This window comes from Xenopus laevis, chromosome 5S (assembly GCF_017654675.1).
Source record: "Xenopus laevis strain J_2021 chromosome 5S, Xenopus_laevis_v10.1, whole genome shotgun sequence".
Classification (NCBI taxonomy): Eukaryota; Metazoa; Chordata; class Amphibia; order Anura; family Pipidae; genus Xenopus; species Xenopus laevis.
The window spans coordinates 75006059-75150237 of NC_054380.1; the positions used below are offsets into that span (position 1 = coordinate 75006059).

The 144179-nt window shown below is 38.5% G+C and overlaps 3 protein-coding genes, 1 long non-coding RNA gene and 1 other non-coding gene across 5 annotated transcripts; all 5 read right to left on the bottom strand.

Moving 5' to 3' along the window:
• Positions 1-5306: 5306 nt before the first annotated feature.
• Positions 5307-68081, bottom strand: cyb5r4.S (cytochrome b5 reductase 4 S homeolog). Its single transcript, XM_018265460.2, has 16 exons — positions 67282-68081; positions 63227-63380; positions 56219-56319; positions 54065-54149; positions 47513-47554; positions 45694-45748; positions 40362-40419; positions 38747-38840; positions 37250-37282; positions 35531-35653; positions 33206-33346; positions 20414-20566; positions 15806-15956; positions 9785-9871; positions 6696-6860; positions 5307-6163 (listed from the first exon to the last, which is right to left on the bottom strand). Exons 1-16 carry the CDS (start codon positions 67354-67356, stop codon positions 6112-6114), a joined length of 1569 nt encoding a protein of 522 aa, XP_018120949.1. The 5' UTR covers positions 67357-68081; the 3' UTR covers positions 5307-6111.
• Positions 62900-63005, bottom strand: LOC121394360. The gene has a single exon (XR_005961684.1). It is a non-coding gene; the product is annotated as a U6 spliceosomal RNA (small nuclear RNA).
• A 7337-nt stretch (positions 68082-75418) lies between the features above and the next one.
• ripply2.2.S (ripply2 homolog, gene 2 S homeolog) lies at positions 75419-81536 on the bottom strand. Its single transcript, NM_001095695.1, is given in 4 exon segments — positions 75419-76932; positions 78917-78984; positions 80388-80451; positions 81341-81536. Coding segments are annotated over 4 exon segments (462 nt in total). The 5' UTR covers positions 81496-81536; the 3' UTR covers positions 75419-76757.
• Positions 81537-108258: 26722 nt separating this feature from the next.
• On the bottom strand, positions 108259-111837 carry ripply2.1.S (ripply transcriptional repressor 2 S homeolog). Its single transcript, NM_001088755.1, is given in 4 exon segments — positions 108259-108789; positions 109577-109644; positions 110677-110752; positions 111767-111837. Coding segments are annotated over 4 exon segments (360 nt in total). The 3' UTR covers positions 108259-108644.
• A 22546-nt stretch (positions 111838-134383) lies between these two features.
• LOC121394076 lies at positions 134384-135688 on the bottom strand. Its single transcript, XR_005961492.1, has 2 exons — positions 135535-135688; positions 134384-135041 (listed from the first exon to the last, which is right to left on the bottom strand). It is a non-coding gene; the product is annotated as an uncharacterized LOC121394076 (long non-coding RNA).
• Positions 135689-144179: the final 8491 nt, after the last annotated feature.

Below are 144179 nucleotides of genomic sequence, written 5' to 3' on the forward strand. Positions count from 1 at the left end.
TTTTTCTTGTGGGGTCACAACGATACATGGGTGATATGGTGCTGAGAAGTTGAAGCTTTGAGGCAATTTTCAGATATTTCACCAAAAACCGACAAATGTGGGAAGCCTTGCGACTCAGTAGTTTGGAAGCAGAAAGGCATGGGTACCCATTTTAAGATTCGGTAGAATGTGTACTTTCCAAAAATATATGGGTTTGGGGGGTAAACATATATTTCTGTGGTTTTTACCCCACAAAAATGCAGTCAATGTGTTGATTTTTCATTAGCTTAAGTTACCCACGGGACTGTTTGTATGCGCTAACTTCATTTTGGGGCCTCTAAATGCCAGATACTTTGGTAAACTTATGAACAATGGCCACCGAAATGTTTCAGAGGAACCCTGGCAATAATATTTAGGGTGCTTTTTCTTAGTACGTAATGACACATGGGTGATATGGTGCTGGGAAGTTGAAGCTTTGAGGCAATTTTCAGATATTTCACCAAAAACCGACAACTTTGGGAAAGCCTTGCGACTCAGTAGTTTGGAGCAGAAAGGCATGGGTACCCATTTTAGATTCAGTAGAATGTGTACTTTCCAAAAATATATGGTTTTGGGGGGTAAACATATATTTCTGTGTTTTTACCCCACAAAAATGCAGTCAATGTGTTGATTTTTCATTAGATGAAGTTACCCACAAGACTATTTGTATGCGCTAACTTCATTTTGGGGCCTCTAAATGCCAGATACTTTGGTAAACCTATGAACAATGGCCACCAAACTGTTTGGAGGAACCCTGGCAATCATATTTAGGGTGCTTTTTCTTGGTGCGTAACGATACATGGGTGATATGGTGCTGAGAAGTTGAAGCTTTGAGGCAATTTTCAGATATTTCACCAAAACCGACAATTGTGGGAAAGCCTTGCGACTCAGTAGTTTGGAGCAGAAAGGCATGGGTACCCATTTTAGATTCGGTAGAATGTGTACTTTCCAAAATATATGGGTTTTGGGGGGTAAACATATATTTCTGTGTTTTTACCCCACAAAAATGCAGTCAATGTGTTGATCTTTCATTTGCTGAAGTTACCCATGGGACTGTTTGTATGCGCTAACTTCATTTTGGGGCCTCTAAATGCCAGATACTTTGGTAAACTTATGAACAATGACTACCAAAATGTTCAGAGGAACCCTGGCAATCATATTTAGGGTGCTTTTTCTTAGTACGTAATGATACATGGGCGATATGGTGCTGGGAAGCTGAAGGTTTGAGGCAATTTTCAGATATTTCACCAAAACCGACAATTTTGGGAAAGCCTTGCGACTCAGTAGTTTGGAGCAGAAAGGCATGGGTACCCATTTTAGCTTCAGTAGAATGTGTACTTTCCAAAAATATATGGGTTTTGGGGGGTAAACATATATTTCTGTGTTTTTACCCCACAAAAAATGCAGTCAATGTGTTGATTTCTCAGTAGCTGAAGTAAAGTCCTGAACAATTTGGATGTGCTAACTTCATATTGGTGTCTCTAAATGCCAGATACTTTGGTAAACCTATGCATAATGGGTATCAAACTGTTCAGTGGACCCCTGGCAATCATATTGCAGGTGCTTTTTCTTGGTACCTAATTTGGGATATGCGGAGCAGCAAAATAAAACTTTTGAAATGATTTTTCAGAATTTTGAATTTTTTTATGAAAAACCGCTATGTTCAGACAAGCTTTTATGTTTGGTAGTTGGGAGTAGAGAGACATAGTTACCCATTTTGTAATCGGCAGAATGTGTACTTTTCAAAAATGTATGGTTTTCTGGGGTAAACCTACGGTTTCAGGATTTTTTGCCTTGGAATCTAAAGCATGCCGTTTTCTGCCTTAGTGCTTTCAAAATTCGTTAATATACTGCCGGGAGTTTTTGAGGTACAGAAGTCCTAAATCTCCCTAAAACTATACATATCTGGTATTGGCACGTTCGAGAGACATAAGGCTTTCCAAATCAGTTGGATTTTCCTCTGTAAAATGAAATATTTTTCTGGTATAAATTGATATACGATGAAAAATGGTAATTTTTCTTTTTTTTTTGGTATTTATCAGTATAAATTTTTTTGCACAGGTGGAAATACATGAAAACTCAGGCAGATTTAGAAAGCTCAGTTTCTACCGAAAAAAACAATGTATAGTTTTCCTAGGTAAACTATAGGTTTCCCCTCAGAAAATGCCCCTAAAGTGAGAGAGCACAAAATGTTTCAAAAACGGCTGGCATTTCGCGTAACCAAAATGTGAAATTCTGCTGGCACTTAAAAGGTTAAAAGTCCCATAGGGGCTGGTTAGCTAACACTGGAGATAAATATCAACAGTGAAAGTCACCTACAAGTTAGTAACAAAATCTATTTGATTGCTATGGGAAACAGCACCACAGATATTTATGTCCAATGTGGTACCTATCTATGTATCCAGAAAGTCTGCATGAGGGAGGGGACAGTGGGACTGAGCCTGGGGAAGGGGGGGATGGTTTCATTCTCAAACTCATGAATCTATTTCTCCTTATAATTCTATACTATAATTTCTGTTTCAGACATCCTCATTCCATCTTATACTCCTCTAGCTTATTGGTCAATGTAGGGAGGGCCTCCAGATAGCCTATCAAACATATATCTGGTCAATCTGTAATAAGCAGGTTAGTAAATCCTTTCAGATAAGGACTATATAGCAGCCTTGATGCAGTCCTCTCCTTATGGGTCTATATAGGCCTCATTACCTGATTGATGGCCTAAGGGGTAATGGGGAAAAGTGTACTTGATTTTTACAGATTAAAGGGATTCTAAAGGCAAAAATCAGAAGAAGGCTAATGGGGCTGATTATTGGCCTGCATTTATCCGAAGCCCAAGAATCAGCCCCATGTGACCTTAGCCTATGGGTAAGGTCACACTGGGAGATTCGGGGAGATTTAGTCGTCCCGTTGACTATCGCCTCTTCTTTGGGGCGACTAATCTGTCCAAATAATCCCAGTCTTCTGCCTCCTAGAATGAAAAATCACAAAATGATGTGGGGCGAGTGCAATGCCGCTTTTTTTTTTTCTAGCAGGCGGAAGCAGTCACTAGGATTCTCCTAGTGTGACCTTACCCTAAACCTCCTTACATAATAGAACAGAACAAATACAAAAAAATCCTAGATTTTATTGTGCATTCTATATATCCCACAGGAAGGTTTGTACTCTTCACCAGAGCAATGTAGATGTTAAACAATGGGCTTCCTAGAGCACAGCACAAATATATACAGTATAAGGGGCCAGTAGGTGCAAGCACATTCTATATGGCATTTTAGTGCTTAGCAATAACCATTACATAACTATGTAAAAGCTATAGTATCAATGTTAACTAACATAACACATGCAAGGAGGGAATTATTGTTTTTTTTCTTAATTTTAAAAAAGGTCACAAACTATTTATTCTGGCCATGTTCACTACCTCTGACATAGCGATTCAACAGGCCAATATTAGAGGGGGGGGGCACATGGGTCATAACTGTTGCTTTTGAATCTGAGCTGAATGCCGAGGATCAATTGCAAACTCACTGAACATGGGATTATGTCCATGTCACTGACTAACTCAGAGTTAGAGAGCTGAAAAGCAGGAAGTAGTGTTCTGGCTATTATGTTAGACATTCAGTCACTCCTTATACATTACATTTTTTTATTATAAAAAAAAAAAAAATCTACTTTCAAAGTTGCAGGTAGAAAGGTTGCATCCAAAAGGCAATGTCAAAGGCTCCAACAAGGATTACACAGGATAGCCAGCCTGAATTTTACACTAGGCAATCCTTGCATTCACCATATGGGTTATCGGTAAGATCTTATTGTTCCGTGCACTCTATGCCTTCTCTGACGTTTGTCACGCAGATCGTAGGGTTAGATGGACTGCTGTGCCTTCTGCCCTATTATCAAACTTTTCCTGAAATTGCAGCCAGATAATATTCAAGTTCTGTAAATGTCTTATTTTCAAAACTATGTTGGAAATGGAAGGCTGCTGCGGTAATCATGAAAACTATTATTTTAATCTCCTCCAAACAATATACAGAGAAGATTAAAACCGCTACGTTTACAAAGTATGCAGACAGGACAGAAAACAGATGCAAGCAAAATGGTTAATCACCTATTTACAGTTTTCCTGTGATCATTTTTTTTCTGCATTTTTAATTCCTGCATAGCAATGAAAAAAGGCTAAAATTATCAAATAACACAATTATATAAATTTTTTGTGGTTTCCGCATTTATACTAAGAACTTCTTCAAAAATGAAATTCACTCAACATCTCTAAATGTGTAAAAATAATGACATACAGCAGGAGTGAGTGCCCATACTTTACTATTTGAGGTCAACTTTTAGTGATGTTGTCCCATTATGATATACATCCACAAAAGCATTGTTAGCATTCTGTTTCATGGAAAATATTACTTAAATATTGATTAATGAGAAATGTATTTTGCTATATTTAACAAAAAACTCTCTCTTATGTAACCTAATAAATATCTGAATGAAAAGCATGAAACAGGAGGGTGATTTATACAAGCGGTTTGTTTATGTCTTGAGATCTACTGATCACCAGCTAAAGGTCTACTGGTATATCCCGATCAACCTTTTGGGCACCTTTTCTTGCTTATTTTAAAAACTTACGTTTTCGGAAATTCTTCTTTTTCTTGAACCATGTTATATTTGACTGTCCCTGATTTATTCATCTTAAAGAGCACCTATCATCAATGGACCCTTCTGGGTACTAACACAAATTTAAGGGTGATGGCCTATGGGGATATTTGTCAGCTGCAATAGAAATGCATGATTGTGGGTGACAAATCTCTTAAACATGCTTCGACACCACCAGAAGTTTTCTCTCAAGGTGATTTCAGTTATTGCTGGTGGAGAAGCATTTTCATAAGATTTGCCACCCACAGTTGTGCATTTTTTTTTTTTTGTGGGCACCAAATCTCCTTGTCAGCCATGGCCTAATGGAGAAGGAAAATGACTGATGTCCCAGGCTGGTGCACAACAGAGCTTCTTCTTCTACCTTCAGTCTAACTTTAATTCTTTCATTCTTTAATGACACAAGCGCAGTAGATTAAAAAGGCAGCTTTTTGCTTAAAATGTGGCTTTTTATGTTCTTGAAAAGAAGACATGCAAGAGGATTGGTCCCTTCTTCTACAGAAGTACCCTGAACTATGTAGTTTTCGTGTCCAGGAGCACCAGCCCAGGGGGACCAGGCAAGTGATTATAATCACTGGGGGTGCCTTACATTTTCATTTCTAACAGAGTAACAATTAAAAAGGCAAAGACTTTAAAAGACGAGATGTGCAAGATACTTTTATTGCATTTGAGGCTTCATACAAAAAAACAAACCAGTGCTCATGAGATGAAGCAGGTTTTCAGAAAATACAGTAAATTGAATCTGTGTCTCAAATATACACTACTTGGCTAAAATTATGTTCTCATCTGCAAACTCATATCACTGTAAAAACTAACGGTATTAATATGAAATTGGCCCTGCCTTTGCTGCTGTATCAGTCGTACTCTTAGGTTTGGTGGGATTTGCTTCCAATCAGCCACTACTAGAGTATTAATTGGCTTCCCATTCAGAATTTCAATTCCTCCTCCAGTAGTTCAGTTAGGTTAAGGTAAAAACTTTGAGCAGGCCAATTCCCCCAAGACCTCAGCAAACCCACAATTAGGACCATACACTGTGCATGGAGTTATTAACTGTAGCTTAGCCAATCCATATAATTATAAGGGGTGTCCACATACTTTGACCAAATAGTGTACCTTCAAATATTAATTATGAAATAAGTTAACAGGAAATAAAATCGATTTCTAACAAGGAAAAGATGAATTCATTATCATATTTGCTTCTGTAAGACAGGTACCAAAATTATCATGTTTGTTTCTGTAAGACAGGTACCAAAAACAGTAATAGGAAGCATAGATGGTCTGACAAAAATTGCCTATAAAAATAAAGTATTTTTCTGCAAGTTATTTTACAGTAGAAAGCTGGGCAATATTGTTTATACCAAACAATGGAGTAGCACCATCAGTGCATAGACAATTCCAGTTCGATTGGCGAGTTGGTCATATTAAATTGTGTTGGTTAGTGGAGAACATTTACTCTCTGAAAACAAACACTTCTTTGGAAAATCCAAGGTCCTGTAGAAACCTGTAAGAGTAATGATTGTAAGATTGCAAACTGTTTGATAAATAAATAAAACATAGTCTTACTTAAGAGATTTCTACATGAGCTTAACTGGAGGGAATAAAAAACAACTCTCTTCAGTATGAACTTGTACAGTTTACACACAGAGCTCAGTTCTGCAATGGCTCAAGTTCTATTTGTACTCTCAGGAATGAATAGGAGATAAAGGCAAGAATAGCTTGTCATTTGTTCTAAGTCCATGCAGATGGCAAGGCCAGACATACCCAGAATAATGCAGACTAAAGTTGCATCTCTGAAAAGGGCATCATTTGTTGATTTTATACTGTCAATACTTTAAATCAGTCTTTAGTCATAACCACTAAAATCACTGTCCTGACACGCATTGATTCACATTTTATTTAAGGAAACATATTGTGCCGTAAATGGAACAATTACAAACAAAGGCTTATTTTTTTCCTATTCAAATGCTGCACCGAATTGTTATGCTTGAATAAAATGTGTTCATTATGTATATATGTGGCTTTGAACAGATTACCTTATTCCTTGGTCGACAAATGCATTTGGCCCACAAATGCAAATGATACGTTTTGATCCTTCTTCAGTCCTTAATATGGATTCAGCAAGTAGGGAAAATGATATTTGTCCCTTGTGTCCAGTCCATTTAACACTTGGCTCTGATAGAATAAACTGAGCCTCAAACCTAAATTAATGATGAAATGAAGGCAAATTTAATCATAAATGTATGTTGTTTAAAACAAAACTGGACTTAATGTTATATATATATATATATATATATATATATATAAAAATCAACAATCACATCATATACAGGTCACAGACATAATATACAGCAAAGCTTTATATTAAATGCTGTAGCAGATCAAGGCAAAAAATACACACAGAGAGGGCTTGCAAGAACAATCCTTTACTTACTGGGCTCACACTACCCATCAAATAAATTCAATTTATTTTAACAATTTTTTTTTTAAAGGTTATTGATATTTAATAACATACATTTAGCCAAGACCATTACAGTTCAGGAAGTATAGTAGGTGGAAGCAATCAGTAAGCTATGCATCAGCAACGAATAGACATTATTTTATTACAGTATGGAACCAATAACAAAACTCAGGTATAATTTAATTTAGATGCACCTCACACCATGAGATCCAGATTTTTTCGTATTTGGTCTGCGCCCCTCTAGCTTCATAGGTCAATTTTATTAGGGGGGATAGCCTTGTGAACCAATTGTTTCTATGTCTTTAAGGAGAAGGAAAGCTACAGAGGCATTTTATTGCCAATAGATTAGCTGCAATAGTGGAAGCTTGAATGCTATATTTATTCTGTAGAATACTTTACCATACCTGAGTAAAAAGCTCTAGAAGCTCTCTGTTTCTTTAGGATAGCAGCTGCAGTATTAGCTTGGTGTGACATCACTTCCTGCCTGAGTCTCTCTCTCTGCTCACTCATAGCTCTGGGCTCAGATTACAGCAGAGAAGAGGAGCAAACTGAGCATGCTCATGCCCGGGGCAAGGAAGTTTAAGCTGAAGGCAGGAAGTCAATAGAAGGAAAGAAATGCTGTGTTTCTTTTGACAGACAACGCAAAGCAGCATTGCTTTGAGGGTTTACTGGTATATTTAGGTGGACCTTTCTGATAATGCTTCCTTAGTTTAAATCTTTCCTTCTTCTTTAACTGTTGGTGGTCGGGCCCCATCCAGTGCTCTCTGCCCCTTGCAAAGTATTTTTTTATTCAGTGAGAGGTAGTGAGAGGTAGGGGCTATAAAACTGACCCCTTATGAATTACTGTGCCATTTAGTTTTGGGGTGACTGCACCAATTATAACTCCTGTGAGTTACTGTAGATCCCTGTGGTATTATAATGCTGTGGGTCAATATGCGAATTAAAGGAGAAACACACCTAAAAAAAATTAATATAGCTAGCAAAGTCTTTCCTTGCATAGAATAGTAATGAGCGGTATCTATTTTTAGCATTCTTGGACATTACAATTTAATCTAGCACACCCAGGAGGCATATAAGAGGAGAGACAATTGTTGGGAAGTCAAAATGCTCAGTTAGTACCCTGAGAATTTTGATCCGATACCTTGTTGTTGTGCCTGGAATGCGTGCCGGAGATGGAAATACCTATAGAAGTGTGGATTATCTTCCTGGCATTTGAGAGATTGTTGTTCGTATGTAAGGAAGGTGGAGTCTATAAGGAGATCTCCAAGATATTTCAGGCTGTGGGTTGGCCAATATATGATGTCTTGGAGCTGTCTGAAGTGTGGAAGGTATGAGTTAACCCATAAGAGAAGCCTAGGTGATAGTAGTGGGGGAGTTATTTTATGTAGTTTATGTGGTCATGCCCCGATTGTTTGTGGGACTGTGAGAGTGGATGGAAGATTAGGTAGGTCCTTTATGTGTTTCCTTCCAGGAATCCCAAAAGTAGGGCCTGGAGAGCCATATTAGAATTGTATGGATCTGGAAGGAAACACCAGTGGAGATAGTACACTTGAGATGCACTTTAGTAGCTTTGGAGATCAGGGAGTGCCAGTCCCCCTGCTTCATAGGGCGCAACCAGTTTATTCAGGGATACTCTGGGTCTCTTGCCATTCCAAGGAAGGGAGAGAGGATTTTTTTAATTTCCCTAAATGTTCTTGCTGTAAGGTACACTGGAGCATTGTGCATAACAAGAATTTTGGAAGATATATCATTTTAAAGATGTTTATACGACCCCATAGTGTCAGAGGTAACTTGGCCCAATTAGAGTGGTCTGTTGCTAGTGAGCAGATGATGGGTGCAAGGTTAAGGTTTACATATTGATCCGGGTCAGGGTGTATCGTAATACCCACATATTTAAAAGATGGTACTCATTTAAGCGGGGTGGTAGGTGGTAGTGGTATTTTAACTAATTTACCTCCTCATTAACTTTACTAATGCCACATGCAAATGCAATAAGCACATATTCATAACTTTAGGTGAAAGCCTCATGCTCCCATCTTTTGTTATGTTAAAGAAACAGTAACATCAAAAAATGTAAAAGTTTTAAAGCAATGGCAATATAATGTAGTGTTGCCATGTGTTGGTAAAACTGGTGTGTTTGCTTCAGAAACTCTGCTATAGTTAATTTAGACAAACTGCTGTGTAGCCATTGGGGCAGCCATTCAAGCACAGGATACACGGAAGATAACCGATACGTTCTGAAGAATTACATTGTATACTACAGAGCGCATCTGTTATCTGCTGTGTATCCTGTGCTTTTTCTCCTTTTTCAGCTTTGAATGGCTGCTCCATGGCTACACAGCAGCTTGTTTATATAAACAATAGTAGAGTTTCTGAAGCAAACACCCTAATTTTACTAGTGCAGAACAACGGTACATTATATTTTCATTACTTTAAAACACGTTCATTTTTTGATGTTACTGTTCCTTTAAGCAAAACAAGTTATGTTGGCTATGTATACTTTTGTTTACAAAATGGCCCAGCTTTCTCATTTGATGACTGTGCCAATCAAACCGGGAAGCCTAGAGTCTGCTGCAGATAACAGCTGACTTCTAAGAACACATCCCAATTTTGAGTTCAGTAGAACCGCTCATATGCTTTCGGCCATCTCTTGAAATTGCTTACCTTTTGTCTGCTAAACTCAGTTCTTCCACTTGTTCTTTCCATAAAATATCTTCTTCTTGTTTGTTAAAGAAAATCAACTTTGCTTTTCTGAAAATAGGAAAAAATTAAATCAAAAGGACTAGTAAATGAAGTTTAGAAAAGCAATGTTAGCTGATCCAATATGATGACGCACTATGCCACGACTCCACACAATGAATTTGTGATTGCATCTAGTATTCAGTTTTGCTAAACCCCCAGAGAAACAATATCCAAGGGTTCCTTTTGAGTCTACTGAAAAGACTAGTAAATCTTCAATCATTCCTTTTTTGTACTTTAATTAAATTTTAATCTCGAAATTGTATTTAATTTTTTTTCTCATGTCTTATTTCCTCCCAAGGTTTTTTTCCTACTACTCGTTTCACTCAACCATGTTTTAACAATTTTATAAACTACATTTCAGCTAGCAGGTGAAGAGGTACAGAGAGCTTATGTCAACCACAATAGCTGAAACCTTTATCATTCAGGGTTATACATGAGCAAATTATGATTATATAGCTATGAGGACAATCAGTCACATCAAGTGATGCCTGGAAACATCCAACATAAAAGAAAGAATGTGCTAAAAAGTATATAATAAATATCTCTAAGCTAAACCTTGTAGTTGTGAAGTTGTTTTTCAGTGCCTGTTACAGAAAAACTGAGGAGAGGTCGGGATAGCAAGGCGTTTGCAATTTACCAAATGTATCCACTGAATACATTGACTTCCAGGTGGTGGCTAAACATATAAATGGTTATCAAGGTTTGACCTGTCCCTTATTAAGTTTAATAGCAGACATTAAATGATCTAGTGAAATAGGTAAAACAAGGGCCTGGGCTATAGATTCCTTGGCTTTAGACCAAAATTTGTCAATACAGAGACATGACTAAACCATTCGAAATAACTTAGCAAGACAATGATTATACCGGAGACATTCATTCATTGAATTCTAGGTCCCGTGTGCAGTTTTAACGTGATTTTCCTTTCTTGCCCAGATTTAACATATTCCCCTTCAGTCATCTCTGATGGATTGTCATCTGGCTTTATAGAGGTGTTAACCCTAATGCTAATGTTTATACAGTTGTGTTCAGAATAATAGCAGTCAGACATCACTAACCGTATGACAGTTTTTGGTAGAAATGATATTTCTACATGGCAAATATTTTACTAGTAGGTGTAGTAGAATAATAGAAAACCAACAGTCATGACATACATTCATGCTGTTGATTCTGTGCGACTGAATCATTAATTCAGGCTTGTTCAAAATAATAATAGCTTGTTTCAAATAATAGCAGTGTGGAGTTCAATTAGTGAGGCCATTCATTTTGTGAAAAAATAGTTGTCAATTATGGCCTTTATTTAAGGAAGGAAGGCAGCAAATGCTGTACATGCTGGTTATAGTACGTTTCTCTCTTGAGTAAAATTGGTCGTTCCAGACATTGTTCAGAAGAACAGTGTACTCTGATTAAAATGTTGATTGGAGAGGGAAAAAAATCTGAAATGCTTTAAAGGAGAAGGAAAGGCAAAAATAATCACCTACTGGTATCTCTCTGTAATGTACTTCCCAAGTCCTCCTAAATCACTATAGTTTCAACTCACATATGCCAATCCAATCGCATAGAATCACAGTCCTTGTTCGGCTCGCATTTTCAGGCACGCAGGCGCCATCTTTGTAAATTTGGGAATGCTTCCTTTTCCTCTTTCCCCTTATTGCGCATGTGCGAAGAATAAGAAAACCCAGGAGCACCTGTGTATAAAGTGAGCTTTTGTATTGTGCCTCACCGTAGCCTGCTTGGATTGATATATATTGTCCCCTCGCTGCGCACCGAAAGCACTTACAGAAGCTTGTTTGCAGTCCCCAGCATACTGCAATAAATTTTGTCCGTGCGTCTCCTTCTAACATGATTGGCTGGGGGGGCGTGTTATTAAGGGTCAATGATGAAGCGCGCATAGCAGAATTTGCATGCGCTTCATCAGCAGAGGGAGAAAGCAGCGCCCTGAAGACATGCGCAAAGAACTGAAATTGTTCTCTATGCGCATCAAGACTGCCTCTGGCAGCAGTTACGAATATGCCTGCAAAATCAGTGACGTCACCCAAGTCACAGACGCCAGTCTGCGCAGAGTGCTGATGCTGCCACATAACAGGCAGACAACTTTCCCGCAATAAGTTATGAGTACTCCAGACTTAGGATAGAAAGGCATTTATGTTTTGCCTTTCCTTCTCATTTAAATTGGCAACCAAAACTAGAAAGACATGGAAGAGAACGAAAAACGACAATTTGAATGGATAGAAGAATAGCCAAAATGGCAAAAGTTCTAAAGGTATAAAGTTACCTGCGATTACTGTTACAATTAGAAGACGGCTATGTGAAGCCAAGCTACTGACAAGAAGCCACCACAAAGTTGAGAAAAAGATGTGTTGCAGAGGTTACAATCTGCCCATTGTAACCTCACATTGACTGGTCTAAAAAAAAAAAAATGACACTACTTTTTGCGGTCTGATGAAAGCAAGATTGTTCTTTTTCAGTCTAGGGGCTGCAGACAGTTTGTCAGATGACCCCCCAAACACTGAATTCAGTGAAGACAGTGAAGCATGGTGGCGCAAGCATCAAGATATGGAGATGTTTCTCATACTATGGTGTTGGGCATATTTATAGTAGTGAATTCACGGATCTGCACACACACACTATTATCTGCAGTCGGGACGTGGCTCCTCTTTTAATTATTATACCACCAGTAAGATCAACGTTTCGTAACCTCCCTTCATCATCCTGATGAATTCAGTACTGTTGCTAAGGGACCTGGCCGGGTTGACGGAGGACCAGCACCACCATTGCAGTGAGGAGGAGTTGCAGGAGAGCGGTAGATATAACATATTACGTTGGGCCTATTTATCACATACCAGAGATCATGGATCGGTTTCAAATACTTGAAAAGGTCATGTTGCCTTATGCAGAAGAAGAAATGCCCTTGAAATGGGTGTTTCAACAAAACAACGACCCCAAACACACCAGTAAATGAGCAACATCTTGGTTCCAGACCAATAAGACTAATGGAGTGGCCAGCCCATTCACTGGACCTTAATCCAATAGAAAACTTCTGGGGTGACATCAAAAATGTTTTTTTGAGGCAAAACCAAGAAGTGCAGAAGTTATCGACGAAATATTAGATCAAAAGCAAAATCTTGAAACATTTTCCAGTTCATACAGTGAATGTTTGAATTTGTAAAGAATAATGTAGACACTGCTATTTTTTGGAATAGCCTAATATTCCCTTTTCTTTACTTTCTGTAAAGGAATAACACAAATTTGATAACATTTTCTTCGTTTTGAGTTGGAATAGAATGTGCAGTGTTCCCAATACATTTGCACGTATGGAAATAAAAGCTATTATAAGGATTTTGAGCTTTACTCACTTTATTAATAAACTGCTATTATTCTGAACACATGTAAACTGTACATGTCCTGCAAGGGCTATATATGTTTTCCGCATTTATTTTATACAGATTTTTCAGATGGCTTTATTGAGAAGTACTTGATCTAAATAGCTTAAATAGTTAATGATGTTTAAGAAGATGAATTTGGTGGTAAAGAATAACATACAATTCATAAAATATGTTTAATTTCCCCAATTATTGTTCAGTGTAATTTCTTTTTCATCAGCTGCCTTCCCAGCAGGTACACTGTATGCCAACCTGTTTAGACATAACTGACAGTATGCGATTGTGCCTAGGATGTGTGTGATTATCTTGTCAGAGCAGAGACAAAGCAATTAAATGTGACAAAAGAATAGATGCTTTAAATGAAACAACTGAATAGTCTGCTCGTAATGAGCTGTACAAATGAGAATCAGCGCAAGTAATAATAGGGGAAAGAATCTTAAAAGAATTCAATGTTGTTACCAATGCATCCAACACATCCTTTTGGACTCCATCCCAAACTAAGTGTATTAACAAGCTAAAAAGTCAGTTAAATTGCAGCCAAAGGATGACAATGTCAGTGTCATTCTGTTCATGGAACTTGGCAGTTGGAATCATGTGGTTTGCGCATATGTTCTTCATCCATTGGCCAGCGTAATGGTCTTGTTGCTAAGAAAAGAACAGGTCGCTCTCCTGGGAATGAGCTTGCCTTGTTTACCGGTTCTTGAAATGGTTTGTTAGTGGTTCAAAGAAAGATAATATCCTTTCAAAATATTCAGGAGCTCTGGAATTTGGTGCACAAAGGTATCTCTTACTGTACAGCAGTAAGGAGCTAAATCAACTCTCCCTCAAGAGGAAACATTTCAGTTACTGCAGCTCACCATTACTGGGGAATTCTCAACAACACTACTCTATACAAAATTGAACTATAAATTGAAGTCAGTGGCATACACGTGAAAACTGGCAAATCCCCATGCTTGATTTGACAATCTACAAAAAGATATATTCCATTTCAGATGTCATAGCCTTATTCTCACAAGTGCCATGGGAACATTTTAATTGTGTATTTTAGAAAAAATATATCCCATATATTAAGGCATATTACTCTGTAGCATGCTACATGAAATAAAACTGTATTAACCCCATAAACCCATCACAGAAGTTCCAAATGCGGATGTGGATAAAGGATGTATTAGAACTGTCAATCAAAATAGGTCTCTGACTCCACAAATAGTAAATGAAACTAGACAGATTGGTGAGAGGGGGTACATCATTTTTAACTGATTATGTTTTCAGTTAGCTAAAGCTTATATTATATAAGTGTGCACTGCTGCTGAATTGAAACCAATCAGCCTCCACATTTAAAGGGCAGGCTGGATGGTATCACTAATGTAGAGAGCATTTTCCTACATGAAAGAGCATATTACCCAATTTTAAAAAAGCGGGACTTTCTGTTTTAATGTTATCCTGGCCTAATGTTATCCTTTATACAATGCTGCTTAAAGGAGAACTAAACCATAAAAGTGATGGCTAAAAATGCCATATTTCATATACTGAACGTATTGCACCAGCCTAAAGTTTCAGCTTCTCAATAGCAGCAATAATCCAGGACTTCAAACTTGTCACAGGGGGTCACCATCTTGGAAAGGTTCTGTGACACTCACATGCTCAGTGGGCTCTGAGCAGCTGTTGAGAAGCTAAGCTTAGGGGTCATTGAAAATGATCAAACAGAAAATGAGGTTGGCCTGTAATATAAGATGATGGTACAAGGCTAATTCTTATGCTAGTTGCACTGGTTTCTATGCTGCCATGTAGTAATTATCTGTATTAAATTACTAATCAGCCTTATATTGTGACATTTCTATTCTATGTGTACTGTATATTGTGAGTCGATCCCTAAGCTCAGTAAGTGACAGCAGCACAGAACATGTGCAGTGAATCAGCAGAAACATGGGGAGATACTGGGGCATCTTTGGAGGCACAGATCTTCACTTCTAAAGGACTGTGGCTTCCATGGGCTGGTAAAGAATCCCAAACCATAATGTACAACATTTCTGTCCTACTTTTTTAGTTAAGCTTAAGTTCTCCTTTAAAGGAACAGTTGAGTGTTAATATAAAAACTGTGTAAATAGATAGGCTGTGCAAAAATGTCCTCTATAAAGGCAGGAGTGAGTAGATGTCTTGTACAACAAAACAAAACAATACTTCCTGCTTTTCAGCTCCCTAACCCTGAGTTAGTCAGCGACTTGAAGGGGGGCCACAATTGATCCTCAGCATTCTGCTCAAATTCAAAAGCAAACAGTTATGACCCATGTGGCCCTCCTTGAGTCACTGATTGGTTACTGCCTGGTAACCAATCAGTGGAAACCAACAGAGCTGCAGCAGGAAGTAGTGTATAGAAAGCAGAGTATAGAAAAATAACCTATTCCCACCTGAAGCAGCATGGACTGTTACAGATTTTTAAAAAGTAAAGGCAAGGGATAAGGAAAAATACATCTAAGAAATATAGAAATCATTTTAAAAATGGTCAGTTTTCTTAATAAAAAACAACAGAATATGCTGAAGAGTAAGAAAGTGTAATACCCACCTAAGACTAGAAACACAAGTTAAAACGTGCTGCAGCAATCTAACAAATGGTGTTATGCCTGTCCCCGCTGCTATAAGAAAGACATCCATCACGTCTTCAACCTGGGAAGTGCTAAATGTGCCCTGGGGATTGCTTATAGATATATAGTCACCTGAAGAAAGGAAGCAGGGGATTCAATTATAATCATACTTGTCAGAAAGACACAGAATACCGTATAGGAAGACACAAATGAGCAAAGGAGATTACAACAAACTGTATAAAATTGAACAAAATTCAACAATGGTCTGTTCCAAACTCTAGTAAAGCAGCTCATACACGGTTTCTCCAAGATAAAAACAATGCATGATAAAGCATGCCAGGTGCAGATAGAACATCTATAAGAAGAGGTTTAACATAAAGGGCTTGTTCACCTTTAAATTAACTTTTTATAGAGAGTAGTGATGGGCGAATTTCTCCCATTTCGCTTCGTCAAAAAATTCCAGAATTTCACGCAAAATGAGCAAAACGGTGGGAAATTTGCTAAACCCATAGTTATTTAACTTTTTATTCAACACCAGGTATTGATATGAATGAGAGGATGGAATATGATTAGGAGAGGGTCTAAAGAGAATGAGGAATATTGAAAAGTAGCAACAACAATACATTTCTACCTTACTGAGCATTTGTTTAGATGCTAAAGTCAGCGAGCATCATTTGAAAGCTGGAAAGAGTCAGCAGTATAACTATACAAAAGAATAAAGCCCAAATGAAAAGTTGCTTAGAATGGACGATTCTATGACATATTTAGGGCCAGGGCACACACTGCTATTTCAGGAGATTAGTCGCCCAGTGACAAATCGCTTCTTCTTCGGGCGAGTAATCTCTCCAAACTACCTTCCTGCCGGCTAGAATGTAAAGCATCAGCAGGATGGCAGTCATATCACTTCGGCTTTTTTCCTTGTGAGGCAACTTCGTAAAACGAAGCGCTCCGAATGCCATTCCGCCATCGATTTAGATTCTAGCTGGCAGGAAGGCAGTTCGGGGAGATTAGTCGCCACGAAGTAGAAGTGATTTATTGCTGAGTGACCCGAAATTGCAGCGCGTGCCCTTACCCTAAAGGTTAAGATAAAGGTGAACTACCCCAACAGCTACAAAGTCGTTTTACATAAAATAGCACAAAACATTCACGGTCTATTAAATATCATGGTCTATTATCTATTGAATCCCCAAAAAGTACATTTGGTAGGGAAAATGCACTGCTAGTAGAATGTGCACAAAACCCTTTTCTCTCTGATAAAGGTTAATTAGGCTTTGCAGGACTTTCTGTTCCAGATATGCCCATGAAGGCTCTCCCTGTGCGTAACATTTAACATCATTGACCATCACATTTACACAGGCTATTGGAGTATTTTGCTAGATTTAAGTGTGATTTTTAAACCAATGCACCTTCACTAAGATTAATGTAGTTCTTTCTCTGTATTTCAGGTATGGCTACATCAGATTCCACTATTTAGTAGACATTGACTAATTAAGTATGACCTAGGGACAGATTTATTTGCTTTCATATTGTGCCTTGATTCAGGTAATTAATGTGGAAAAAAAATCAAGCTTTTTTTCTGCAATTACATTTTTTCCACAAATCATATAATAAAAAATTACTTCATTCTGCTAAAGTCCTTCGCAATACATATCTTTTCTATTACAACAACAGAATGTTAACTTTCTATAAGCCTAGGGGCAAATTCACCAAGGGTCGAATATCGAGGGTTAATTAACCCTCGATATTCGACTGGGAATTAAAATCCTTCGACTTCGAATATCGAAGTATTTTGCGCAAAATACTTAGATCGAACTATTAAATCCTTCGATCGAACTATTAAATCCTTCGAATCGAACGATTCGAAGGATTTTAATCCAACGATCGAAGGATTATCCTTAAACCAAAAAAACTTAGCCAAGCCTATGGGGACCTTCCCCATAGGCTAACATTGGGTTCGGTAGCTTTTAGGTGGCGAACTAGTGGGTCGAAGTTTTTTCTTAAAGAGACAGTACTTAGACTATCGAATAGTCGAACGATTTTAAGTTTGAATCTTTCGATTCGAAGTCGAAGGTCGAAGTAGCCCAAAAAACACTTCGAAATTCAAAGTTTTTTTACTTCGAATCCTTCACTCGAGCTTGGTGAATTGGCCCCCTAGAGTAAAACAGGCAGAATGTCATAAATCTCTGACCATTAAAACAAATGATAATGGTGTCTTTATTTGGGCACTAACTGAAATGTATTGTAAGTTATTTTATAAATAATGATATATGCAAACAGAATAGGTACAATATGTTATAATATCTAAAGCAATTCTGGGTTACTTTGCTTAAGTAATAATAAGTAATGCATTACAGCATATAATTTAGGAATAAAGAACATTAACCCCAGTTAAACTATAAATGTACAATTTGTTAAAATAAAAAAACAAGCTTCTTTTGGTTGCAGTTTGCTCCTACTAGAATATGCACTTTCTTGCCTTTAATGTTAATACTAAATGGAACTCCTCCAACTAGGGTTGCCAAAATTCCAGCTGCACAGATAGGACAGGGTGGCTATGTAAAAGTGATGGATTTGTTTAGTTAAGTGGAAATTTGGTAAGTTGGGCAGGGAGAAAGAGGGGCAGGGGAGAAGAGGCCAATCTGAAAGCAGTGATTGTGGGGTGGTACTATCTAGACTGGTGAAATACTGGCCTAGTGGCAACCCTAACTCCAATGGTCAATCACAGTACCCCTAATGTGATCAGAAGAAACATAGAGGTCACATTACAACCAAAAAGCAACGTTTCTAAACAAACTATACAAGTTTAAAATCAAAACTACATTTAAGGATCACTGTATTTTGTGGGGACATATATTTTCTACATTTAAGGAGTTGCAAATGTACCATAATGAGTGTAAAATCTATATTCTTATTTCATTTCTTTTTTTATGTTATAGGATTTCTAGATGGCTGCAAATTCCATCTAGAATAAGGGAAATGCACGAGGAGAATTATGCAATAAATAATGTATTAATACTTCCTTTACTCTTAGATATACGTGAAGCTATAAAAATCATAATTAATTGAAAAGTTTTGTTACTAGTGTCATGAAGCAAACCTCAAAGTAGAGTGAGCAGAGAAAGAGGCTTGTCAAGATCCAAAATTATACATGACGATAGGAAGTAATTTAGAAAAATGACATCAAAGGCCTAGGAAAATATGTTGGAGATCACAAATAAATAAGCAAAAATAAAGCTATGTGCATAACATAAATAATTTATAAGCTCAAATTATTATAATCAAGGAAGAAGGAAAGTTGCTTAAAGGGGTGGATTCAGATCAGCATTAGTGCAGTTTTGCTTCACCATCACCAGGCGAATTTTTGTTTAGGCAAACGATTGTTACTCTGCAAATTCACTAAAGTGCTAATTTTACAGAACATTACCTCTTTCGCCAATTTCCTTCGCCACCTTAGAGCTGGTGAACTGATAAGATGAAGCTACATCCTCCTCAATCTTATGTCAGTGACATTATATACTGTATGCCGTAGAGTCATGAAAGTTCTAAAAAGATGCTGGTGTTTTTCATATTTTAAAGCGGGATTGTCTTCAAAAGTTCAAAACTAAATTTTTACACCAACATTTGCACCAACATCTCTAATAAAGACATATAGACGACCAATACAGTATGTACCCACCATATTCAAATTGACCTAAGTGTAAGAGTACTAACAAAGTACTCAATAGTGAAAGTTCGCTTTGAAATGCTCTGACAAATTAACGCTAGCGAGTCGCAACTTTGCATTTTAGTGAATTAGCATAGTAATAGCAAATTTGCGCATGACGAAGTGGCGTGGAGTGTTGCGAAGCCTTCACAGGCAACAATTCATCCCTGAGATGACAAAGAGGTTCCAGAGGAACAATTGCAATAAAAGTGTTCCAAAAAATCAAAACTTTTCATCCACGAGAAGTTAGGAAATCCAAGTACGATGTAAATTTAAAATAAATATTTAGACTAGCTTATAAGGAAAAATATTGACATAAGTATATTATTATTATTTCAATACACAATATTGAAATAAGACAGTGCAACATTTGTTATCCCAGGCCACAGAATGGATTTCTCAAAGACACCACTTCAAGGTAAACCCTATCTGGTTGAGCTAATTATCTTTGTTTCACAGGCTGCAATTCTCCCAGTAGTTTTTATACAGGGGAGAGATATCCAACACCAGAAACCATTAAAAAAAATATCAACATAAAACAGGGGATATGCTTATGTACAGTGATCATCCCATATGGTTTGTATATTTGTAGTACAATTGGCCAGATTAGTTGCACTTCCAATGCACTTATATATATATTTTTTACTTACCCTTGAAAACCTACCACAATCCCCTTTGTGTATATTTGTACTTTAACAGAATTATTCTGCAAAAAGAATAGCCCATATAAGGGAAGAATAGAAGTGATGAACTAAGAGTAAAATGTATGAAATGGCTACCATAGGCATTTAACTAATACCAGGTGTATTTGTAGTTACTTACCATAATTACTTTTAATACATTAACCTGGTTAGATTGTTTTCTGTTAGATGAATACCAATCTTACCTACTGTCAAGCTGTCAATGTGTGGGGTAATTATTCCATTCGGATAAATTTTTATCATTAGGTGCAGGCACTGTTTATCACAAAAAGGTAAGTATTGGGCATCCGGCAATAAACAGCTTGTCACTGGTGTATATGGCTTCACTATGTCCACACCTAAACAATAGAACATAGTCACATCAGTTTACAAATATACAGACATATTAATAATGACGTAATAGGAAAAACACATAAGAAAGAGGTGAGTAAATTATCTTTATTGTAGTTGATTTTTTCAGATTTTACTTAATTTTTACATTACATTACTTCAAAGCAAGTATTTTGTAGCATAACCTTTTCAAGAATACTCAAAGTCCAGTAGCTTATTTCTTTTAGATACTGTATATCTATATCTGGAACTCAATCAATGAAGCTAAACACACCTCATTTCTTGTTAATAATAATAATAATAATAAGCATTTGATGTTAGCTAGAGGGAACAAAGTTTCCAAGCCTGCAGAAAACATTTTAAATGTATAAACTCGGTAAACATATTCTCAGGCTAGGGAAATAGGCATTTTAAATGTTTTAATTATAAGAGGGTAATTAGGGGTAGATTTATTAACGGCTGAATTGAAAATTAGAATTCAAATTTTTGAATTTTTTTTTTATCCAAACTGAATTCGAGTTTTTTTAAAAAATTCTAATTTGATTTTCGAGATTTAAGAATTCCAATTTGATTATTCGCCACCTAAAACCTACCGAATTGCCATTTAGGTCAATAGGAGAGGTCCAGGGATCAATTTTTTGCAGCCTTCCTGACATTCAAGTTTTTTTTGAAGAATTTTTTTCAACCTCACATTTGATTCGAGTTTTTCGGTCATTTCAATTATTTCGAGTTTTAAAAATTTGATTTTAATAATAAATTTCAGCCAGTTGAAATTCAAAATCATTAGATTAAAAAAAAAAAAACAACAAAAAAAAACTCATATGAATTCGAAATGCAACCCTTGATAAATGTAAAAAAGGGGGGGTTGTGGGTGCACTCCTAAGGCTGAATTATAATATTTTTAAGTACAATGGAAGTGCTACTGACCTGGCCAGTTAATCAAAGCACATTCACTAAGTAATTCAATAAATATGCAAGTGCATGTATTTAAAAAAAAAACAGGGAGTTTTTGTTAAGTTAAAGTTATGATCATAAAATTGATAAGCCACCATACCACGTCAAGGTAACCCCCCACATGGTGGTCCCTAACTTGTTTACCTCTGGTCATAATATAGGTCTTTTACCTGTCTGCTTAATAACATTACTTTACTTTACTAACTGTCTCCTGAATCTTGGTTTCCACCTGTGGGCTAAATCCTCCCCCGCCACCTGCTTTTGCAGCACCGTGTGGGGTTTACCTTGACTTGGTATAGTGGCTTATCAATTTTATGATCATAACTTTGTTATGGACCAGGGAATGGGCTTTGATTAACTGGCCAGGTCAGTAGCATTTCCATTGCACTTTTTATAATTTAGCCTTAGGAGTACAACCACAACCCCACTTTTTTGTAACTGAAATTTAGCCAGAAGCTGTGGCTGAGCTTCATGTGGTTTGTAGCACCTTCATACCCACCCCTTTAAATTAACGGTGTTCCTATGGGTCTTGGTTTGGGCAATCTCTCTCTCTCTCTTAAAAGGCACAAAAGCTAGTGGTGGGGGAGGATCTAGCCCTGACTGAGAGTCGCTCATGAGACACATTATATTCGCTGCGCCTGTCACTAGGTAACACTTTTGCACTAATTTACATACATTACTCCTATCACACTTTCATTTATCTTTCCCTTTATTTCTTGTTCACATCTCACACCTATACTCATATCCATATTCACACACATACATACACAACTGTGCACCTATGCATATCACTTTACGTTGCCTTCATTATTGTCTTTCCATTATCACATTTTTTTAAAAAATGGGCGTTGGTTTGGGCAGTCTCTCTCTCTCTTAAAAGGGAGGAACTTCGCAAAAACGCAGGTGTCAGCTCAGATGCAACGGAAATAAGGTAAGTGGTAGCATTGTTGGATGGTGTTGCAGCGTTGAACAGACGCATCACGACTGTTGGATGCAGACTTTATGATCATAACTTTGTAACTAAGAGCCCTGTTTTTTTTTTTTTTTAAATACATTTATGCACTTGCATATTTCTTGAATTACTGAGACAGGGAACCATACCCCCTTTGTCTTTGATAAATGTGCCTCCAAGTGTTAAAGGAACAAATTAAAACCTGTTCAACTAATTGCAAAAGTTATAAGAAAAATGTCAGACATTTAAATTACTAAATTTAGTAGGAATTTAGTAGCGGCCCAACATTAAAAAAAAAATTAAGCTGAATAAATTTCCAACCAAAAAGGCAAAAGAAAAGGCAACAGAAGTGCTTCTCATCACAGGGAACTGAGCTTTATTATTTTCAGGTTTTGCATATGGTGGGATCTGTTTAAGAAAATCTATTATGGGGGCGTGGCCTGCAGCTGAGTATGGTGGACGTGTGAGCGTGCGGCTCCTGACCATACCGATCCAGAACAGTGACAATCCCTCTTTTTGGCTATGGGCAAACACGGCAAACTTAAGGATTCTACCTCAGAGAACTCTAAGACCCCAAGAGCAAGTGAGGCGCAACGCTCGTTGAAGCAGTTTTTCACTTCTGCAGATTTGGAAGCTGCGTCGCATAAATCCAAGATGGCGCTGAGGCGCCCGCGCAGCCCGGTCGAGGACTCCGACAGCGAGTTTGTGAGTACTGACACCACTACGCTCTTTTACCTTAAATCATTACCGACTAAAAGGGATTTTGAACATTTGGTATCGCAAATTAAAAAGACTGTGCGCGAGGAAGTAGCAGACCTTAAGCTGGAAATGGCTACCTTGCATTCGCGTGTTGCCGATGCTGAAACGTGCCAAGACACGGTGGAAACTGCTACGAACTCCTTGATTCAGTCACAGTCTGCTCAAAACAAACTGCTTTATTCCCTGCAGAAGCGGATTGACGATCTGGACAATCGAGGTCGACGTTGTAATCTGCGTATTAGAGGCCTCCCGGAACAAGTTGATGGCGTAAGCCTCCAGGCTACTGCGATGAAAATTTTCAACCATCTACTTGAGCAGCCGGATACGCATACGGTGGAATTTGAGAGGATACACAGAGCTTTGAGGCCTAAGGGATTGCCAACGGATAAGCCCAGAGATGTAATCTGTTGCCTGACTCGCTTTCCGGTGAAGGAGGAAATTTTGCAAAAGGCGAGGAAAATGCAAACCATTCCCTTCCAGGAGACGCATTTGATAATTCTCCAGGATTTATCCTGGTCTACTCTACAACACCGACGGCTACTGCGACCCCTTATAACTGCACTTAAGAAAAATAATCTCTTGTTTCGATGGGGCTATCCGTTCAGTCTACATGTAACCCACAATGGCCAATCCTTTGTTCTCACTGGGCCGGATGATCTAGCTCCTTTTCTTGCAGGATTGGGGCTCTCTGATGTGAATCTACCGGATTGGATAAAGTTTTGCTACCTGCCAAAGATGCCGTTATTGCCGGCTCGGGAACCGTGGATTGAGGCGACTACACCCAAGGAACAGCGTAAGAAGACCAAAGCCACCCCGGCCAAAGATAAATCACCAGAGGGATGAGTATATTTAACATGTACTATACTGCCTACCAGCTTTTTGAATTACTTTGGCACTATCTTGTCAACTATGACGGTGGAATTCAGTTTGATACGTTTGGTTTTTTTTTTCCTTTTATTCTCCGTTTTCTCCTTGACCTATATTTGGATTGAATTTTGCTGGACGGTATGGTACTGTTCTTTATGTTTGGTTCTACACTGTTTCTGGATCGGTTAACTGGGGAGCAGTCCTCTCACCATACTGGACTCTCCACCCCCCCAGGGGATTTGGTAACTACTAGGGAAGACACTGGCTGTTGACCCTTCTAGTACCTACTACATCTCACCTACAATGGTGATTTTTTCTAGACCCCATTTTGACAAGTTTACCACACAGTTTAACGTGCATTTTGATCTTTTTGTTGCATGTTTTGCAATGTCTCGTTTTTTTTTTATTATTATTGTTTGTTTTAGGCAAGGCTCTATATGGCAATACGCTTTTGCATTCTGTTTAAATGGGTGATATTACTGTGACTTCTTTAAATGTCAATGGCTTCAATATTCCGGAGAAAAGGCGCAAAATCCTACATGCAATGTACAAAAGCAAAACTGATATTATTCTATTCCCGGAAACCCATTTTAAGGGGGATGAATGCGCTCCTATTAAACATGGCGGCTATTCCAGGTGGTTTTATAGTAATAACGCCTCTCAAAAAAGTAAGGGAGTAGCTATTGGACTGCACAAAAATTTGGATTTCAAATTAATAGATGTGTTGAAAGATGTTGAGGGCAGATATATTTTTGTAAAAGGGTTTATTCACCATACCCAATGTACTATTGGGAGTATATACTCTCCTAATAAGTCACAACCCTCATTTGTCAGGAAGATGTTAATCGCTTTGGACTCTTTTGGTGTAGGTTGTTTGATTCTCGGAGGTGATCTCAACCTCACATTGCAACCTAGATTGGATTCGTCCAGGGGTACATCATCACTACCATTCTCTGCCATTAATTTGACACATAAGGCTCTCAGACGAGCCCAATTGATTGATACTTGGAGATATCTGCATCCCTTGGATCGTAATTTCACTTTTTACTCTCATGCTAAAGCAGTGTATACTAGAATCGACTATATTTTCCTTTCCCAATATCACCTGGAATGGTTGTCATCGGCTTCGATACAAGATATTTTGTGGTCAGACCATGGGGCAAACTTAATGACTGAGATTTCCACATAAACAGGTTTCTGAATGGAGATGGAAACTTAATGAGTCCTTGCTAAATGATCAGGATTGTATGTCCGAGTTGACTGAAGCCTCATTGGCTTATAGTGAAGCTCTTCAATTGGACACGTCTTCTTCTCCCATGTCGAAATGGCAAGCCTTTAAATGTTTAGCCAGAGGTATCTTTATTAAACATGGTTCAAGACTAAAGAAATTGAGGTCTCAACAACTTAACCAATTGTTTGATCAAATACACTCCCTTGAAGAGTTGCATAAAAAATCTCAAGATAAGGAACATCTAAAGACTTTAACCGAATATAAACTTAAACTCCACTCTTTGTTAAATCATAGGATTCAGGGTACTTTAACTAAAGTCAGACAAAAATATTATGAATATGGGAATAAGGTAGGGAAAATGTTGGCTCAAGCTTTGAAGCAGAAACACACCATTTCCCATATTCATAAAATTAAGGATGATAAGGGTCTGGCTCATCTTATTCCTAAGCAGATAGCGGCAGCGTTCCATGCTTATTATAAGAAATTGTACAATATTAATCCATCTACTTCTTCTCAGGCTCGAGACGATCTTCGGATGCGTATTCGTAAATATTTATCTGATAATAAACTCCCCTCAATACCTTCCACGCACTTAGAAGCATTAGAATCCCCTATTACTAAACTGGAAATTATCGATGCTATTAAACAACTCTCCTCCCATAAAGCCCCAGGCCCTGATGGATTCCCGGCTGGGTTTTACAAACGATGTCTTACCCAGGTAACGCCTCTCTTGGAAACATTGTTTAACGCCTTAGATATTGACGCTCCTCCTAACCAAGAATTTTTATTGGCGCACATTGCTGTTATTCCCAAACCGGGTAAAGATGACACTAATTGTAGTAGTTATCGACCCATCTCTCTCCTTAATCAGGATTTAAAATTATTCACCAAAATTTTGGCCCAGCGCTTACGACCGGTTCTCCCTATGATTATACATAGAGATCAGGTAGGTTTTGTACTAGGTCGGGAAGCCAAGGAAAACACTTATAAAGTTCTCAATTGGATTGAATGGTTACGGGTACAAGGGAGGCCTTCTCTGCTTCTCTCAACAGATGCGGAGAAGGCCTTCGATAGGGTTAGCTGGGACTTTCTGGACTTGGCGTTAGAAAGTTTGGGCCTAAGTTCAGGGGTAAAATTATGGCTTCTTATACTGCTCCGTCTGCACAAGTTCGAATCAATGGGATTCTCTCTCCTCCGTTTGAGATACGGAATGGGACGAGACAGGGTTGCCCTCTTTCCCCACTTATTTATGTGATAACAATCCGGATATATTGGGGGTATCAATTGTGAATGATACCTATAAAGTTGCGGCATTTGCGGACGACCTTTTATTTGCTATTTCGCGACCACTGCTTACCTTACCCAACCTTTTGCGAGAACTGAAAGATTTTGGGGTATTGTCTAATTACAAAATTAACATGGATAAGTCAGAAGTACTATTCTTGAATATGCAGTTTCCTCTGCAGCAACAATTAAAATCTAACTTTGCCTTTAAATGTCCACCTTTGTGTATAAAGTATTTGGGGATCCGGATTTCGTCTGACAGTCAACAACTCTACAATTTAAATTACAAGCCCTTACTAGATGAGACTCGGAAGACTCGGAAGTTTGGGGAACTAAACAATTTACGTGGCTGGGTAGAATTAATACAGTTAAAATGACCATTCTTCCTAAGTTTCTGTATCTTTTTCAGACTCTCCCTATCCATCTTACCACTAACTTTTTTAAGGAGTTTAATACTGTGATTAGAGATTACATTAATAGGGGGAAGAGGGGTAGAGTGAAGATTTTAACGCTTAATAAAACAAGGCAGTCTGGAGGGCTTGGTTATCCAGATCTGGAATCGTATTATCAGGCCAGTATTTTGTCGCGAATCCGAACTTTTGCAGACCCAAATTCTGTTCTCCAGTGGAGACAAATGGAGGATTCTTGGGTGGATCATACCCTGCACTCCTTACCTTGGACCAAAGATATTAGCCAATCTATTGGGGGGATTCGTCCTCACGTATTGATTAATCCTACCCTCTTAACCTGGCGACATCTTAATCGCAAACTTCAGCTTACGGTGTTCCCCTCGCCACTTTTGCCGTTATATAGCAATCCTGATTTCCCGCCTAGCTTACATGATAACGGTTTTAAACAAGCCTTTGGAATTTCGAAGCCTAGTTTGAGGCATTTCTTGTTAACCCAGCCGGGAGGATTGTCCCAAGTATTACAGCAAAAGGAGCTGTGGTCCATACAGGATTTCTGGAGATTTAGGCAGCTTTCTCATTGGGTAAAGGACTTTAAATTGTGTGGGGAAGTGGCCAGAGACCTGACTACCTTTGAATCCCTTTGTGCTAGAGACGGGAATATTTTACACCAGGTCTCTATATTTTATAATTTAATAAATAGCTTTAAATGCAAAGACCAACCAACTTAAGCAAGACAATGGGAGGTTGAATTGGATACGACTTTTACTGATTCTGAATGGGCCTCTATTTACCGAATTAACTCCCGCTGCTCTATTAGTAATAAGTATCAGGAATACTCCTTTAAATTATTATCCCGGTGGTATAGAACTCCAGTTAGACTGAAACAGATGGGTTTGTATCCAGACGATTTGTGTTGGAGGTGCAGAATGGAACCTGGGACTCTATCCCATCTCTGGTTGCATTGTTCGGTGCTAAATTCTTTTTGGGGAAATGTGATATCAGACTGTAAAAATATAACTGGAATTCAGCTGCCTAGGTCTCCATCAACCCTATTATTGTTTCATAATATTAATTCTTTTGACCCCTCCAGGTCGAAATTATTAATACAGCTCCTGATGGCAGCTAAATCCTTAATTCCAATGCATTGGAGGAGTTTACTGCCTCCCACTAGAGAGGAATGGTATAATGTGGTGAGTGAAATTTATCGTATGGAGGAGCTGACGGCTTATATCAATAATACCCATGAGAAATTTGTGGCCACCTGGTTTTTATGGATGCAATTTATAGCAAATAAAGGGGAAACAAGTGTTCAGTGATACACTGTAGCTTGAAAGTGGTGCTGTGTATTGTAGATCATTTTTTATGGACGTATTGCCTTGCCTTATTTATTTATTTGTTTATTTCCTTATGTGTTCATTTGGTTAATTTTTCTTTGTCTTTTTTTTTCTCTGTATTTTATTTCTCTATTTTGTAATGTGTATCATGACAACTCTTGCTTTTATTGAACCTCTGTATATTGGTGCACTGTGATTCATGTAACAAATGCTTCTATACATGTTTTGAATATTTTATTTTAATAAACACATTTTTGAATATGAAAAAAAGAAAATCTATTATACAAAGAATTCATTGATAAGATGCTGCAAAAATATTATTTAATGACGTAAAATACATACATTTTAATTTTGTCAAATGTCACCATTCCTAGAGCTATTTTTGAAACATTTAAAGGGAAAGCAGTCGGGTGATTGAATGATCAGTTTGCAGGGGCGATTCTTATGTTAAAGCTGCCTGTGGTGGCAATCTCAATGTCATCACCCCTCGCCACCCACACTAAACATAGCCTGGGAGGCCGCATCGCAAGAGCAAAGAGTGCAATTTTGCTCTCTGCACTAAAAAAGCCAAATTTCCAGTGTAATTGCCGTTATCTTGCCTCATGGCAGAAACACTCCTGTCTATTTGCAATCAATACAATGTTGAAGTGATCTACCAATCATCAGCTCAAGATTCACTGGTTGTTCCTTTTGGGCACCACTGACAAACATTTAATGGATATAAAAAGTGAATAATGGTTGTCCCTAAGGGTAATGAAGAGCTTATGTATTTGAATACCTTCAAAGTCTTCCTCTGCAGATGTATTATAGCTGTTAGAGATGCTAAACCATCTCTGCCACCTCAAATGTACAGAAAATCTGCTAGCATGGCTGGTTAGGTGCTTTGGAGTGCTTTAGAGTATTTTGTGGTCAAGCTTCACACGGGTGGTTTCAGTCATTTCTCCAATGGACAAAAGACCACTATTTGTGATGCCTGCCATTCCTTTTGCCGGTGAAGAGTACACAAAGGCTTGCAGTCCTTCAATAGATATAAGCAATTACAGAAATGGCATCCACCTGTCCCTGTGAACATGGGACACACACAAGAACATTTTCTGGCCAATATCTATCTGGATGTGCACTTCAGGCAGATTGTTTTCGTTTCACTGTCTGTATATGAGGAGGCAGGAGACAGTTTTCCCTTGTGCGTTCTCTTTTACTTTTTAAGCATTTTCTGGTTGGTGTGTATGAAGTTGAAGATTCTACACTACTGAGAGCTGCCTCCATTTGTATTTGAGTTCAGCACAAAACCTTTTTTTTTTTGTTATTAAAGGAAAACCATCTGCCTGTTGGTTTTCCTTTCACCGCATTTCACTAAAGGAGAGAAAAAACAGAAAAGAATCTGCTTTATATGACATAAGCCTAAATCCTTATTTTCCCCACGCTATCACTAGCATAATAATATGCCTATATAACACAGAAATCCCATCTGAAATCAATATGGCCCAGCCAGGTTATTTCAGTGTACCAAGGGTGGAATGACAAAAAACTATTTGAACGGAAGTAAATAGCATAATAAAATCATTTAAAAATATTATCAACCCCAGGGTGTCTGTTGTATTGGTTATTAAGGTTATTATGCCTTTTTGTGTCACGGTTATGTCACCAGCTATTTTTCTCTTTTTATAATGGACAATACTGTGAGAATCTCCAGAGCCCTCACAGCAGAGCTTAGTTATGGTGAATTTATACTTAGGGGGTTATTTATCAAGGTCCGAATTTGTCTCAATATCGGCTGCTACAAACTCTGATCTAACCACGCTTATTTATTATTTCATTTTCCCGAAAATTACCGTTGCGGGAAAAGCTCTGAATTTCACGTGAATTTTCCTCAAAAACTCTTGAGTTTTCCTCCGAAAGCTCAGAAAAACATTGTGAAATTACCCGAAACCCCGACACAACCAAAAATCAATGGGACTGTTCCCATTGACTTTTATGCAACCTCGACAGGTTTGAGATGCCATGGTTTTATATTCGGGCTTTTTAGCCCTCTGGGTTTAATAAATTCCGAAAAATTTGTGGTTTTCTTTTAAGCCTATTATAACACAAAAAATCACGGATTTTTTGGATTTCGGGGAATTTCGGGTATTCGGAGCTTAGTAAATAACCCCCAAAGTGTTGCGTATAGGATACAGGATTAGAGTTTTATACAAGCAGTTCTAGCCACAAGTTTGAATATGGATGTCTGTGTGCTTCCAAATACCCTAAAACTAATTTTCTCTAATTTTTTAAGATTCCGGTTTGTCGTATAAATTTAACATTTTATTTTCATATTAAATTTCATTGAGAGGCTTTTTAACCATTGAAGATTGGGTGTGATATATGGGCTAAGAGTTGATAAGGATCTCAGCAGTTTTGAACAAAAGGTTTAGAAGTGCCTTGTGGTCACAATAATAATCTTAATTACTAGAGAAAAATACCACTTTCTGACCTAACACAATGCTAAGGGATACGAATACTTAATTAAAATTCTATGCACATATCTGTAATCCTGTACTAGCTGAAATGTTTAGCTATTCTGCACTTCACAAATTAGATCCTTATCTCACATATCTCAGCTATAATTCCTAAACCCAACAAAGGCTATTCCCAATGATGAAATAATAGTCATTGCCACGCTGAAACAGAGCCTTACAAGACATTCTACTCCTGGTCAAACATAACGATCAAGTAGGCTTCACAAAGAGTAGACACAAAGCAGATGACAATTTGAGCCAAATTGCTAAAGCCGCAAATAAACATTATATGCTCCTTTTGGAGTACACATAGAAGGTATATATTGAAATATAATGAAAATATTTTCAATTTCTTAGATATGCCAGGAAAAAAAAAAAAAAAAAAAAAAAACTTACAAAACAGAGAGCACTATATATTTCTGAAAGCAGGCAACAAAAAAACTATAGTCCCATATACAGGAGTTGGAAAAATCAGGCAAACAATTAAAAGATGTAAAAAAATGTTATAGATGTTTACACTTTATGTAACAAATGCAATAAATATATACATAAAGGAACCATATAATAAACTCTCTGTTCACCAGTAGATCCTTTCAGCAGATATAAGGGCTAGGGATGCACCGAATCCAGGATTCGGTTCGAGATTCGGCCAGGATTAGGCCTTTTTCAGCAGGATTTAGATTTGGCCGAATTCTTGTGCCTGGTTTGGTAGGGAAATCACATGACTTTTCATCACAAAAGAAGAATTTTTCCACTTTTTCCTTTCCTGCATACGCAAATTAGGATTCAGATTGGTATTCGGACGAATCTTTCAACAGGGATTTGGCCGAATCTCAAATAGTGGAGGAGGTGTTAAAACGTTTTTTCAAATGGGAACTATGAATTCTCTCCCTGAAGCTTTTTCTAGCAGATACGTTAGATTGCTTCAACACTGCATACATGGGACACTGCATACATGGGTACTGAATGAACTCATAGTATTAAGTTGTTACAGGAGTTGATCCAATTGCCGCTTCAAGTCAGGAAGGAATTTTTTCCTCTCCGAGGCAAATTTAAGATGGCTTCAGATAGGGTTTGTGGATTAGCTAGCTCACTCGAAGGCAAGGCCGCCATCAGGGGTACAGCGCAGCGTGGCGGCCCGGCAGTCTTGGAAGCGTGGGGGCCTATTGGTTCTAAACTTCCTGGATTGCCGGGTCCCCCTAAGTTGTGCATATTCAAAAGCCTCTGCCGCCGCCACAAAGTCCGGAAGCCATCGGAAAGACCCGAAGCTGCCAGAAAGACCCAAAGCCGCCGGAAGCACCCACAGCCGTCGGAAGGATCCAGAAGGATCCGAAGCGGACGAATCAAGCCGAACATGAGGAGAATGAAGAAGACCTTTAAAAGTAAGTTCCACTGAACACAAATGTTTTCTTTTAACCACCAATGTTTTTTATGTTACTTTGATGGGGGACCCTGGCCACCAATGTTTTTTTTTAACTTAAGTGGGGTCCTGGCCACCAATGTTTTATTTGTTTAACTTAAGGAGGCCCTGGCCACCAATGTTTTTTTTTTTTTAACTTAAGGGGGGCCCTGGCCACCAATGACTTATTTTAACTTGTGGGGGGTCTAGGCCACCAACGATTTTTTTTTTTTTATAACTTGTGGAAGGGGGGCTGGCAACCAATTTTTTTTTTAACTTGTAAGGACGCCCTGACCACAAATGGCTTTTTATAACTTTTTTTATAACTTGTTGGGAGGAGTGTTTTAGCTCAGATGAATGTGTGGCTTTTTTTAATATGGTGTGGGGTGGGTGGGATCTGGGGTGGGGCTTTGGGTCGTGCTGGGGCGGGGACAAGGGGGCCCAGAAAATGTTGTTGTACGGGGCCCCGTGATTTCTGATGGTGGCCCTGCTCGAAGGAATGTCATTGGATGGTGAGTTCCCTGTAAAACATAACATAGCCACTTGGTTTAACTCTATACAATAATGACTGGAACCTAAGTGGTCTGCTGGCACATAATCTTCAGATTTCATCTGATCTCGATGGTTTTTAACTGGCTGGAATGCCATTCCATGGCAATTTTCCTGTAACTACATGCCTCTTATCTGTTGGAGGACTAGTTACCAAGTCCCCATCTCCCTTGAAAGATGGGAAGTGCTCCACAGCTTCCCTGAATGCCAGCAAGGTAAGAAATAAAGCCTTTTCCCCTTACATTCAACCACTTTTTCCATCTAGCTTGTCCACAATGAAAGTCCTTATACAAAGTCTACCTTTTTGTTAAAACACATTTGTTAAATTTAATTTGCAGTGTGTACATTCATGGTTTTCTAACACGAATAATTCTTATCATTCTGCTGATAATACTTTATCTACTTTTGTTTACCTGAAATATTCATCTTGAGGTAAATGTGATGTCCCACAGGCACTTGAAGATGACAGCCCTGAGGAAGTTGAAAGCAAAATAACTTTGTATTGTAATTGACGTCTGTTTTGGAAGCCAGTCTGCACTTTCTATAATAAAGACCTTTGAAGAAAAATATGCATACATATTTTACATTAACATAGTGTGGGCATTTGGCACTCTATTTAGAAGATGCAATTTTTTATAAAACTACAAAATACGGTGTATTGATATTTTACTTTGCCAATGTTTAAGAATGCAATGTAGGGCATGCAGCAGCATAAATCAGCATCTGACATTTTACTTAATGCACTAATTTGGATTCAACATCAAGTACTGTTAAAGAGATGCTGAACATTTAGGTTGGTGTAAATTCAGTATATAAAATATGGCATTTTAAGTCATATTTTAGTTTTTAGTGTTTAGTTCTCCTTTAATACACTTATAAACAATGAATCAGATTGTACTATACATTTTCAAAGACATTTTTCATACATATCCAGTAATAAAGGTAAGCAAGATACAGGTCACACAATTTTTTTGGATCTAATTAGAACAAAGAATATACAGCAAAACGTCATTCGTATAAATTCTGAATCTAGGACTTGATTTACAGTTTGGCCAAATCATAACTTTCCAAGGTTGTAGATTCAAACAAATTCAGATTTCTAAGCCAAACTAAATTTATCAGAAGGGTAAGGATCAGGTCAGAGAGGGAAACCTTAAATATGTGTTCAGAATCATAGCAGTGTGTTTAAAAAAGTGAATAAAGCTCAAAATCCTTATAATAGCTTTTATTTCCATACATCCAAATGCATTGGAAACACTGCACATTCTATTTCAAATCAAAACATGAAGATTTTACAGAAAATAGCAGTGCCTGCACTCTTTACAAACTCAAACCTTCACTGTATAAAAAGAAAAATGTTTCAAGATTTTGCTTTCCTTCACTGGACTAAAATTTAGTTGTATAACCAGTGTTTCTGAGAACTGCTGCACATCTGTGTTGCAGACCAACTTCTGGCACCTGTTACATTCTATAATCTTCTGCATTTCTTGGTTTTGCCTCAGAAACAGCATTTTTGATGACACCCCACAAGTTTTCTATTGGATTAAGGTCTGGTGATTGGACTGGCCACTCCATAACGTCAGCCTGTGATTAAGTGTCCTAGTGACACGAAACGCGTCAGGCAAGAGATGATTGTATAAATAAAGTATGCATTTTTTTATCCACAAATGGTCTGATTGATACGTGAGTTACCAGTGTGCTCTGCACCAACATTTACGCTTTGCACTCCATAACGCCAGTCTTGTTGGTCTGGAACAAAGATGTTGCTCGTTTACTGGTCTGTTTTGTTTAAACACCCATTTCAAGGGCATTTCCTCTTCGGCATAAGGCAACATGGTATTTTCAATTATTCAGATCGAAACTAATCTATGATCCCTGGTATGCGATAAATAGGCCCTACACCACAGTATGAGTAACATCTCCATATCATGATGCTTGCGTCACCATGCTTTACAGACTTCACAGTGTACTGTGGCTTGAATTAAGTGTTTAGGGGTTGTCTGACAAATTGTCTTCTGAACAATGTCTGGAATGACCCATTTTACTCACATTTTCAGAGAGAAACAGAATATAACCAGCATGCAAAACATTTGCTGTCTTCCTTCCTTAAAGGGGAAGGAAACCTAGTCGGCGCAAACCCCCCACCCCCCTCCTGTTTGTTTCCCACCCTCCCTCCTCCCCCATGGCCTACTCGTCCCACTGGGCAAATGCCCCTAACTTGTTACTTACCCTTCTGCGCAGGTCCTTTCCAGGGAGTTCACCGACGACATCTTCTTCCACGCGATCTTCTTTCTGCTGTGAACGGCGCACGCGCAGTAGGATCATTTTGCCGGTACGATCTACTGCGCATGCGCGTGACTTTTGGCGCATGCGCAGTAGATCGGTACCGGCGAAATGATCCTACTGCGCATGCGCCAAAACGCCGTTCACAGCAGGAAGAAGATCGCGTGGAAGAAGATGTTGTCGGTGAACTCCCTGGACTGGACCTGCGCAGAAGGGTAAGTAACAAGTTAGGGGCATTTGCCCAGCGAGACGGGTATGCCAGGGGGGAGGGTGGGCAACAAATGGGAGGGGGGGTGGGGGGTTTGCGCCGACTAGGTTTCCTTCCCCTTTAAATAAGGGCAGTAATTGACAGCTGTTTTTTCACAGAATGAATTACCTCACTAATTGAAATCCACGCGACTATAATTTGGAACATTTCCTTCAGTAACAGCTAAAAGTAACCTGGAAATGCATACCTCTTTGGGAACGTTTCAGAAAAGAGTTATGACCATCCAGAGGCTGTCCCAAAGACTTCCATAAAACAGGGTCTTTCTTCTTCATTGTAATTTCTATTTTACCCGATTTTGCATTAATTTTCACTAATGAAAAAAAGCTAAGTTATAGAAATTGTAGACAATCGACAAGACTGCACATATATTCAAAAGAATGTAAATTAACATATAAGAATCACAGAGAGTCAACAAAACAGTTCTACAGATGTTCACATTTATAAATCTACATACACCAGTATAAAAAAAAAAAAAAGGGGGACCATTTATCATTTTCTCCCATGAGACTAAAAACACATTACAGTTAAAAAGAAATGCATGTTTTTATGCATTTGCCATTGCAAATATGCATTTAATGTAGCTCTAGAATGAAGGAATGGATGTTTAGAAAGTATTGAAAATGCATATAAAAGAAGAATGGTCATTGGAATGTGCTCTCATTGATCCCAATATTATTTAATTAGTTAGTACATGAAAATTGTGCTTTTACAAAAATACTTAAAAACACATACTCGTAAAGAGAGACTTAGTACTCCCCATCCTTACACAAGTTATTTGTCTGTTTGGCTCAGCCCCCACTACAACAAGGGCTCTGAGGTTAACAGATTTGCTGTACTCAGCTGCCTATATTACACAGGCCAATTAATCTGCAATATATTGATGTTGGCTTTCTCTTTACTAGTCTGACTTGATAATTGCATGCAAACTAAGGAACCATTCTACTAACATCCAGATAACTATTTCATTCAAAATCATATTTTTTTCTCCAAAACTATAAATTTGTGATGTAAGTGTAAAAACCATGAAAAACTTGAATACAAAACATTGCTAATAAAAAACAGTCAAGGTCCTAAGGAAGCCACTGGGAGCTGTGCTGATCCTATTCATCCTTTTTTTTCTTTTAGATGTTTCCTTCTGCTCCCCCCTCCTCGCTTCCTGTTCCGTCTCCATCCTGTCTCTTACCTGTACACTTTTTTCAAAATAGTTTTTTTCTAATCTCCCGCACACCAGTGCTCATATTTGGATGCAGCTGGGCAGCATGCCGCCCCTAAAATTCTGCCGCACCTGAAATTCTGCTGCCTTAGGCCCGGGCCATTGCGGCCTTGCCAAAATCCGGGCCTGTATGTTCACAATTTTTATTTTTAGATATGTCAAAAACATTCATGGCATTAGTGATATTAGAGAAAATTCGTTTAATTGTGGTTTCAAGAAATATAAATATCACTAAAACGCAACTTTTAATAAATGGCCTCTAAATTATACACCTCATACTGCAGAATGGAAGTTAGACAGAGTCACCAAGGTAAGATTATTATATGATGTCCTGCAATAAAATATCCTCATCTCTAATGCAGATTCTAGGGGAAACAATATTAGAGAGAACATATAAATTCCAGTTCAGCAACAACCGCCTTCAAGGCAGTAGTGTTAATAACCAAGCTACCATGGCACCTCATACTACTGTCCTACAAATCTTACAAACCATGTTTGGTGCCGGAGATGGATCTACCCATTAGTAGAGGAATTAAATGTAGATCGAGTAGAATAGTAGTCCAGTAAACATAAGAATATTTTGGATAATATGGGATAAACAAAGTTGATAGTATCCCTATAAGTGTTTTGTGCATAGAAGCATAATTAACACTTTTAGATATTTGGAAATAATACCGAATGTATTTTACTTACCCTCAATATCTTTCTGTACAGTGTGACTTAGCTCTGAAAAGATTATTAATAAAAAAAAAAAAGTTACATACACAGTAAATAGATATAGCTAAACCAAATGTAATTCTTAAATTGAATTTGAGTTTTAAGTTTGTGATTATATTTTTTTAAAAATAATCACGCAGAATGTAACATTCCACACATTGACACCTCTCTAAATGGGTTAATAGGTATTTGTACAGACAGACAACTATTAATATACCCGCTATACAAATAGAAAGTACTGGAATGAAGCTGCTGCGATTTTAGACAACAACTCTATAAACATGTCAGCCCAAGAAGCCTCTTAAATTCACAGCAGTATTTGGTCCCCAGTCATAAAGCAAAATTGGTGCAAGGATTTAATCTGTGCTGATTCAGTGAGTGTAATATTTGCAGAACAATAAGTCATATACAGTAGCAGAGAGAGAACGTTAAGCATTTATAGATCAGAGTTGATCAATTCATGTATTAAGTGTTACAAATTAATTGACACCCAAATGAGGTTGGTCTGATTTAAGCTGATGCTGCAAGGCTGGCAGGCCCGGATTTGTGGAAAGGCCACCTAGGCCCGGTCCTAGGGCGGCAGGAATTTAGGGGGGGTAGCATGCTGCCCAACCACACTGGTTCATAAACACTGGGGATGCGCTGGAGATACAATCATTTTTTAAATTTCTTGTGCACCGATCCCCATTGCCCCAGTCCAGATGATGAAAATTTGCACGAATAAAAGGGAGGGGACAGAGGCGACGAACGCCAGTGGGCCTAGGGGCAACAGCTATTTAAATCCAGCCCTGAAGGCTGATTATTAAATTCTGATGCTAGTTGCACTGATTTATGTGCTGCCATGTAGTAATTACTGTATTAATCACTAACCAGCCTTATATTGTGACATTTATATTCTGTGTGTACTGTATATTTTGAGTCGGTCCCTATGCTGAGTACGTGACAGCAGCACAGAGCATGTGCAGTGAATCAGCAGAAAAGATATCTGACTGATCAACGCGGATAGGCTGAATCCAGGGTCGGACCCCCCAGACCCCCTCCCCAAACCTGCCAAAAACAGTTTGTGAAGCCGCGCACCAGCTTTCACATATGCGTGCAGGAGGCCCCAGAGGTTTATATCCCGGTAGGCCACCAATGTCCAGTCTGACCCTGGCTGAATCTGGCTTAATCTACTGAAAAGCAACCCTTGTGTGTGTAAAGTAGCACTTAGCATGATACAAGTTGCAGCTCACCAACTGCTGAATTTTTGGTTTGAGTGCTTTACAATGTATTATTTTTATTTCTTTGTTGATTTTGTTTCCCATATAATCTAAGTATGAATATATATTTGATATTACAATACAAACAATTCAATATAAATATAATTGGTACATAGTTAAAATAGCTTATTATTACAGCAAATTAATTTACAGAAGTCAGCTTTATATTGCCCCAAAGCATGTTTTAATGTCAAAATGCCATAAAGTAACATACCAGAAAGTAAAAGATATGAATAGTCTCCAATAATTAGCTCTCCTCTTAGTGTATTTTCTAGAAGATCAACGATGACCAACTCAGAGCAAATATTCTAGATAAAATAAAATCCATTTAGTTAGAAATTATATGTGCATACGTTAGATAAGTAATATTTGAAAAAGGTGATTTTGCTACAGCAGAGAATTCTAATTTTATATGAAACTGCAACAATACATAATAATATTAGTCTTACATGCTATAGGATGCTACAATTATAGAGACACACTAAGCAACACATAAACATATCTAATATCACGTTTTCTTGTTGCAGCTTGATTGCTATTGCAATATCTCTGATTTGATCTGTGTGCAACAAAAAAAACGAGTTACAACAATTACAATCAAAGCCATTAACAAACACTGTTCTAGTAAATACAGGGTTCCCAAAAGCAGGAAATACAAGGTATATTTAGTAGAATTCCTCTGTTTCACTGATTTTTAATATTTATGAAAAATGTTTTTCATGCATTTACTGTATTTTGAGATTATAACAATATAAATTTTAATGAGAACAAAAGTCAACCATTAACCATAGGTCACCTGCACAGACACAGACAGCTCTGCCTTTTAAATATAGGTATGGGGCTGGTCTTGGGGGGTTCTTTTGGTTTAGATGGGGAAAATGGAGTGGGTCTTGTTAGCTAATGTTTGCCTTTGGTTCTCCTTTAATGTTTAATACATCCTAAATTAGAAATGGGATTTTCCCCAAAATACCAGTATTATGGAAGGATTATGTTAGGGATACATACTGTTTATAAACAGATTCAGAGAGTTAATAAGGTAGAAGAAAAATGAAATCACCAACAAGGACTGTATATTACACTAAAGAGTTCCATGATCATAGAATGGCAAGAGGTGGCCAAGTAAATACATTTATACAGGACTTCGAGAAGACTTTCAATATCCTCATATTTTAAAGAAGATGGTATGTTATTTCATAAAATACACAGATGGGAAATCATTAAGTACTATCTACAGTATCTCAAAGTATTTATGTTACATTTTATTTGAGGCATGTGTATTTTATACATTTCAAACACCTGATCTAACAAATCAATCAAAGGTAGGAGAAAGAGTTGGAGCTCTTGGTTTGGGGCTAAATTCAAAGGCTGCACCCTCAGATTGCCTCGCCAGATAGCAATGTAGCACTCAACCAAACTTCTGTAAAAGTCAAATTAACTTTATTAATTCATTTAAAAGCACAAAAACTGGAAGGGGAGAGAAGAGCTTAATGCATTTCGGGACTTCTCAGTCACTTCACCAAAAGAAGGTGCTAACCTCCCACACTTACCAACAAGAGGCACGGAAACCACTTTTCCAATCATGACAGGCTGATGGTGACATTGGCAGTCTGCAAAAACTAAGCAAAACTGCCCGAGACTAAGAATGATGGTTGAAAAATGAAGCCAAAATTATCAGACTACAAATATTGCTCAATAGTGACAGCTTAAAAGGTTTAGATCTTTTTATTTCTTTGTAATACATATATAAAGCTAAAGATAGAGTTTGGCAGTAAGCCTTGAGACAAATTCATTCAATGACTGGTCTATATCTTAAAAAAGACCTTACATACCTTCATCTTGGTGTACACTGTAATAGTAACCAAGGATTCTGTCTGGAACCAATCATACCTGTTAAAGTTATGTAACAGAACTAATTAATAGAATACTCAAATTGGCTTACTAAAATGCTAAACAAAATAGCTTTCTTGTGAAAAATCAGTAAAAATGCTATGGAAAAATAATAATAGCACCAATAGATACATTTTTCGTCAATAACCAAATTTGTGCTTCTATTAAGTCAGTAGAGAGCGAACACAATGTATTTTTGATAGTTGTAGCTGTTAGGGAAAGCAAGAGTTTAAGTCCAGGTTCATTGAGACCCTAAAGACAAAGTTCAGAGATAACTTAAAGACACTGAGTAGTCCTTAGATAGCCAGTAAGGTTACATACTGTAACTGTTGGAGGACATTATTTTATTCAAAATATATCACTGAACTACTTCTCCAACTGCCTTAACAAATTCATTTGACTGAAAGTAAGATGAACACCTATAAACTGACCTGGCAAGCAGTGAAAGCACTAGCTACACACATATATTACTATACCTTGCATCAGGTACAAATGTAATTTCTAAAGCTTGTGCCTTTTAAATTAAACCCCTATAACGGTCTAAGAGAAAGACCATACATAACCCTGTAAATATGATTACCACGTAATCTTGGATTTCTATACAGCTATGGTGCCAATAAATATGACTTGAGAATTGTGTTTTGATATAATACCTATAATATATACCCTTCTGAGAACATTACCCTGTGTATACTTAAAAGGATGTGCACGGTGTTCATTATGGCTTCGAATTTTTTCAAAAAGGAGATAAAAATTGCATATACTGTAAGGAATAAATCATCCCTTCACAATAAAGCTTGAATATAAGCATTGCCCAGGAGATGTGTGACCTTTATAAAAGCTGCCTAGAACTACACAGATCTCAGGCATTAGAGTCCATTATTAATATTTTAACCTAAACAGAAAAGGCAGTTTTTGTTATAAACACTGTTCCTAAAGTGCAGTATCCTATGTAATTTTCCTAATGAGCATATACCACTTAGGTAGTTTTATATTAAGTCAGTGGATTAATGTGTTCATCAAGGTGGCATTAAGAAAATGTTTTCATTCTGCTCAGCAGAGCAGAGCGATGTTGTTAATGGAGCAAGGTGGCTATGTTTTTTTGTTTTTTTTAAAGGGGACCTGTCCAGATCCTTTTCAATTGTATTAATCAAGCAAATAAACTCTAGTTACACTATAACAATTATTTATATCTTGCTTCCTTCATTCTTGAAATTCACAATCACAGCAAGCAGGTATATGCCATTTTATGGACACTGTTATCAAGGCAAGCATCATCCCAAAATCTATATATGGATTTGGCTTTCTTTGCTCATTGTGCCTTGGCACAGTCTTATATTGAGGACTGAGGATTTTGTGAAACTGAAGGGTATATAAACAGGAGTTTAACTATAAAGGAAGCAGACCCTGTGGTTACATGGGGGCCTGATCACTGGTCTGCTGCATTGAAATCTCCACGCCCCTGCCCTGTTCTTATAATAACATTTTTGAGCCAGTCCCAGCTACTGGGGTTGAGGTTGCTGTGCGTTCCAGGTCCCCCGTTTCTTATTTGGCAAAGGCTAGTCATGCCACTGCATATAAGTTTATGTTCCTGTTACGTCAAGGTACTATCTGTTAAAAAAAAAAACTTTGCTCCATAATTTTGCTAAATATTTCTGGAATCTTATATTGTGCACAAAAAATAAGGCAGATTGTGCCAATATTTTGCACAGGTTCTGAAAAAGTGCCCTGTATATTGTACAGCACAAAAACGGCATGTGCAAATCCACTAAAATATGTACTGTATTATCTATTTGCATACACACTATACATGAGAAAAAAGTTTATGCTTCCTGTAAGAAAGAATTAATTTTGTTAAATAATTTGTAACAAAATGTAATTGGTAACAAATTAAATTAAATTAAAACGGACATGCCCTTCGTATAATTAGATTTTCAAATATGCTTTTACTGTATCTGCTGCATGCACACAAGTGTTTAGTAAACAAGAATACATTTTTCATTTCTGACCTCAATGCTAAAAAATAAATCTGGAGCAGATTTATGAACAGCTGATGTGATTCTCAAAAGGAATGAGATTATGGCTTTAAACTGGGCCATTGGTGGACAATCATCTTTTTGTTCTCAAGCTTTTTCTAGTGTTAATGTGGCCTAGTGATTGTAATAAGGATACTGCTAAACATTAGCGAGCACTCACCGACACCTGAAACACGGGTGCTGATTACACCAGTGCTATCACGTATCACGCCTTCGACGTTTGGGAATACAAATATACGATACTTCATATGGAGCACTTGGTGTGTTAATTAAAATCTTCATTTATTGAATATACAGTAGTTAAAAGCATAAATATAGCTCATATGAATGTGATCAATATCCCACGCTTAAGATATTGATCACATTCATATGAGCTATATTTATGCTTTTAACTATATTCAATAAATGAAGATTTTAATTAAGACACCAAGTGCTCCGTATGAACTATCGTAACAAGATGCCAGTACCTTCTGATTGAAAGCAGTCCCGCAGCTTGATGTTGCTACCAGCATACATCACTGTAGTTATAGTGTTTTTTGAGGTAGTTTCATATTTTGACAGTTTTTGATTTGCTACACATACAACTCTAAACTCTGGCAAAAAGCTCTCACTTGGTCACATCTTCACCACAAAACAAACTTGCAGCTGGTGTCTAAAACTTTTTTTAATAATGGTTCTATCATAAATAAAAGTTTTATGCAAGGCCACTCTGTGGCTTCTTTCTTTGAGGAAGTGTTGAGCTGGTTTGATATAGATTGAATGTCTTGATAGCTGAACCAACAGGGCCCAACAGGAACCTCTACTCTACCAAAAAATAAAACTGCAATTGTTTATATTATAATATTCAATATCACATACTCTATGAAGGTTTAATTCCTATATTCTAGCTGAACTCAACCAGTTTTTATAGTTCAAAAGCACAACGGAACAATCACAAAATTCATCTGCTACTGCCTTTTTACCTGTCACCGCCAACATCTGATGTCTCGCCAACCTCTGATGTCTTTCAATGATTTAAATCCCTTAGGCCTAAATCATAGTTAACAGCTTGTATGGGCATGAAATTCTCATTTGTTGCCTACATGTTGTGCTCTCATTGAATGAATAATTCAGTAAGGTTTCAAAGTATAATGATTTCTACACTGCTTTTTTCGGATATTAAACAGATTAATGCTGTAACGAAAAGTAGCCTAAGAATTGCTTGTGCGCATTTATGTTTATTTCTAGGCATTGTAAGGAATGTTACTTAAGTTTTAAATACATATGGTTTCCAGATTACAATAAGTAAAAGAGATTGGAGTGGACATTATAGATCGATTTAAATATTTGGCCTCTGAAGCAAAATGCATGTAAACAATACAAAGAAAGCTAACAAGGTCTATGCAAATCCAGGAATATCACAGTCACTGCTGTTTAACCATAATACAAAATAAAGATGACAGAAGTTAAAAAAAAATGTTGAGATTAATAACAAGTTATGACATATTAAGCATTATTTTCTTAAAACAAACTTCGACCAAACTTCTATCCACATTTTTACATAATTAACTCAAAAAAATCTGGTGCTGGAAAAGATTAGAAAATTGTATGTTTTTTTCGTATTTGATACCTGAAAACTACGAATTCTTTGGATTATTGTACAAAACCCAGCACAGATCATGATATCTTCCAATCTGCCATTGACTTCTACATGACCTCGGCAGGTTTGAGATGGAGTACTTTTTTATTTAGACTTTTAACAGCATTGGGGGTTTAAATAAATCACAAAAAAAATTAGTTTTTTTCTATGAAAATGTGTGTTTTGCCCTTTAAAAATTTGATCAGAAAAAAATCAGACTTTAGTAAATAACCCCCAAAATGTTGAAATAATTACAAATCCTATTCTATTGTGTTAGTTGAGCAAAAAAAAACTTTATAACACACTATATAAATTTAAATATTGTTTCTTGGAATAGATTCCTTTTAGAATCCATTATCACAGCAAGCAATCAGAAACCTTTTTGTGGAAGCTGTTAAAGACGCAAGCTTTCCATCATCCCAAAATGTTATGTATGTGTTATGTATGTGCCTATAAACAGTGAAGAGAGAGGGAGAATGTGAAGGAGGGCAGTGGCATCTAGAAGTGCAGAATATCATTAAAAGGAAAGGGCAATTATTACATATGAATACATTTGTTTCCGCGAAAAACAGTTTGCCCACATTGAGTAATCCATATCAACCAATTAGCTGTTTTTAAATGTTTCAAATACTGTAACTGAGCATCAAATGCTACCTGCTGATTAGTTGCTATGGGTTACTAGACAACAAGGCCATTTAGTACATTACAACCTTAGGGGCTATTTAATAAAAGTTGGCACGTTAACCACAAGACTAATAACCTGTATCTAAACAATAGGCAGAAAGAATGTAGTGGTCATCTGATTAAAAGCATGTTGTTCTTTTTTTGTTTCTAATTTTGTTTCTAATTTGTTGCTATGGGTTACAATACTTATTTAAATTTTGTGCCTTACATTACATTCTCCATAATTTGGATAGATCCGCCTCAATTATTTCACAAGTCTCTAGTTCAGGGGTGTCCAAAAGGTAGATCAGGATCTACCAGTAGACCTAGACTGGTGATCAGTAGATCTCGAGACACTGTCAACAAACAGCTTGTCTAAATTACCCTCCTGTTTCATGCTTTTCATTCAGATATTTATTAGGTTACATAAAAAATAGTTGTTCTTTAAATACAGCAACTGCGCATGAGCCAAAAGTCACGAAAATTTCAGAAAGTCACGAAATATTTTCGGAAATTTTGTGACTTTTGGCGCATGCATAGTTGTTCAGGACCAGAATATGACTCCAACTGCGTATGCGCCGAAAGCGTTGGTCTGCTTCCAAAGTTTAACGAAGAAAAGAAGATGGCGGCCATAAACTCCTGAGGACAGAAGGGGTAAGTAAAAAGTTAGGGGCATTTGCCCCGGGTACCAGGTAGGCTGAGGGGAGGAGGGAGGGGGGTCAACGTAGAGTAGGGGGGTAGGGGTTTGTTACGGGTTGAATTCTCCTTTAAGGAAGATTTTCCATGGAACATAATGCTTTTATGGATGTAGATCATAATGGGACAACATCACTAAAAGCAGTCCTTGCATTAGCAAAGTATGGGCACTCCTGCTCTAGTTCTAATTCTTTCAGAATAGTGAGATACTTATAATACATTTTTTTTACTTTAATATCATGCATTTCATATTTAACTCACCTAGGATTAGATTCCTTGCTACTGGTTCTTGACAGTTCACTAGAAGCAACAGACCCTGAGAAAATCAATAACAGCATTTGTCATTGTCCAAACATCGCATTTGACCTATAAGAAAACAGGTGCTTTCTCTACATGGAAAATTTTAATATGTTATGAAATAGGATGTTTTTATGTTCTTTTTACTTATTTTTTATAGTTTTTAGTTCGCTTCGTCTGCCTCTTTCCAGTTTTCAAACGTAGGACACTGATCTGTGAGCCACAAAACTACTCTCTGTGAGGCCACTATTTTATTTTTACTTATCTGTCTATTTAGTCTGCCTCCTATGCATCTTCCAGCCTCTTATTCAAATTACTGGCAGGTTGCTAGGGTAACTGCCGAAAGCTGCTGAAATTTAAAACTCAAGACTCAAACAAAACAGCAAACCACAAACAAATAAAATAAAGAGCAACTGCAAATTTTCCCTTACTAGACCATAATAAATGTGATTATAAAGATGAATCCCCGTTGTGGCTTGACACTAACTTTTCAAACGATAATCTCATTTTGGTTAAAATTAGATAGACTGAATTGTCAAAAGAAAGGAAAAACACACATCTGATGGGGCACAGACTGCAGAGCCATTGAAGCACTGAAACGCCATATATTTCGTTAGATTCTCCTATCACCCAACTATGTATTGAAACTCATACCACTAAAAAGCGGATGTTCACTAACAGAGTTGTACCAAAAACTGAACTTTACCCATTACAATTAATTTAAAAAAGACTTCCTTTATTAATTTAAATACATTTCTTATCTAATTCAGAATCAGATGCAGAGATCAGCAACAGGGAAAGAGAAAGCAAATCAGTTATCTATAGCAGAGTTATTTAGCCCATTATCTTTCCATTGCAGATCGATCTGGTTGGCTAGTGCTTATAACATAAGAGAGCAGATGTACTAAACCTGGGACTCTCCTTGCTCTTGACTGCTGATCTCTGCATGTGGGTAGTGGATGAAGGGGTTGGCAACCTCCTCCTCCAAAAGGACAGTTAGAGGACATTTTATTCATTTAAATAACATAATGGAAGCCTTTTATTAATTGATTGTAATAGGTGAAGTTCTTATTTTGCAAAAAATGTTTGCGCACTGGACCATTCATGTAGCAAGAATTTACAAATGAGCTTTAATGTTCTGATGGTCTCACATTTTCCTCAAGCACCCTCTGGTAGAATGTAGATATCATATCACAATTTGCAATGCCCTTGGAATTTTGTAAAAGTTCATTCTATTGTACTAAGAAAAATACAATTTTACCTAGAATGATGCTTCTCCGTCTGGCAGTCTGACTGCCAAGCCTGGGTTTGGTGGATGTCAGGAGAATGCAATTTAAAGTTTAGTGGAGAAGGAATAGTCCCGGGTTGTATACATGATTAGGGCTAGGGCTTCTGGTTCTAGCGAAAGCAAATATTAATGCTATATAATTTAAAATTATATAATCCTACTTTGTGACAGCTGTTAGTGAAGGTCCTTTTCTTTTTTCTGGAAGATACTCCTTGGCACAAAGTGATGCCTGTACAGAATTGGTTTGCCCATTTGAGAAACCTGATTGGCCAGCACTGAGACTGACCTCAAATTAACCGAATCACTGCAAGCCAGGCCTAATTGCCCAACATCACTGCCTAACTAAACTATGCTGTTGGGGCTGAAATAAATCACACCAACAGTGCAGCTTAAAGCCTTCCTAGAAGAGTAGAGACTGCTAGAGCAACAAACAGTATTCTGGCCATATAGTATTAGTATAAGCAATACATGTGAAATCAGGGCTTCTACACTTACCGTTTAAATGTTTATTCACTTTATTTTCCACAGATGTCCCCTCTGAAAAACAATAAAATGGTTAAAGACGTTTATTTAATAAATGCTAACAAAACCTTTAATGTTTAAACGTGCATAAAAACAAAAATTATACTTTACATCCATCATGGCAGAAAACACGAAGTATACCGGGATAATAGGAGATTAAATGACTTGTCCAAGGTGACAACAACCAGACGTGACTAAAATAATCTCTTTTTTTTCAGAGGTATCTCAAATAAATGGTACATTGGTGTTTTAAATCCTATAATTCTCTCTCCAAAAGAAACAGTGTATGGCCAGCTTTAGCCATAAGAAGCGGCTACATAATGTCAATCTTGTTGGTCTGGAACCAAGATGTTGCTTGTTTATTGGTATGTTTTTGGTCCTTGTCTTGCTAAAACACCAATTTCAAGGCCATTTCCTCTTCGGCATAAGGTAACATTAACTCTTCAAGTATTTGATGTATTGAAACTGATCAATGATCCCTGGCATGCAATAAATAGGCCCAACATCATAGTGTGAGAAACATCTCCATATCATGATGCTTGTGCCACCATGCTTCACGGGCTTGAATTCAGTTTTGGAGTTAGTTGTAGCCCCTAGACCCAAAAAGAACAATCCTCCTTTCATCACTCCACTAAATATTGTGCCCTTTCTCTTTAGGCCAGACAATGTGTTCTTTAGCCAATTGTAACCTCTTCAGCACATGTTTTTATTTCAACAATGGGACTTTGCAGGGGCTTTTTGCAGATAGCTTGGCTTCACATAAGCGTCTTCTAATTGTAACATTATTCACAGGTAACTTTAGACCTTCATTGATCTTCCTGGAGCTGAACATTGGCTGAGTCTTTGTCGTACTTCTATCCATTTGAAGAAGTAGTTGGCACAAGCTATTATTTTGCACACCGCTATTATGAAGCCTCATTTAATGAATAATTTAATTAATGAATCAGCAGCATGCATGTCATAACTGTTGGGTCTGTTGGTTTTATATTACTCTACTACACCTACTAGTAAATGATTTGCCATGAAATATAATTTCTACCAAAAACAGTGATTGATCAGGTTAGAAACGTCGGACTGCTATTATTCTGAACACAACTGTAGTTAGTTAGCCAAAAATGTAATCTATTAACGCTGGAGTGACTGGATGTCTAACATAATAGCCAGAGCACTACTTCCTGCTTTGCAGCTCTCTTGGTTTAAACCGATTGGTTACCAGGCAGTAACCAATAAGTTACTTGAGGGGGGCACATGGGTCATAACTGTTGCTTTTGACCTGTATGCGAAGGATCAGTTGCAAACTCACTGAGTTAGTCAGTGACTTTAAAAGGTCACATTTCAGAGTTAGAGAGCAGCAAAGCAAGACGTTGTGTTCTGGCTATTATGTTACACATCCGTTCATTCCAGCCTTTATAGATTACATTTTTGTCTAACATACTATAATAGAAATATGTTTTATTTTGCAGAACCTATTTACCCAGTTTTTATTTTTACACTGCACTGTTCCTTTTTAGCACCTTTAAAGTGTTCCTTTAAATCTTTAAAGTGGTTGATGCCAATAGTTATTATGTAGATCAGGGCTGTCCAACTGGCGGCCCCCCACATGAAAGTCTGCTTACCATGTTTAATATTTAAAAATATCACTGCAGAGATTAACTGGCCCCTGCATTGTTTTTTTTTTTGTAATTTATATTTTTATTATTTTTACAGAGAAAAGAAAGGCAGTATGGAAGCAAAAATCTCCGATTGTATACTTTTCTCTGCTCAATTTCCGTTCGAGTGGGTACAGAGTTATAGATGGCGCAATTCCCACATAGACCAAATCTTCATATAACGTGCAACATTGTTTTGAATACAAGCTATACTGTATTCAAATCTCCGATTGCATTCTATTCTCTGCTCAATTTCCGTTCGAGTGGGTACAGAGTTAGTCTTCCACTTAGACGCAATCGATATGCGTGTTGCCATTAAAACCTGATTCACTAATATCTGTGTACATTTGGGTAACCCATTCCATGGTTTCCCCAGTAAAAAAGTTTGTATGTCTAATGGGATTGCAACATGTGTGAGGAGCTCTATCAAACTTTTGATCTCTGACCATAGTGGTTGTAAAAGAAGACAATCGCAAAACAAGTGTTTCAAGGTTCCAGGCACTGCACAACCTCTCCAGCATGACCCAGATGTATTAGGGAATTTTATGTAGCCTAGAAGGAGTCAAATACCAGAACATTAAGACTTTATATATGTTCTCTCTTTGCTAATCCCTGTCCATTCTTCCAGGGGTATATCCATATTCAACGAAGCCTCCCATTTCTGCATGTAAGAATGTTTATAGCCAGTTGCAAAGGGAGGCGCAATGAGAATTAGAAATAACTCCCTTCTGAGGTAACCCCTTCAGAGCCAAAGATTCAAATGGAGTAACTAGAGAGGTTTGCAACTCTTTGCGGAATTGGTATATAAAATGTCTAATTTGAAAATATCTTTACCATGGTAATGTGAAAGCCGGATAACGCTCTGTTGCTTGGGTATAAGACAAGATGTCCTTTGATTGGTGGTCTAACATGTCATGTACTGTAAATGGGTCACTCTGAGCTTCCGGTGTATCTAATGGCATTAGCCATGGTTGGCTCAAAAAGTGGATTATTCAGAATGGGCGTTAAAGGTGAAAATCTGGATCTAAGTGTATATTTAGTTCTGGTTTTCTCCCACACATCTAAAGAAAGGGCTGACGCCTTAAGCATCTGTATCCTAGGAAAGGCCGCTATAGATTGCGACCAGAACCATGCACTAGGGTGGTATGGTAAAAACTGAGCCGCTTCCATCTGAGCCCATATGGTCTTAGGCAGTCTATCAAACCAGGCTATAATCTGCCGCAATTGAGCTGCCTCATAATACTGCTGCAGAGCTGGCACCCCCAGACCCCCTTGAAATGTAGGTGACATAAGTGTTGTCTTATGTATTCTATGTTGTTTATTTCCCCAGATAAAGGACAGCAGCGCTGATTGCATCTCCTTATGAAACCAAACTGGTACAGAGACCGGGAGAGTTTCATACAAATATAATAGCTTTGGAAGTACATTCATTTTAATGGCAGCTATCCTTCCAAACCACAAGAAAGGTTTGGTATCCAATTTGTTTAGGGAAGCCTTAATTTTTTTCGCTAGCAGAGTGTAATTCGTAGCATATAAATCCTCATAGCAGGGGGTGAGTTAAACACCTAAATAGGAAATACTATCTGTTTTCCAATTATATTTATACCTGGTTTGGAGGGTGGCTATCACATCTTGTGTCAAAAGAAGCGGCATGACCTCAGTTTTAGAAACATTCACTTTATATCCCAAAAATGAGCCATAAAGTTCCAACTTATTGTGCAAATTATATAGTGAGGTGCTTGGGGAGGTAATGGTTAAAATAACATCATCCTCATATAATGCTATTTTATGATGTGTTGCTCCAACTGTAATTCCCGTTATTTCTTGATCGTTCCTAATATTGGCCGCCAGGGCTCTATGCTAAGCGCATATAATAGGGGGAAAGCGGGCATCCCTACCTCGTGCCATTGGAAATCTTGATAGGTTTGTTTGATTGGCCAGGCTATCTGTTTTCAAATCAAGTCCTTCTGTTTTCTCTTCTGTATTAAATCTATAGCGTCTATAATCCTTCTCGTATTATCGCCCGCCTGTATCCCTAGTATGAAACCTACCTGATCCGAATGAATTCATTTTGACATAAGTGGTGCTAACCGATTAACCAATATTTTGGCAAAAAGCTTTAAATCAGAATTTAGCAGCGCAATCGGCCTGTAATTGGAACAATATGTAGGATCTTTACCCTCTTTCAGTATCAACGTAAGACAAGAAGTGAGATCAGAAGAGGGAGTGGGAGTATCTTTAAGAAAATCATTAAACAATCTACATAGATAGGAGGTTAGAATATGCTGATAATGCTTATAATACTTATAGGTATGGCCCCTGCATTGTTTAAACCACAAATTCAGGCTGTAATCCCATGTAATGTTCACACATGTAATCCCCCCTGCATTGCTCACACTTCTAACACTTTATTGTTCATACCCTAAAGACCTGTACTGTTCACACCTGAGGCCCAGATTGAAACTGCCCACATTGTTCACACTCATGCAAAGGGGCACCAGCACTGTGTCACTATATGTAGAGTGGTCCTGTCTTCTGCTCTGTTCTGCCTTCCCTATGCTCCATGTGTGCCATACTCTGCCTGCCCTATGCTCACTGTGTGTGCCATATTCTGCCTACCCTATGCTCCCTGTGTGTGCCATATTCTGCCTGCCATATGCTCCCTGTGTGTGCCATACTCTGTCTGACCTATGCTCCCTGTGTGTGCCATACTCTGCCTGCTCTATGTCCCCCGTGTGTGCCATACTCTGTCTCCCCTGTGCTCCCTGTGTGTTTCATACTCTGTCTGCCCTAAGTTCCGTGTGTGTGCCATATTCTGCCTGCCCTATGCTCCCTGTGTGTGCCATACTTTGCCTGCCCTATGCTCCCTGTGTGTTCCATACATTGCCTGCTCTATGCTCCCTGTGTGTTCCATACATTGCCTGCTCCGTGTGTGCTACACTCTGCCCGCCATATGCTCCCTGTGTGTGCCATACTCTGCCTGCCCTGTGCTCCCTACTCTGTATGCCCTATGTTCCCTGTGTGTGCCATACTCTGCCTGCCCTAAGCTCCCTGTGTGTGCGCGCCATACTCTACCTACCCTATGCTCCTTGTGTGCCATACTTTGCCTGCTCTATGCTCAGTGTGTGCTATACTCTACCTGCCCTATGCTCACTGTGTGTGCCGTACTCACTGTGTGCCCTGCCTGGGGAACAAAGCCTGGTATTTATTCCGGGGGTTTGTTAGCATTTGAAAATTAGGGGGCCCTACGATGTTTAATCATGTGCTGGGGGTGCTGTATTATCCACAGTGGAGGAGGAGACATGTAGATTTAATGGTATATCTTAATATGACAACTTTTTTCACATATGAGTGATAAGTGATGTCCCTGCAGTGAGCACCAACCATTTGGTTTTTTGGTGTGCTACCACAATTAATGTGGACATGGTCTTGTGTAACAAGTCTACTAGTATATCATGTAAACATTAAATAAACCCAATTGGCTGGTTTTGCTTCCAAGAAGGATTAATTATAGCTTAGTTTGGATCAAGGGTACCATTTTATTATTACAGAGAAAAGGGAAAAATTTTAATAATTTGGATTATTTGGATAAAACTAAGTCTATGTGAAATGGCCTTTCAGTAATTCAGAGCTTTCTGGGTAACAGGTTTCCAAATAATGGATACCATACCTATATCTGCAATTCAGTAAGCAAGCAAAAAAAAAAATACCAAAACACTGCACTGTGTTTGCAGTTCATTAGAATATTGTAGTCCAAAAATCACTTCTACATTTCAACAGATTCCCTTCACTTGAACGGCAAATGGAAGGTAGTTGAAGATGCTTTTCAACAGGATGAAATATACAGGTTGACGAGTGACCCCCGCAAGGCATAAGCTTTAGTCTACTGCTGTCATAACTCGACAATGCTTAGTTGACCTGGCCCATTCAAGGTTTTTATAATTTTGCATTAGCTTGGTTGATTTAATAAAAAAAAACAGTTATTTTTCTCGACTTTACAAAAATCCCTTCCTCCATATACGTTATTTTCATATTTCATATTTTTAGCTGAAATTAAGACCCTACTAATGAGTGACAAGCTAAACAGAAACCATGCTAATGGGATGTGACTCAATTTATAATTTTTCAAATGCTCCCATCTTCTGAGTGTAAGATAACTCTTAGTTGAGAAGTATGTCACACTTCACAGGCTTAGAACTTAAGAGTAATATATGTTGTTCAGTGCAGATAGCAGAAATGAACGAGGATTGCTAGAGGTGAAACTAAGAATAGATATGAGAAGAATACAAAAAGCTCATTAAGGGGACAAAAGCTGCAAGCTCCATCTGTTCCTGGGTTAATCCTTGATGCATATTATCATTCTTCAAACATGGTTTGCTAATGTTGCCCATAAAGCAATTAACACCTTGAAAAAAAGAGAGTTCTACATTGAGTAATAGGCAGCAATGTTGCATATGTTCAGTAAAAGAAAAAATACGAAAAAGAAGAAAAAAATTACTATTCACTGCAAAATAAAATAACCCTTAAAAAGAGCAAAAAAATGCACAGTAAAAGGGGGTTAATTTAATACAACCTGAATTTTTCTGGTCAGGAGTTTTAAAGGGGAAAAAAACCTTGAATTTGAGATGCCTTGGGTCCAAGATGTTCTATCCAATAGAATTTCATCTGTTGCGGGGGGGGGGGTTAATACATTGCGATATGAACACTTGATTCAATTACATCTGGTGAAGGTACTTCCTTAGGTTTGTGGAAAATTAGCAGAGTCAAATTTTGGTTGCAATATATTTCTATTCCTTGTGAAACATCTAATCATTAACATGGGGGGTGTTAAGTCAATGCATTAAAAAAGCACTTCAGCAACTTATAATAATGTTACCTTTGGATATAGAAATATGTTTTACAGCCATTCTTCCGATTAAACATTCTTTCAACATTGATTCATAGTTGACCCAACGATGAACCTGTATGCCAGAAGATATTGATCAATTTTACAAAATGTATTGCTGGATTTAAATACACAAGTAATGTCAAATAATAACCAAAACATTATGTTACCAAATTATTTTGTGAAAGACCTTAAAAAGAGAGAAAATGTAATTTAATGTAATGTAATTTAATATTAATTGCAAGAGGTCAAGAAGTAGAATAAAAGGCAGAACATAGGCATTCATTTACACTGTGGCTAGTTAAGGCCAATTACAGTTTCCCTTTGTGCTGTGGCAGATGCCTACAGAGTAATTTTCTTTTTTGTATTTGTACATAGATTAAAAAAGTTATATTGTTAAGTGGTCATGTGGACATTAGGTTAGAGCTTTCAAAAGTTACCCTAGTGTGTTTGGTTTGATATAATTAATCCAGGGAGACCACATAGGTCAATAAACGTGGCTTTCATTCCTCATAACAGAATTAATCTCTTGTATTTTCCCGATTTCCTTTACTTTGTTTAGCCATTCAGAAATCTTTGAAGCGGAAATGGACTTTCTTTCCCTAGGAACTAATGCTCTAGTTTGACGAAGATTAATCGATTATTTCTGTTCCAACAGAGCAATTTTCAAGACAACTGTCTTAAAATTAAAATGCGTTATTTACTTCGAGCAGCACTCTATGCGTCAGATTTTTCCCTTCAGAACAACAGCAACATTTTAAGCAACAGTTACTGCACATCTTAAAAAGAAAACTTGTATGGGTATTTAAGTTTTACATGATAGTTATTCTACATTAACCAAACGATTAACTATTCTATTTTAGGGTAAAATTATACAAAGCACTGATGTATTTTTAAATCAACTCCTGGATGGGAAAATGGGCTACCATTAAATATTTGGTATCTTATAGCTCAAGGTTTTTACAAAAAAAAAAAAAAAAAAAAAAAAAAAAGCCTTTTCCTTTGCTTATATCAAGCAAATACACAGAGGAATTACAATAGTCAGTGTACATATTAAAATCCAACTTGTGCTTAAAATACAATAAATACTTTTGTTTCTTCTCGTTGAGGTTTCCTATAAAAACAGACTCTTTGAAATCTTTAAACGCCTGCCACCCAGGTTGTTCAAAGGTCAATAGTAAGGCTGCAGCATCCACTTAATCACTTAGGATTCCTTCTCCTCCTTTAACCAACTCGGCCTGCTCCCATGGGAATTTACTTTGGCTGCTGGCTACTGAGCATGCTCAGTTCATCTTAGCTCAGATTACTAAACACAGCCTCCAGTCTAGCAGCCAATGAAGAGATGGCATTCTAGTTCCCATAGAAACCTTGCTTTAGTATGTTTTATATCAGGGATCCCCAGCTACTGGGCCGCGGACCAGTGATGGGCCACAGACTGTGCCGAACTGGGCCATCTCTAGTCCCAGCTGTAGTCTAGAATAGCTGCAAAAACAATGAAAAAGGCCCTAATTACCTGCAATCCCAGCTCACGGACACGCCATTGACATGATCGTGATAAGGACCAAAATAATGTTTGACATTTTTTTTGGTAAGCCTGAAGTACACCTACGCCTACATATGCCACCCCCCCTTCCTCTGGTCCACATAAAGATTGTCTTGCTAGAAAATGCTCCGTTGGGAGGAAAAAAGGTTAGGGACCACTGTTTTATATGACTTTCTTTGTATACTGCTACCCACAGTGAGATTGTACACCTGAAAATATGTTTCAATAACAAAAGCAATTAAAGGGGACCCGTCACCCAAAAATTATTCATAATCTTATTTTATCACATCTGTCAAGCAAAATGAACTTTAATTACCCCATATAAATTGTTTGAATCTTGTTTCCTCCAGTCTGGGAATTCATAATTACAGCAAGCAGGCAGGAGCCATTTTGTGGACATTGTTATTAAGGCAAGTCTTGCATCAGCTCAGAATCTTGTTTTTGTACCAGAATGGGGGACCTGTCCATCCCCATGCACTTGCTACAGAATTTGTTTTATGTAATATCCATCATTTTGTGATGCTGATCTTCCTATTCCTGTCACATTCTCCCAATCTCGCAAAACTTCTTGTAACCCCCAAAAACATGATTAACAATCTCACCTGATCGAAAAGGTCAGTGCCATCTATCCCTGCTGCTTTCATTAACTCCTCTTCTCCTCCAGGATGATACTCCATGTATGGAGTAATATTATAAACCATTCCTGCAATTAAAAAAAAAAACCCCATCACATCTGGAGTAAACAATTCAATAAATGTTTCAGTAGGTGTGTATGTGTCTGTGCAGGTCAAAATGCTTCAGGGGCTAACTCATTAAAAATTGAGTTAGCATTTTTCCCTTGTAAAAATGCTGAGAAAAAGCACGAACATGAAAATGGTACCTCAGTGCTAATGTGTGGATTGGGGGCCCTAGGTAACTAATTTCATTTTTAATTCTGTTTTTAAATGACGACCATTAATCCCACAGCTTTATGAGGGTTTACAAGGTCCCCACCGCAAGTACATAAAAATAATCTATAACACTTACCAGGTCCTTACACCATGACTTAAAAGCACATACTGCTAAAGTATTTGCTTATATGTAAATAGAAATTATGTTGTTCCACAGACAGGTGCGGCTTTAGAAATATGGGGCTTATTTATCAACCGTGGGTGAAGAATTGATCAGTGTTAATAAGTGAGAAGCATTATTATGAGGATCGTTGTAGTGGGGGCAATTAAGCAACATTCAAAAGCAATGATTAGATAGCTACATTAACATTATTTTTCAAAAATTATTAGCATATTATTTTATACAAAAACAAGATACAACAGGCAAAAAATTGAAAAGATATTAAATCTCTATTACAACTGTGTGCCTATGGTTGTCAGGATTAACAGGAGTCTCGCATATATTCTGTCTTATCAGAGCAAGAATTTCCCCAGCCAAAGGTTATAATTATGTAGACCCCCTCACTGTGAATGGCACTACAGGTACGGGAACTGTTATACAGAATGCTAGTGGCCTGAAGTCTTTCTGTAATTAAGGGGTCTTTCTGTAATTTGGATCGCTATACCTTAATATATAATATACCTTGAAATACAAGGTACGTTTTTATTATTACAGAGAAAAAGGCAATAATTTTAAAAAAAAACAAAAAAAAAAAAACCCTCCTAAATAGCCCTGTCGGTGATCCACCGCCTAAACATAGATATATGATTCAGTGGGAAACAGACCTGGAGACCAACCTCACCCACCAACAGTGGGAGGATATCTGGGAGAATGCTGGAAAGGGTGTCACATGTGTAAGACAGAAGGAAAGTCTATATAAAACTTTATTTCATTGGTATTATACTCCAGTGAGGCTCAATAGGATTTTCCCGGATTCATCTTCCCATTGTTGGAGAGGGTGTGGTCAGCCAGGCACACTTCTGCACATTTTATGGTCCTGCAATAAGCTTAGAGATTTTTGGAATGATATTGCAGATATGATAGCAAAAATAATGTTTACGGATATACCAATGGAGCCTATATATGCGCTTTTAGGTGCCCCTTATCCACATCTCTCTCCACAGGAACAGAAGCTGATAAATTTTGTTTATATGGCGGTCAGATTAGCTATTACCTCTAAATGGAAGAGCCCAGAAATTCCGACCTTAGGGGAGGTAATTGTCCGTTTGCGTGATATGAAACTGATGGAGGAGATGACTTCCAAACATAATGGGAGGATGCCCTTACATGAAAAAATTTGGTCTAAGTGGGATTATTTTATATCTCAAAGATAGAGGTCTTCATCTCCTTTTTGGGTAGCTATAATGTTACAAGTGCGACTGCTTACTGCTCTTTGGGTGGGTGAACTGATCTGACTATGTGTCGTTTGGTCCACAAGTAGTGGGTAGAAATGGGTGGTATGAGGTTTATGGAGATTAGATGGTTATATAACGTGTGTCTATGTGCACGATTGTATTGACTACAGGGTGACCGTACTGAGAGGTTATATTGTGATAATTTACCTGCTGTATTGATGTATGATATTACCGTTTTCTCTGTATACCCTCAGCTTGTTTATTATGGTGTAACTTGATGCTTTGCTATCATAAGTCTTTGTGAGTGTAAACAGTTATGATTTGTGATGAAAACTGTCAAAATCCAATAAACTATAAGTTACAAAAAAAAAAAAAAAAAAAAATTATTATTTGATTAAAGTGTCATCTATAAAAGATGGCCTTTCTGTAATTTAGAGCTTTCTAAATAATGGGTTTTAAAAAAATTGTTTTTTTTTTTTTTTTTTTTTTAATGGTTGAATTTTCTTTAAGGGCAAAATGGTCATAATTATTGCACCATATATAGCTCTCCATAACTACAGCTTGCTGCACTAGTACTCAGGATTAGGCAAAGGAGTCGCACACGCACACCTGGCCTCTCCCAATAATTACGTACGGTGCCTGGGGTATAGGAGGACGGCCCCTCCAACATTAATGAACATAAAATAACTCCAGCACACGTAGCATGCTCAAGGGATTGCTCCCGTGTTTAATGTCAATCCAACAATACAACGTTTCGGGGGCGTGCCCCTTCGTCAGGTGCTCAAAACCACCACCCACCTTCCTTAAATTAGGTAATTGAAGTTAACCACTCCTCCAAACATGTAAAAAAGTTAAATAGTAATACACGTAGAGAATGAGTCCAAATGATACAAAAAGTTCGTTTTTACAGTCCAGACGTAAGATTCGTTCGGTATGAAACCTGAGTGCTGAAAAAAAAAACTCAAATTGATCAAATTACCAAGCAGAGAGTTATAGTTCAGCCATTATATTAAACAATCAAAATGACCAAATTACCAAGCAGAAAGTTGTAGTTCAGCCATTATATTAAACAATCAAGGCCTATTTGAATGAGGTCTTAGCGAAAAGGAAGTAAAATTAGCCATACCTTCCCCTGCTACTAGATTCTAATCGATACAATTAGGAGAATCTGTAAAGAATAAGGAAACAAATTAGAAACATTGAAATTAGAAACTGTTACAAATAGCTAGTCAGACTGAATTCCTCATTTAACCCTCTTGGAGTCTGTGTTTGTAACAACCAAATCCAGTAACTTTCCCGCTGGTTTAATTTTAATTTCAAATTATAATCCGTCGTTATTACCTTTTCCAGTATCTGCCACCTTAACTGGGAAGTTCTATGCCCTTTATCAAAAAAATGTTTGTATAAAAAAAGTTTCCTGTTTATTCTTTAGCTTGTCAGTTTCTTTTTTTGTTTCTTTAGGGGGTGGTTTGTAGTTTCGAATGGCCGCTTTATGCTCATTTAGGCGTATTTTTACAGGTCTACTAGTTTGCCCAATATAGGCCAAACCACACGGACATTTTAGGCAATAAATTACGCCCTTAGAATCACATGTATGAAAACCCTTTGTAAAATGCTTTGTGCCTTTTTGTGGATGAATCACATAATCCCCTTTGGTGATGCCCGTACAGTGGCCGCAGTTGAGACAAGGGAAAGTGCCAATCCAATCCATTTGTTGTAAAAGGTTACGATAAAAAACACTCTTTTAAAAATTCGTGAAGAGGTGGGAAAGATTCCGCGAGCCAATCTACTCACAAAAAAGAATGTTACAGCCAAACAAAAAAAGAGTCCCTTTTGTTTCAACTTATGACACAAATGCTAAATACATAAGGAGAACTATTCTTAAACATTGGAAAGTTTTAAAATCTGATAGTAAATATGGAAATCTTTTTACTCTGCCACCAATTTTTTCATACAGAAGAGGAAGGAACGTGGGAGACATGGTTAAAAAAAGATCTGATTCTGTTAGGAACACTAATAAAAAATACAGTAACAGGATTGGCACTTTCCCTTGTCTCAACTGCGGCCACTGTACGGGCATCACCAAAGGGGATTATGTGATTCATCCACAAAAAGGCACAAAGCATTTTACAAAGGGTATACATACATGTGATTCTAAGGGCGTAATTTATTGCCTAAAATGTCCGTGTGGTTTGGCCTATATTGGGCAAACTAGTAGACCTGTAAAAATACTCCTAAATGAGCATAAAGCGGCCATTCGAAACTACAAACCACCCCCTAAAGAAACAAAAAAAGAAACTGACAAGAAAAAGAATAAACAGGAAACTTTTTTATACAAACATTTTTTTGATAAAGGGCATAGAACTTCCCAGTTAAGGTGGCAGATACTGGAAAAGATAATAACGACGGATTATAATTTGAAATTAAAATTAAACCAGCGGGAAACTTACTGGATTTGGTTGTTACAAACACAGACTCCAAGAGGGTTAAATGAGGAATTCAGTCTGACTAGCTATTTGTAACAATTTCTAATTTCAATGTTTCTAATTTGTTTCCTTATTCTTTACAGATTCTCCTAATTGTATCGATTAGAATCTAGTAGCAGGGGAAGGTATGGCTAATTTTACTTCCTTTTCGCTAAGACCTCATTCAAATAGGCCTTGATTGTTTAATATAATGGCTGAACTACAACTCTCTGCTTGGTAATTTGATCATTTTGATTGTTTAATATAATGGCTGAACTATAACTCTCTGCTTGGTAATTTGATCAATTTGAGTTATTTTTTTCAGCACTCAGGTTTCATACCAAACGAATCTTACGTCTGGACTGTAAAAACGAACTTTTTGTATTATTTGGACTCATTCTCTACGTGTATTACTATTTAACTTTTTTACATGTTTGGAGGAGTGGTTAACTTCAATTACCTAATTTAAGGAAGGTGGGTAGTGGTTTTGAGCACCTGACGAAGGGGCACGCCCCCAAAACGTTGTATTGTTGGATTGACATTAAACACGGGAGCAATCCCTTGAGCATGCTACGTGTGCTGGAGTTATTTTATGTGCACTAGTACTCAGCCCTTGGTATCTGATACTATTAAGCATATACTGGTATAGCATCCATTATCAAAAAAACAGATCTGTTATAACAAGACAGTGTCATACTATATCCTAAAATATAATTAACCCCAGTGTCAGGCCCATCAGGGCCCCCTGCCTCCTGCCCAGCCAGAAAGCCCACGCCATGCCCAAGCAGCAACCCCCTCGGGCACCAGGGACAGGGAGGGAGGTCAGAAGCTGCGCCAGCGGATCTGGGCTGTTGGGGCCCACCAGGTTTTTTCCTGGTGTCCTGCTGGCCCAGTCTGACCATGATTAACCCTTACTGAAGACAAAATAATCTTATTGGATTTATTTAATGGTTAATTTTTTTAGTAGACTTAAGGTATGAAGATCCAAATAACGGAAAGATCCATTATACAGAAAACGCCATTTTGGTTAACAGGTTGCATAACTGCATAGTATTCATAACATGTACATTGCTGAATATTTTTTACAAAAGACATGAAGAAAATGTAATAAAATTCGCAAAGAGCTAAAGTTTGCAAATAAAAATTATGTATGTATTAATTATTTTACATAAATCACACATTTCAGTAAGATGCCAAGATTCCACCACAATTACTATACATTTTAAACAGTGCCCTAATAGAAGGTCTCTAAAATGAACTTTTAAGAAATATTGAATTGTCAATGATGGTTTTAGAAAACAAAGGTTTTAGTAGATGCTAAGTTTTAGCTAATGATTCACAAGGGGGTATATTTATCAAAAAGTGAAGTTAGAGATCCCCACAGTCTACTAGAGTGAAATTCCGCCACTCTCCATTCATTTCTAAAGGCGTATTTATCAAAGGGTGAACTTTCGCTTTCACCCACTGATAAATACTCTTTTTAAAGTGCCATAGAAATGAATGGAGAATGGCAAACTCTAGCAGACTGTGGGGATCTCAGACTTCCTCTTTGATAATCCAGTAATCTTACTGGTGGAGAAATACCAAAAACCACCCATTCTGCATGAACTTCAATAGTAATAGCCTGTCATTGCACACACACTGTATTTTAAAAGGAAAGGCCCACTTTAACATTATGAGACCAAAGTCCACCTATTTTATGACATTATAAAGGCAGATGTTATAAATTGTTTGGGAATTTTTTTGGCAGTGAAGTCAAGTGCAGACCACATATTCACTCCAAGTACCTGACCAATCCCAACTTTTAAATTTTAAGTGCTAAATGCCTCCACACAGGGCACATTTGCATCCCCCACTCACCCCGATTATGACAAACAGATAGTGAACAGATAAATAGGGCTTCCATACTGGAAAACACAAAACAATATTTTTATGGACTTGAAAATAAAGTGAATATAAACTGTACAAAAAAAATATATCCCGAAATGATTTGAATGAGAGTCTTTCATTTGGCTTTATACAGCTGCAGCTTTTGAGAATGGAAAAGTGCATCAGAGGACAAATTATTCTAGAATTTATGTAAATAAACCTTTTCACATTCACAGCTATACAATCCCAGCATAACAGTGAGAAATGCTTACAGGGTTCTGTGCCAAAAAAACATACCTATTGATACATACTCTATTATGAACGATGAAAGAAATGCTGGGGAGGATTTAAAAAAAGCTTTAAATATTGGAGTAAAAAGTACATATTGACCTTAGTTACTAAGGCTCAGTGTGGGTGTGTTGGGTGAATGTCATGAGGACCTTCAAGCTTCACTGGGCAGGGATATATGTGAAATATGAACAAATTCCAGACTTTATTGAAGGATTTCTGTGAGTCATTTTTCTGGCTAGATAGTTTCTCCAGTATAAGTACATTATCCAACCTTGTTTTGACTGCTGGAAAGTCCAGGATGGAGGATTTCCATGCTGCTGCTATAACTTGTTTTGAGGCTGAGAAAATATACATTATCAGTCTTCTTAGATATAAAAATATGTAACGATTCACAAATTTGTGTGCCATCCTTGCCACGCACCATGCTAATCTTCTCTGTATCGTTCCAATTTTAGTATATGTGCTGACGAACGGAGCACATTCAGCATTTTTTTTAATTGAAAATTAATTTAACAGTGTGATTATCATTTATGTGAGACTTTTTTTTCCTGCAACAAACGAGACCAGGGCATGAGTTTTTCACAGAATTTTATTTTCGGTGATCTTGTTTCTTACCCCTTGAAAAAAAAGAATTGATAAACTCACTCTTAAATGTGAATACAACAAATATATTATATACGTATATCACCACGCTACTTACCCCTAATGCAAATCCAACAGTCCTCCTTCTTATTATGCTGTGCAAGCTCTTTTTCAGTTACTTCAATAAGTCTTCCCCTCAGCCCTGTTAAATCTTTTCCACTCTTTGTAAGTCGGATCCAATCCATAAGACTCCTGCCAGGCTTCAATGGTACCTAATTATCAGTTAATGAAAATAAATAACTATCACCTTCACCAAACTAAAATAAGTTATTTAATTGTAATAATAAAATTTTTGCCCTGGCATAAATAAAATCTTAGCATGAGTTTTCATCATTGGATAAATCATTTCAAGTCCCACAATGCAGGGGGAGGCCCTCTACAAAACGAACTATATAATTATGTTTCATTTGCTTTCATTCATATAGAAAAGCCACATAACTCAAGCCTTTCAAATGAAAGAGCTATAATTCAGTGCTTCTTATCACCTGCTTATCACCTTCACGGCCGATTAATTTACCATGCATTAGCAATTGCTCAATTTAAGTGTTTTATCTGCAACAATTCACACTACCTGCAATGGAAAACTAGCCAACTGCCATTGCCCATGATGTCGTGCATGCCCTAGTGCATACCTCTCAACTGTCCCCTTTAAGACACCACAGGTAAACCATGCCCCACCACAACAGAAATTGCACAAACCTTCCATAAATACTACACATCCCAATACAACCTAAGCAATACGACAATGATGTCAAACCCCCAGCTTAGCACATATATAGAACTTTAATTGCAACTTTAAGGTCAACATCACCAAATCTCAAGCAATGGCCATCACACTCCAATCAAATACAGTCTCAGGCCTAAATTAAACCTTCCCCTTTATTTGGTCACAGGTCCACATTAAATACCTAGGGCAGTGTTGCAACGAGGGCCAGATTTGGTGAGGTGAAAATGTGTGGGGGCCGACCATTCAGCCTGAATCCATTCCTAGATAGCTAGCTTGCGATCAGGATCATTCACTCCTGGAGATAGACATGTACACGGCTTTTAGGAATGGAGAAGTGGAGTCTGTTTGGACTTATTCTCTGCGCCTCATTTAAACAAGGAATCGCATAGCCGTAGCAGTAATATTTGGGCACGTTAGTCATTAGTGAAATGATCTGCTACTTGGTCTATACTGCTGCCTGTGTGCTGAAGGTGTTAGCAAAAGACACGTACTGGCATGCAGTGACGCCCAAGCTGGATTTGTGGCGAGGACACAAAGGCCCTGGCCTAGCGTTGCCACCTTTTCCTAAAATATTTACCTGCTGGTGGGGGCGGGAGCAAAAGGGGGCAGGTCCCAATGTAAAAGGGGGAGGTACTTGACGTAAAAGGGGCCGCGTCCCAGAGATCGCCAGGAGGAGCACAAAAGTTCCATTTCCAGGGGATTGGGGGTGGGCCAAGTTGTCTTGTTAAGGGTATTACAAATTTACAGGCAGCTACATTGCCGGTAAATTTGTAATACCGGCCCCACGCAGGGCGCACAGGGGCGGTGCGAGTGCCGGCACTAGGACCCAGTGGCCTCAGGGCGCCGCAGCACGAAATCCGGGCCTGGTGACGCGCCAATCTCACATATTTCTTTAGTTTACTGTACTGGCGCAACAGTACGTCTATTGTACCTTCAGCCCTAAAGAAGTATGCGAGAGTGGCGGGTATCTACATGCCAGTACACGTCTATTGCCAACAACTTCAGCACACAGGCAGCAGTATAGACCAAGTGGCAGATCATTTCATTAATGTGCCCAAATATTACTGCTACGGCTATGTGATTCCTGATTGCACTGTGCTGGGGGGCCACAGTATTATTAATTTAATGATGGAGGCTGCAGGCCGGTGTAAATTTGAAAACGGGCCGCAATTGGCCTGACTTTGGACATGACTAACCTAGGGGTTATGGTCCCCAGAAACATGGCAGACACATTTGCTCTAAATTATAAACAGATACTTCAACAGAGCAAGTGTAATAAAAATGAACGTACTTCCCAGACTTTTGTATTCATCATGCAAAGAGACCTGAACTCTTTCTATGTGGAAATGCAGAAACTGGTCACGAAGTTCCAAGGGGATTGAAAGTTCAGTAAAATTTCTAGGCTAGTACTGGTGAGAGCCACAGCAAAGGAGGGGGGGAGACCTGAACTCTTTCTATGTGGAAATGCAGAAACTGGTCACGAAGTTCCGAGGGGATTGAAAGTTCAGTAAAATTTCTAGGCTAGTACTGGTGAGAGCCAAAGCAAAGGAGGGGGGGGGGTCTGGGACTTCCAGATATCAAAACATACTCACAAGCCATAATATTGGCTAGGCTATTAGACTGTCAACACTAGCATGCAATAAAGACTATGACTAAGGGACCCATTCCCGAAACGTGTTAGGCATTGTACAGCAAACCTGTCAATAAAAACTTTGCCCAGAAGTGCCGTCCATATTTTTAGTTGACTGGGTGCAGATAGAACAGAACATTACCAAAACATACACAAATCCAACCGCCAGCCCTACAACAAGTACTGAATAATAACCCAGAGTATTCTGAGACAGTGGCATCAAATAACAATGCAATTTGAAAAGATCATGAACTTCATTGGCCCGCTTATGCCAACAGGAATTGTGGGTTTCCTGGCACGCTATGTCTTAATCCGACAATCGGATAAATGTAGTTCTTACCTGCGATTTCTGCTTCACCTACTGTATCTACAGAACATCCGACACGTCGCATGCTTTTCGTCTCATGGCGACGTGCCGGCTCGAGCCACACCGTAGAGTTCTACCCTAATTCTCCATCTCTTTACTTTCCTTCTACTTATTTTTTCTCTGTTTTCTCTTCTTCCCACACTTACAAGTTGTTATTGCTATAACACCATTGTAATGTTGTCATTAATGCAATACTCTTATTCTTTTTATTATTTTTTGTACACTTTTTTTTTTAAAAAAAGGAAAAATATATATTTAAAAAAAAAACAAAAAAAAACATATGCTATTCCTTTAAGCCAACCCCACCAAAATGTCTGCACCTGCCCAATCAATGAACAAAACAAAATCCATGGCACTAAGCTATTGGTCCAGGATGTTCATCCAACATGCATGTTCTGCAAATCCTATGCAAATATGGCCATAGGACTTGATAAACGCAATTTTTTTTATTTCTTTAAAATAAAACAGTATCCAAAAATGCTGCACAATATTTTAGCACCCTATAAAGGACAATAATAATTATAACTGCTAATGATGCATGTTATACTAAAATAAATCAATTTTACTTTTGGTATCCCTGTAATGTCACAAAACTTACAAAGGAATTAACCCATCTAAAAAGGCACTTGGTGTTACAGCAATTAAGGAGGAAGGAAACTGTTTGCACACCAACTGCAGTTTAAGCAACAACTTTGTAGAGCCTGAGCCCTTCCATTGCTCCACACAGCTCCCTTTACACTCACACAGCTTCCCGAGCCACTGTAAAGGGTACATGTGTGGCAAAAAGCTGTGTGTGGACCCCAGACCTGTGGCTCACTGTTAATTGCATTGATTAAAATAGACCACAGACCTGTGTCCCCCATTGCATGCACTGATAGGAATCGACCCCAGACCTGTGGCCCCCACCTGCATATACTAATAGAAATAGCAGATCCCAGGCCTATGCCCCCCACTACTGTACGCACTGATAGGAATAGCAGACCCCAGAGCTGTGGCCTTCAGCTCTGCACACTGATAGAAAGAGCCCAGACCTGTGCCCCCACCCCACTGCATGCACTAATAGAAATAAACCTGTGGCTCCCCCCCCCGCACATGCATGTAGGTAGACCCCAAACTTGAGCCCCCCACTCTATTCACTGATAGAAACAGACCCCAGACATGTGCCCCCCGTTGCAAGAAATAAAATAGCAGACCACAGACATGCCCTCACTTTGCCCACTGATAGGATTAGTACCCCCAGACACGTGGCTCCCAGCTACATGCACTAATAGGATTAGGGGACCCTAGACCTGTGGCCCCCAGACCTGTGGCCCTCTGCTGCATACACTAATAGAAATAGACTCACTCTAATAAAAGCTTATAAAACCACATTGGCTCCCATAACCTTACCTTGCTTCTCCCAATTGTGGCAACTCTCTGCTGGGAGCTGGGAGCAGGGAACGCCGGGGATGGGACGTTCAGCATCCTGATCAGAAGTTAGGAACTAAAGTGTGACTATTTGTGGTCTGTAAGAAACTGGCAAGTCAAACCACTCCAATGGCATCTAAAACTGGCACATATAGAGATGATTATCCCCGTAATTTTCTTAATGGCAGGAGATTTGCAAAGCAAAAAAAGAAAAAATGATGTGACGGCCTCAGCACACAACTCCAAGATCCCGACATCATATGACCATGCCTATCTCCTCCCACGCAGCTGTATGTCAAAAGAAACCGGAACTTAGAAACCTCTTAATCAATAGCATAGAAGCCCTTCCTTTTGTAGGCGGAGACAGTTTGTGTTTCAAGCCTCTTTTTGGAGTGTGACATAAAGCAGAATATGAATAGGAACAGGGGAAAAAAATGTTGCAATAAAATATAAACTATGCCATTCAAATAATACCCCTGTCTCGCAGGCTCTTTTGTTTCATTTTCCTTTCTTTTGAAAATGTTCACTTCTACTTACAGGACTTGCTTTAACCTGAAGTTAATAGCTGGCTTTGCACGAAAGGAGAGCTGTGCAGGGGGAGGGGGAAGCTGTGTGGAGGAAAGCTGTTGGGGGAGAGTTGTTTGAAGGAGAGCTGTGTGGAGGAAAGCAGTGCTAGGGGAAATCTGTGTAAAAGGGAACTGTTTGGGGCAAAGCAGTGTCTATGGAAGCTGTGCAGGGGAGAGGTGTGTTTAGGGGAGGTGTGGAGAAAAGCAGTGCCTGGGGAAGCCATGCAGAGGAGAGCTGTGTATAGGGGAGTGCTGTGTGGAGGTAAGCAGTGTCTGGGGCACTGTGCCAATGAAGCGAGTTGAAAAACTCTCCAGGCAACAGCGCCAACTGCGTTACCAGGGGCCACAGAAAAGCCGCTCCTGGTACTTTTAAGAGCTGAATGCCGGCTTTACTAGAGAGTGCAGTTGTGCTCGCCCCACTAGTGTTGTGACCTCCCCCGGACCCCTGCACAGGTAAGGGGGTTGGAATTGCAGCTTCTCTCAGAAACGCCCCTGCTGGGGAAGTTGTTTAAAGGGGAGCTGTGTGGGGTGCACTGTGGGAGGGGGAGGTGTGTGGGGTGCACTGTGGGAGGGGGAGGTGTGTGGGGTGCACTGTGGGGGGGAAGCTGTGTGGGGTGCACTGTGGGGGGGAAGCTGTGTGGGGTGCACTGTGGGGGGGAAGCTGTGTGGGGTGCACTGTGGGGGGGAAGCTGTGGGGGGGAAGCTGTGTGGGGTGCACTGTGGGAGGGGAAGCTGTGTGGGGTGCACTGTGGGAGGGGAAGCTGTGTGGGGTGCATTGTGGGGTGCACTGTGGGAGGGGAAGCTGTATGGGGTGCACTGTGAGGGGGAAAGATGTGTGGTGCACACTCTGGGGAGAAAGTTGTGATGGGGAGAAAGCTGTGTGCATTGATAGAAATAAACCCCAGACCTATGGCCCAGACCTTCCATCACGGACATCTTCAGGACAGCACTACAACTAAGATGGTGGTCACAATGGACATCTGCAAGCGAATACTAGCAGGGGGCCATACGAGAGCCAATGGAAGAATTTTTCAAAATATACTTTGCAATTAGGTGCAGGCTAAAGGGTATTTTACCATACTCCAGACTTTAGTTAAAGCCTTTCCTTGTCTTTAAATTTAGTGAAAACAAGGGGTGATATTGTACAGTAAAATTCTACATACACTGATATTAAGGGGGTTATTTATCAAAAGTCTTATCTCAATATTTTCTGCTACAAACTCAGATCAAATCCGCTCTGGTTTTTTACGCTTTGTGGGAAAAAATCTGATTTTCACCTTTTTTTCCACCCGAAAACTGATTTCTTATGCTAAATAATAATAAAACATATTACTTATTACTGAAAAAGTCGTTAAGTTTGCTCCAAAAGATTACGACACCTTCCAGCACTTCTTATGAGTGCGCAATTATAATTCACAATGCGCAATACAATTCGCAATGCAATAACAGTTTAAGGAACAATATTACATTGCGAGATATGGATTTTTAGTCTTATCAGCGCAAATTGTTTTGCGCTTTGCGACTTTAATTACATTCCCCCATAAATGCATTAATGTCCTTAATATTGATAATGGGTAAGTGCAGAGGACATCTTGTCTTTGTATGAATTTTGTGGCCATAGCCTCACTGCACCCCCACCTAATGGTTAAAGTGGTGAGAACAACTTTCCCTTTTTTGCACTAAACAAAAGAACAGGGTTATCGCTAACATTATAGATTAACCCATCAATTGCACATACTCAATATACATAGGGGGGTTATTATTTAAAGCCCGGAAAAACATATAATACCCCAAGAATGGAAAAATCAGAATCCGAAAATCCAGCAATCCTGCCGAGGTTGTATATAAATCAATGGGAGAAGTCCCAAAGATATCCTGATCTGCGCTAGGTTTCATGCAATAATCTGTACATTTTGTGGTTTATGGGCAAAATCCGAAACATTTGTACGATTCAAATTTTCACACAATTGTCACAATTTTTCAGAGTTTTTTTCCAGCACTGGAATTTTTCGGGAAAATGTATTGATAATTAAGGGAAAATAACCTGTGCAGATTTGGTGGAGTATATTTCAGAAAATAGATATTTTTGGATTTTGATAAATAACCTCCATAGACTGCCTTAGTCACTTAAGACCATCTGATCACATAAACTGTTGGGGTGATGAGTACTGTAAATTGCAAATGCTGTTATTTTTTATGAATTCATGTTTTTTATTTACAATTGCAGCAATTTTTATTAAGTATGGCTTGGACTAATATCTGCTATTCATTTTTGATAATTTCTATTGCTAATATTTTTTTTTTTAAATTGATCAATTTTTACTGTGTTAAGTACTTAGCAGCCTATGGTATAAGTATATACATTTTATTGTAGACTGGCTAGCCATAGTGTATTATTTTTAAAAAGATTTCAATTATTACACTCACACTAAGCGGCAGTGGGATGGCACTCGGATCACTTTATTAACCGAAGATGCCTCATGAGGAAACTTCGGGCGCCTTCAGAAAACAAAGCGCTCCGAGTGCCATCCCACCGGCGATTTACATTCTAGCTGGCGGGAGGCAGTTCGAGCAACTAATCTCCCCGAATCTGAGCGTGTGCCCTGACCCTTACACCTTCGTGTTTTTCACAAAGAATATGCTTGAAAAAATTATCATCTTTACCCAAAATAAATAAAACATGAAACATTTTCAAGTGTAAGTATTTTTTGAAATATATTTAGAAATATTCAAACATTTTATGAAAAAATGTACAATACAAATACAATTCCACAAGAATTTGAAATAGGTACCCTAGACCTAGGGCACATCATAAACCTGGTCTGAGCTTTCATTACATCCTCTAACAGGCCGCCTTGACCACTAAAGACCAGTACTTTAGAAAAGGTTTGCTGGCAAACACTTTTATTTCATGAGACTTGTGGCACAACAGCCAAGTGAGGGTAACAAGTCACAGCTCAGTTTGAACATACACAGTATGTAAAAATATAAAACATCGCAAACAATACTTAACATTAAGGACATTTGTAAACATATTTGGTGCCCTTTTTCTCAACAGCCACAAATAAGCTGCAGACTTAGGCCCCGGAGGACTATGATTGGTTAAAGTGCATAGTACAGGGGTACACAAAAGGTGGATCGGGATCTACCAGTAGACCTTTAGCTGGTGGTCCGTAGATCTCAAGACACTGTCAACAAGCAACTTGTCTAAATCACCCTCCTGTTTCATGCTTTTCATTTATATATTTTTTTATGTTAAGGTATGGGCAATCCTGGCATAGTTGCCATTCAGTTGCCCTTTAAGGCTTGGACTTTCATTTTGGAAAGCAAAGGAGAAGGAGCTGCCCACTGAAATATCTAAGACCACCAGGAGGAGGAGGAGGCATTTACCCAGGTGCCCTTATGCTCAGTGCTGGGCTGCAGACTTAGGCCCTGGAGGACCATCATTGGTTAAAGTGCATAATAATGTTCAAAATATGTTATTTCAAACAACATATTTGTTTACTCTGCACATTACATTGTAAAACAGAGGAAAAGGAGTTAAAGTTGATCGCCCTTTAAGTGTGTCATAGCACGAGTGAGAAGAAGCCACATTTCTTTTGCATGTTTGTACACACAAATATGCCTTTTAACACACAACTTGCCCTTAACTGCACTTAATACAATACACAGATATTTCAAAAGCAAACTGCAGTTCAGAAATTGTGTTTGATCACAGCACAACATCAGTGTTACCACTGCAGACATATAACATTCACATCATATATGTAGAGACCCTGAGATTTGGGTGTATTTATCTCAGGCATTTCCGTTGGTAAAGGACACCTAAGGGCCCTTTAGTTAACTCAGGCAGCTATGTCCCTTGCTGGGTCCAAATTAGTTCACGGAGATTGTCCACTAGATGGCACTGTGTGTCAATATAAAAGGGTTTAGCACCATGCAGTCGGGGTCTGTCCTGGGACTTTGCCTCAGTGTGAGGTACTACAGGTCCAGGTCTGCCGGGAAAGTTAGTTAAGTGTAAGATAGTGATAGTAATACAGTAATAGTCGCTCTAGGAGTGAAAGTCAGCACAGGGTAGCTAGTGAGCAGATGTGGCTCCAACGAGGAGAAATAGTGGAGTTAGGACCCCATGGTATATGAACCACTACTGCAGGGACTACAGTGGGTGAGTTGAGGACCAGATAGTATACCAAGACCCCAGGCTGAATACAGTGGGTGAGGTGAGGACCAAGTCCGGTGCCAAGATACAAGACCCCAGGCTGAGAAACCCATGCCTTAGTGCTTCACCAGAGGGATAGTGCCCAGTGAGAGTGGTAACTATTCCCCAAGTCTATTGTTGCTGTAACTTTGATCTATATTGAATATTAGCACGTCTGCTGTACCTGTACCCCCTGGAGGAAATACTATTGTTTGAAGCTACTCTATGATTACTGTGAACATCGAAGTGCATGTGAACTACGACCTTGCCACTGTTTTCTCTGTTAATAAACAAGTTATAGTTTACTGCAAAGAAATTGTCTGGCTGAATATCCTGCTGCATTGATCTACACTAGGTACCGGGAGTTTTGCAGGGAGTTGCACGGGTACACTGGGGGTCCAGGGCACACTACAAGCAGTTTTAGCCTGGTCACACACAGCCTTAATACACAGCAAAAGCTACACCTACGGGTGCGCTACATATACAAAAAAGATGTTTCCGATTTAGGCAAAGAAACAGAATTTAGCATGTTGTAAATATGGATGAAACATTTGCTTCTCTTGTGCATGTATATTCAAGTAGGCCAACACACAGGTATAGGCAAATTAGTAATTGACCAAACACACAATACATATGTTAAGAGCACTTAGATGTTATAAGTGCTTTCCAGATGTTATTGGGAAAGGGTGCCATGAGATGTCATTATGGTGCCCCTCAGGGATGAGAATACAGTATTTATGGATGAGGATTTTAAAAACAATGGGACTTGTTGTTTGGTGCTCATTCCCATCGGATCCTGTGAGTCCTGAAGATATGCATCAGTTCAGTTTGTGGCCACAGAGGCACTGGGTGAAGAGGTATAGTCCACTAGAGGTTGGAAAGTGGACCCAGATAGGACACCTACTCTGCCTATTTACTGGGCCCACGGAGAGAGTCAGACCCCCTTCCACACCTCCTTGCCCTAGCTGGTTGGACAGCACGTGGGGGTGGTGGTAGAGGTGCAGAAGAGGGCCCAGAGAGTGACCCCTCATCAGACCAAACAGAGGCAGTGCCCCAGTACTGCCAGAAGAGCATTTGTGCACCAGTCACCACTTGTAAATAGGCCCCGTAAAGTACATGTAATCCCTAACCATCCCTAACCAAATCACTAAGCCATTGGGAGGTTTATTTGTAGTTGTTTGGCATCTGGATCCAGTGGGAAAATAACATATTTGCTCCAATAATAAGGAGCCTATAATAAAGGCTGTATGTAATGCACTTGAGACCAATACCTTTCTATAAACACACCCACTAGTCCAAGGCCTTGACTGTATTGCATTAGAATGAGCAGTAGAAGAATTTGCCTGGGAAGTCTATGATATTGGCAGTTGGGAATGCCTGGTATACAAATCTTCTTCTTTTATTCCATCAAAAAAAGCTTAGAAAAGTGCTGGGGAAGGTCCCCATAGGCTAACATTGCAGCTCGGTAGGTTTAAAGTGGCAAAGTATGAAGTCGAAGTATTTTTTAAAGAGACAGTACTTCGACTATCGAATAGTAGACCGATTTTTACTTCAAATCGTTCGATTCGTTCGAATTTGACCCATTCGATGGTCGAAGTACCCAAAAAAATACTTCGAAATTCGATTTTTTTTTTCATTCAAATTATTCACTCGAGTTTAGTAAATCTGCCCCTAAGTGTTGATAAAATATACCCAGTGTAAAAAAAAAAAATTTTAATGATTGAATGAATTCAATGTAGGAGTGCAAACCTTGCAAATAGTAGAATCGTATAATTTGCTCCAGTGTGCCGTACATGCTATTACATTTCTTACTAAGAAAGTATGAGCCACCATCAGAAAGGTCCTGAAAATGCACTCCAGTATTTCTTGTTTGAATCGCAATAACTAATAAAGCTAATAACGTCTTATAAAGAAAATAACATTGGAAAATGCTATTTTTTGTTCTAATGTATGCTTATTTATGCTGTATATAAGACATATGTATATAATGATATAAATATATATATATATATATATATATATATATATATATATTAATGCTTATTAATTAAGGATTTCATTCTGTGCAGATCACAAGACTTAGACAGTCAAACACCATAACGGAAATGTGTGGGACCAGACTGAATTGTAAATTAGAATGCGTGTAGGGCCAAAGGGAATACCCCACAACATCTAGTCTGCTGACTTATTGTACATGGAGAAAGCCTGAATACTGAGGAAAAAGGAAAACAGATGAAGTCAGTGACAAATCAACAAATGGCTTTGACACCAGAGAGATAGGTGAGTATTTTGTCTCCATGACATATGTGGTGTTTGCTGGAAGTGTAATGTATCCCCGCATGTACTTTGTCCTTTGTAAGATCCATATGCAATGTCAAAGAAAGGACACGGGTCACATGAGTAATAACGTATATTTCAACTGTTTCTGTTCATAAATAAAATACATTTATTAGAAATGATGCAATTATCTTAGGGGTGTGCATGTAATTTCCATAGAATTGGAAAGTTGACAAAACGGCAGAATGTTCCTGTTCATACAATTAGAATCCAAAACAATCATTCATGTACTGGCACACATGCTATATTGTCACTCAAAAATTCACTGCTGCATATACATACATTAAAGTGTATGAAGGTATATGGAAATTCCAGTGCTTTTCAATATATAGATCATACAATATGCAAATAAAGTTGTTTACTATTTAGTATACAGCACTCAACAGGCTCAGTTACAGTAACTGATTAGCCTGTTAAGTGCAGTAACACCAAAAACTTAGTTTGTTTTAAAGGAATGACAGTATCATCTTTTGTTGCACTGCACTTGGAAAACTGGTGTGTTTGCTTGAGAATCACAACTATAGTTTATACAAACAAGCTGCTGTATAGCAATGGGTGTTTCTGAAGCAAACACACCAGTTTTACCAGTGCAGGGCAACAGTACATTAAATTGTTATTCCTTTAAAACACTTTCATTTTTGGTGTTACTGTTAAGAGGTGGAATTATATAGGTGACAATAGCCTACAAAGATATGTATGAAGGGTTTAGATTCTTCACTGCTCTCTATTATGAATTTGTTTTACATTTTTTCTGTCTAAAAAATTGTATAAGTGGAGGAGAAACCAGCAACATAACTAGTAATTCCGTGCAGGTCATGCACTCCCACTCCCCCCCATTGGACGCAATTTTTATTCCGGATTCCTTCTGACGCTATGATCTGGCTGGCCCTGAGGGGTTCAGACCCAGGTGCGATCGCACCCACTGCACCCCAGGTAGTTTCCTCCTGGACGAAACCCTCTTCTAATATAAATGATATGTAACATCATGTACAGAATGGAATAAATTGCAAAGCATGTAAATGTTTAACATTATAACTTTATTAATAAATCATAAAAATGCCATGCCATATCATACAAATAAATATATATATCACTTATCTATAATATCTTACATTTTTACAGTATACATACAGTGCTTCACATTTTCTCACATATCACTTGGAGAACGATGCTCACACATCTCGTTAGAAGAGCAGACATACTCTTGCTGCTTCCATTCTTTTAAAAGAAAAGTGCTGATTGAGAATCGTTCCTGCTTTAAGCCCCCACTTCATCTTTCAGTTGAAGTTCATCATTATACATTTCACGTGGCAGTTCAATATGTAACATTAAGGTGTTTATACAGGGGTCAATCCACATGGTACTTTTGTATGAGCGCCACTTATCTATTGTTCCATTTAATAGACATTTCTCTGTGCAGCTATTCTCAACTAGTTAGCTTTACACACAAGTGATAATTTATGCAATATGATGCCCAAAATAATTGAACATGTATTTATATATTTATACATATATCATGTTAGCTTACAAAATGTAACCAAAATTACCTGTAACCAACCTTCCCCATTGACTAACATTGATGTTCGGTAGGTTTTACTTGGCGAAGTAGGGGGTCGAAGTTTTTCTTAAAGAGACAGTACTTCTACTATCTAATGGTTGAATAGTCGAACGATTTTTAGTTCGAATCGTTCGATTCAAAGTCGTAGTCGAAGGTCGAAGTAGCCAATTCGATGGTCGAAGTAGCCAAAAAAAACGTTCGAAATTCGAAGTATTTTTTCTTCTATTCATTCACTCGAGCTAAGTAAATGTGCCCCATAATATATGTATAAGTATATGTAAGGAACTGCACTGAGCTCCATATTGGGTTACTACACAGCAGAAATGAATGTAGTAGGATTATGAAAACCCATTGTAGCAGCTCCTGTAAAAGCCATGAGGATATTAGCCTCTTGAAAGAAATAGGGGCTGCCAAACAGAAGATATAATAGAGCAAGGTGACAGTAACACTTCATATTACTGTTTCTATCCTAAAGCCCTTCACTCACAGAGAACTGTTGTGTAGTAGCGCCTTAAGGGCCATCAATTTGACAGCCCTAGTTTATATAAATAATGTGACCCCCAAAAAATGTCATTTTGAGCTGAGCCAGAAATCAGGTTAAAGCAGAATTTTCGGATCTGGGGACCAACAATTACTGAACTGCTGGGGTTTGATAGCCAAAGTCTGGACTGTATTCATTACAATGACATTGTGAAAGCTTCTGTTTTACCTGTGTACATATGTATAGATATACACAAGTGGCTGCAAAGCTCTTCATCTCTAGTCCAATGGTTCTTGTGTGAAATAATGTGATGGACTATTATTCAGATTCAAATCCAGAGTCTTGTTCCTCCTCACTGCTGTCCTCTTCATTGTCTGTGTCTGACTCCGAGTCATTGTAGAGAGATATTGTGGCTTGAACGGGAAAGTTTCTAAGCAAATCTGCTGCCTCTTGGTAGGTATTATCCAATAACTTTGATTTGGGCCAAAATAATCTGAAAAACAAAAAAAACAAACAATGCATTTATTGGTTCGGGAGACAAGGCATTAAAAATACTAATTCAATCTTTGAAACCTAAACTGCATCATACCTGCCTTTCTGATATATGGTTGCAGTGTAAATCAACATAAAAAACTGCCTAGAAAAAAAAAGAATATAGGCCACCCCTTTAGACTTTAGCTGAACTTTCACCTGAAGCAAATAAATGGTTTTTCATTGTAAAGGTGGCAAGCCAGTAGGCTACAGTAATCTCTACATCTAATTTGGTGTATTTAAGTGACTGTATATGTGCATATATAGTATTATTATATTATAATACACAAAAGCCATGAATATCCTGTAAATTATATCCTTATAAACGGTGAGTTCTGATGTCATCAGTTATAAACGGTGAGTTCTGATGTCATTTCTGTCACATGACTCACTTAAATTTGTGTATTATAATAAATAAAGTACCCCCAGTTGCAAAATATGAGGATATTAGAAGTTACCTCGGAGTTTCATGACCTGTATAAAAAGCACTCGGCCTTCGGCCTCGTGTTTTTATATGGTCATGAAACTCCTCGGTAACTTATAATATCCTTATATTTTACAAGAGGGGGTACTTTATTCACTATATTATGATTTGGCCTTTCAATTTTTATTGTGATTCTATTACAACCTCATTAATTAAACCTTTGACACAGCTATTGAAATGTCACTATTCATAGTGAATTCACAATAATTACATATGAAGAAAGCATTACAGCTGAACTGAAAAATCTCCTTATTTATATGTAGTATTTATATGACATCGTCATACTACAAAAGGAAGCAAAGGCTGTGTATCTAGATTTAGATGTTTTTCTTGTAATGGAATCTAACTACTGCATAAAGCAAGAAAAGGCAAGAAGTACATTATCTCTCATAAATGTAATAATAGATAAATAAAAAATGTAATCATTAGGTTTTATATTCTTGCCCAATGGCAATGCATGCTTTGGAACAGACTATCATAAATGAATGTGAACACTTGGCTGCTGGGGGTTGGAAACCTCTGTATGGCTTAAAAATGCTCATTGGCATAAGTACTTCTCACAAAACTCTGTACAAGATGCTGTACAAGAACTCAGGGTAAAACCACATATAATATATATAGGTAGACCATTTCTACTAAAGGGTCAACTCAAAGTGATACTTTGCATTTTGGCCAAATATGCCATGGTAATAAAGGCTATGTATCCTTTGAACTGGTTACACAAGAGGGCTCATTGGCAAACACAAGTGCAAAGTGCATAGGGCAGTCTGTAAGAACAGGATCCACTGCAGCCTGAATGATGCACAATTTAGGGGACTGGTAGGAGGCAGGAGGGAGACATTGATGTGCCTCCTCCTTTCTGGCCCTCATGACTACAGCACTGTTGCTAAACACAGGCAGTGCTGCATTTATGGAGGCAGCAGGTCACTGAAATGGAGCACAACATATCAAGGAGCAAGGAAGGCAATATGCAATGTGCAAAAAAATCAGGCCCAGATTTGTGGAAAGGCCTCAGCCAAGGGAGGCATGGTTTTAGGGGTGGCATGCTGCCCAGCTGAATTCTAGTTTTTTTTGTTTAGAAGCACTGGCTATGTACAGCTCTTTAATCTTCTGCGAGTCTCCAATGTTTCGCAGGGGGATGGCAGATGGGTGTGAGGACCCTGTGGCCTAGGGGTGGCCAAAGTTAGAAATCCGTGCCTGAAAAAATGGCAGAATGGAATTTTGCAGTCTGCACTGCACTACACTGCCTTCCTGTTACTAAATGAGCCCTAATGTGTGGAAAGGATCATGCTTCTATTTAATGACGAATAAAACATTCTACCCCCCCCCCCCATGTGCATCTGAAACCATTACAGCATAAAAGGTCAGAACTGAAGGCTAGGCTGGCCCATTCACATCTGGTTTCCATTGTGTTCATTTCACAAACCGTGTTTTTCTATGACTAACACTGTAACACATTTACCTCACAGGATGGTTGTACTCCACAGGCTTCTGTTCTTGAGGATTTTCACGCAAGCCTCTGGCATATGGCTAGAATAAAGGGAGAGACACGTTACCGTTGAGGATCTGCTTAATACATTACAGAGCTGCCTCTGTGCCATTTCACATGTCACTGCCAATAGATATTGGATACACAGGGAACATTTTAGCACGGGCCTCATCAAAGAAAATCGTGTAGTTTGTATAGGATGCATCTAACATATCATTTTCAAGTCTGAGAATTTCAAAGGCAACAATGACTGCATGTATATCCCCTTTGTTTTTGTACATTATAATAAATAAGAAATAAGGACAAAATAAAGGCCCATTTCTTTCTGCAGTCACTGGTCACTTTCCTTGTATTCTCACACTGGCTAAGATTTTGCGGAAGTAGGTGTGATTTGAAAGACCCCCAAGCTGGTTGTTACTTAAATCCCAACTACTAAATGACCAGTGAATGCCACCTAAAACAGAGATGCCATAACCTTCTTGAAAACGAACATAAATAGGATAGGATCACACACATACATAAGTGTTAATATTCTCTCTATGATATAGCTGCTGATATTTCCAGCATATTAATAGGGAAATGTCCAACACTTGTCTCCCACCAGCAGGTTAAACACAATTTGACTAAGGGAGTTATTTATCAAAGGTCGAATTTCGAAGTTACGTGAATTTTTTTTAACTCTAATAAATTCGAATCTACTCACAACTTAAATGGGAGGTTATTTATGAAAAAAACTCGTCTAACATTCGATCAAATAGGAACAATCCAAAAATTCAAATTGAGTTTTCCCCCGAAAAAAAACTTAAGTATCAGGAAGGCTATTAAGATCTTCATATGTTCAATGGACCTCTGCCATTGACTTCTACGTGAACTTGGCGGGTTTTAGGTGGCAAAGTATCGAATTAGAACTGTTTCCATGGTCGAGGTGTGACAAATCTCCCATTCAAATTTGAGTTGGTGGTTTTAAATTAGAAATTGTGAGTTTTGACCAAAAAATGTTTCAATCCATTTATTGCAGCAGAAAAAACAGCACAATCTTTCGGTGGATACCTCCTTTCCTCAGGTACAATTGCACGTGAGGAAGGGGGTATCCCTCGAAAGCTTGTGCATAGGTGTGCTCCTTCCATACAAAGTCACTGGATACTATTTGGTTTCTGACGCAGCCAGGAAATGTATGCACCCTTGGAAATCAAGTAAGTGGTGTATTGAGGAATTTTGTATGGAATTTTGACCAAAAAAACAATTAGAAAATTTCTAATTAAAATTTTCCATTCGAACCTTAGTAAATCTGCCCCCAAGTCTTGCCACAGTCCTCTTTACCCCACATGGCTACATAGAGGGTCTGAGAAAATTTACAACAATATATATATATATATATATATATATATATATATATATATATATATATATATGTCTGCTAATATCTAAAAATTATGATACTTACATGGGCCTGGGTCTTTGGTTTATGGGATTTCAAAAGCCAAGGTCTCCAGAACAATGTTTGAGGTCTGCAGAGATGAAGGAAAACAGTCAGATAAGTAAGGAATATACCCTGCATAGAAATGTCAGCTCCTATGAGTAATCTCTGAGAGGCCAACTGAGTACTCTATGAATTGACCCTAATAAGGACACTGTTTCCAGAACCCCATCAGCTGCCGTTAAACCAATAAACTTTGTTAGGGGCTGTAGGAGATGTAGTGCAGCAACTGTGGGGATGCTCTTTGCCACCACTGATTTATATATGTTTTATGAGGATGGATGGGACCCTAGTCATCTTTTATTTTCTCAAGGCTTCTTCTTCTCTCACATAAACCCTGTTTGTTTCCATATTACAGATTACCAACATAACAGTGTTTTAACATTTATTCAGCTCACACACAACATGATCATTGCAGATACTGATTTTCTGGCTTTGCTGCACCCATACAGGCTTAAATATATAAATGAAGAGTAGTGGTAGTTTAAGTGCAGATGCACTAGCTGTTGCGGAACTACAAACCAAAGTATAATGCTGGTTTTATATAAAAATAACATTAGGTTTTGTATAGCAATTCAAGCAGACTGTTCCAAATGTTTACAAATAGATGATCTCTTTCCCTTGGTACCACTGTTACTCCATACTCCATAGGGCATCAGTTCTGCTGGCCCACAATGTACAACTGCCAGTATCAGGATGTGATTCTGGGGTCATTAGGAAATATGATATGTAAATATATCAGTTTGTAGAAAATAAGAACAAAAAGTGACAGTGCTTTTCTATCAGTCGCAGACCCAGCAGTTAAGAGTGTGGCCATGGATACTGGGCAGCAAAAACTTATGAGCTAAAACTCCCTAAAGACTCCCCTTGTGTGCCTGGGGCAGCATCCCATAATAAGCAGAATGGAGCTGTGTAATTACCTCTGTGTTTCAGTCCTGGCAGGTCCTCTGGGCTCACACTTCCATCTCTGAGGTAAGTATTTGCGGTGCCTGAGGCGCTTGCTGTTGGAGTCACCAGGACTTGGCAAACCACTTGCTGCCCCACCAATGTCAATAGTAGTGTTAATGTTGTCCATCCCCAATAAGTTAGTGTCTCCACGAGTTTCTTTGCACTGCTGGCTCCTCTGTTGTGTCCCAGGCTTTATAGCCCATCCCTGGGCAGAGGCGGCCCAAGCCAGTGTTTACTTTAGGGATGAGCAGCCATGAAGGCTTCATGCAATCCTAAAACTTGTGCTTTGTCCCAAATGGCTTGGGGTTAGAAGTAACAAGTAAGTGCTAATGACACCTTCACAGCTCTCTGCTCCCTGCGCACCACATTTGTGTATGAAACATTAGACTCCTAGCTCTCACCTAGTTCTCCAGCTTCTCTCAAGTGACACGACCCTGCTGCAGAATCCATGGGAACATCTGACAGGTGATGGGCCCCCCATTGATCGCAAGTAGTGACCCTGCTTTGGCCCTTTAATTAAAATCAGTTTTTTGCCTGTTTTTTTTAAACAATTAAACACACACTTTATTTATTTTTGAATTTTTAACCCCACTAACTGGCTCCAGATGAATGAAGACCTCTGCTACATGCGCCAGTGGCACCACTAAGGCCAGAGACACACATTCGGGGAGATTAGTCGACCAGCGTTAATTCGGCTTTTCTTTGTGGGCGACTAATCTCCCCTAACTGCCTCCCGCCAGTTAGAATCGAAATCGCTGGTGGGATGGCACTCGGATCGCTTTGTTTTCCGAAGTCGCCCTGAACTTTTCTCGTGCGGCAACTTCGGGCGACTTCAGAAAACGAAATGCACCGATTTCCATCCCATCTGCGATTTACATTCTAGCTGGCGGGAGGCAGTTTGGGAAGATTAGTCACCCTGAAGAAGAGGAGATTTGTCGCTGGGCGACTAATCTCCCCAAATCTGAATGTGTGTCTTTGCCCGTAGTGTGCAATGTGCACTTCTGGGGCAGCCTAGCAACAAACCAATTGTGGCTTTGAAGTCTCCTTCTGATAACCTTTCACTAGGTATAAACAATAAGCCATTTAAACAAAACAACACTAAACAGATATCTAGGCTGAAGCTTAACACATAGTAATGAAAAAGATTGCATGTGCGATAAAGTAGCCCAAACTTATCTAGTGGGTCATTTATCTACTGAATGCTGTCAGTCAGCTGCACAGGGGTCTTATTGCCTGCTGCTATGTAAATGAAATCAACAGACTATCAGTAAGGTAGATATGTAACGTGTGAGTCAGGTGATGGACAAGCATCAGGCAAATTGCAAGGACCAGGATCGCATGTTGCACCTCATTGAAGCTCTCAAACTGATACATGGAATTGTTTTTATTTTTATAAAAAACAAAAAGTCTGGTAATTGCTCAAATTATTTGTAATGCCAACCTCATAAGGGTAAATCCACACTGGGCGTTTTGGGGAGATTTGGTTGCCTGGTGACTAATCGCCTTGTCTTTGCGGCAACCAATCTCCTCAAACACCTTCCCTGACTCTGCGCCGGCTTAAAATGAAAAAATGCCGTCGCTAATCACACACGGCGGTTTATTTTTCCGAAGTCGCCCAAAGATGCGCCACGTGTGATTAGCGCCAGCGTTTTTTTTTTCATTTTAGCCGGCGCAGAGTGAAGGAAGGCGTTTGGGGAGATTGGTCGCCGCAAAAACGAAGCGATTAGTCGACAGGCGACCAAATCTCCCCAAACGCCCAGTGTGGCCTGACCGTTAGGTAACAATTTTATAGTAGGGCATAAAGTTCGAGCTGTGGAAAAGGCTTGTGTCTCTTCTCACCTCCCCATGATGTCTGGGAGTTGGCCAAAGCAAACAGGGTATCCTTATCAGTTGGGCCTGCTGGAGTACAGAGCAGGAATGTGCACACAAATGGCTTAGGGAGAGATTTGGCAGCTGAATGCTAATCAGAGTTGGGCCTGGGAACTTCTCAAGCAAGACACCCAGCAGGCTTCTCTGGGTTAACTCAACAGAAAATGACTTTCCTTTGCACCAGCATGGAGCAAATTTATTTGCAGGTCTTTGGCAGAGGCCACGCACAACTGTATTAATCAGGCAGGAAATTATTATGGATGAATCTTTCTCTCTCTTTCTGTCTATCATCTATATTTCTGTCTCTCTGTCTATCTATCTATTATCTATTTATTTACCTATATATTAACTATCTATCTATATATTATCTATCTATCTGTCATCTATCTGTCTATCTATTATTATTATTATTATTATTATTAACATGTATTTCTATTACTCCAACATATTTCTCAGCGTTGTACCTATCTCTCTCTCTATCATCTTTCATATCTATCTATCTATCTATTATCTATCTATCTATCTATCTATCTATCTATCTATCATCTATCTCTTACTACTAACAAGCAGTGCCTTATTTTGTAAGGCAGGATAAATCATCTGTCTGGGATCCTATATTTGAAGTTTGGAACAATTTTTTGGAGAGCTTGCAGTTTAAAACAACGAATTATTCTGCAGCTTTTTTATACTTCTTTTTGCTGCTACACATAGCAATATTTTGCTGTAAAATAAGTCAAACCATTTTTACCCCACTAGGTATAATTAGGTGTATGCTTTTTTGCCAAAATATAAATATGGCATTGTTTGTTATATTACACTCAACGTAGTATGCAATAATAACATAAAGATATATCAAATGCTTGTCTGTAAGCCAAATTAATAGAATCGGATGAAAGGGTTACTGAGTGGAGCCACAAGAAACATAAGTTAGTTTTGGAGCTTCTAATATCACAAAGTAAAAGTTTTTATGCTTTTCAAATGTACAGTAACTGTGAAGGACTAACCTGACATTGTTCTTATGTAAAAATCCTAATGAACTCATTAAGATCAATTCAAATGAAATTGTTTTCCATTGTTAAAAAGAGTTGTCACTAAAGGAAGGTCATTTTCTGAAGTTCAAACTCATTAGTATATATATGCAAACCCAATCTCTTTTGCTAACTGTAGAATGGGTCCGATAATGGGTAATCCTGGGTGTATTGCTTATTTCTATAGTTCTTCCTGTGCACAGAACAGTCTGCCTTATAGAACCTTTGTCCACGGTCAGAGAGAAGACTTTCAGGCACCATGTGATGGTCTCTAAGCCTTGTGCAGTGTCCAGTTATACAGTAGCTACACCTAGAAGGGCAAGTGTCAGAGTTAAGGCAATGCTGGGGAATGCTCCAAGCACACATTTAGGGCAATGGCACACTTGGAGATTTGTCTCCCGTGGGCATATCTGTACTACTGCGGGATACAAATCTCCTGAAAATGTTTTCCCACCGGCAAGAAATTGCTGATGGGAAAACATATGTACCACTTTAGCTTTCAGAAGTCATCTGAAGTTGCTTCACAAGGAGATATGTTGTCTGCAGTAGAGCATTTTTACTGTCCCTACTAGTGTAATTACACTAACTAACCAATAAAATGTAGTCCCTGTGTAAAATGTATAATGAAGCAGCAGTTTATAAATGAATCAGATGAATTGAGGTTGAGTATAGGACTGTCCAGACCAGGGGTGACTTTAATATAGTTGACCAGCTTAAATATATTGCAATATATGGACAAACAATATCTGTTTTATTTAAAGGGGAGGGCATTTTTTAGTATCTTAAGGCACAAAATGTCCCAGTGTCCTATTTATATTGATAATGGGTGAGTGCAGAGGACCTCATGGCTTTGCCATTTATTAATACCCCAGACTCAAGTGCAATAGTAAAACTGATCCCCTTAAAGTGATGCTGACATTAAAAAAAACACTACTTTTCAAAAATATTTATGTACAATAAAAGCTTCCTATAGGTTATACTGGCCATTTTCTGCTGATAGCTCTGCTTTTTTAAGTAATTGTTACTTAAGATTCCTAAATCTCTTTTTCCAACCTGACTGTCTCTTCTGAAGCTGGCAGTTATAGCATTTATATAGCAGATTAGTGCTGCACAAATATGGCATCCCCCTCATAGCAAAACATGGGTGATCAGATGGCTAATGTAAAAGCATCTGACAAAATTAAAAATAGAATGCAAAGGCATGTTGTGACTGATGTAAAAAAAAAGTTTAATTTCTGGTATCTCTTTAATGCTTATTCAACAAGCATACGGGGCCAAGGCCAGAACTAAGGGTATGTAGCCAACTGCTAGTTCAGGTCTTGTCCCTACACCGATCACAAGTTGAATAACTCCCCATGCCACCTGTAACACACACACCTACTTTTTTGCATTCACACACACTTATTTGAGCGTGCAGGGGGTGAGGTGGCCGTCCAAGTTGCCTGGCGCTATCAAGGGCAAATCTGCTCTCTGCACCTCTTGCTAGATTTAAAATGACATGCAAGTTAGGGAGCAGAAAAGAGGACCCCTATGTGCCTTCCACCCCTAGTGTAATAGACTGCAAGGACCTCACAATATCACAATATCAATATTGTGTATGATTTGATATGCCTAATTCTAACTACAAAATTGTGAGTGCGTTTTTATTAAGATTTTTTAAGTAATAAAAGGTTTTACAATATCAGTGTGTTCCACATCTGTCTGCAGCAAGGATCGCACCAGGAGGATATCTCATCTACATTTGTTATGAGCTGGCTTTATATTGAAACGTTTGTGAGTACTCACCTATCACCTACACGTGGTGTTCAATTAATGAATAGGAACACAGTACTACTAATACAAAATGGGTGAAGGTGTTGAACTACAACTCTCAAAAAACATAATACACTATGTGACTATGAAGATTTTCATTCATCCAGTTCATGGTATATCTAGTATAGGTAAATCTAAAAACAACTGGACTTGCTGAGTAATCAATGAAGACGTTTCACTACTCATCCGAGCAGCTTCTTCAGTTCAACTGACTGGTGTGGGAAATTCTCGGCATATAAACTCTTCCACTAATCCAATCACAATGGCCCATTGTAACTCTTCAAAGAGGTGACATCTGAAGAAATTCACAGAGGTGTAGATTCTGTGTAGTTACTGTGATAGGATTATCCAATGTGTCATGCACACTATACTATATTCCCTATGTGCTATATTTTTTTCCCTATCTTTTCAGCGCTGACCTCTACAGTCTGTTGTGCTTTTACAGGTAGTTATCAGCCTAAATAGCCTCTAATTCACATTTTCAGACTGAGAACCACCAGTGCTCCATTTGTTTAAATGTTATGCAAATGTATGTTTTTCTGTTTTGTAATGACTGACTTGTGTCTGTTTGCTGTTGTCAACTTGCCCCCTATTAACTGAATAAACACAAGCCCATATTTGACAGCACTGTGGTAAACAGTAAAGTGCTCCTGTCTTTCTTGCACCGCTCTACAGGATAGTCTTAACAATAGCAGAAGGAACATTATGAGAGAGACTGTATCCTAAAAGAAAACAATGATATGACTATTTTCAAAGGAGCAAGTACTGTAGATTTTTTTGTTGCATTGTGAAATTGCTCCACAGCCTATAGAACAATTTGACTGTACATTGCCCGCAATGTGTTTGTCAATATGCCTGTCTCCCTGCCTATACCTACATCCCTTTCAAATGACTAGGGAATTGATTGGCTATTGCAGATGGTAGCGATGTCCAGATCCCTGAAACATTTCTAGGGAAAGTTGCTGTAAGCTTCTACTACTGATTTATATTGGGCCTGTGTGCATTATTTGGGTTTTTGTGTCAAAAAGGCAGGTTCAGTCGGAATTTATGATGTTTAAAATGTTGCCTAAAGCCAGGCAAGCCATTCATTTAATTGAAACTGGTCACTGGATTATCTGAATTTACCTTGGCAGAGATTGCACTATGAACATTTTCCATCCACTGCTAGCATTCAATAGTAAAACAAAAGGATGGAGTGAGGGCCTTTCACTGGATGCCTTAATCTGATTTTAATAGTAAACATTTTAAGAAGCCAGGGTTAATACATTACAAAACTGGGCTTTTTAAAGAGACTGTGCACCTTTGAATTAACTTTTATGATGATGTAGAGAGTGATATTCTGAGACAATTTGCAATTGGTATTCATTTTTTATTATTTGTGTTTTTTTTTTAGTTATTTAGCTTTTGATTCAGCAGCTTTCCAGTTTGCAAATTCAGTCAAATTTCCCGAGCAACCATGCATTGATTTGAATAAGAGACTGGAATATGAATAGAAGAGGGCCAGAATAGAGAGATGATTAATAAAAAAATAGCAATAGCAATACCCATGTGTATCCTTACATAGCATTTGTTTTTGTTTTGTTTTTTAGATGGGGTCAGTGACCCCCATTTGAAATCTGGAAAGAGTCAGAAGGAGAAGTTAAATAATTTATTAAAAAAAAACCTATAAAAGGCCAAAAATTGCTTAGAATTAAGCATTCTAGAACACTAAAATGTAACTTAAAGGTAAACCCCCCCTTAAAGGAACAGTTCAGTGTAAAAATAAAAACTGGGTAAATAGGCTGTGCAAAAAAAAAAATTCTAATATAGTTATTTAGGCAAAAATGTAATGTATAAAGGCTGGAGTGACTGGATGTCTAACATAATAGCCAGAATCCAACTTCCTGCATTTCAGCTCTCTAACTGTGAGTTAGTCATTGACTTGAAGGGGGGCCACATGGGACACAACGGCTCAGTGAGTTTGCAATTGATCCTCAGCATGCAGCTCAGATTCAAAAGCAACAGTTATGACACATGTGCCCCCCCCCCTGTGACTGGTAGCCAATCTGTGGAAACCAAGAGAGCTGAAAAGCAGGAAGTAGTTTTCTGGCTGTTATGTTAGACATCCAGTCACTTCAGCCTTTATACATTACACTTCTGGCTAACTAACTATATTAGAAACATTTTTTATTTTGCACAGCCTATCTATTTACACTGAACAATTCCTTTAAGGCCTTTAGGACTAGCAAAGGTTAGCGTTAACAACTGCTCTGGAGTTTTGTTAAATATTTTGTTTTAAAGAACGTTTTGCGATTGTGAAATTTTATTACATACCCAGCAAAAGTTCGCAACAGGCATTTGGTCACAAACTTTACGAGGAAGTCATTGAGGTCTGTATTCGGTCAAAAAGAAAGCAATCATTGTCGCTAATGTTCGCAAAGGTGTCTGCGAGTGTTTCTTGCGCTAACTACACATATTACATTCCCCCATAAGTCTGCTATTGCTGTGCAAAAGTGATTCTTGATTCATAAATATTATATTTACTGTATCTTCAGCCTGATGATGTTGTGTGTATGATAAAATGTATTACTTCTATATTCTCGATAAGATCAAGGAAACATTTCACATGGATATATAATTACCATAATCTGCTAGCAGCCTCATTCTCTTTCACATGAAGAATAGTGAAGGAAGCCATCGACTGCAGAGCTCTGCTGCGTTAGTGCTTTATTATACACACGACATGTTTCGAGTCACACGGACACTTGAGAAAGGGTCCGTGTGACTCGAAACATGTCGTGTGTATAATAAGCACTAACGCAGCAGAGCTCTGCAGTCGATGGCTTCCTTCACTATTCTTCATTTAATATTATTTGAGATCTATACGGTGTGACCTTTGGAAGGAGAGCCCATTATTATAAGGATTGGGGATACGCTGATAATTCGTTTGTTAGATACTTCATTCTCTTTCACATTAGGTAACAGTGTGCCCGAGGTTGACCTGTCTGTCCCTGCCAAATGGACACATCATAAAGAAATCACTAGGGGACTCGGGTCACAAGCCAAGGTGTAGAATGAGACACCTCTCTCACTGCACAACATGCAACACACTTCTCTTCTAGACTGGGTGACGCCTCTGGGCATCTTGGAAGCCACCTCCCTTAAATCTAAAATTAACTTCTATGATGTGTAGGCAGTAGAATTGTAAGGTGATTTGCAGTTCATGCTCATTTTTTAAATACTGAGACGTTTTAGCTTGTTTTGTTTCGTTTTTTACCAATTTGCTATCTGCTAAAAAGGGACAGTAGCACTATAAACCAGGCTGTGGTTTGAAGAACATTATGGAAGAAGAATAGAAGGCAGCCTAAGCAGAAAGAGTTCCAACAAAATGTACATTTTTTAAATAATATTGCCTTATTTAACATGGGTTAGGTACAAATATGGGAGAGCTAAGGACCACAAAATTGACCCCCCCCCATACACAGTATACTTATTCCTAGCCTTAGCAATTGGCACTGGGTTTGCTTGTTGATGTTGTCAATACTGATATCATTGTAAGGTTCAAAACAGTTGGCTGCCTGTCCAAGTATCTCAGTGTAGTTATGTGCTTGGTGCATTCAGTGTCAAGCCCTGACCTTTCAGAGTTGGTCAGAGGATTTTGGTGTTTCCCAAGCAACTAGCGAGGTTAGCCTGGTAAGTGTCTCAGCTAACGCTCCCCCATCTGGCCTCCGCATTACATTGAGAATATTTCAAGGCACTTCTAGAAATAGCACAGCGGGAAAGCCTGTTTTTGCCCTCAACTAAAAGAGTTGTTCACCTTTGAGTTAACTTTTAGTATGATGTAGAGAGTGATATTCTGAGACAATTTGCAACTAGTTTTCATTTTTTATTATTTGTGTTTTTTTAAATTATTTTTGCAGTAGTGATGGGCGAATTTGCGGCGTTTCGCCAAATAATTTGCGAATTTCCTGTGAAATTTCGCCAGCGTCAAAAACATTTTGGGGAAAAAAGGTTTTGACGGCGGCGTCCGTTTTTGACGCCGGAGTCGGAAAAACGGGCGCCGGCATCAAAAACGTTTTTTTCCCAAAAATTTTTTGATGAATTTTCGTGGGCATTTCGCTAATTTTTTCGCCGACGGCGAATCGCCCAAATTCGCCGCGAATTCACGCCTGGCTAATAAATTCGCCCATCACTATTTAGCAGCTCTCCAGTTTGTAATTTCAGCAATCTGGTTGCTAGGGTCCAACTTGTCCTAGCAACAATGCATTGATTTGAATAAGATACTGGAATATGAATAGGAGAGGGCTTGAATAGAAACATCAATAATAAAAAAGTAGCAATATTGATACATTTTTAGCTTTACAGAGCATTTGGTTTTTTAGGGGAAAAAAAGCTGGAAAGAATCAGACGAAAAAGGAAAAAAACTATAAAAACTATAAAGGAAAAAAACTATAAATAATAAATAATGATGAAGACAAATTGAAAAGTTGTCATTCTATAACATACTAAAAGTTAACTTAAAGGTAAACCTTCCCTTTAAAGTGCAAAAAGTAAAAACGTGCAGTTCACATGAAATTAAAATCATAATCGAATTGGAAATAGCAGATATACCAGATAATCAGTTATAAATATTACAGATATATGATCCTCTAAATGTCCAAGTAATCACAGGAAATGTGCAGGCATTTAATTTGCTATCTGAAGAGGAGGATACATTCACTACTTGAGAACCTTAAATTGTGCAAACCTGGCTACATATCATTAAGAATCACTGCTATAATGGTATGAAGAACCACTCAGGGCTCCTTGTGTTCTATAGCTATTACAAAATTAAGGGTATAAAATCCTTCTTATACTGATTGTGAATTTCCTCATGTCCTCCTGTCACTTCACCCCCGATTGCAAAGCTTTGCACACACTAATATATAAATATATAAATATATATATATATATATATATATATATATATATATATATAAATAAATAAATAAAAAAAAATATATATATATATATAATAAAAATTTGCAGACAATCTAAATTTATAAGTATATCTAATAGCAATAAATCCTTTAGTGAAATCTGAAAATGTGACATCCATGACATCTCTCTGATTTTGCTTTCCTGTTCACAAGGTTAATCAGAATAATTTGGCACATTTTTCATGAAAGCATCTGCAATTATTTAATTCTCTATTATTTATGTTTAATATATTTATATTTGTGCCTGTGCATCTCTGTAGTATTATTTGCTTGCTGACCCTTATTAAAGGAAATCTTAACAAGGGTTTATTTATCTTGAAACCATACCATTTCCATTTAAATTCTATTTGAACTGTAGATATCAAGCAGAAAAAAAAAATACAATACCTGCTAATTTCCTAATTTGAATGGCTGCCCCCTTGGCTACACAGCAGCTAGTTTATATAAACTATAGATGTGTTTCTGAAGTAAACACACCAGTTTTACCAGTGCAGCACACCACTGTATTATATTTTCATTATTCTAGGACACTTTTTTGGTGTTAACGTTCCTTTAAATATATTGCAATATATGGACAAACAATCCCTGTATTATTTAAAGGGGAGGGCGTTTTTAGTATCTTAAGGCACAACATGTCTCAGTGTCTCAGTGTCCTATTTATATTGATAATGGGTGAGTGCAGAGGACCTCTTGTCTATGCCATTTATTAATACCACAGACTCATGTGCAATAGAAAAATTGATCCCCTTAAAGTGATACTGACACTAAAACACAACACTACTTTTCAAAAATATTTATGTACAATAAAAGATACCTAAAAGATACCTATAGGCCATGCTGATAGATGACTGTTTTGCCAATCTGACTGTCCCTTCTTTATGGGGCAGTTATAGCTTTTAATGCTAACAGATTAGTGCTGCACAAATATGGCAGCCCCATCATAGCAAAACATGGGTAATGTAAAAGCATCTGGTATATAGTTTTATGGCAAAAATAAAAATAGCATACAAAGGCAATGTTATGACTGATGTTAAAAATAGTTAATTTTTTTGGTATCAGTATCTCTTTAATGCTTATTCAAATAGCACTAGCATGCGGGGCCAGGGCCTGAACTAGGGGTATGTAGCCAACTGCTAGTCCAGACTCTTGTTCTTACACCAATCACAAGTTGAATAACTCCCCATGCCACCTTTAACACACACACCTACTTTTTTTCATGCTCACACACTTATTTAAGCGTGCGGGATGTTAGGTGGCCCTCCAGGTTTCCTAGTGTGTGTGGCTGGCTTGGTCTGGGCATATGGTCCAGGGAATATCTGCACTCCGCACCTCATGCTAGATATGAATGACATTCAAGTTAGGGAGCAGAAAAAAGGACCCCTTATGTGCCTCCCACCCCTAGTTTAACAGACTGCAAGGACCTCACAATATCACATTTTTGTTATTGTCCTATTATTTATATAATCCTGACATTAGTTACGCAGTGCCTTACAGACATTATACATCATTCACATCAATCCACGTGAAGCTAACAGTCTAAATCACTCAATCTCATTCAAACACTATGATCAATTCTATCAGGAGCCTATAAACATTCTTGTGCAGGGCCGGAACTAGGGGTAGGCAGAAGAGGCAGCTGCCTAGGTTGCAATAATAGAGGGGCGCTAGGCAGCTACCTCTAAAATTGTCTTCTGCCTACCCCTAGTCCGCACCTCTTAGTCTTCCCCTTCCTTCCCTCCTGATACCTTTCCCTCCGTCACTGTCCCTCCCTCACTTTCTCGCTTTCTCCCCTCCCCTCTGTTGATCACCCCTCCCTGCCGTCATGCGCTCATGCGCACACGCACGCGTGCAGCGGTTGGGTTGCCTAGGGAGCCCAGCCTGGCCCTGTTCCTGTGTGTTTTTGAAATGTGGGAGAACACCCAAATAATAATTTTGAGTTTCAGCACTTTGAAATAAAAACATGAGACAGATCAGCATTTCAGTGTAGGATTTTTGTTGTTGAAGAAGCTTGTGTAGTTGTACCCTAAGGCTGATGGCAGAGGGGCAATTTTCTTCTGTGGTGTAGTTTAGATAGCAGGGAAACACCTGAAACTGCATGTTCCATTTCCCTTTAATCTGTACTGCCTGACATTGAGGGGCCCATTTACTTAGCTCAAGTGAAGGAATAGAGGAAAAATAGTTCGAATTTCGAATGTTTTTTTTGGCTACCTCAACCATTGAATGGGCTACTTTGACTTTCGACTACGACCTTCGACTTCGAATCGAATGGTTCGAACTAAAAATCATTCGACTATTCGATAGTCGAAGTACTGTCTCTTTAAAAAATTCATCGACCCCTTAGTTCACCACCTAAAACCTACCGAGGTCAATGTTAGCCTATGGGGAAGGTCCCCATAGGCTTTCCAAGGTTTTTTTGATTATCAAACGTTTATTCCTTCGATCGTTCGTTCGATCGAACTAATTGCGCTAAATCCTTCGACTTCGATATTCGAAGTCGAAGGATTTCAATTTGGCAGACGAATATCGAGGGTTAATTAACCCTCAATATTTGACCCTAGGTAAATTTGCCCCTGAGTGTACAGGTAGTTATTAGCCTAAATAGACTCTAATTGACATTTTCAGACTGAGAACCACCAGTGCTCCATTTGTCTAAACAGTGTCAGACTGGCCCACAGGGATACCAGGAAAACTCCTGGTGGGCCCAGGTATCAGTGGATCCTCCTGCTTCAAAACACTTGCCATATTTCATGGCAATTACCTATTTCTATGAGAACAAAGAGACTAAATAGATTGAATAATAGATTATAGCATGTAAAGAAAAGAGACTAGCAGAATAGGGGTTGCGTGAGGAGAGGAAAAATAATAGTACTGAGGGTGGGCCCCTGATCTAAGATTTTTGGGTGGGCCTCTGGTGTCCCAGTCCGACACAGTGTCTAAATGTTATGCAAATGTGTGTTTTTCTGTTTCCTAATTGACAACTTTCTCCCCTATTAACTGAATAAACACAAGCCCATATTTGAAAGCACTGTGGTAAACAGTATAGTGCTCCTGTCTTTCTTTTACAGCTCCGCAGAATAGTCCTAACAACAGCAGAGGGAACATTATGAGAGACTGTATCATAAAAGAAAACAATGATATGACCAATTTCAAAACAGCAAGTACTGTAGATTTCTTCTGGCTCTGTGAAATTGCTCTATAGACTATGGAAAACATTTTTGACTGTACATTCCTCGTGAGAAGAACTGTGTTTGTCAATATCCCTGTCTCCCTGCCCACCCTTATCCCTTTCAAATGACTAGGATTGATTGGCTATTGCAAATGGTAGCAATGTCCAGATCCTTGAAATATTCGGCAAATTCCTGGGGGGAAGCTGCTGTAAACTTCTATTGACAGTGATTTATATTGGGCCTGTGTGCATTATCTGGGTTTTTGTATCAAATCTCAGTTCAGACAGGTGTTCAAGTCGGAATTGCTGATGTTTTAAATGTTGCCTAAAGCCAGGCAAGCCATTCATTCAGATCCGGACTGGCAATCTGTGGGTTCTGGCAAATGCCAGAGGGGCTTCTGTAAGGTCCCATAGACAGTCACTATTTCATGGGCTGGTGTAGGACTATTTGGGCCTATTTGGGTGTACTTAATTAAAACTGGCCACTCTCTGAATATACCTTAGCAGAGATTGTTATATGAACATTTTCCACCCACTGCTAGCATTCAATAGTAAAACCATAGGATGGAAGGGAGGGTCTTTCACTGGATGCCTTAATCTGATTTTAATAGAAAACATTTTAAGAAGCCAGGGTTTATATATTGCACAACTGGGCCTTCTTAAAGTGGCTGTGCACCTTTGAATTAACTTTTATTATGATGTAGAGCAGGGGTCCCCAACCTTTTTTACTCGTGAGCCACATTTAAATGTAAAAAGAGTTGGAGAGCAACACAAGCATGAGAAAGTCCACGGGGATGTCAAATAAGGCCTTTGATTGGCTGTTTGGTAGCCCCTATATGGACTGGCAGCCTACAGGAGAGTCTGTTTGGCAGTACACCTGGTTTTTATACAACCAAAACTTGCCTCCAAGCCTGGAATTCAAAAATAAGCTCCTGCTTTGAGGCCACTGGGAGCAACATCCAAGGGGTTGGAGAGCAACATGTTGCTCGCGAGCTACTGGTTGGGGACCACTGATGTAGAGAGTGATATTAGCCCGTATTGTATGTTTTTTTATTCTGTTTGCAACAATTGAAATAGAATTGAATTGAAATCAGAATAAGAAGGATTTTATACCCTTAGGGGCATATTTATCAAGGGTCAAATTTAGAGGTTATGGGAGTTTATAAAAAAAAAATGACCGATCGAAATTTATTTAAAAAAATTTCATTTTTTAAATTCGGGTGAATAGGATCGACCTGCAAACTCGAATCAAATTCAAATCTAATTCAATTCGAGTTTTTTCACCAAAAAAATTAAGAAAATTAAAAAAAAACATCAGATTTTCAAAAGTCCGCCAAAAGACTCCAAATTGATTGTAGGAGGTCCCCCACAGGCTAAAACATAAATTCGGCAGGTTTTAGATGGCGAATAGTCAAATTCAAAGGACAGTACATGATAAATTTAGAAATTTGAATTTTTTTTAAAATTCGAATCGAATTTGAACTATTCCCTAGTTGAATTACACTAAAATAAATTTGAAATTTGAATTTAAAAATTCGAATTTTAAATTTGACCCTTGATAAATCTGCCCCTTAATGATATGTAGCCAGGTTTGCACAATTTTAAGCTCTCAAGTAGTGAATGTATTCTCCTCTTCAGATATCAAATTATCTGCCTGAAAGTTTTCCTCTGATCACTTGGACATTTAGAGGATCATATATGTAATATGTATAACTGATGATCTGGTATATTTGCTATTTCAAATTCACTTGTGATTCTAATTTCACATGAACTGCACGTTTTTACTTTTTGCACTTTAAAGGGAAGGTTTACCTTCAAGTTAACTTTTAGTATGTTGGAGAATGACAGCTTTTCAATTGGTCTTCATTATTTTTTTAATTGTTTTTTTTAATGATTTTCCTTTTTCTTTTGATCCTTTCCAGCTTTTTTTCCACCCAAAAAACCAAATGCTATGTAAAGCTACAAATTTATCATCATTGCTACTTTTTATTATTGATGTTTCTATTCAGGCCTTCTCTTATTCATATTCCAGTCTCTTATTCAAATCAATGCATGGTTGGTAGGGCAAGTTGGATCCTAGCAACCAGATTTCTGAAATTACAAACTGGAGAGGTGCTAAATAAAAAAATAATTAAAAAAACACAAATAATAAAAAATGAAAACAAATTGCAAATTCTCTCAGATTATCACTCTCTACGTCATACTATAAGTTAACTCAAAGGTGAACAACCTCTTTAAGTTGAGGACAAATACAGGCTTTCCCGCTGTGCTATTTCTAGAAGTGCCTTGAAATATTCTCAATGTAATGCTGAGGCCAGATGGGGGAGCGTTAGCTGAGACACTTACCAGGGTAACCTCACTAGTTGCTTGGGAAACACCAAAATCCTTTGACCAACTCTGAAAGGTCAGGGCTTGACACTGAATGCACCAAGCAAATAACTACACTGAGATACTTGGACAGGCAGCCAACTGTTTTGAACCTTACCATGATATCAGTATTGACAACATCAACAAGCAAACCCAGTGCCAATTGCTAAGGCTAGGAATAAGTATACTGTGTATTGGGGGAAGGGGGTCAATTTTGTGGTCCTTAGCTCTCCCACACCTGTACCTAACCCTATTATTTTTAAAAATGTTAATTTGTTGGAACTCTTTCTGCTTAGGCTGCCTTCTAGTCTTCTTCCATAATGTTCTTCAAACCACAGCCTTTATAGGTTTATAGTGCTACTGCTCCTTTTTAGCAGATAGCAAATTGCTAAAAAAAAAAAGCAGGCTAAAATGTCACAGTATTTAAAAAATGAGCATGAACTGAAAATTATCTTACAATTCCACTGTCCACACATCATACATAGAAGTTAATTTTAGATTGGAGAGAGGTGGTTTACAAGATGCCGAGAGGCGTCATTCTGTCCAGAAGAGAAGTGTGTTGCATGTTGTGCAATGAGAGAGGTGTCTCATTCTACACCTCGGCTTGTGACCCGAGTCCCCTGATTTCTTTATGATGTGTCCATTTGGCAGTGACAGACAGGTCAACCTCGGGCACACTGTCACCTAATGTGAAAGAGAATGAGGCTGCTTGCAGATTATTGTAATTTGGTATCCATGTGACCTTTTCTTAGAATATAGAAGCAATACATTTTATCATACACACAACATCATCAGGCTGAAGATACAGTAAATCTAATATTTATCAAGAATCACTTTTGCACAACAATGGCACACTTATGCATCATTAGCGCCAGGCCCGGATTTGTGGCAAGGAGCATTGTGAGCCAAGTGCACAAGCTCGTTTCGCGCAATTGCGTTTGGCGGCAGGCACTAGGACCTGGTGGCCGGCGCATGCACTCGCATGGGGTTGCGCACATGTGGGAGGGCGATAGGATGCAAGTGCCTAGGGGCGGCAAAAAAAGTATATCTGGCCCTGATTAGCGCAAAAAAACATTTGCAGACACCTTTGCGAACGTTAGCGATAATGTTTGCCTCAATAGCGCTCACTGCACAAAAAGGATGTAAACATTATCGCTAATGTTCACAAAGGTGTCTGCGAACGTTTTTTGCGCTAATGACACATATTACATACCCCCATAAGTGTGCCATTGCTGTGCAAAAGTGATTTTTGATTCATAAATATTAGATTTATTGTATCTTCAGCCTGATGATGTTGTGTGTACAATAAAATGGATTACTTCTATATTCTTGGATAAGGTCAAAGAAACATTTCACATGCATTTATGTCTATCATAATCTGCAAGCAGCCTCACTCTCTTTCTTTTGCCATTCTGCTTAAGAGATGGGATAACCGGTAGCTCAATCTCACGTGAGCCTGCAGCTTTCTTTTAAAGTCCACAGGACTGCTGTACAATGACAAATTAAATCAGTTTTGCTATGTGATTTTTATTGGCTCAGATTTTTAGCAGACAAAGAATGGCAACATTTAGGGCCTCACAGGGCCCTTTATCAAGCTGAGGGCATGTTTACAGGCTTGATAAAGAGCCCTGTATGGCCCGAAACGTTGCCATTCTTTGTGTACTAAAATTTTGAGCCAATAAATATCACTTAGCAAAACTGATTTAATTTGTCAGTGTGCTGCAGTCTTGTGGACTTTGCATATGATTGTCCTGATCCATGGCAGCTTGGGCTTAATTTACTGATAAGCACCTGATCCCAAGGGATATTACACAGCGATTGAGCAGATCATGTTACATGACACTGTATCAGTATCAGATTACTATGGGGCCCAAATATTATCATACTGGTTTAAAAAATAAGTCTAGCTATATCCCAAAAGAAGAAAAGGGACCTTATATACAACTATACGAGGAACTGGTAAAAAAAGACTTAAGGGAACTTGAACAAAGAATGCTAAATAAACCAATTAAGCAAAATTTAACTAAAGGAGAAAAGGAAGCCCTAGAAAAACTGAAGGAAAATACAAATATTACCACATAAGGGAGGAGGTGTGGTAATCATGGACACCCAAAGATACTTAGAAATGTGCAGAGAATTAATTGAGCACCTATAGGAAACTAACAAGCAATCCCACAACAGTGTTTAATTTAACCTTAAAGAAAATGCTTGACCGAGCCACACAAGAAGGTATTTTAGATCAGAAAGAATATGATTATTTATACAAAAAAAAAACAGACATACCAGTTTTCTACTGCCTACCGAAAAATTACAAGGATATAAGAAATCCACCTGGAAGACCGATAATATCAGGAATAAATTCAATCTCATGTAATCTATCGGAATATGTGGATATGATATTACAGAGATATGTAACAGAATTACCCACATATCTAAGGGACTCCACCCATGCCATCCAAATCTTACAGAATATAAAAATAACTAAAGAAACTAATTTATGTACATTAGGGGGCACACTTACTTAGGGTTGAATATCGAGGGTTTATTAACCCTCGATATTCGACTGTCGAAGTTAAATCCTTCGACTTCGAATGACGATTTTCCTTCGACCAGAAATTGGTTAGAAAGCCTATGGGGACCTTCCATTGAGGTTCGGGAGGTTTTACTTGGTGAAGTAGGGGGTCGAAGTTTTTTTTAAAGAGACAGTACTTCGACTATTGAATGGTCGAATAGTCGAACGATTTTTAGTTCGAATCGTTCGATTCGAAGTTGAAGTCTTAGTCGAAGGTTGAAGTAGCCAATTCGATGGTCGAAGTAGCCAAAAAAATCATTCGAAATTCGAATTTTTTTTTATTCTATTCCATCACTCGAACTAAGTAAATGTGCCCCTAGATGTTAAAGCCTTATATACATCAATACAACATGAACTGGGGCTAAAAGCAATATCGCAGTACTTAGAACAAGATGAAACTCTACCAGACAACCAAAAATAATTTATATGAAATGCAATTTCTTATATTTTGAAACATAGCTATTTTTGGTTTGAGGATGGTTATTATTTGCAACTGTGGGGCACTGCCATGGGAACGAGATTCGCGCCCAGCTATGCAAATATCTTTATGGGTGACTGGGAGGAGAAAAACATCCTACCAGAGCTGGGGGCGAGTCTCGTTGCCTGGAAACGCTTTATAGACGATATTATATTTGTGTGGCAGGGAAGCAAATCAGAACTTTTGCAATTTGTTGAAAGTATTAACCAGAACGATCTGAAATTAGAATTCACATTTACATATGATTCATCAACTGTGAATTTCTTGGATTTAGAGATATACATAAATTAAGAATTGCTCAATTTTAAAACCTACTTGAAAAAAGTGGATGTATATAATTATGTTCTTTGCACCAGTAATCATAATCCGGTATGGATAGATAATATCCCATATGGACAATTCTGTAGACTGAAGAAAAATTGCTTTGATCCGAAGGAATTAGATAAGCAATTAGATCACATAACAAATAGATTTAAACAAAGAGGTTACAAACAGGAACTAATAAAGAAATCTAGAGACAAAGTTAATAAATTAAACAGGGAGGATTTAATAAAACTTAAGGAGAGAAAATTGGCAAAAGAAGGAAATACTTGCACATTTATTTCTACGTATACTCCATATGCAAAAGAAGTCAGGAAAATTATGACTAGACACTGGAATATATTAAAAGGAGATGAAATACTAACAGGGAAAATTCCAAGGCAGGAAGTGACTTTACACAGGAAAAACAGGAAGAGCCACGAGGGGGATACACACGCCGGCAGGGCCCCTAGATCGAGAGTGCAACCTGTGCAAATATCTTTTCCTATGTGCATTCTTCACTCTAAATGTGAGTGCAAATTTGTTTTAAACTTTTTTATACTTTTTAATAAATGGTGTTACACTATCCTGGATTTATATCTCTCTATGGGAACATGAGGAACTGACAGGAGATGGGAGAGACCTGCTAAACACTACAAGCCATATTCTATACCTACAGTTTGTAAGTAGGCAATCCATCCAAATGGTGGTGGAAAAATTGGAGAAACTTTGCATGTCACCAATAACAGTGGCAATTTAAGGGGAAATACACCTAAAAAAAACCCTGGACACTGGGTGTTGGTGTGATATTGAAACATATTGCGTTATTTTTTTCTGTTTCTTTCTCTGATGCCGTAGGCGATGATCTGCATATACATTTTTGGATACTATGGGATCTGTATGAGAGCACACATTTAAGCATATCTTAACACTTTCACATTAGGTGAAAGTGTGCCTGAGGTTGACCTGTCTGTCCCTGCCAAATGGACACATCATGAAGAAATCACCAGGGGACTCAGGTCACAAGCCAAGGTGTAGAATGAGACACCTCTCTCATTGCACAACATGCAACACACTTCTCTTCTGGACAGAATGACGCCTCTCGCCATCTTGGAAACCACCTCTCTCCAATCTAAAGTTAACTTCTATGTATGATGTGTAGGTAGTGAAATTGTAAGATGATTTGCAGTTCATACTCATTTTTTAAATACTGTGACATTTTAGCTTGCTTTTTTTGTTTTGCTTTTTTACCAATTTGATATCTGCTAAAAAGGGACAGTACCACTATAAACCAGGCTGTGGTTTGAAGAACATTATAGAAGACTAGAAAGCAGCCTTAGCAGAAAGAGTTCCAACAAATTTAAATTTTTTAGATAATATTGCAAGGGTTACGTATAAGTGTGGGAGAGCTAAGGACCACAACATTAACCCCCCTCCCCCTCATACACAGTATACTTATTCCTAGCCTTAGCAATTAGCACTGGGTTTGGTTGTTGATGTTGTCAATACTGATATCATGGTAAGGTTCAAAACAGTTGGCTGCCTGTCCAAGTATCTCAGTGTAGTTATGTTCTTGGTGCATTCAGTGTCAGTTGGTCAAAGGATTTTGGTGTTTCCCAAGCAAGTAGTGAGGTTACCCTGGTAAGTGTCTCAGCTAACGCTCCCCCATCTGGCCTCAGCATTACATTGAGGCATCAAGGCACTTCTAGAAATAACACAGCCGGAAAGCCTGTTTTTGCCCTCAACTAAAAGGGGTTATTCACCTTTGAGTATGATGTAGAGAGTGATATTCTGAGAGAATTTGCAACTAATTTTCATTTTTTCATTTAGCAGCTCTCCAGTTTGTCATTTAAGCAATCTCATTGCTAGGGTTCAACTTGTCCTAGCAACCATGCAGTGATTTGAATAAGAGACTGGATTATGAATAGGAGAGGGCCTGAATAGAAACATCAATAAAAAAGTGCAAAAAGTAAAAACGTGCAGTTCACGTGAATTTAAAATCGAACTGGAAATAGCAAATATACCAGATCATCAGTTCTAAATATTACAGATATATCATCCTCTAAATGTTCAATTGATCATCAGGCAGATATCAGATAATTTGCGATCTGAAGAGGAGAATACATTCACTACTTGAGAACCTAAAATTGTGCAAACCAGGCTACATATCATTAAGGGGCAGATTTATCAAAGGTCGAGGTGAATTTCAATTGAAAAAAATTCGAATTTCGAGCTATTTTTTGTGTATTGGACCAAAAAAAACCCTTTGACTTAATTTCAGTTGGTCTTTTTGAATTCGAATTTCGAAGATTTTTCAATTCGAAATTCAACCCTTGATAAATATGCCCCTAAGAATCACTACTATAATGGTATGAAGAACCACTCAGGGCTCATTGTGCTCTATAGCTATAACTTAAATATCGGCTTACTTGATAACATTAAGGGTATACAATCCTTAATATATATTTAATATATATATATATTATAATAATTAACAGACAATCGAGTACATTTATCTTATAGCAATAAATCCTTTAGTGAAATCTGAAAATGTAACATCCATGGCATCAAGCAGAATAAAAACATACAATACCAGCTAATTTCCTTATGAAAGATCTTATAAAGGTCTAGGTTAATAAGCACGTCTAATTAATCGGGGACATTTCTCCTGCTTTATTAAATTCACTATACAGGTTATAGGACACAATAAAATACATATTTTAAAATTATGTTAGACTTTCTGAGCCAGAGATAAATGAGATGCTGTTTTATCCCCCTCAGAAGCAGAATGTATCATTTCAATGACTATAGTTCTAAAGTTCCTAAAATGTATTCAATATGCCATTAGATATGAAAATGTAAAAATGGAAGACAAAGGGTTTGTGAAATGATAGATGTTAACGTAATTTAATAAACCATTTGTTTTGCAAGCTAGTTATTCATTACATGTTGACATAGTAACAAATTGAAAATCACTTTAGCTGGTGTATTTTTGAGAAAGACTGTGGCAATATAACTTGTATTTCAGGCCCACAAGAATTTTTAAAAAAAATATTCTAATTTACAGCTTGGAGACAAAATATATTTAATGTTAAGGGTTGAAAGCTTTTCCAAAATGGATTTAGACAAAGAAAATACAATGTCAAATACATTAAACGGTAGAAAGAGGCAGATTTTACTAGTATTCTTTACATAATTGGCACAATGGTGGAATGGTGGACAGATTAGTGATCATAATGTTTAGTTATAAATGTAATTATAAATGATCAGATTATATGAAGCAGTAGGTCTGACTTTGTATTAACAGAGGAGGGCATAACTCTGTACAAAAACCAGGAACATAAAGCTTGATCAGTTTCAGGTGCTTTCTCCTGTTGACTTTTTCTATGGATAACAGTTATTTTTAGGCAGACTTATAAACCTTTTTTATGCAGTTCTTGTTGTTCGGCTTGGCAACCTTTCTGCACCAGATCACCGTTTCGCGCATGCGCACTCAGCCGGCGCCGTGCCCGGCCAGGTTGCCTAGGGTGCCTGGCTGGGTTGTCCCGGCTCTGCTCATAGTACAAGTTGATCCAGGGACTAGTCCAATTGCCATTCTGGAGTCAGGAAGGAATTTTTTCCCCCTCTGATTCAAAATGGAGAGGCTTCAGATGTTTTTTTTTGCCTTCCTCTGGATCAACTAGGCAGGATAAAATAGAGTTAAAAGTTTGAACTTGATGGACTGTGTCTTTTTCCTACCTAACTTCCCATGTTACTCTATTAAACCTTGTCAGATTTGCTAAAATCTTGTTATTTAGTATAGGAGGAGAAATTACCTATTTTGGCAAAATGAGAGTAGAAATTATTTAAAACATTTAAAATTGACATTTAATCATGTGGGGTAACTGTTCCACACTGCATTCAGCTGAATGACAAATTGTATTTTTATGGGGATTCTGCAGAAAAATAATCTATCCTATTCAGAAGATGTTTTAGATGTTTAGATTACTCAGATGATGAGAGTGTGGGCATAAAACCAATAACAATACCAAATCAAATCAAAATACAATAATAATATTAGTAATAATAATATTAATGAAAGTTCAAAAACACTGAACCAAGACTTCTCTTTGTAACTCTCTATTATGAGCAGTGTCCAGAGGGCCTGAGGCAGAGCTTGCTTTAACAGGACCACACAAAAGTTGGCCACACACATTCATTTTCTAACTCTAGCACCCACGACATTCTAAAGCCTGATCCACCTCCCTGTAACCCCTGGCTCAGTCACTATTGAGCTTGCTCTCTCCCTGGCATGCTGTACAAGTGACAAATGTTGCATGGGCATTGTTTTTTCTTTTATACCAATGCAATACATAAGACTTACAGGATATTACTAGTATGTGAGTAGGCACTGAAAGCAAAGATATTTCACTGTAAAAAATCTACATTTTCTACTTGTTGAGGGGCAATCTGTTTTAAATGGTGTACATTTAAGGTTGCATTGTACTTGGAGGGAAATAAAAACTGTGATGTGCCCCTGTGTGGTAAAATAGGAGTCCCGAGTGGTTGTAAGGTATGGCGGCAGAGCATATACATTTGCTCTCTTATCTTCATGGCATGTGTTAACCAGACTTACAGAGGTGACAGTTCTTGGAATTTACATGTCTTCCCAACATAATCACATGCTGTGCAGTTATGTGGGAAAGATGAAAAAGAGGGGCTGCAGCAGAGTTCTTTTGCAATAAAGTTCTTGTAAACACATACTCTGCTGTACTGGGACCAGACGGAGCCATTGAGAACGAGTGCTGGTAACTCAGAGCTCTTCCACAAGCCACAGTGTATAAACAAGTCATGAGGTAGGACTCGTCTGTGCCATCCATCATACATTATTTCTAGTTGTGTGTCCTTGAAGGGATACAGAATTTCAGATATCCAGGACTCAAAACACATGCAGCTATTAAAGGGGAAACATCATCTTCCTTCTAACAACAAGAAGAAAATCCCATTTCTTATTAAAGGTTTTATTCAGAATGTCTGAATTCTACAGACATCCCCATACCTTATATCGTGCCGAAATCAGTTAAATGTTAATTTACAAAGACCTTTAACCCAAGTGCACCACACACCAAGTGGTGCAAAATCATGGCTCCTAGTGTTCATTCATTAAATACTTTAGTTCAGGGCCTTGTTATGCACCATGGGAGGGGGCAGTAAGGAGAGGGCTCCCTAAAAACATGTACTGTAAGGCGGAATAGAGGATAGCTTTGTGCCCCTCCAAGCCTGACATTCATGTATACTGCTTGCTGTATTAAGGGGGAAGTGCTGCATCAGTAATGCAAAATATGGGGAGAGTGCAAACATGCAAAAAACATAGTCACCTGCATACCATTTTTCACCCTGGCATGCACTTTATAAATAGCACCATAAGTGTAGGAGTTATTGGCCCGTTTTAGTTCTCTCCAAGTCGGTGGCCATCATAAACCTATAGTAAGCCATTCATTGCTTTGGAAGTTTGTCACATAAGACGGAAGACATAGACATTTGCATGTTTTTGATGGATTCACTTCTAATTGCATTGGACCTATCTTCCTAGGTATGGAGGAGTACAGTAGATAGAAAAAAAGCTAAGCAAGATTTAATCCACTGTTAATTGTGGCCAAGCCTTTCCACATTACCCTTCCCTTATGCACAGGGTATCTAAATGGAGAAGGAGACAAACTGAAAAGCCGTTATAGGCCCACTGTACCCCCCCCAAATGTATTTAACAGTGACAGAAATGGCATCTACCTGTCACTGTGCACATAATGCAGAATTCAGTTCTGCGGGTCGCTGGAAAAAGATGCACCTGGCCAGTAACCCATGGCAACTAATTGTATTCCTCTACCTGGAGTTGGCTGAAAAAGCTATCCTGATTGGTTGCTATGGGTAACTGCCCAGATGCAAATTTGCCCCTAATTGTAGGACCCTTGCAATCAAATTAGAGTTTCCATGACACACTCAGCTACACTTCTCGATCTCTCATCCAATTTGCAATCTATTGCAAATAAAGGGTTTTCTTTGTCAAGAACACCCATATTGGTGTATAATGTGTTTAGTGAGACAACTATCCAATATGCTGTGTGTCTCCCTGCCACTTTCTCTTCTGCAAAACTTTTCCTCAAAACTTTTTTTCACCTGCACCTCTCTTAATAAGACTATTGATACACATGGGTTTCAGTTTATCCTGGGAGATACACATTTACTCCATGTGATTTTCTCCACCAGAAATAATGAGATTCACAATGTCGCCAAATATTGAATACTGTAGACAGAATCTACAGTTCTGGCCTATGGCTAGCAATGGATAATGGTTGCTCCCAATGATATCAGCAACAGCATGCTGCAGTGTTCTCTAGTGTTTCTCTTATGTGACACTTTGTGATGAAACTGTTGACAGCCACAGGGGAAATGCACATTATTCTTTCTGTCTTATTTATAGAGGATCACTTATGTCATGGATATCTAATTAATATCTTTATGTTGGTGTTAAAATTGTAAAAAGAAAAACTAATTATAAACAGGGCACATTTTCCTTTTATCTTTGAACATTTTAAGAGAATTGATAATTGGCTAATTTTACACCATTAACATAATAATACTTGTACATTTCCTCTTTAAAAAGGAATGTACAGAATTGTAAATTACACTCATTCTGCAGAAAAACTATTAAGTTGATCCAGTAAAACCTATAAATATAACCCATTAGCTGCCCAAGTTCAAGCAGAACATTTCTAATATGTTCATCATTAGCAATATGTTAAAAATGGTGTTCCAGCGAGACTCTTTTGTCACACCATAAAAAAGAACAATCGATAAACATAAACAGCTTGTTAAAGTAGGAATTACAGGCAAGTTAATGAACCTAATGAACTGCACCTTATTATTTTTTTTTCAAAATCATTGAAAATTGGGATTATAAGCAACTTTATGAGTTTTTTGCAAGGTTAATGTCACAGGAGACATTTGGTTTCTTGCGTAATATTGTTTCTTATGTGGGTAACAAAACATTTAAAAAAAAAAAACCTTCCTATGAAAATTTGCAAAATGCACTGGAGTCTGTGGACATTTTCATAGTGAAAAAGTACAAATTCTCAATAATAGCAAAATGTGGAATCTTTACCTGCTGAAAATGTTCACTATTTCCATGTGACATCATTCTAATGTAACTGCTATTGAAAGCAGTACATATCTGTCTCTTTCTACACTTCTGATGGTTCTAGTTTCTGACACAATGCAGCAGAAGACAGCTTTACTCCAGCTAAGACCCTAATCCTAACAATGGCATGCTTTTTATCAAGATCTTTTAGTTTCTTGGCTTCTGCTAAATTGTTCCAATAGATTGAGCCAGTACTGAAGAGAATAGTAAGTAAAAGTGCTCTTGAGCTCCTTGAGCTTGTGTCCACTAAGGTAATAAATGACCCCTCATCTGTGGTCCTTGCAAGGCAGGAAAAATTACTTGCAGATCAATCTAGGAAAGGAGGCATAACTATGGAGAAAGCCCAGAGAATTGCTGAACCACAATGAGCCCCCACCTGTGATGCCCCCCAGAGAGGGTAGAAATAAGGTGAAATAGTTGTTTAGAGATGTTACCAATAGAAGTTTTTCCATTTGAAAACTTATAATAACACACAAATATATAGCAGTTGACACCTTTTTGGGGATGCTAGGCCTTCATTATTCTCTACCTATAGCAATAGCAATGTAATGGGCTAAGAGGCTAAAATGCTGATGGGGATCTAATTAAAAGCAGATATCTTGAAGATCAGTATGCTGTTGGCAATGAAGCTCAATGGTACTTGTCTTGGAATGAATTACTGTGGAGGGCAATCTATTTCATTATAGAGATTATACAGATGACTTCATGTAAAGCTTGTGGCCACAATCAGTAACCATGATGCCCATATTACCAAGTTAGCAGGGCCCTCCCCCCAATTATTAGCTCATCTTTCACCCGGTAGGCCCTGCCAACAAGTAAAATAGGGCAACAATGGGAAAAAATGCCAGGCCATACCCCAGTTAAGGCTTAAAATCTGCCTATGATCTATCCAAAACCCACCCTCAAGCCCTGTCCTTTTCATGGTCCTTTGGCACAGACTAACGATGATGGCCCTGGTAAAACCTACTGTTTAGAAAGGATCCATCACTTTTTACATCCACTTTATCCATAAATTTATTTCCATTTAAGGATAGACAGTAGACCTACAGTATATATTATAAAAAAGGACAATAAAAAAGGTAAGAGAACCCTTTGAATATACTGAGTGTGATTCCTAATACTAAAAAGGCTTATATGAAAAGGAAGAAAGGTTATACCGGTACATATGTGTTTTAGCCTTTTTATTATAAATATTATCTTACAGCATTACAAATTAAAAAAAATTATATAAATTATGTAATTGAAGGGAAAAAAGTGCTTTTTGGAAAATAAAGTCACCCTGCCAGAGTTGTAAAAGAGGGCTTTAGTTCATTTATAAGGTAGCAACAGATGTCTAGGCTTCAGAAGTTTTAGAATTTTATACAGTTTTGAGGATTTGGCATCCAACATGGAGGTATCATTGCAATTTCAGGTGTAAATAAAGTCCATTGTGAGAGGTCACAGGTTATTGAACTGAATCAATTAGCTCAAGTATCAAATATCCATGAAACTTGTTATTTACATTAATGGCCTTTGTTCTTCTCCACTTCATTAAACTGAAGCTGTGCAAGATTTAATTTTCATAAATGTCTTCCTCTTCAGAGTCACTGTCTGTCTCCTGGTAAAGAGATATTGTAGCTTGGACAGGGAAATGTCTCAATAATTCCTCGGCTTCCTGATACATGAAGTCATAGCACCTTGATTTGGGCCAAAATAACCTGCAAGAGATTGGAAGAAAATGTGTTACCTTTGTGCAAACTACCTAAAGCTTAAATTAATAGCATATTTATCCTAGTGTTCATCCCCACTGAATATGCACCACATATAAAAAGTTGCTCCTCAACCTAAAGGTTTTTCTCTCAAATCAGATCAGATACCAATCAGATATCCATTAAGTTCATCTACATGGGCCAACAGTTCCTATACATGGTTTAAAAATTTTTAAATGGGCAGGCTCTGTGTGGAAACCTTATTTGTAATGGAACACAGAGATGTTATCTAGGCTTTAATCACCATACTGTATTTTTAAGTAACCCAAAAATGCAGAGCTAAAACACACAAAACAACCCACATAGACTTACACTGAAATCCCCTGACAGGTGCTCTTATTTTTGATTTAAGGGTCAGGGCACACAGGCAGATTAAGGGAGATTAGTCGCCAGAGACAAATCTCCTCTTTTTCGGGGGGACTAATCTCCCCGAACTGCCTCCCCTGTCTTCCTGCCTGCTAAAATGTAAATCGGTGGTGGGATGGAACTCAAAAGGAAACTTCAGGCAATTTCGGAAATGAATCTCTCTGAGTGCAGGGGTGGCAGTTCGGGGAGATTAGTCGGCCCCAATAAGAGGAGATTCTCCCTGAATCTGCCTGTGTGCCCTGACCCTAAAGGCAATGTTATGTATATGGCTACATTTTTGTAGGAATTCTGTAGCCTCATAACACATTTTTTCTGGGACAGTTCTGAAGTATAAGTTACATTTTACATTTCACTAAATACCAGTACTTACTTAACAGGATGTTGAAAAGATGGAGGTTTCCCTTTGTCATTCATGTGCGACTGGTTGTCACTGTAGAACTAGAAAGGGGTAAAGAAAATAAAGGGAAGATAAGAAAATGATAAACTTCGAGGGGCTAAGAAAAATGTTACCCTATTTATGAGACAAACCAAAAGGCACAAAGTTTGTGCAGGTGGTGCAGTAACCTACAACAATAAAATGCTTGCTTTTAAACAAGTGACATTTAAATGTTACCTGCTGATTGGTTGATATAGTTGATTAGACCATTAGCAAACTTTGCACTTTTTTATTACCTATCCCCCTTAGTTTTTCTAATATCTAATGTGACCAGATGTCAATAAATGTATGAAGATCATCTTCCATGGCATATATTTGTCTTATATTTTGTAACAGATACGAGTTTAGTGATCATTTCACCCACTGAGAGGCTAAGGCCTATTTAGCAGCACAGAACATTTATCTAATTATTATTTATAGAAATAAAAAAGCTGTGTAGCCCTGTGTACAGCCATTCAAGTTGATAGGGGCAAAAAAGCGCATGTATGCCTATATAGCAGATAACATACTGGTAATGTGAGAAAAAGCAGAGAGATTATTATTACAGTAGAACCCCCACTTTATGTTTTTCAGGGGATCGGAAAAAATGGTGTAAAATGTGGGAAATGTATTATGTATAATAAATAGGTGGGAAGACAAATAAAATATGTAAAATGAGGGAAAACTTAAAAATAGATATGTAAAACTGAGGTTTCATTGTGTTATTATTAAAATGATTAGTTATTATTAAAATATTGTGCAGGTACATACACCTAACATATGTATTAAATACAAAAACAACCAATAACCAATAAAATGCCAAAATACTGGGCAGTTTTTCCCAATATTGAAGGCACTGGACTTCATCTTCAGACAAAGGACATGTTAGTTGTGGAGCAGGGACTCAATTTTACAAGACACAATAAACCCTCTATGAAAACTACAAAGGATATAAGAAGTTGCCTGAATTTGTTTTGATATCATATAACAATAATACTGAAGAATTGCTAGCATTTACAAAAATAAAATGTTTGAAGTCAAAAGCAAAGTATTACCTGCTGCTGGGCTGTTGGTGGGTTCTGCACATGGGTCCTAGGGGCATCATGCCAAGGTCTCCACACTGCCACATTGCTGGAATATAGTACAACAACATTTGGTAAAGAACCCGCTTTTGGTAAAACCAGTGGCCACAGAGCCATGTTCAAATGATTCTGTATAATCTGTAAACTATACAAACTAAAACAAAGCCCTGATAGTCCCAGACTGGATGGAATCCAAAAACAGGAATTTACATTTTACAAAAAAGCTTTCCTTTTGATGATCAGCTCTCCTACTACTACTATATGCTTAATTTCTCATATATGTGAATAAAGGATTCTGCATAAAAAATCCAGTTTAAAGGGATAGTTCACCTTTAAACTAACATTTAATATGATGTAGACAATGATATTCTGAGACAATTTACAATTGGTCTTCATTTTTTTAATTCTGTATGGTTTCACAGTTACTTAGCTCATGTTCAGCAGCTTTCCATTTGGTATTTTACCAGCTATCTGGTTACTAGGGTCTCATTTAGCCTAGCAACACAGAGCAATAGTTTTTGGTTACTGGGGCCAGTGAACCCCATTTGAAAGCTGGAAAGCGGCAGAAGGGAAAAGCAAAAACTATATATATAAAAAAGATTAATAAAAGCCAATTGCAAGGTTGTTAGGAATAGGGCCATTCTATAACATACTAAAAGTTAACGTAACCCCTTTAACTGCTACTTTGTATCTATTAATATATGTAGGGGTGTCTTGTGTTGTCTCCTCGATGTAGAAAAGAGCTGTGGTGAAGGCACTGAAGGCAACAGGCCTCGAATAGTCTGACTCCTGGTGATGCCTCTGTCACTTTTTGTCATTGGGTTAATGATACAATTCCCCTGTGCCTCATGGACATATAACACGAATTGAATATAAAAAATACAGTTGGTAGCAGCTTTTTTGACTTGATGAATAATAATACTTGCTGTATTCCCTAATAAAACTGTCCCCAGTGGCCAAATGATACAGAATAAGAATTGGCTGTAACTAAGGGATACCACAAACAAGACTTTAATTAATATGAGCCTAGCAAGCTCCCGTAGTTGTAGCCAGTAATACAGACCTGCCCTGAGGAGTGCCCGTCGCACTGCTGTCTGATGACGAACCGCAACTCCGCTGTTGATTCGGCTCCATAGTAGAACAGTTCGGCCGTGTCTCTGACTTGTCTAATGTTCAGATTTCACCGACTCTCTGAAACTTGCCCTCAGGGACGTCTGACTTTTATCAAGAGCCCTGGAATGCAAAGGTCTAGTCACCTCCCTTGTGGCCGAGGGCGACAGCGAGGTGACAGCGTAACGTTTGCGTACACATGGGCAGGTGTGAATGTGCGCACCCAGGAGAGCCGGGACACGTGCTGCTGCTGTGACAGATGGTACAGATGGGGGAACCGCGCTCCTGCTGCGCCCATTAACTCTGGCTCCTCCCACACCCCACGTTAATCTCGTGCAAAGTTACTGGCACAGTCCAAGATTGTTGTTTTTTTTATTGTTTGCATTAATCAGAATCTTCTGATTGAATTGCAGTAATTTGGTGGTGTTTTGTCGCTAAGTAATATGTGTAATTGACTGGTAGCAGTGCAGTGGTGAAGCTCATTTACTTGTGTAGAAAATGCAGTATAGGCCCATATAGGCGGTATCACTGAGCACTGAGTAGAACAGAGCTTTGCACACCATTTCACTTCATTCCATACTATATAATATGTGACCAGAATCCCCCTTAGCTCATATGGGGGGCTTATTATTAGACGGTTCCTGACTTTCTCCCCCTACCCTTCTTGTGCCAGCTGCTCTGTGCCCAACACTCTGTGCCCAATACATTATCAGGAGTCTAACCTGCACCTTGGGCTTGTGGGAACTTAATAGAAATACAGGTATGGGACCTATTATCCAGAATACTCAGGACCTGGGGCTTTGGGATAACAAGTCTTTCCGTAATTGGGATCTTCATACCTCAAGACTACTAGAAAATCATGTAAACATTAAATAAACCCAAATAGGCTGGTTTTGCTTCCAAAAGGATTCATTATATCTTAGTTTGGATCAAGTACAAGCTACTGTTTTATTATTACAGAGATAAAGGAAATCATTTTTAAAAATTTGGATTATTTGATTATAATGGAGTCTATGGGAGACCTTTTCGTAGTTTGGAACTTCCTGGATAACAGATCCCATATCTATAACCTTTACTACTGTCATAGTTTAGTGCCCTCTACTCACCTTTCACAGTCACATTACTAAATGCAAATGTCTAATGATGAGGGGGATACAAATATAATAGCAATGTAGACATAGCAAAAAAAGGAAAGTTGTGCTCACCACAAATTTTTTACCCAATGAGGTGCAATGAGACAAATACAAGAGTCCTCTGCACTCAACCCATTATCAATATATTTAAGACACCGAGACATTTTATGCTGTAAGATACTAAAAAATGCCCTTTAGGGCAGAGACAGACAAGAAGATTCGGGGGAGATTTAGTCGTCCGGCGACAAACTGCCTCTTCTTCGGGGGACCCCCCCCCGAACTGCCTCCCCGCCGGTTAGTATCTAAATCGCCGGCGGGATGGCACTCGGAGCTATTCGTTTTTTGAATATGCCTCAAGAGGAAACTTCGGGCGTCTTCGGAAAACGAGAGCTCCGAGTGCCATCCCACTAGCCAGCGGGGAGGCAGTTCAGGGAGATTAGTCGCACGAAGAAGAGGTGATTTGTCGCCGGGCGACTAACCTCCCTGAATCTTCTCATCTTTCTGTGCCCTTAAACAAAACAGGGTTTTCCATATATTTAACATGGCCAACTACATCAAAGTCATCCCTGGTCTGGTCAGTCCTACACTCAACTTTTATCTTATCCATCAAGAATTCTATTGCTTTATTATACATGGGGACTTGAATACATTGTAATATATGGACATACATTCCCTGTTTTGTTTAAAGGGGAGGACATTTTTAGTAAATTCATGCAAAAATAAGTCTTAGGGCAGATTTATTAAGGCTCAAATTGAAAATTCGAATTTCTTTTGACAAAATTGTCAAATTCGACTAGGTAGTTATCCAAATTCGATTTGAGCTTTTTGTTAAAAATTTCAAATTAGATTTTTCGAGATTTATCATACTCTGGCCCTTTAAGAATTCAAATTCGACTATTCGCCTCCAAAAACCTGCCAAATTACTGTTTAGGTCAATGGGAGAAGTGCAGGGACCAATATGGAGATGTTTGCAGCCTTCCTGACATTTCACGTTTGATTGAATCTGATTAGAATTTTCAGGTCGTTTAAATTCTTCCGAGTACAAAAAAGTCGATTTTATTAATACATTTCGACTAGTTGAATTTCGAATTGATGGGAGTTTTAAAAAATTCACATGAATTTGAAATTAGACCCTTAATAAATGTGCCTCTTAATATTCTATGTACAGTACATTATTGGTGAGTGCAGCGGATTTCTTTTATTTGTCTGTACAAAATCAATATGGGTATATTTTATAAATAGCTTGACCCCTTACTAGCTGTATTAGTAGTTATGCAAGGGTCACTATGGGTTCATAATCTTGAGTTTATGTGCTAGTTACATTAACTTTCCCACCATCCTTATATTACCCAGCTCTTCTTTCTACCTGCTACTTTTCATGGGAACCCATCCAGCAAGTGTTGCATTTGTTGTCTCTGTGCTTACACTTTGCTGCTTGTCAAGTATAAGTGTGAAAAATGCTGGGAACTATAATGAAGAAAATGAAGTCCATTAAGGTACATTGGGCAGAGTCAGTCAACATTTACACTTTGCTGTGATGCCTATGCACCCATTAAAATCTGAATGCTGCTCAGGACCAAGTTTGTAAGTGCTAATGTAAACACAGCTTAATCTGCCCCTGCTAATGGGCCACAAAGGTGCCTAATGGAGGAGTGTTAATAACACCTCAGGCCTGAGAAAGAAAGTCACTGTGATGCTTTGAAAATCTTTGCTGGAATGTATTATAGAAGATTCTGATTAATGCAAAAAAAAAAAAATATATATTGTACCGTATAATATATTCTGTCAGGGAAGCTGCCAAAGTACTTCTGCAGACGAGGTACATGGGAATAACAGTGTCACTTTATAAAATTATCTCTTTCCCATGGTGACTGGATGTCGTCATTGCACAAATTTAGGGCATTTTCTTCTGAAAGCTGAAGTCTGGCACTGTCTGAGAAAAATAGAAAGAGAAAGACAAGGCATTTATGTTGAGCAAATTGCAGTTGGCCTTTTTTAATTTTTTTCTCCCCTTTGACTGTGCAGTTTGGAACGCAACCTGCTATCTAGGCACAATGACTGTTATTACAGAGCATTTGTTTGAATGTCACAATGAAGGATGGATGAAGCCAGAAAGCAGAAAAATTAGCAATGAAAATAATAATAAAAACTTGTAGCCTGACAATCACAGACACAAGGGACCCGAATTATTTTAACTTCTGCTAGATCTAGAATAAAAAGGGAATGGTTAAAAAAAAGAAAGAAATTAAATGAATCTATAAAGTTATTATTCTGGGCCGGAACTAGGGGAGGCAGAAGAAGTTTTGCTCCAGTGAAGCTTACACTTTAAGGTCCCTATCACATTCACACACAATGTGGACAAATCAGGAGTAAATTCAATTCCCTGCATGTTTTTAATGTGTAAGAAGAAACCCAGGTACCTGGAGGAATCCCACGCAAACATGGAGAACATACAGTATAACCCTCATACAAACCTTACATAATCTCTACATGATGGAGTTCACCATAAAGGTAATTTTTAGTATGTTGTAGAATGGCCTATTTTTTAGCAACTTTTCAGTTGGGCTTAAAGTTTTTTTTTTTTTTCAATTATTTATATGCTTCTACTGCTTATTTGAAGCTTAACTGCCAATGGTAGTCACACAGCTATTGCTCTGTTAGGCTGCTATTCTTCTTTTAGTCTCTCATTAACACCACTGTATAGTTGCTAAGGCAACTGGACCCTGGCAACCAGAAAAACCAGCTGAAACAACAAATAATAAAACAAATTAAGGCAAATTGCAATTTTCTCAGAATATTATTGTCTACATCATAGTAATTTAACTACTAATTTAAGGATAGGGCCACATAGGTGAATAAAGTTGACATATGCTACTGTCTCTACCTAAAGAATAGATCTGTGGGCTGAACAGTTAGCTATCTCTGTCCATACTTTTTCGGGTTAATTTCTCTAGATACGCTTGCAATACAGGACAGCAAAAGGAGCCATGCACAGCATTTTGGCTACATTCTATGATTTTTAAATGATATAGAGAAGTCACTTATTGTCCCCTTCCTAAAAAGCCTCCCTTGAAGTAAAAAATCTCTAATTCTTAATCTGATGCCTACCCTGCAGTCTTCTGGCAAAATATTTTTTAAATGTAAGCATTTTCATTGAATGCTGCTGAAGTTGTATTTCACCAAAAACTAGGGGGGCTAAGATGTCCAGCCCTGAGTTTGAAAGAAAGGAGCAATGTTACATGTAACGGATATGGGTTCAGCAAACTCCATTCCCATATGAAATCCACTTGTACTGCAAAGCAATTGTACCTCTATTATACCTTAAGGGAAAACCTTTCAATGAAGTACTATATCGCAATTGCATTTCTGTCAGATCTTCTTGCTACTGTTCTTGAGCCCACTTGCATCCGCCTACATGAGATTGCTTTCCTAACAGACATAATCTAATTAAATATACAGTGTCTGAAAGCGTATGTGGTTGATTTGATGGAAATAATAGAAACATTGATATAAATAAACCAGGGGGCAGAACATTTTTCTCACAAAGGCAAGGTGAGATGAAATTTTAAAGGGGTTCATTCACCTTTAAATTAGCCTTTAGTATGAGTTAAAGGAGAAGGAAAGCTACGGAGGCATTTTATCGCTAATAGATTAACTGCAATAGAGCAAGCTAGAATGCTATATTTATTCTGTAGAATGAATAAAGAGCTCAAGAAGCTCTCTGTTTTTTTAGGATAGCAGTTGCCATATTAGCTTGGTGTGACATCACTTCCTGCCTGAGTCTCTCCTTGCTGTCTCATAGCTCTGGGCTCAGATTACAGCAGAGAAGGGGGGGAGGAGCAAACTGAGCATGCTCACGCCTGGGGCAAGGAGGTTTAAGCTAAAGGCAGGAAGTCTGATACAGAAGCCCATGTGTACACAGAAGAAGGAAAGAAATGCAGTGTTTCTTTTAACAGAGGACCCAGAGCAGCATTACTTTGAGGGTTAACTGTTATATTTAGGTGGACCTTTCTGATATGGCTTACTTAGTTTTAACATTTCCTTCTCCTTTAAAGAGGGATGTTGTGAGACAGTTTTCAACTGTTTTTTTTTTCCTTCGTTTTTTGTAATCATCTTTGTCTTTTGAGATATTTAGCTTTTTAGTCAGCAGCTCTCCAGTTTGCGATTTTAGCAATCTGATTGCTAGGGTCCTAAATATCCTAGCAATCATGCACTGATTTGAATAAGAGACTGGAATATGAATAATATAGGGCCTGAATAAAAAGATAAGTAATTTAAAGCAGCAGTAACAATACATTTGTAGCCTTGCAGAGCATTTGCTTTTACATATTTGAAAGCTGGAAAGAGTCAGAAGAACAAGGCAAATTTTAAAAAACTATAATAATGTGAAAAATTCAAAAGCTGCTTAGAATTAGTCATTTTTTAACATACAAAACGTTAACCTAAAGTTGATCCACTCATAATTACTAAGACCCCTTTAGTTAACACTAAATTTCCAGACAGTTATGTATTTATGGAACTGTTGGTGTGATTGAGGAAAATTAATATTTTACGGTGATAAAAATATTGAATTTATTCATATGGTTTGTCCTTTTTTTTAACTTAACTGTGCATAATGTGTTTATATTTCAGTGGAGCAGCAATACAATCACTGACTATTACTGTAATGGTTCTGACTTTGCAAAATTCCAGGAAATATGCAAAACTGTTCATGCTGCGGGGCCCATTAACTTCTAGAAAGTACAATGTAGCAGAAACGTCTACTTATTATCACTAAGGAGGTGATTTATCAAGGTATGAATTTGGATTTGTGCCACAATTCTAATTTTTTTGAATTATAGGCCTAGGTAGAAAATTAACCAGATAGGAATCTTCAGGACAGCTCAACCTCTATACTATTCTCCTTTTCTTATCTTAAAGGAAAACTATACCCCCAAAATGAACACTTAAGCAACAGATAGTTAATATCATATTAAGTGGCATATTAAAGAATCTTACCAAACTGGAATATATATTTAATTAAATATTGCCCTTTTACATCTCTTGCCTTGAGCCACCATTTCGTGATGGTCTCTGTGCTGCCTCAGAGATCACCTGACCAGAAATACTACAACTCTAACTGTAACAGGAAGAAGTGTGGGAGCAAAAGACAAAACTCTGTCTGTTAATTGGCTCATGTGACCTAACATGTATGGTTTGTTGGTATGTTTGTGAGTACAGTGAATCCTACGATCCCAGGGGGCGGCCCTTATTTTTTAAAATGGCAATTTTCTATTTATGATTATCCAATGGCACATACTACTAGAAAAGTATATTATTATGAAAATGGTTTATTTACATGAAGCAGGATTTTACATATGAGCTGTTTTATGCAATATCTTTTTATAGAGACCTACATTGTTTGGGGGGTATAGTTTTCCTTTAAGGTCAATTAATTGCTGGCGATTTTTATTTTTTTTAGTAAGTTTATTACTTCACTTACTTTACTAACTCACTTTCAATTTTATAATACTTTATTTAGCACAGCCACTTTAATTAATTTATACAATTTATTCACTTGAACAGCAGTTCAGTTTTAATTGAATTAATTCATTGATTATCGTGATGGTACAGAACTGATTTGGAATTCATAGTGGGATACGTGATTGATTTGGCACTAAGCACTTTAAAAACACTGATTGTACTTTAAGACTTTATTTTAATTAATTATTGAAAACAGTTGGGGAGTGTGGGGTTTTACTGCTATCTTATCTAAAAGAATACTGTTTGGAAGAGAAGTTTCTATTTTTTATTTGATTGTGAGTTCATGTAGAAGTCAATGGGAGTTGTCCTAGGCAAAATTTAAACCATTTTTAAAATTTGAGTTATAATTTAAGAGTTTGTAAACTCACAAATTCGAAACGTTCAAGGTATTCAAGTTTTTTTCTCTAGGGGGTATGAACAGAGAATGGAAAATTTTGTGTTTCTATTAAATATGTAGGTGTTTTTATTCCAGCTATTTATATAATATTTATATAGCATGTATTTAATCCTAATGATTGTATGATGGATGTTTTATCAATTTATATATGTATTCATATACTGCTTTGATGAACATATAGGGGCAGATTCACTAAGGGTCGAATTTCGAAGTTAAAAATACTTCGAAATTCGACCCTCGAATTGAAATCCTTCGATTTCGAATATCGAAGTCGAAGGATTTAGAGCTAAACGTTCGTTCGTTCGATCAAAGGATTTTTCGTTCGATCGAACGATTAAATCCTTTGAATCGAACGATTCGAAGGATTTTAATCCAACGATCGAAGGAAAATCCTTCGATCAAAAAAAGTTTAGCAAGCCTATGGGGACCTTACTCATAGGCTAACATTGACTTCGGTAGGTTTTATCTGCCGAAGTAGGGGGTCGAAGTTTTTTTTAAAGGGAAAGTACTTCGACTATCGAATGGTCGAATAGTCGAACGATTTTTCGTTCGATTCGTTCGATTTCGTTCGTATTCGAACGAATTTAACCAATTCGATGGTCGAAGTACCCAAAAAATACTTCGAAATTCGAATTTTTTTCATTTGAATCCTTCACTCGAGCTTAGTGAATCGGCCCCTTAATGTGCCAATTGTATTGAGATTTTTGGTAGCATGTCTACCTAAGGGTTAAAGTTTTTTAGGGGTGGAGTGTAGGGTATGTTTATATACCTGTGAAAAATGGGGATCAGGTGATCACTTCTGAGGAATTGGCAAGATGCTACGAAACGCATCAGGCGTATGGTCTAATATCTAACATGTGGCTGGCTGTATGAATTTTAATATGGACAATAAAAGGTGTTTTTTTACGTTTGAATTTTTTTCACAATTGTATTAAATCGAGTTTTTTACATTCTGATTTTTTCATAAATAAATAAAAATTCAAGTTGTTTTAAATTGTACATTTATTCGAAGTAGAAAAGAACTCTAAACCTCACAAATTCGCATTTTGATAAATAGGTAACTGTGTGCAATCGGTTCAGACTGGGAATAAAAATAGTCCCTGGTGTTTCAAGTAAACAAAGGCCCAAACAGCCCCCACCAGCCCAAAATATAATGACTGTGGCATCTTATAGCAGCCCTTCTGGCATTTGCCAGAACCCAAAGACTGACAATCTTGGCCTGGTATCAACTGACAATCTGGGCCTGGTATCAACAGTTATGTGAACAGGGTCACACAGTGAGATCCTGAGTCAGCAGAACATGTGGGCTTCCAGGGGCAATAAAACTGGAAATGGTGCACAACTGCACAAAAAGTTATATTGATTGAAAGAGTAATCAATCACTACTACTAGCATCACATATGTCTGAAATGAATAGATTCATTGGCATCTGTCACCTCTGTAAACCATTGCGCATTCTCAGACTGCCCCAGCAGGACTAATGCCTTGAGTATACACTTATTAACACTCATCAGGATTGTCAGCATGTAGTCATCAGGATTCATCAAGAGAAAATCCAAAAATAAATAACAAGATGGCATAAGCAAATATATTAAAGATCATTAGTCCCACGTGTGTCTTAATGAGAAAGAAAAATACCAGTACAGAGGATTATGTATCAGGCAACTTTAATTAAAAAAAGCAACTGTCATCACCAAGGTTTGCTATGTCTACATAAACGATTTAAAGAAAATATATGCAGGTTTCATGGGTTCATTGGATAATGTCTTCCTCTTTTCCTTATTCTAATATGCACGAGTAATACTTTGTCCAGGCTTTTCTGTTACATAGCATGTGCAATTTTATGCAATGTTACTTGCTCTACTTTAAGTAGACTCTGGCTTTGTGTGCAATCTTTAAACTATAGAGCAGTGAATTGGCCTAAATATGTATTTACACTTTGCCATAGAAGTGGTCACCACAACTTTTAGAATAAAAGGAGATGGAAAGGATGGGGGGGAGTTGTTACATCCCCCCAGAGGTTCTAGTAACAGTGATTTTACTTTCCTTCTCAATTGAAGGTTTTGTAAATATAAATATGTAAATAAACATATAATTCCCCCATTACACAAAATCTCTCTAAAGTAGACATCCCAGATTTAACTGCAAGTTCAAGAGCTCTCCAGTGAGAATCCTACTTACCAGAGCTACATTAGTGATCTAGCTGCCATTTCATATTGAGATTACAATGCTGTGTTTACCTGGCTGTTGACTGTACTGTTATCAGAAATGCATTTAATGCCTACTGCAATGATGAAAGAGCCAAGCTTACACAAACCAGGAAGGATTCTCATGGAAGATTCTTCTTGTAGTAATGCTCTCTGGAGCTTGGAGAAATGGGGAAAACTTTTATTATGTAATATTCCTTTAATCATACGTCCCCAATGTTGCTGGACTACATCTCTGAGCAGGTATATACAGTTATTTGTTTCCCAGCATCATTTGGCCAGTGGTGTAACTATAGAGGAAGCAAACCCTGTTGGACAGGGGGGCCCAAACCGCCAGAACAGTTTCCTCTATATCACCTGACTGAAATATTTGCGCATATGCTGCCTGTGATAGCAGGCACAAGGTCAAGCAAGCGGGGGGGGGGGGCAGGTTTGAGTAGGTTACAGTGCTGCCTGGGCTTTCTAAAATACTGTATTTTGCAGGGGGGGCCTAATCTGGTGTTGTCACACTGCTGCATTTTGATACAGTTCGCTTGTGCCCCTTTTAAGAATCGAGCCCGGATGTTGCAGAATTTTAGCTTCCAGATTTAGAGAGAAAACTCGAATTGTTTCCAACTCTGCAGCATTTGTGTTGACACTGATGGGACTGTAATCTGCCACTCAGCACACGGGCGGAAAACACACGACTGTGCATTTTCTGACTGAAATCCATTCCATGTGCACACTGACAGGTAGATTACTGTTTGAAGAGCAAAAAATGAGTGCTTAACTAAAATATAATATACTGTTGCCCTGCAATGGTAAAACGGGTGTGTTTGTTTCAGAAACACTACTATAGTTATGTAGTAGTATATAATATGCTGTGAAGGCAGACATTCAAAGGAGAAAAGGTTGAGGTTACATAGCAGATAGCTATGATAAAGATAAACTCTGTAGAATATAATGGAGTTTTAAAGAACTTATCTGCAGATCCGAGCCCGGCCCGAGATGACCTGGGCAGCAACCTTAGGTTAAAAGCTGAACTTAAATGAAAATGAAAAATCCAGATACTACTGCTCATGCCTCTGCACTGGGAAATTTGAAGAACGAAGAAAAAGATGATCGCTCCATGGTGCTCGCTGGAAGAACCCCTGGTCGTTCAGTTTTCTGCAGATAGGAGCACTGACCTGTGGTGTCAGGTAAGTACAGTAAATACATACATTTAGGAGTGCCTAACTATTGGCACCCCTAAGTTAAATAGACTTTCCTTCTCCTTTAAACCACCTTCATTTTTGGTGTTACTGTTCCTTTAAAGGAGAACTAAACCCTTAAAAGGGTTGTTCACCTTTGAGTTAGCTTTTAGTATGATGTAGAGAGTGGTATTCTGAGAGAATTTGCAATTGGTTTTCATTTTTTATTATTTGAGGTTTTTGAGTTATTTAGCTTTTTATTCAGCAGCTCTTATATATGCATTATAATCAATCTGGTAGTTAGGGTCCAAATTACCCTAGCAACCATGCATTGATTTGAATAAAAGACTGAAATATGAATAGGAGAGGACCTTACTAGAAAGATGAGCAATACAAAGTAGTAGGGATGCACCGATTCCAGGATTCAATTCGGGATTCGGCCAGGATTCAGCCTTTTTCAGCATGATTCGGATTCGGCCGAATCCTTCTGCCTGGCCTAACCGAATCCTAATTTGCATATGCAAATTAAGTGTGGGGAGGGAAATCTTGTGACTTTTTGTCACAAAACAAGGAAGTAAATTTTTTTCCCCCATTCCCACCCCTAATTTGCATATGCAAATTAGGATTCGGTTAGGCCAGGCAGAACCAAATTCTATTCTGTATAAACAGTGGATTGTGAGTGGGTTCCAAAGTGGGTTGTGAGTGGGTTCCAAAGTGGGTTGTGAGTGGGTTCCAAAGCTCAGTAAGTGACAGCAGTACAAAGCATGTGCAGTGAATCAGCAGAAAAGAAGATGTGGAGCTACTGGGGATCTTCAGAGACACAAAGACCTGCTAAAGGGCTGTGATTACCTTGGACTGGTACAGAAGCCCAAAACATAATTTACAACATTTCTCGCTTACTTTCTTAGTTAGCCATTCATTCTCCTTTAATTATTTTTGTTATCTGCAAACTCTCTAATTTATTTCTATTCAAAATGGACAGAATAAGTACAAATAACTATTTCTTCTATATCTTCTATGCAAACTCTTCTGTCCAGCCCAGGCCCGGATTTGTGGAAAGGCCTGAGCCTAGGGCAGCAAAATTTTAGGGGGGCAGCATGCCACCCAACCACACCCGCATTGGTTTGCGGGTGTGGTTGGAAAAGCAACTGTATCATATTGTCAGACTAAGAAGACTCATATTAGACCAACAAAGACCTGTATCAGTGCTTTGATGTGGTCCTGACACATTGATATCTGTCTAATTTTCTGGCAGATGTTAGTTGGGCACGCAACTTATATGAAACCATTTAAGGCCAGTTGAATCCTCAAGTATGCTTGGCCTGTTTGGTGTCATTGAGGGTAATGTAATAAAAGGTGCTAAGTTTTCCCAGGAGCAGTAATCCATAGCAACCAATCAGCAGGTAGAATTTACTGGTCACCTGTTTAAAAGCAAACATCTTATTGGTTGCTATGGGTTACTGCTCCTGGGCAGTGCCTTTTATCGCATGTGGGGGTTAATAGCTTATAAGGTGAGGTCCTGCCCCCTGTTCCAAATTTCGCACAGTTGCACCAGACAGAAGGTTTAGTGGTCTACTTCAATGACGAAAGCTCAGTTGCTGGCCCCCACCATTCCATTAAACAGCAACTGTCTATGGCAATTTACAGCAGCCCCTCTGTAATTTTCCACAGATTGCCAGGTGCATACGTCACCAGGGCTGGATTTCAGCGGAGGGCTGGGCCTGGCGATCGCCGCCCACACCGATCAATCGAGTGCAGGCACCCCGGAGCACTGGGCATGCCACCCCTAACAACTTGCCGCTCTGGGCCCAGGCCTTTGTGACCTCGCCACAAATCCGGGCCTGTACGTCACTCTTATGCAGGGCCAAATGGGATTAGAAAACTTTCAGTGTAATTATACATAAAAATGACACATGTCTATCAAGTTCAACCTTTTAACCTGTCTAACTGCTAGTAAAAAATTCCTCCGAATATTAGCCGGAACTTCTTTTCTTCTAATCGGAATAGGTCAGCTGGAAAGACCTACTGGTAAACAAAGCAGAGAGATTATATGATCCATTTATATATTTATACATAGTTATCTTCTCCCCCAAAACAGCTGCAGCATCATCATTGAGGTGCAGCTCATCCCTAGCAAAGCTCAACTTAACACCTAGTTCTTTAAAATTATTATTATATTATTAGCATCAGACTTTTCGGCATGAAGGGTCCTTGCGACAGATTACCCTGTCCACCTTTCTAATAATTGAATCCCCTAGAACCTGCCTTTCCTTCCTTGCACTCCCCCCACCACCCATATTAGAGCCACTGCCTCCCAGTGTGCTCTGAGAGTCAGTCTGCTCCATACACGCCATTTCAGAGCTGTCCTCCCCAGCATCTTCAGCCAAAATGGCGAATCTGTTGGTTTGGACGAGCTGTGGATCAGCCCCCCTACCCTTCTGTCCCCTACTTCCCCTCCTGACTGTCACAAACCTCCCTCCCTCCACTGCCCCTTCTCCACCCCCCACTCCACTAGCCCCTGCCAGTGGTTGCTCTGTGAGCCTCCTTTCCTCCCCCTCGTTTGCCGCTGCCCTCAGTGCTGCAAAGTTCCCCCCTTAGAGTCTGCAGTTCAGATTCCAAGATGAAAACCCACCGACATCTCTCACATGTAAATACTGCATGGAACTGCTGCTCCAACACCACATACATGTGACAGACACACACTGAGTGGTACCAGCAAACCCACTTGCACTCATTTTTACACTGGCTACTTACAGCCTTCTAAGTGCAATTCCTCACAAATGCCTTTTCGGTTTTAAACGCCTTGGTTTTTAACGCTGCTTAACACTTAATTCAGATGCAACACTTATATTAGTAATTTCTAATTCTAAGCAACTTTTAATATGGTTGTCATTGTCTTTTTTATAGTGTTTGAATTATTGCACTGTGAGGCTACAATTATATGGTAACTGTCCCTATGTAAGGAAGAATTACCTTCCGCGTCCACGCCGACGCTGTTTTGCTGTTCAAGATGGTGGCGCCCAGTCCTTCCACAAGGTTCTTCCCAGGCGTGGCGCTGTGACGCCAGCAGCGCGTTTTCGCTCGGCATCAGAATGGACACCAGCGCCTGAATGGACGCCAGCGTCAAAATGCCTGCGCAATAACGCCAGCGCAGTGATGTCATCACGTCCATCTTTTGGCGCCAAAGGAGGCCTATTTAAGGAGCCTGAAGGTCTGCAAACATCGCCCAATTATAGGTTCTACTTCGTGTGTTCCTGGGTGTGTTAGTGTGTATTGATTCCTGTTCTTGATCTTGACCCATTGCCTGTTTATCGTTATTGAACTCTTGCCGCCTGAACTGACCTATTTGCCTGGACCTTGACCATTCTTTTGCCTAATCCTATTGTTCCGCGAACTGTGCTGGACTTCAGCTTCCTCTTTGGTCCGCTACTCCAGATTTATTTCCAGGAATGCTCGAATTAAGTGAAACAACTGCATTGTGCGTTAAAAACATTGATTTTGCTGCTGAAAGTGCCCTGACTAACTGAAGAGCACCAAACTTTTTAGTAATGAGAACAATTTAGTAATGTGCATTAACAACCATTTTTATATGCATACAGTGTTTTATATATTTATATGTATCATAATAGATGTACAGTTTTTTTATGTTACTCTTTTTATTTTTCCCTGCTGCCTTGACTTCTAGCAGAACATAACATAAAGAATGCTTTCAATATGAAAATAATGGCTGTCATTCTGCAAGTCCCCTTGGTCAGATTTGTGGGTGTTGAGACACAATAGCAAGCCTTTGCCTGTCTCAGTAAAATACATTGCTTTTTTTTTTATTATTAAGCTTATTGTTACTATTATGGTTTCAAACATTGGCAAGCCGTTAATAAAGGTTTAGTAATATACCATTATTATTTTCCATTTAGTTTAGCACCAGCTATTGTCACTTCTACACAAAGAATACATAGAATCACTGTTCTTTAAACTCATAAAATGTATTTTATTCATTAACTTTCCTTATGGTGAACCATTAACCCTTTAAGGAAAAGGCATGTGTGCAAACAGGGTGTTAAGGCTCAATACGGGTCACTAAAATGCTACAGGTAACTGTGTTAACACCTTAATAAGTCACTTCTATTTCCAACAGGTGACCTTAAAGGGGAACTATTGTGAAAATGTATTATAAGATTCAGCACACTGAAATAAGAAACTTTCTAAATGCAATCAATTAAATATTCTGCATTGTTTCTGAAATAATCAAGTTTATCTTCACTGTCCCTCTCTCAGCATCTGTTTTTCTCCATTCTGTCTTCATTCATTGACAGTTAGATCCAATATATCTTATAGGGGGGGGGCTTTCTTTCATAGCATATGTATTAGAGCTCATTCAAATAACTTATTCCAGTACAAACACCAGTGGCGTAACTAGATATTACTGGGCCCCACAGCAAATTATTTTTCAGGCCCCCAAAATGTTTTGGGGTTGACTTGTTTCTCCAATATTTATTGAAATTTTATATGAATTAGGGCCCATGGGGCCCCTATACTTCCTGGGCCCCCCTGGGTCTGCTTCCTCTATAGTTACGCCCCTGACAAACAATATTATTATTATTATTATTAACATGTATTTATATAGCGCCAACATATTGCGTAGCACTGTAAAGTAAATGTGATTATACAACTACATCACATGAATTACATACATAGAATATCTAACAAAACTGGTTTTTGCACAAATCCTGCATGTAGAGACATGTCTGGTGATTTCAATAGAGTGAGCTCTAATACATCTGCTAGGAAAGGAAGCCCTATAAGATATATTGGATGTAACTGTCAATGAATATCTGACACCTAATTCCTGAATGAAGACAAAATTAAGAGAAACAGATGCAGAGAGAGGAATAGTGAAGATGAACTTGATTATTTCAGAAACAGTAGAGAGTTTTTAATTGATTGTATTTAGAAAGTTTTTATTTTAGTATGATGGAGCTTATATAAAATGTTCATTTTCTCTATATTTCCCTTTTCATTTCTGCCTGAACTGCTCTGTAATATATCATCATTTATTGACATAAAATAAGCAGGCATACATCCATGATGATGGCAAAATAATTCCGTTTTAAACATTTTCAGCAGCCTTATGGCATGGTGCTCCTGTTATGGACAAAACCCAGGTCTCAAAGCTTTCTGGATCCCATACAAAATACTCTCTTAGCTCTTTGGGTCATACAACTTTCTTGGACTAAGGTCAGCGTTTCAGCAGAATTCAAAGAATGTAACATATATTACAGTCACCTCTATGAAATAGTAGACCTGGTGCCAAATTGTGATGTGTGTGAAAAAGTATCTGCTTCAAAGTGTACGTGACAATATTCACGCTCTGTAGCCTTCTGTATTCCCTGCTGTGTCACTAGCACTGCTGAAATAAACCAGTGGAGCAAAGATGTTTTTCCCAGCATGCTACTAGAGCAAAGCATACCAGTCTCCAGGATCCCTAAAAAGAGCACCGACCCTGGATTATTCTCAGTGCAATCTGCTTGTAACAACAGGCTCCAAAAATTCATCTTTTGTGACAAGGACTCAATACACCTGAAAATTGTACATGCTGATGGACAGGGGCGTCTTTTTGAAAAATTGCATATTTAAATTATTTATTTCTATCCTGTATAATGTAACTGACTATGCCTATTCAAAACATTCATGCCACATGATTGTTCTTCTAATGTAGCCCTAAAGAGAGATGTCTTTCCCGGTACATTATACCTTTAAAGGAGAACTAAATCTTAAAAATCAATGTGTCCATAAATGCCATATTTGATATAATGAACTTATTGCACCAGCCTAAAGTTTCAGCCTGTCAATAGCAGCAATGATCCAGGACTTCAAACTTGTCAGTGGGCTCTGAGCAGCTGTTGAGAAGCTAAGCTTAGGGGTCGTCACAAATTATCAAGCAGAAAATGAGGATGGCCTGAAATATAAGCTGGTTGCTAATTGCACTGGTTTCTGAACTGACATGTAGTAATTATCTGTATTAATTACTAATCAACCTTATATAGTGACATTTATATTCTATGTGGACTGTATATTGTGAGTCCCTAAGCTCAGTAAGTAGCACATGTGCAGTGAATCAGCAGAAAAGAAGATGGGGAGATACTGGGGCTTCTTTGGAGACATAGATATATATAGATATATATTCCCTGATAAAGGGCTGAGGTTGCCTTGAGCTGGTTCAGAAGCTGAAAACATCATGTACAACATTTCTAGCCTACTTCTTTAGTTAAGCTTTAGTTCTCCTTTAAGATACAATGTCACCTCTGCAGCTGCAGCTTTTGCCACCTGCGTACAAGCGCACACGTGCGGAGGCCCGCAATACATAGTGCTCATCTGCGCACTACGGTGTGGCGGGGAGGCGGCGCGGCCGGAGGGAGCCCTGAACAGCAGCCCTGATGGCCTCCCAGTCTGAGTCTGCTGACTCAATTTTAATCAAATAGCTCAAAATGTTAAAACATATTTCCTTTTTCTCTGTAAAAATAAAACAGTATCTTGTACTTGATCCAATTTAAAATATAATTAATCCTTATTGGTGGGACTTGTGCCAAGATACTATTTGAATTTGGATGCTAAATTAAATGCAGTACGGAAGCAGCACTCGGCTCTGGTTTACAGTGGGTGCAGTTACTCTGGATTTATTGTGTTTATTTAATGTTTAAATGAATTTTGAGTAGCTAGTATGGAGATCCAAATGACATGAAAACCCTTTATCTAGAAAGACCCAGGTCCCGAGCACTGCACCCGCTGCAAACTGGCCTGTGACAAATGAGCTCTTTATTCAGCATGTCCAAATTAAAACATATCTTAGTTCTATTTTTTATTTTAATTCAATTTTAATTTCATTTACTCCTTAAATGCACGTTTGACTTCAATTTTTGTTGTAATTGTCTGTCTAACACAGCATTCTTTAGTAATTTGAATTACTAACAAAAAAAACAACTGAAGTTAGAGTCAAATGTCCAGATAGCCTGAACACTTGCCCTGCAACTCCCAGCAACCCAGTTCAGACCGCTATTAGTGGTAAAAGTGATAGCATTGCACTTATATCCTTCACCATAGCTTAAAACATAACTTTTAATAAATCAAGAGTTAAAACCAAACGCACCCTTTGTGCCAAACTTCCCACGACCCAACAGACCCACTGTTATATTACGTCAGTGCTGGACCGTGTCCATAAAAACATAAAATTAAAATTGCCTAGGTGGTGCCTAGGTGGACAAGTGGTTGGTCTATTGCCAATAATTCAGCGAGACCAATACTGTTTAGATGGTCCTAATAGGTAAGTGTATCGCCAAATAGGACAAAAACCCCCTCCCTTCCTTTCCCCAAGGCGCACCTGCCGGTCTACGTTGGGAGCAGTCGGAGCTACGCTCACCACTGGCCACCTATGCTGCCCTACGTTTTTCACCGACTCAGCAGCTTCTTCAGGGGCATAGGTGGCGTGTGGTTCCCTGGTTTAAATAACTTGAACCGGCATCGTAGTTCGCGGCACTTCCCTTCCTATTGCGTCACTTCTGGAATTATCGTTATGCGATTCAGCATGGTTTTCGCTGAAGTACGCATGCTCTCACAATCCTATGTCCCACTTACCCATATATTTGTGTCCTATGCTAGGGGACATAATGATTCTGGATATTTGCAACACGATACTATCACTCCAAATAAGTACCAGAATATTCTAATGATGTGCATCAAGTATTAATTCAGTTATTATTAAAACCATAATGTAAACAGCTACTTTATTTATGATGGTTACTATAGAGGCCATTTACAAGCTATATATACAGTATTCTATACCCATAAGAGATTTTCTCCCCAATTACAGAAATGTAGAGAACGTGAAACCTTCATCGAGGCCGTATGGGGACCTGCTATTCATAGCATAAATCCACCTTGCCTCGGTTTGTAACAGTTTTTTATTAACATCTCCCACCCTAGTGGTTTGTTTGAGTTGTTCTACTGCCATTACATTAGTGTTACCATTCTGACATTCATTAATGTGAACTGCCACCGATGTATTCCGTTTGTGCTTAACGTCCCCCACATGTTCTTGGATTCTCCTGGGAAATTCTCGTAATGTTTTACCCACATATTGTTTTCCACATATGGATTGCGAGACACGCATGCGTACTTCAGCGAAAACCACGCTGAATCGCATAATGATAATTCCGGAAGTGACGCAATTGGAATGGAAGTGCTGGGAACTACGATGCCGGTTCAAGCTATTTAAACCAGGGGACCACGTGCGTGAGAGTAGCTCCGACCGCTCTCAACGTAGATAGGCAGGTGCGCCTTGGGGAAAGGAAGGGTGGGGGTTTCTGTCCTATTTGGCGTGCACTTACCTATTAGGACCATCTAAACAGTATTGGTCACGCTGAATTATTGGCAATAGACCAACCACTTGTCCACCTAGGCAATTTTATTTGTATGTTTTTATGGACACGGTCCAGCACTGACGTAATATAACAGTGGGTCTGTTGGGTCGTGGGAAGTAAGCGCAATGCTATCAATGTCACCACTAATAGCGGTCTGAACTGGGTTGCTGGGAGTTGCACGGCAAGTGTTTAGGCTATCTGGACATTTGACTCTCACTTCAGTTGTTTTTTGTTATTATAGATACATTGTAGTCAACCTTGCAGACCAGTTGTTAACTATACATTGTTGCAAATTGGATGCTTATTCTAGTACTTGACTTGAATTAGTGAAACACAATCACATAGCTGTGTTGCTATTTCTCTGGGAGAGACTGTATGACCAAGAAAGATTGGCTTGTTCCATTTGTATTAGAATAAATTTGCACAGTTGCTACCTATAGCATCACTGCAGCCGTACGCCACTTCAATAACAGCATCCTGTTAACTTGCAGGTAACACAGTCGTGTATCATGATGATCATATAGTAGTTTTTAAATTGCCTAGGGGAACAAAAAATACTTGTCTGTCTGTTACTGGGATATGAGAATACACTTTTTATGCCTGTTTTATGCCAGTTGCTCTCGCAACTACATATTCGTACATACGGGTATGGGATCCATTATACGGAAACCCCTTATCCAGAAAGCTCTGAATTACGGAATGGCTGTCCCCTATAGACTCCATTTTATCCAAACAATCCAAATTTAAAAAAAATCCTTTTTATCTATAAAAGAGTACATTGTACTTGCCAAACCAAAATATAATTAGTCTTTATTGTAAGCAGAACAAGTCTATTGGGTTTATGCAATGTTTACATGATTTTCTAGTAGACTTAAGGTATGAAGATCCAAATTCCGGAAACATCCATTATCCGGAAAGCCCCAGGTCCCAAACATTCTGGATAACAGGCCCCATACCTGTAGCAATAATGGTAATTTTTAGGTTAGCATTTGACCAAAGAACTTTGCTAAAAGGGTTAAATTGTCCATTTAATGCATCTATAAAGTTGGGCATATAAAGTAAGATCTGCCTGATTGGTGAGTTCCCCAAATGAGTGGATCTTTACTCGACTTGGTGGGCCAAAACTGAGATTATTTGGCACTTGGGCCAATGATCGGATCATAAATTGCACCCACAGAGATCCATTGGCAGAGGACCATGTTAACATGCCACTGAAGTCCTTGCCAAAAGGGGGTCCTAGATTTCCAGATTATCGAACACCAGTCTCTCAAAACTGGTAGACACATGTCATCCACAATAACTGAGGACATGGACTACACAAAAATGCCGTCTCAGCCCTAAACCATTCTCCCTGTACACTCTTGGTTGCATATACACATTCAGGTATGGACAAGTATGGAATCCCTTATCCAGAAAACTCCAAATTACGGTAAGGCACAGAAAATTTCAAATTTTAAAAAATAAATTACTTTTTCTCTGTAATAATAAAGAGTGCATTGTACTTGATGGCAACTAAGCTGCACAAATCAATATAAGGGACATACTGTTTTTTTTTAATGTTTGAATTGTTTTTAGAATACTTAAGGTAGAGTGATCCAAAATAACAGAAAGATACCTTATCAAGAAAACCTCAACATGGATAATAATTCCTATACCTGTACTAGTCTGCATGTGGCACCGCAGTTATTGTTCTTATCCTCTGAGTCATCCTATAGATAAAAGAATATTCCAAACTGCTTAGGAAAGAACCTCACACCCCACTCAATACTACATACTGTAAGTTGCAAAAACAGGTTCAAATTGATCAGCAGAGACAAAAACCCATCCAAATTATCATCTTGTCAAATGGAGGAACTACAGTCTAAGAAGAAGGGGGTCTGAAAGCTTCTTAACAAGATTTGGATGAGTTCTTTGCTATGGTTGATATGGTTATAGGAAACGTATAATTACTGGGGGTGCCAGATGCCAGACTCCTTCCATTATTATAACCTCTTACCCAAGACCTCATGCTGATGTTCCTGTTAGCCAAAAGCTACAGGGTACTACTACAGGAGCACCTTCTATAGGGACCTTCTTCATGCTCCTGTACTAGAACCCATGGCCGATGCAGTTGTTAGTGAACATGAGCACTGGAGGTCTCAGGTAAGAGAATATAAACAAGGGGGAAGGGGGTTGCCTAACATTTTGGCAGTGATTATACCTTTCTGTCTCCTTTAAGTCAATGCTACTCAAATTACTGCTAAAAGAAAAGTTATCTGAGCATCAGGGAATGTGGGTTCATACAACAACTCAATCTCAATGGATCCATATAGCTTAATCATTGATTGGATGATCAATTTTGCCAAAGTTTCACCTGGCCTGGAAGTCCTGTAGGATTCTCCGTATGATCTGCCAATAAGAAAGGAAGCCCCTGTCCCATAGAGTTAGGTGTGTAATTTATAGATATATTTGGAGGTTAATAAATGTTTCCAGTTCCAGTGGTTGTGGAATTGACTGATAAATGGCAAGATTGAATCAGATGTTGTGTTACTGCTCCTATAGGATAGGTTTAGAATTTAGTTTTGTAGTATTCTTTAGACCCCACTGAGGACAGCTGAGATATTTATAGCAGGGGACAGGGGAATGTATGGGATGTAGATGTATTGAACAAAGAGCTTTTTATGGCAAGAATAGGCATTTTACAGTAGGCATTTTTTCTTCTGTGGATGAAAGAAGGGCCAGAAGTAGAGTAGGCAATAAGATAGGGCACCGGGCCAAGTAGTATGCCTTGAACATACTAATTTGCTTGGCTCTAGGTGAGAGCAGAAGCTTTCTAGCAGACATGGGCATACATGAGATATCAGTTGCTTGAGAGAGAAAGTGGCTCTACTTGCAAGTTTTATTTGTGATAATGAAGAAAGAAGGAAAGGATCAGAAATTGCTCCCAGACAGCATGCAGTCAACAGGGTCAATGAGCATGCCATTGGTAACAATGGTAATGGGAGGGAGAAGGGCAGTTTTTGATAAAAAGATTATCAGTTCAGTGTTTGTTGGGTTCACTTCAAGATCATCATTTCCCAGGGGACAGTTTTATATTCTTGTCCATCAAAAGGTTAGAAAACTTGTTTATTTTAAATGAATCAATGAGTATCAGCATTGCAAGGCCCAGTGAGAGCTATTTCACAAAATTAGAAACTAAATTGGTTATCAAAGAATTAAAATCATATCAAATTGGAAATCACTAATGTTTCAGATTTTATAGAATATACTAAATTAAAAGAGAGTGTTGGACTAAAGTACTTTAGGCTCACAGGGAACATGGACCTCTAGGGCCCAGTGCAGATTCCCCCCAAGACCAAGGTTCCCCTTCCAGTGGGGTGTTTGTGACAGGTAGCAGAGGGGCTAGTTTGACATATAAGGGCAAGGCACTGCCCCCCCTGGACATGTACTTCATGCCTATCTTGCCCATGTGCATCTGTAATGGCACAGCCTGGGACCCTGAGGGAGAAGGATGTTTATTGGCTCTCAGTATTACATAGGTTCCTATAAGTCCTATGGAGGATAGTAGGATTGACATAGCAGTTATATGTTGTTTCAGTTTCATTGTTAGGAACCAAGGAGAAACAGAACCAATGTGCCCATTTCCTTTTCTATAAGAGCCTTATTCTAACTTCTCTCCCTCCCCCTCTATATGTTATCCATGCCAAATCCCTAGCCCAATACCCACAATAAAGATACACACAATGACTTTGTGGTTAATCTGTGTAATCCACAGCTTTATTAATAATTAGATAAATTGCGCTTTTTGATCGCAAGGAAAGCAAAAAACCTCTGAAAAGCGAATTTCCTTCACTAGAGGGAAAAATTCCTTCCTGACCCCTTAAAGGCGATCGGATTTGCTCCCACGATCAACGCGCCACATTGAATCAAGGGAAGCGGAGGGGGAAAAAAAAAATATGGTAAGGTAAGGGACTGCGGTGAAAGGATGAGAAAGAGATGGGAATATGGCAGCATAAACATGGGCACATTTAAACTGCACGATGAATGCTGCATTCCTTTCCATTCCATTGGACCCTGGGCAGCCTGCAGACCCCGGAATTTGCAGTGTGAGGGATGGAATGAAAAGGAATGCAGGGTCTACAGTAGCTTTAAGGAGTTCCTGTGTATAACACCATATTTTGGATAAAGGGGAGGAACCACTGGTGGAACTACGGTGGCTGAAGTCACCGCTGGTGAAAGTGCTGTGGATGAAAGGGGGGCATCACTGGTGGAATTGAGATGCCCCATACTTACTGCTGTTTCCTGAGGATGTGGTGTCTAGACTGAGGTGCATCGGTATTTGGTACCGAGGAAACTGCTGGTGGTGCTGGTATCATGTGCCGTTTGTGAGTTGTTCCGAGGACCATCTGTAAAACCAAACAAGATAAGATGACTATGTATTTTTTTACCTTAGCAAGTGATATCCTTGTAAAATCCTTATATGGGTATGGGACCTGTTATCCAGAATGCTTGGGACCTGGGGTTTTCTGGATAACGGATCTTTCTGTAATTTGGATCTTCATAGTTCAAGTCTACTAGAAAATCATGTAAACATTAAATAAACCTAATAGGATTGTTTTGTTTCCAATAACTATATCTTAGTTTGAATCAAGTACATGAAACTGTTTTATTATTACAGAGAAAAAGGAAAACATTTTTAAAAAATTGGATTAGTTGAATAAAATAAAGTCTATGGGAGATGGACTTTCTGTAATTCGGAGCTTCTTGGATAATGGGTTTCCGGATAACGGATCCCACACCTGTAATAATTAGGAGCACATTAAGCACAAATCAGGTGATTAAGCAAAATAAAATGATTGACCAAGTGTGGGAAAGAAAAGGATGGATTATATACTGCACCTGAATATCTCTCGTTGTTCTTAATCGGTATGGCCTTGTTGATCTTCTCTAGGTCTTTGTAGAGGCGTTTCAGGTGGGCCTTGATGTATCTGTAGTCCTGCCAGAACTCGTTCTTAAGGTGTAATTTCCACCATTTTGTAATCTTCACACAGTCCTTGGCCATCCACAGATCGTAGAGTGCAAACCTGATGTCATAGGTGATCTTGTCTCTGATGCACTCGAGATAAGGGCCCGCGAGTGGATCCTCAAAATCCCTTGTCTCAAAGATCCAGCGTGAGTGCTAGAAAAATGTAAGAAGCAAGAAAACATTGAGGTCAGGGCACACACTATGCTAAACCCTGTCAAATTTCGGTTTCATTGTATTTACACAGAAGATATGCCATGTTTAGCATTGGGTTAGCCCCTCCTTTAACCCCTTGGATACCTTTCTCAGCAGTCAGAAAATAAAATGAGGAAATTAGCTGTGAGTACCTTTACCTTTTCATAGCGCCACTGGTAGTAAAGCCTGCTACTATAAAATAGAGATTTGGGAAGGTTAGAGTTAACGTAAAGATGTAAGACCCCCAAATAAACACAATAAAGAGCAGAAGTAAAAACAGCAGCATATTTACACCTTATTTAATAAGAACCCTTTTCATTCAGAAACTATGGTTTTAATATGGTTCCAATTAGAAACAAATGCTACTTATGTATATAGAATGCCCCTCCCCACCAGCTCCCCATGTCCCCATTATAAGACAATACCATCCCATTTTATTTGGTCCACAAATCAGCCCATTATTTCTGTCAGTGCCCTACTTTCCTCTGGATCAGCAGTTACACAAAAAGGTAGACCTTGATGGACGTGTGTCTTTTTTCAGCCTCATCTACTGTGTAAAACATAATACAGATGGGAACAGGGCCACCATTAGAAATCACGGGGCCCCATACAACATTTCCCCCACACTTGCACCCGAGCCCCTCCCCATATTCCACCCACTCCACATCACAGTTAAAAGACCATACAGACATCAGCGCTAAAAAAGTAACCTCCCCACACACAAGTTATAAAAAGCTATTGATGGTCAGGGCCCCCTTATAAGTTAAAAAAAAAAGCATTGGCACCAGGGCCCCCCATAAAAGTTTTTTTAAAAAAGCATTGGTGCCAGGGTCCCCCTTACATGTAAAAAAAAAATTGGGGCCCAATATTATTTTAATATTCTATAGGCCCCTGCCACCAATGTTTTTTTTTTTAAAAAATTTTGGGGCCCCAAATTTTTTTTTAACTTGTAAGGGGGGCCCTGGAGCCAAAACATAGGCTCCAGGGCCCCCCTTACAAGTTAAAAAAAAATATGCCGTGCACCCTAATCCCTGACCATCCCCCCCCCAGCTCCGTCACCGGATTTCCGATGGAAATCCGTAGCAGAGGCTGGGGAATCTTTTTTTTTTAATTTAAAAAATAAATTTATAGGCACCCAAGGCCCACCGCCCAAAACCTGCCACCTTAGTCACAGGCCCTCGGGTGCCTTAATAGAAATACGCCCCTGTCCTCTCACAGAGATAACCGGCTCCTACATTAGAAGTAGTTTCTGGAAACCGCAGATATTTTGTATGTACAATACTGTAGCAGGTGCTGAGGAAGGCATCCACCTTCTAATTAAATCTGACAAGGACAGTGTTTGCATGCAGTGCTTCCTTTAATGAGGACTGAGACTGAGATTGCTGCATAATATTTCCACACACACTCCCTCTCACACACACACACACTTTCTCACACACACTCTCTCACACACACACTCCTTCTCACACACACACTCTCTCACACACACACTCCCTCTCTGTCTCACACACTCTCTCACACACACACTCCCTCTCTCTCTCACACACACTCCCTGACCCTTTCTCACACACATTCCCTCTCACACACACTCCCTCTCTCTCTCTCTCTCTCTCTCTCTCACACACACTCACTCACTTACACTCTCTCTCACACACACTCCCTCTCTCACACACACTCCCTGACCCTTTCTCACACACACTCCCTCTCTCACTCACACACACTCTCACACACACACTCTCTCTCACACACACACACGCTCTCTCTCTCTCTCTCTCTCAAACACACACACACACACACACACACATACACTCTCACACACACACATACACTCACACAAACACACTTCATAATAGAGGATATTCTCTTGCCATATGTAAAAAAAATGGACCAGAAAAATGGTGTAAAGTCAGTGAAATGTATTATGCATTAAATATTGGTGAGACCACAAAAAGTTGTATAACATATGGAAATACTTAAAATGAGGGTATGTAAAATGGAGGCATCACTGTATGTATCTAGTTGTAACTAGAACTCTAGAGGGAATAACATTCTACAAACCTCTGGCTAGTAATTTTGTTAAGAAAATAGAAAATACCAAATGTTGTCCTGGCAAACAAGGAGTTTGGGTCACTAATAGAATGGCAATGCTATACATGTGCAACAGTTACTACTCTTAATTTGTGTAATATGTTTTCTTCCTTGACCTCCCTGGAAAATTTTCTTTGGACGCCCATGTTGGACTCTGATGAGGGATTCCCCTGTTGACAGTCTCTAACTTGTGCATCTCAATGACACACTTGTTAGGGAGAAGGTGGGGGGACTACATGCCTGCCCTAGTTTGGGTGCTGCCTAGCACTGCGGTGAGTTACACAACACAGGACACAGCATTTTGCACACTACATCCTGCACTGTAAATGACCCCTCACATCTACTTATAATGCATTTAGGTAATATAACAAAAGATAATGCAGTGCTCGGGAGATGCTTCAGTCACATATTTTCAGTGAAATGTACTGTTTACTTGGAGCCATTGGAGTTTAAGAAACATTCATTTACAAAACAGAAAGCAGGAAAACCTTCTGGAATACGTTTTACTCAACATTTCTAAAAAGGTAATTGAACAGACTCGCTAATGGAAAATAGAGTATATTTTCATATATTTATGCAAAGTAAGCCTGGGAGTTCAGAAACAGGTGCAGTGTCACAGGCTAAATGTTGCTGAATAATCTTGAGCAATGAACTCCAAATGCATAATTTCCAGTTATGACTGAATATTGAATTCTCCGAAAAATATTAGTTAGAATAAGGGACCATGATCTACATATTTAAAGACACGGTTACTTCAGCCTACTAAAAGGACAAGAAAAGAAGAGACATCAGTTGGAAATTATAACTGGTGTGATTATTATTGTACAGTGTTTATTGTACAGTATGACTGTGTTTGTGTTTGCACATGCATATGTACTGAAATGAAACCGGTTGATGAAACTAAAGAGGAATACTAAAAAAGAATGTTTTTGTATACAATGTATTTTTTTTGTCAAAATATCCTCTTGGGTCCATTTTATAGACTCACTGATAGCAATCCTCTTCCTCCTCAAGTATCAGATGCATTGACTTTAAAATGCAAATGAAGGCTATAAATTGTCATTCATCATTCATGTTATTTAAATTACATATCATTTTATCTAAATTACATCACTATCCACTAACCTGCTACATCACACCAAAAAATAAAACATCAAGAGAATAACTGGCATTGGTGTGAATTTTTGACCTTTAAGACCCAAGATTAGTCAATGCAAGGGCAGGCACCATATAATATGGTTCTGCTGGGGGGGGGGCAGGGGGTATACTATTGCTTAGTCCTGTTCTCCTGGAAAAAAAGCATTAGGAGTAATGAACGTAAAGTGACATTTGACTAGTTTGATCACTTGTACCTTCCATGTAAAAGTTAGGGCCACCTATTTTGGTGAGCTAAGAGGCACAGTGGGCCAGTTTGTATCAGTTTGTATTAAGAAAAATGCAATATGATCTTAATGTGATATGGTACATTGAAAGCTAAATAAATGAGTAATTGTTGAAAGCTCTCAGGACACAGGGGCTTGAAATACTTAATTATTTGCTTTGTCATTATATAAATACACCAAACAGCTATAGGCAGGAACAGAAGTTTAGGAGGTCAGAAACATCAATAAAGGCAACAGCAATATAAGGTACAGCGGCTAAAACCTCTCTTATTTGGAGGTACTGCCCAAAGAGAATGGCCTTTGAATTGGACACAATTGGTGCCCCTAAAAATGAAGTTAAATTGCAATATCATATGTGCCTACCACTACAGGGAGGATAAGTCACATTGTTTCTATTTGAACTGCATACATGCCAGAAGCATGCTGTAAAATAAACATAAACACAAGGAAATTGCTGCAGTTGCCAACATCTAGCTTTGCACTTTAAGCTGGCCATACACTGCAAAAAGTCTTCATCAGATGAGAAAATCAAACCTGTCCTATAGCTATCTGGCTAATTTTCGACCAGACAGCAGTTGGGCAGGCCATTTTTTGGGCCTTAGAAATGTTGGTGAGATTGCAGAGGACCCCTCATCCTGTGCTTCCCTGTGTATGAAGTACACATTTCTTCTTCTGTGCTGAAATCTCTCCACACTTAAGATGTCATTACAAAATGCTGAATGCATGGTTGATTTTATTGTATTTTAGAGAACAGAACATTACATTCTAATTGGCCTTGACTTTCTCTAATGACATAATGAAATAAAAAATATATGCTGTTAGGGGCTGATTCATTAAGGGTCGAATATCGAGGGTTAATTAACCCTCGATATTCGACTAGGAATTGAAATCCTTCGACTTCGAATATCGAAGTCGAAGGATTTAGCGCAAATTCTGCGATCGTACGATTGAAGGATTATTCCTTCGATCGAACGATTAAATCCTTCGAATCGAACGATTCGAAGGATTTTAATCCAACGATTGAAGGAATATCCTTCGATCAAAAAAACTTAGGAAAGCCTATGGGGAAGGTCCCCATAGGCTAACATTGACTTCGGTAGCTTTTAGCTTGCGAACTAGGGGGTCGAAGTTTTTTTTAAAGAGACAGTACTGTACTTCGACTATCGAATGGTCGAATAGTCGAACGATTTTTAGTTCGAATCCTTCGATTCGAAGTCAAGGTCGAAGTAGCCCATTCGATGGTCGAAGTAGCCCAAAAAATACTTCGAAATTCGAAGTTTTTTTACTTCGAATCCTTCACTCGAATTTAGTGAATCGGCCCCTTAATGTTTGCAGATAACTGTAAACCTCATTTTTTGTAGTGGTACTTCATGGACGGAATAAATATTATTTAAAGGTTTTTGCGTAAAGGTATCTTTTATGGTACAAAATATTGACTTTTCCAGTAAGATTTTACATTTACTTTGCAGTGAAGGTTAAACCTTTCCTGGGCAAAAATACCTACCTACCTATATGTTTATCTTGTCACCCTATTAATAACATTGACATCGAGCAACATTTTTAAAAGCCAGGTTAGTAAATGCTAGACAGGTGGTAACCGAATTTGCAGAAACATATCCATATGTGCAATGAAATATTATTTGCCAAAGAAATATCTACTTTGAGACTGCATATATTTTAGCACAACACAGCACAATGTACCTATTCAGTTTTAGTTGCAATAGGATGGAATCTGTACAGAAATACCTATTCAATTCTGGTTGCTGGGTCAGTACATTTCCCCACATCATGTACTGTAACTGTTATCTGTTTATACACAGCTCATATACAAACTATTCAGCAGTAAGTGCAGTGCACCTTAAATGTATGACTTAACATCGATTAGTTCACCAAGCAATATTCCTAATGTATGTTTAATGGTAACCTCAAAAATATGACAGCTTCTTGTTTATTGCCCCAGAAACCACAGTGTAGCTGTATAAATACAACTTTAGCTTTGTGTTTAACATCCCAGAACATAAAGTGTAACAGTATAAATGCAGTGCCAGCTTCATGTTTAATGCCCCGTAGTGCAGTGTAAAAGTATAAATGCAGTGCCAGCTTCATGTTTAATGCCACAGAATGCAGTGTAGAAGTATAAATGCAGTGCCAACTTCATGTTTAATGCCCCGTAGTGCAGTGTAGAAGTATAAATGCAGTGCCAGCTTCATGTTTAATGCCACAGAATGCAGTGTAGAAGTATAAATGCAGTGCCAACTTCATGTTTAATGCCCCGTAGTGCAGTGTAAAAGTATAAATGCAGTGCCAGCTTCATGTTTAATGCCACAGAATGCAGTGTAGAAGTATAAATGCAGTGCCAGCTTCATGTTTAATGCCCCGTAGTGCAGTGTAAAAGTATAAATGCAGTGCCAGCTTCATGTTTAATGCCACAGAATGCAGTGTAGAATTATAAATGCAGTGCCAGCGTCATATTTAATGCCCCAGAATGCACAGTGTAACAGTATAAATGCAGTGCCAGATTCATGTTTGATGCCCCAGAATGCACAGTGTAACAGTATAAATGCAGTGCCAGCTTCATGTTTAATGCCCCAGAATGCACAGTGTAGTAGTATAAATGCAGTGCCAGCTTCATGTTTAATTCCCCAGAATGCACAGTGTAACAGTATAAATGCAGTGCCAGCTTCATGTTTAATGCCCCAGAATGCACAGTGTAGTAGTATAAATGCAGTGCCAGCTTCATGTTTAATGTCCCAGAATGCACAGTGTAGTAGTATAAATGCAGTGCCAGCTTCATGTTTAATGCCCCAGAATGCACAGTGTAGTAGTATAAATGCAGTGACAGCTTCATGTTTAATGCCCCAGAATGCACAGTGTAGTAGTATAAATGCAGTGCCAGCTTCATGTTTAATGCCCCAGAATGCACAGTGTAACAGTATAAATGCAGTGCCAGCTTCATGTTTAATGCCCCAGAATGCACAGTGTAGTAGTATAAATGCAGTGTCAGCTTCATGTTTAATGCCCCAGAATGCACAGTGTAACAGTATAAATGCAGTGCCAGCTTCATGTTTAATGCCCCAGAATGCACAGTGTAGTAGTATAAATGCAGTGCCAGCTTCATGTTTAATGCCCCAGAATGCACAGTGTAGTAGTATAAATGCAGTGCCAGCTTCATGTTTAATGCCCCAGAATGCACAGTGTAGTAGTATAAATGCAGTGCCAGCTTCATGTTTAATGTCCCAGAATGCACAGTGTAGTAGTATAAATGCAGTGCCAGCTTCATGTTTAATGCCCCAGAATGCACAAAGTAGCAGTGTAAACGCAGTGCCAGCTTCATGTTTAATGCTCCAGTATACAGTATAAATGGAGAGCGTAATTCATCTACACTAAACTTCCCGCTTAACCAATTTATTGTTTTATTTTAATTAAAAAGAAAATGAATTGGAACACAATGAGTATACCTGCAATGTTTTAAACCATTATATACCAATATAATGATTGTATTGTTGAAAACTAATATAAATTGTCAGTACAAAAAAAAAGAAAGAAAGAAAGTGAATTGGGAATAAGTTATTGCCCTAATATCTACCAACTTTGCAGGTTCTGAGCACACAACTCTCAACCAATGTTCAGAGCATCCACATTCTAAATATAATGAGACAACAGATTCTCCAGCTCATGGAGACACTGGTGAGCAGTAAGTTACACTAAGGTATTTTTGCAATAAAAAATAGTCCAGACCCAGCAGCATAAATGAAATTGTGACTGTGGAAGTACTTGCATATCTAGTACTGGACTTATACATTTGTCACTTATCTGTATCCATAACAGCCATAAAAATTTGTGTTATGAGTGCCCTCTTGTGTCTATTTATATCTTAGTAAGGCTTAGGATTGTCACCTTTTGGCCCAGTTGAATCCGAGAAGGGGGCAGGCCGTGGTGCAATGGGGCGGGGTTGTGATGCTGCAAGAGCGGGTCGTGATGTATGGGGCTATGACGCGGTGATCGCGATTTGCAGATTGCCGCATCAATCATAGGGAATCCTTCCTGGTTTTGGAAAACTGGGCAGGCAGTTTTGACCCGGGCAGCCTTCAAAGAACCGGGCTGTCCAGGTCAAAACCAGACAGGTGGCAACCCTACTAAGGCTTTCTCCTCAGGTTAATAAGAATTACAGTTTTTTTGGGGGGTACAGCAGTTGGTTTACACTGTTCCATTGTAACTGCAGAGTGATAGCAGGCTGAGTTGATACCCCATAAAACACAGCATTTTGAGGGGGAAATGTTATTCCCGAACTACTGGACCATGGGGTATGGCTCTGCAAAGTTTCTCTGCTGTCTCTCATCTACTTCAGATAGATATGTTTATAATTCCTGGCCAAGAATGGGGTGAGGCTGGCCATTCATTCTGGTTCAACCACTGGGTCATTCACTCTATTGTATATAAATAATCACGAGCCATCATTTGAGGCAACCACTTAAGCCTCTTGAAGTGTTATGCATTCAGCAGATTATTCTTGCTACATGAAGATTTATTATAGACACAAGTATATGACTGACCTTGATGGACTGTACCTTTTGTAAGAAAAATCTCTTCTGCATGTATAACATTATTATCAAGGCCATTCTAACAACAATCAAATGTCAGATTTTTCTCAGTACCTATGTTATTTTGTGTAAAAATGCAGTATACTCTTCTGCTGGAGTTCTGGTGGAAGATCAGCAAGTAATGGACAACTTGGGGTAGCTATTAATACACCTTGTTTCACAGGCCATACAATTTTTAGTCCTAGAGGTATGGGATTCGTTATCAGTAAACCCATTATCCAGAAATCTCAGGATTACGGAAAGACTGTCTCCCAT

Excerpts from the sequence above, each read along its gene's own strand:
- cyb5r4.S (XM_018265460.2), bottom strand. The coding sequence starts at position 67,356 with ATGCTGAACGTCCCATCCCCGGCGTTCCCTGCTCCCAGCTCCCAGCAG. Across the intron at positions 47,555-54,064 it reads ACATATTTCTATATCCAAAG|AGGGGACATCTGTGGAAAAT; the intron begins GTAACATTATTA and ends ATTGTTTTTCAG. Across the intron at positions 38,841-40,361 it reads CAGTGTACACCAAGATGAAG|AATATTTGCTCTGAGTTGGT; the intron begins GTATGTAAGGTC and ends TATTTTATCTAG.